Source organism: Salvelinus alpinus, chromosome 26 (genome assembly GCF_045679555.1).
Source record: "Salvelinus alpinus chromosome 26, SLU_Salpinus.1, whole genome shotgun sequence".
NCBI lineage: Eukaryota > Metazoa > Chordata > Actinopteri > Salmoniformes > Salmonidae > Salvelinus > Salvelinus alpinus.
This window is the reverse complement of record NC_092111.1, coordinates 9,313,926-9,417,078: the sequence shown is the minus strand read 5'-3', so window position 1 is coordinate 9,417,078 and position 103,153 is coordinate 9,313,926. Positions and strand designations below refer to the sequence as shown.

General features: G+C 43.3%; 5 protein-coding genes across 32 annotated transcripts; 3 read left to right on the top strand and 2 right to left on the bottom strand.

Annotated features, from left to right (window-relative positions):
- Window positions 1-6,357: 6,357 nt before the first annotated feature.
- Window positions 6,358-34,583, top strand: LOC139554640 (chromodomain-helicase-DNA-binding protein 4-like). 20 transcript variants are annotated; one of them, XM_071367609.1, is made up of 42 exons: window positions 6,358-6,637; window positions 7,116-7,249; window positions 8,653-8,759; window positions 8,911-9,165; window positions 9,699-9,817; window positions 10,024-10,402; window positions 10,700-10,832; window positions 11,529-11,698; window positions 12,028-12,258; window positions 12,545-12,748; window positions 13,018-13,226; window positions 14,750-14,881; window positions 14,987-15,086; window positions 15,359-15,550; window positions 17,811-18,011; window positions 18,177-18,314; window positions 18,575-18,696; window positions 18,878-19,051; window positions 19,696-19,837; window positions 20,073-20,204; window positions 20,438-20,555; window positions 23,096-23,220; window positions 23,522-23,614; window positions 23,843-23,996; window positions 24,161-24,184; window positions 24,400-24,575; window positions 24,816-25,005; window positions 25,899-25,989; window positions 26,120-26,219; window positions 26,427-26,560; window positions 26,667-26,811; window positions 26,914-27,085; window positions 27,297-27,356; window positions 27,585-27,691; window positions 27,925-28,153; window positions 28,286-28,348; window positions 28,503-28,658; window positions 28,869-28,977; window positions 29,278-29,410; window positions 29,618-29,813; window positions 34,055-34,224; window positions 34,319-34,583. In XM_071367609.1, the coding sequence occupies exons 2-42, from the start codon at window positions 7,186-7,188 to the stop codon at window positions 34,331-34,333; spliced, it is 5,964 nt and encodes a 1,987-aa protein (XP_071223710.1). In that variant the 5' UTR covers window positions 6,358-6,637; window positions 7,116-7,185; the 3' UTR covers window positions 34,334-34,583. The 20 variants fall into 20 exon arrangements, with proteins under 20 accessions (XP_071223710.1, XP_071223705.1, XP_071223709.1 ...); XM_071367604.1 differs by having other exon boundaries at window positions 10,700-10,847; window positions 24,164-24,184; XM_071367608.1 differs by having other exon boundaries at window positions 10,700-10,847; window positions 25,902-25,988; window positions 26,128-26,219.
- A 108-nt stretch (window positions 34,584-34,691) lies between these two features.
- LOC139554643 (zinc finger protein 470-like) lies at window positions 34,692-53,924 on the top strand. 4 transcript variants are annotated; one of them, XM_071367627.1, is made up of 9 exons: window positions 34,692-36,695; window positions 36,931-37,031; window positions 47,597-47,799; window positions 48,461-48,565; window positions 48,647-48,739; window positions 50,255-50,365; window positions 50,511-50,634; window positions 51,193-52,128; window positions 52,261-53,924. In XM_071367627.1, exons 3-9 carry the CDS (start codon window positions 47,692-47,694, stop codon window positions 53,688-53,690), a joined length of 2,907 nt encoding a protein of 968 aa, XP_071223728.1. In that variant the 5' UTR covers window positions 34,692-36,695; window positions 36,931-37,031; window positions 47,597-47,691; the 3' UTR covers window positions 53,691-53,924. The 4 variants fall into 4 exon arrangements, with proteins under 4 accessions (XP_071223728.1, XP_071223726.1, XP_071223727.1 ...); XM_071367625.1 differs by lacking the exons at window positions 34,692-36,695; window positions 36,931-37,031 and adding an exon at window positions 42,298-42,933 and having other exon boundaries at window positions 52,294-53,924; XM_071367626.1 differs by lacking the exons at window positions 34,692-36,695; window positions 36,931-37,031 and adding an exon at window positions 42,300-42,518.
- Window positions 53,925-56,321: 2,397 nt separating this feature from the next.
- On the top strand, window positions 56,322-73,382 carry LOC139554642 (uncharacterized). The gene is made up of 8 exons (XM_071367623.1): window positions 56,322-56,803; window positions 62,300-62,502; window positions 63,166-63,270; window positions 63,352-63,444; window positions 63,702-63,812; window positions 63,960-64,083; window positions 67,647-69,128; window positions 69,275-73,382. The coding sequence occupies exons 1-8, from the start codon at window positions 56,464-56,466 to the stop codon at window positions 71,173-71,175; spliced, it is 4,359 nt and encodes a 1,452-aa protein (XP_071223724.1). The 5' UTR covers window positions 56,322-56,463; the 3' UTR covers window positions 71,176-73,382.
- Window positions 73,383-74,611: 1,229 nt separating this feature from the next.
- LOC139554649 (vesicle-associated membrane protein 2-like) lies at window positions 74,612-85,467 on the bottom strand. Its single transcript, XM_071367643.1, has 5 exons — window positions 84,947-85,467; window positions 83,856-83,973; window positions 82,247-82,405; window positions 77,227-77,278; window positions 74,612-75,017 (listed from the first exon to the last, which is right to left on the bottom strand). Coding segments are annotated over exons 1-5 (348 nt in total). The 5' UTR covers window positions 84,949-85,467; the 3' UTR covers window positions 74,612-75,000.
- A 408-nt stretch (window positions 85,468-85,875) lies between these two features.
- On the bottom strand, window positions 85,876-100,003 carry LOC139554644 (non-homologous end joining factor IFFO1-like). Of its 6 annotated transcripts, none has more exons than XR_011670869.1 (10): window positions 98,645-100,003; window positions 96,198-96,258; window positions 94,783-94,878; window positions 94,393-94,533; window positions 93,914-94,095; window positions 93,482-93,602; window positions 92,666-92,773; window positions 91,916-92,103; window positions 89,852-91,390; window positions 85,876-89,811 (listed from the first exon to the last, which is right to left on the bottom strand). XR_011670869.1 is itself a non-coding variant. In XM_071367629.1 (9 exons), exons 1-9 carry the CDS (start codon window positions 99,658-99,660, stop codon window positions 91,228-91,230), a joined length of 2,076 nt encoding a protein of 691 aa, XP_071223730.1. In that variant the 5' UTR covers window positions 99,661-100,003; the 3' UTR covers window positions 85,876-91,227. The 6 variants fall into 6 exon arrangements, 4 of the variants coding, with proteins under 4 accessions (XP_071223730.1, XP_071223732.1, XP_071223731.1 ...); XR_011670870.1 differs by having other exon boundaries at window positions 85,876-89,687; window positions 89,892-91,390; XM_071367629.1 differs by having other exon boundaries at window positions 85,876-91,390.
- Window positions 100,004-103,153: the final 3,150 nt, after the last annotated feature.

The window sequence follows — 103,153 nt, the reverse complement described above, 5'->3', positions numbered from 1 at the left end:
TCTTAACAGCCTGTACCCACTCCTAATGTAGGCCTATGTGTAAATCATTGGGAATGCAAAGTGCTCAGTATAATCCCATCCTGTCATCAGTGAGTGTAGAACCTATACTCTTACTAACCCTGTATCTTCAGTTGGTGCATTTCTAAAGCATCGATCATGATTACTGTGTCTCTGTTATCCAAATACAACGGTCCGGAGAGTCACTCGCCACACAGCCCAAGTGTCTTGATGTGGTTGTGTCTGGTCCACTTAGTGAATGCTACCATGGGCTACTTCGCCTACAAAAACATGTATTGATAGTTGCCTTCCTGTGACTTGTGTAGGACAACCAACTACCTGTCAAATACAATCAAGAGAAGTACAGATGTCAGCTCCCTTTTAGAACTAAGTCGATGAGCTTGATGTTAAGGATTCAAGAAGGGTCTGGTGAAATAAGGGGTCCTTAGTTATCCATAGACGTGTCAGCCTCCTTGTGTGGTCATGTGGGTGGTGTTAGCCGGTGTCACATTGACTGCTGTATGACCCACACTGCCTGAGTCAGATTGGTTAGCGCATATTATGGGATGGCAATTTGACCTCATTATAAGAATGTTGTCAGGGGCAACAGTGGGGGGGGGGGGGGGGCAGAAGAGAGGAACTATGGGATAGAAACCTGACCTCTCGGTTTGCCTAAACAAAAGATACGTCCCAAAAATATTGGGAAATTGAAATGGCATATGTCTCTTGCATCCAAAGGACAGTATCTGTTTACATTGGTGATATATACAATATACACGTTCATAAAAACATACATGGAGACATTTACACATACACGGTTAACAATAGCATATACTTTTCAACCTATGGAAAACACTAATTGTTTACAGTATGTATGTGCACTGCCTAAAGGCTCATGCGTTGGTTTGTATGTCGAAAGTACAGTCAAGCGTCACAGTCCCTCTATCTCTGACATAACCGGTTACCATGCATACTGTGACGGCGAGGCGGCCCAATGGTGATATTATGGGATGTTCTTTGTTTTGTCACTACGATGGTCGGGGAAGGGGGGGGGGGGGGGGTAGAGATAATGGTGATGTGTGTAAGGCCTCCTGAGTGGAACTGGGAGCAGAGAGAAAGCAACCTTCCCCTGGATGTAAGGACTCAGTCAGATCTCCATGGCATTCTTATAATAGGGTCCATTACACCATTTACCCATTCAGCCCCTATGCTCGTTGCCCATCTCCCTTAGGTGACTCTCAGACAGTCAGGTTGAAACAGCCCCCAAATAGCACAAACAACCTGATGAAATCACACAGATTGTGACGTGCGCATGGTACACCTATGCCAACGCTTGAAAATGGGGCCCGATGTAGCCTATGTCCGTGGTGTGTGCATACATTCAACCATACTCTGGTTTTATAAAGGCTGACTGATAAAAAGATGCAATATAAAGAGAGAAGAACCCTTGAGCACGATGAAGTTCGTTGCAGACGTCACGGGCAGCACGCAGTGTATTTTGAGCTCTGGGGCTCCTGTGTGCCCCCAGCTTCAGTAAAAAAAAAAATTGAAGACACTGTACTCTGTAAGGAGTGCGTATGAGACAGTAGTGAGACAGAGCTGGGGAGGGCGAATTAGCTCTCCGATTATTATGGAGTGGCAGCGGATATGGGGGAGGGGGAAGGGAGGGAGGGATGGTGGGCAGCAGCTCTGCATATTATGGTGTGCCGGGCGTTGTTAGGCGGGGGGAGGGGTGGGGGCGGGAACTAAGGCGGGAGGAGAGAGGGGGGGTGAGAGAGAGGAGGCGGGGTGGTGTGAAAGGGAAGAGGGAAGGGGGGATTAGGGAGGGAGGGGGTGGTTGGTTGAATATTATGGTCTGGCCTAGGGCTGTTTTTGAGTGTTGTGCTGTAGGCCTCCCTCCTCCCTGCCTGAGAATGTGTCTGTGTTACCAAGGCCCTGAGTACGCATCGAGATCAAGGCTCCACTACATGTTGCGTATTATGGGATGTTTATCCTCAGGTGTGGGTTGAATAAAAAAAGGAGACAGACCTGAGAGACAGAGAGGGACTCAGAAGAGAGACATTTGTCTGTCTGGGAAACTCAGTCTGGGCTTGTGGGAAGAAATCTGCCAAAGTACGTCCTCTCCTCATACCGTCTCACTATTCTTCACATAGACCTTGAGCAAGGGTTGGAGATCTCTGCTCTATGAAACCAGAATGTATATATTCATGCGTTCGCCCCATTGATAAGAACAAAGGAAAACATTTAACAAGCCAACGAAATGCCATGTACAATAGCAGGGTGAAACCTTGACACTGAATTCCAGAAGTTATATTGACCAGAAAGAGACATGATCATTGCACTGGTTTTCAGAGTTCTTGTACCACAGGGGAAATTGAACTTGGCATCAACGGTATTCTATTCCTTGGCTATCTGTCTCTGCTATTGTCCTATCTCCATAGATTCATTCAGATGAATTACATCCGTCCTATTTTTGAAGACACATACAGCTCAGGATGCTGGAAATGAATGATCATAATGGCTATGCAAATAGGTAGGCTATACCTATTTCTGTCCATGGAACAGGGCATATTGTTCTGTTTTCACAATGCAGTATGTGCATTGACTCGTTAGCAAGCCAATACCTCCTGTGTGCACGCCATCACGTGCGTCTACCTGTCCGACTGTCCGTCAAGCGGTTGCTTTCTTATCTGTCTGCCGGTGTGCTTTCTGCTTATATCAGTGGGCGTGTATGATCATATCCATATGAACTCCTTTGCCTAGTGACAGTGTAACATTAAAGGATCTCTGGAATGGAGAGGGTGTGGAGGGAGGGGGGACTGGAGGGGGGTAGGGGGGGTGAAGGAGTATTATGGTCTGTATTTTGGCTTACGTGGTAATCTGACCCCGCCTGTAACCCCCACCCCCTCGCGGGTGCTTATCTCCATAGCGACAACTGGGACAGGAAGGAATATTATGGTCTGTACTTTCTTTTTACTCTGAAATTATATTATGGGATGTTTAGTGGTGCGTCCCCCGGTGTGGGGGAGGGGCAGGCTGCGTGCGGGTATCCTTGACAACCACCCCATATCCTTATGATGGGTGATTATGCGATGTTACCCCCCCCCACCGCCCCCTCCCTGCACACATGAACACTGTGTCCACAGTGAAGGAGAGAAAGGGGGGAGGGGAGGAAAGAGAGAGAGCAAGTAAGATAGAAGAGATAGAGAATGTGCTTGTGCTTCATTTCCGCTGTTCTTTGTGCCAGCACTCTGCCTCACCGTGAGAGAGAGAGCAAGAAACCAGGAAGAGGTGTGAGAGAGAGAGAGAGAGAGAGAGAGAGAGAGAGAGAGAGAGAGAGAGAGAGAGAGAGAGAGAGAGAGAGAGAGAGAGAGAGAGAGAGAGAGAGAGAGAGAGAGAGAGAGAGAGAGAGAGAGAGAGAGAGAGAGAGAAAAAAATATGAAGGTGTGCTTAGTGAGAGTGGAACTGTAGGCTAAAATAGGGAGAGTGAAAGCTGCCAAGAAAGAACTGCAGTGAATCCATCAATCACATGGTTACTTACGGGCTCTTCCCAGCAATACAGAGAGAAAATAAAAAAATAATAACTACATGAGGAATAAATACACAATAAGTAATGACAACTTGGCTATATACACGGGGTACCAGTAGGGTCAATGCAGATAGTCCGGGTAGCTATTGGTTAACTATTTAACTAACTATTTAGCAGGAGTCTGACCATTTTTAGGGCCTTCCTCTGACAGCGCCTGGTATAGAGGTCCTGAATGGCAGGGAGCTCGGTCCCAGTGATGTACTAGTCCGTACTAGTCCACCTTGCGGTCACTTTCAATGGTGCAGCTGTAGAACTTTGAGGAACTGAGGGACCATGCCGAATCTTTTCAGCCTAAGGGGAAGAGGTGTTGTTGTGCCCTCTTCACGACTGTGTTGGTGTATGTGGACCATGATGGTTCCTTAGTGATGTGGACACCGAGGAACTTGAAGCTCTCGACCTGCTCCACTACAGCCCCATCGATGTGGATGAGGGCGTTCTTGGCCCTCCGTTTTCTGTAGTCCAAGATCAGCTCCTTTGTCTTGCTGACGTTGAGGGAGAGGTTGATGTCCTGGGACCACCCTGCCAGGTTTCTGACTTCCTCCCTGTAGGCTGTCTCATCGTCGTCGTGTTGTCGGCTAACCTTAACGATGATGTTGGAGTTGTGCGCGGCCATGCAGTCGTGGGTGAACAGGGAGAACAGGAGGGGACTAAGCACACACCCCTGAGGGGCCCCGGTGCTGAGGGTCAGCGTGGCAGATGTGTTGTGTCCTACCATCACCACCTGTGGGCAGCCAGTCAGGAAGTCCAGGATCCAGTTACAGAGGGAGGTGTTTAATCCCAGGGTCCTTAGCTTAGTTCTTAAAAAAAATATATATATATATTTCACCTTTATTTAACCAGGTAGACCAGTTGAGAACAAGTTCTCATTTACAACTGGGACCTGGCCAAGATAAAGCAAAGCAGTGCGACAACAACAACAGCACAGAGTTACACATAAACAAACGTACAGTCAATAACACAAAATAAAATAAAAATAGAAAACTCTATGTATAGTGTGTGCAAATGTAGAAGAGTAGGGAGGTAGGCAATAAATAGGCACTAGAGGTGAAAATAATTACAATTTAGCATTAATACTGGAGTGATAGATACTGGGGTGCAAAAGAGCAAGAGGGTAAGTAATAATATGAGGATGAGGTAGTTGGGTGTGCTATATACAGATGGGCTGTGTACAGGTACAGTGATCGGTAAGCTGTTCTGACAGCTGATGCTTAAAGTTAGAGACTCCAGCTTCAGAGATTTTTGCAATTCGTTCCAGTGATGAGCTAAGGGTGAGAGAGAGGGTTGAAGGATAGACAGAAAGACTGTGGAAGGGTCCATTGGAAATGGATTGTGTGAAAAACTAAATGTAGGCCTAGAGTTTATACAATTCTAACATAAGGTATTGATATAGTTGAATGGCTCTCCACTTACAAAACCCAGAATCTGATCTGGAAAAGTACATGGTTGAAGGTTCATACACAAATCATATCCACACGGGTGGGGTAAAATAATTGAAATTCAAGGCCATCCAAGAAAACTCATTCAAATTCAATTCATGACTTGAAGAATAATAGGATATGTCAGAATGGGAAATGTTCCATTTCAGTTCACTTCCTGAATAGGCTGGAGTTTAATTAGAATGGTTTGAACCCTGACTATATCAGTAATTAATAAAACCGTAACCCCTTTAATTTATGTACATTTCAGGATGGATTTCTGTGAAGGTCTACCCTTTGGCTGTGCTAAATGCGGTGTTTCACACCAACTACATTTGCCACAATGCAACACAAATGGTGGTAGATGCAGTCTGTCTTTTTGCCAGTACTGAAAAAGGCCCATTGCATCACTTATGAGCTAATTGCGTAAGCCTGCATTTCATATCCACATTGTACATTATCAATGCTTTGGCTTAGCTTCATATGCAGTACTTTGCACTCTAATAACCATGCAGTACGTAGCACTACAGAATCATGTTAGGATTCAAACTATTTTCCCACCATTGAGTGCAGTACAGTATAGGCCTTCACAAGGCCTCCTTTGCAGACCCTGGGTCTCAGCTGTTGGTTACGCTTTATAGGCTAGATCTAGGAAGATACAGAGGGCTGATTGAGACATAGCTTTGAATAAGGCTTCATTAGTCTGTGTCTATGATGCATGGTGACCTATCAATATACCTAAGGCCATCATTACACCAGGGTTTCTCTGAGTTAATGGCACTTCTGTCTTTGTGTCTGCTTTGACTGGAAACAACATGTTTTATTTGACGCGTGGTGGTTTGGTTTGTGTGTAGATTCAATTATTGGAGGTTGAGCAAATCATTGGAATCATTCAATGGTTTTCAAGTGGGTCTCCCCAAGTTCACAGTAGAGCGTTTACCTGAGTGTGCCCTGTGGTGACCCTCCACAAGGAATGTATGGTTTATAAGTGTTCATATGGCTCCTATATATCATATGTGTCTGCATGCTTTGTGTCAGTAGATGCTGAAATATGCTCCTAGGCTGTACAGTACAGTGTCTCTACATACATGTAGATTGTGACACAGAAGTTACATGCAGTCATGTGGAGGAGTTGCCATGTGACGTCTTTTTTTCATCCCTCTCTCTTTTTGGAGTTATGCTTATTGTGGGATGTCAGTGACTATGCTCATTATTATTATGGGATGTTGGGTGGGGGTGAGTGTTCCCATAGTAACGTTGGTTGCTAGGGGGGCACGGAGGAATGGGGAAGAGACTCCATGTGAGGGAGGAGGGGGGTGGATTATTATGGTCTGTATGTTGCAAGGTAACTATGCAGAGTGGGGGAGGGGTGTGCGTGTGTGTATGTGTGTGTGGGGGGGTTATTATGGGATGTCTGCCCCCTGATCTCTTTGTGTGTGTGTGCGCGGGTGTTTAATGCGAGAGAGGGATACGGCGACGTCGTGTGCATCGCCAGGCAACATAAGACAAATACTGCATTTTAATTATTGGAACTAACGTTAGCTAGCTATTGTAACCCAAAAAGAAAAACTGTTAAAAGAAAGGCAAACGTCCCCTTTCGTTGTTTCTGTTTTCAAACAGTGGAACCATTCAACTTGTGAGTAACGTTACTGTAGTTTGTTTATAATTGTATTTGTGATATTAGACCATTCAATTATCAAATTAAACAATTGAAATTCTTCATTTATTGATATGTTTTGGGACGAATGTGTGACTCGTTTCTGAACCTAGCCGGTGATTGAGCTGGAGTTAGCGGGCTAGCTAACCAAGTGTGGGACGGAAAACTAGTAGCACGACGATGGCATGTCTAATGGCTAACTAGCTAGCTATATGTAGCGAGACTACGCATAGATTGAAAGGCTGATAATCTTGAGTATCCTAGTATTGGCTAAAACATTTGACATCAGAAGTTATTTTACCTACTTAAGAGGCAATTCATGTATTTATATTGTTCAATGCACAAAATCAGTTCTGAATATTCACTTCTGTTTTGTTGTTTCTTTTATTTCCACCTCCTTGCCGACCTGTCCTCCCCGACTCCACGCTCGACCTGGACGGACTCAATACTGGGACAGGACTCTGGAGGCAACACGGATTTAAACTTTTTTTTAGTTAGCTAACTAAATTTTAAAGTTAGCTAGCATTATGTCTGGAAGCGAGGACGATAGGGATGATTTTGGAGCCCCAGAGGACCGGTCTCTAATGCAAGGTAGGACCACTTCAACAAATGTGTTTATTGCAACGAAATTAATTTATAGAAATGTTATATACTTTATGTAAATAATGCGAGTTAATCGTAAAACTGAGCCAAAGATGCCATGTATGGCTTTGCACTGAGTAAAGAACTTGAAGGTGACGTGAATTTGAATATGGATAACTAGTTAACATACCGTAGGTTGTTAGTTGATACTGGTTGTGGTTAGTTAACTTGGCAGTTTGTGGTAAGTTAGTTAAGCAAGCAGAATCACAATGATTACGGTTAGTTGGTCAACCAGTTATGGAAAAGTTAACTAACTAGTTAAGTAGTTGCTGGAACAGTGGACACCAGCCTCTAAGCTGTGATAGTTGAGTGACTGACTGCTGTAGCTAGCTGGCTGAAGCTAACACGTTATCCTAACTTGCGTGTGCTAACAATGCTAGTTAACGTTTTGTTTTATTGCAAGCTGTAGCCGTTTAAATTTAAGTTTGTAAAATGGACAGATGTTTTTCCACTCCGAAGCAATTTACAGAACTTCAACTTTTGGTTGCAAAAATCATGCCGACCCACCGGCATATTCTTGCGGCCTAGCAAATGTTACCGGTATTTTTACGTGCCGATGACAAGATGGAGCCAGCCAGTTAGCTTGAAAGATGGCAGATGACGACGGTGACTTTCTCCTCCTATCATCGGGTGCTTGGTAGCGCCGCTTTGCGTGGTAGAAACAAATGCAATCAATCACTCTATCTGTACATTTATGGAACGTTTCACTGAATTGTACTTATATAACGTAGATGGCTACATTAGCTGGCGAAGGACAATAAAACCGTTAGGCTAGCTGGCTACTTTGTTTACACAACAGGTTCGGATATGACGGTAATGCATATTCCATTAGAATCCTTGATAGGGAAGTTAAGGCGATGGAATTTTCCGATTTTAGACATAGCAGGCGTCACTAGGCCACCTTTTAGATAGTCGTTAGTAATTACATGTTTTTTCTTCATTCAAACCTCTCACGTGAAAATCATTGACCATATATAACCCTACTCTAATCCAAATAATAACTTGGAAGAGCCATCTTTTCCAATTTGTTTGTGGGACATCAAATTCTACAATTGGGCTAACTGGACTCAACCATAACCCAGATAATGATGACACGGCATTCAGGTGGCATTTAATTAGACACCCAGCACCCCTCATTTTGACTTACAGACAGCTTATCACACGTCAGACCATGGTAACTTGGTGCTGATTTCAATGCCAACAGTCATTTGCTTACATCTACCATGAGCAATTACATAATAGGTCTTGGAACCCGATTCCATATGACTTTGCAGCTACCAAGGTTGCAAGGATATTCAATTGACATTCTTCGTTACAGCTATTATTAAGCTGTGTCTCTGACCTCGTTGCAGATGAGGAAGAGGAGATGTCAGAGAGTGAGGCCCCGAAGGTGAAGAAGAAGAAGGCCAAGAAGAGCCGGGAGAACAAAAGCAGCAAGAGGCGGACCTCTCGCAGAGAGGTAGGCTACAGTGACATGACCACGTCTCTAATCATATCTGTACGTTCTTGGGACGCACCATGTTCCGTTTGTCTGCCAGTGGAGAGACCCGCCACCTGTCGGAAGACAACGGGCTTACTCATAAGCCCCCCCCCCCATGTGTCCTCTCCAGGATGTGCCTATGAGCTCCCCTGAGCCCATGGAGACCCCCGAGGTGGACAGGAACGAGGAGCGAGCGGCACCCCGCTCGGACAGCGAGGGCAGCGACTACAACCCGGGGAAGAAGAAGAAGAAGAACAGGGGGAGCACCTCCAAGGAGAAGAAAAGGAGCAGCACCAGCACTGACAGAAACGGCGGAGGAAAGGACAAGAGGAAGGACCCTGAACCTGAGGAAGAGGAGGATGAGGACGATGACGATGATAGCTTGGTGAGTTTTCAGTTCAAGGATGGAGAGAGTTGTGGAGGGGGGGAGGTGCCATTAAAGTTGACCAAATAATTTGTCATGGTGTTAATTGAATTGTCATTATGCAACTAAAACTCAGAGCTCCATAGAAAGTGATTGAATAAGCTACCTGTAATCTCTAGATGTAGATAAGTTATCAATACTACCATGCTGAGTTGACTACCACTAGGGTGACTGGTAGTGGTAAGTGCACTTATGGAAGGACATACTGTCACCGTGGCAACACCGAACTACCTGCCATTGGCCCTTTGTCAAGGCAAGCACTTGCCACATGGTATAACTGCATGCGGCTTAAAATAGTCGATGGTCCCCAATGGTGGGAGGAAAGTGCTTTGTCCAAAGCCATGCGAGAGTTAACAAAGCCCTAGTAGCAATTGAACACAATGGCAACACTCAGAGGGCAAGAAATAGTCCCACCACAATAGGCCAGTCAGTAAGGAACAGACTGGAAAGAACCACATTTTAAGCAAACGTTCATGTTGAATTGTCTCATCTAGGAGCCTAAGACGTCGTCCCAGCTCCTGGATGACTGGGGAATGGAGGACATTGACCACGTCTTCAGCGACGAGGACTACCGCTCCCTCACCAACTACAAGGCCTTCAGCCAATATGTCAGGTAATGAGCTTGTCCTCGTCAATGGTTGCTGCATGAATTGTATTTTAAGCTTTCTCTTTCTTACCCCCCACTCATTTGCTGTTCAACTTTTTTGCTCTCAGCTATTTTGTCTCCTTTCTCCCCCTGATCTTGTCTACCGTTTCACTCTTTTACGTATTTTTTGTTGTTGTCCTCATTACTCACCATCCACCCCATCTCTCCCTCAGACCACTCATCGCGGCCAAGAACCCCAAGATCGCCGTGTCCAAGATGATGATGGTACTGGGTGCCAAGTGGCGTGAGTTCAGCACCAACAATCCCCTGAGAGGCTCCGCCGCCGCCACTGCCGCCTTGGCCGCCGCCAACGTGTCTGCCGCAGTGGAGAGCATGGTGGCGGAGGTCGCTCCCGCCCCGGTCGCCGAGCCCCAGGCACCGGTCGCCCCGCCTCTGAAAAAGGCCAAGACCAAAGAGGGCAAAGGTCCTAATGCTCGTAAGAAGTCCAGGCCCACCCCCAAGCCTGCAGAGAAGAAGAAAGTGGCTACAAAGAAGGTGGCTCCGCTCAAGATCAAACTAGGAGGCTTCAACAGCAAGAGGAAACGCTCCTCGGTAAGTGCTTGGAACATCGAGTCGCAATAAAAATCGCAGTATCGAATCGTAATGCATATAGAATCGTGAGAATCGCAATACATATCTTATCAGGACGTACGTATCGTGGTAATAGCGTATCGTGAGGTCCCTGGCTGTTCCCGGCCCCACTGTTTAGTCACCTCTTTCTCGGCGCATATTGACTTCGTTGTTGATGACAAAAATGTTTTTGTCATTTGGCATAGAGGCCTTCAACCTAGACACATTTCTCCTTAAAACGAAGTTCCTAACCGTTCTCTATCTGGCTGTTCCTATCAGAGTGAAGAGGATGAGCCTGACGTGGAGAGTGACTTTGACGACGCCAGCATGAACAGCGTGTCCGTGTCGGACGGCTCCAACAGCCGCAGCAGCCGCTCCAAGAAGCCCAAGAGCAAGCCCAAGAAGAAGAAGGGTCTGTACTCTGCAGGTGTGTGTGTGTGTGGGTCTCTCTTCCATGCCTCGATACATATCTCAACACCAAGAAGTTGTGTGTCATCCATGGCTGTGACGCAGTATGTCTCAAACCCAATAAAAAGTGGTCTTGAGTTGCTGGACTCCACAGCTGTAGTTTGGATGTGTATGCATGTCCAATTAGCTATGACTCAGCCAGTAGCACTCAGTTTTACTGAGTCACGAGAAGATTATACGTTTTCAGCAGGGCAGCATCCAGCATCATCTGCCTTTTAAAAGAAATAGTTTGTCACACACTTTGACGTATTCAGTAGACAAGCTCTTCCGTCAGAGTATCGATACATATCGCCCAGGAATTTGAAATGCTTCCTAGATTGCATATGAATGACTCCACCAACACAGTAAAAGGGAGCAACGAACAGCAATGTCCATTCCATAACGTTTCATTCTACAGTATTTTATAAAATGGTTAGTTTCGGCCATACATTCTGATTGATTAAAATGTGCGTTCCTCACAATATGTAACCGCTAAAGTGTTATAGCCTCACTGGTATTTCATTAGGGTGCTCGTTAAACAACAAAAATAATGTTGAACATGCGTTCCTTTTTTGGGAGGGGGGAGTTTTGTCGAGGAAATGTACCGTATCTAGTTTGAATTGCTCTCACCCACTTCTGTCCTTTTGTTCCTTCCCTCCAGTCGAGGAGGACGGTGACGGCTATGAGACAGACCACCAGGACTACTGTGAGGTGTGCCAGCAGGGAGGGGAGATCATTCTGTGCGACACCTGTCCCAGGGCCTACCACATGGTGTGTCTGGACCCCGACATGGAGAACGCCCCAGAGGGCACCTGGAGCTGCCCACACTGCGTGAGTGACACCTCCTTTAGCCAATGAATGGCTCTGTGGAGTAAGTGACAGGGCAATATGGTACAGGTCAGCCAACCAGAATGATCAATCGGAGTGACAACAAAATACAGAGGAATCTGGTCGAGGGTAATGAGGAGCTATTGATATTGACAACCATTTGTCAATGATCATAAACCGCTAGCTGGTAGTACTGCGATATATGCTGGTACTGTTAGCTCTTAAATTGCTCCAGTGTGTAACCATCTTTGCTTCCCTACTAGTCAAACAGTTAACCCTTTCCCGTTGCTCAACTACCATTCACATGAACCCCTTCCCTCTCCCATCCACAGGAGAAGGAGGGCAAACAGTGGGAGGCGCGGGAGGAGGGCTCAGAAGAAGAGGAGGAGGAGGTGGAGGCAGAGCCGGAGGAGGATGACCACCACATGGAGTTCTGCAGGGTGTGTAAGGACGGTGGCGAGCTGCTCTGCTGCGACTCCTGTCCCTCCTCCTACCACATCCACTGTCTCAACCCGCCCCTGCCTGAGATCCCCAACGGAGAGTGGATCTGCCCACGCTGCACTGTGAGTAAATCAATGGGGTGGGACCCGGAGGGTGATTGACACGGGGCACAGCCAGTTACACAGGGTACAGTGAATTCTACTTCCCAAATTGAAACCTAGCCCCCTACCCCCTTGGGTAGTGTATTGGGAAAACAAAACGACTAAATGGTTCAACACCATGTAACATTACCTAGCTTATCTGTAGACAAGGAGTATTCACCATGTCGTTATGATCAGTTTGTCCTGAAAAGCGAGCGGGTTTTAAAAACATTTGACCTATTCACTGACACTTTCCTCCCCTCTTCAGTGTCCACCCATGAAGGGCAAGGTGCAGAAGATTCTGACGTGGCGCTGGGGCGACCCCCCTCCGCCCACGCCCATCCCCCGCCCCCCAGACCTCCCGGCTGACCAGCCTGACCCCGCCCCTCTGGCCGGGCGCCCTGAGAGGGAGTTCTTCGCCAAGTGGAGCAACATGTCCTACTGGCACTGCTCCTGGGTGTCTGAGCTGCAGGTATGTACACACACAGGTACACAGACTTACGCTCGGCCACCACGTTGCAGGCAATCGCACCCATACACACCTACCTTCATTTTGAGTTGTTGCGCATCTTATTTTTGCTTTTCAGAGGCGTGGCGCACACTGAAACAAACACACACAAAAACCGTTCAGACGCTCTCTTCTTTCTCACTGAAATGGATTAGAGAGGAGCGTTGTCGCACCAACGTTCGACAACACACACACACACTTCCCCCTCTCACCCACCTTTTCCCTGTCTCCAGTTGGAGCTGCACTGTCAGGTGATGTTCAGGAACTACCAGAGGAAGAACGACATGGACGAGCCTCCTTCAGTAGACTTTGGCGAGGGCGACGAGGAAAAGAGCACGAAGAGGAAGGCCAAGGACCCGCTCTACGCCAAGATGGAGGAGAAGTACTACCGCTTTGGCATCAAGATCGCCTGGATGATGATTCACCGCATCCTTAACCACAGGTCAGACGAGACTCCCGGACTGGCTGCTAAATGGGATTCAAATGTGTTTTTAGTCTCATTGAGAGTTAACATTTCCATTATAGCAGCAGATTTTGAGTTGCAAGGCCAGACACATAGTCGTACACTTTGTAAATGAGTGTCTAGTCAGGATTTTCCCTTCAATGGAAAGGAGAACTCCTACACACTTGATGAAATCTGCATGTTTTGTTTGTCAGGTAAAGGGTTTCTCCTTGTGGTGCAAATGTCCCATTTGTCAAAGCAATCATTTTAACCAATCAGTTGCAGATACACTACATGACCAAAGGTATGTGGACACCTGCTTGTCGACCATCTCATTCCAAAATCATGGTCATTAATATGGAGTTGGTGCCCCCTTTGCTGCGATAACAGCCTCCACTCTTCTGGGAAGGCTTTCCACTAGATGTTGGAACATTGCTGCGGGGACTTGCTTCCATTCAGCCACAAGCATTAGTGAGGTCGTGCACTGATGTTGGGCGATTAGGCCCGGCTCGCAGTCGGTGTTCCAGTTTATCCCAAGGTGTTTGATGGGGTTAAGGTCGGGGCTCTGTGCAGGCCATTGTCATGATTAAACAGGAAAGGGCCTTCCCCAAACTGTTGCCACAAAGTTGGAATCACTGAATCGTCTAAAAAGTCATTGTACGCTGTAGCGTTAAGATTTCCCTTCACTTGAACTAAGGGGCCCAGCCCGAACCATGAAAAACAGCCCCAGACCATTATTCCTCCTCCACCAAACTTTAGTTGGCACTATGCATTGAGGCAGGTAGTGTTCTCCTGGCATCCGCCAAACCTGTGATTTATCACACCAGGGTTTCCACTGCTCCAGAGTCCAATGGCAGCGAGCGTTACACCACTCCGGCTGACACTTGGCATTGCGCATGGTGATCTTAGGCTTGTGTGCGGCTGCTCGGCCATTGAAACCCATTTCATGAAGCTCCCAACAAACAGCTCTTGTGCTGACGTTGCTTTCAGAGGTAGTTTGGAACTTGGTAGTCGGTGTTGCAACCGAGGACCGATGATTTTTAAGCGCTATGCGCTTTAGTGCTTGAAAGTCCCGTTCTGTGACCTTGTGTGGCCTACCACTTAGCGGCAGAGCCGTTGTTGCTCCTAGACGTTTCCACTTCACAATAACAGCACTTACAGTTGACCGGGGCAGCTCTAGCAGGGCAGAAATTTGACGAACTGACTTGTCGGAAAGGTGGCATCCTCTGACGGTGCCACGTTGAATGTCACTTAGCTCTTCAGTACGGCCATTCTACTGCAAATGTTTGTCTATGGAGATTGCATGGCTGTGTGCTCGATTTTTATACATCTGTCAGCAACAGGTGTGGCTGAAATAGCAAAATCCACTAATTTGATGGGGTGTCCACATACTTTTGTGTGTGTATATATATATATATATATATATATATATATATATATATATATCTGTGTGTATGCATGCATGCCTACTGGATTTAAATGGCAATGTTGCTAACCAAGTTTTGTCTGTTTGTGAGCTGCAGTCAGGACAAGAAGAATAACGTACACTACCTCATCAAGTGGAAAGACCTTGCCTACGACCAGGCCACCTGGGAGGCTGAGGACATGGACATCCCAGAGTTTGACGTCTTCAGACAGCAGTACTGGAACCACAGGTAACTAATGCATTATTGCCACCTTCTCTACATTGTATAGGTGGAATGGAGGAGGTTCTTCATTGTCTGTTTCCGAGGGTAACGATGTTCTCTCATCTGTTTCAGGGAGCTGATGATGGGCGACGAGGGTAAACCAGGGAAGAAGATCAAGGTGAAAGGCAAGACGAAGAGGATGGACCGGCCTCCTGAGAATCCTGTCGTTGATGTAAGTGTTGACTGTTGTCATTTTTATTGGATTGGCGACACGGCTTGTCTTTTTTATCAGAGATAGTGTTTCTCGTGATTTAGCAGGTATTCCTGATCGTCATAAATTGCTCAGTATCTTACCGTTAAAATTGACTTTTAGCATCTCTTTTTCTGCAGCTTTGTGTTATGTCAAACACATGATAAATCCCTTATGGTGCATATTTCCTGCTTAGTGGTGTGTCTTGACACCAACAGTAACTCACCGTTCTTCTCTATCTTCCCCCTCTTCAGCCCACCATCAAGTTTGAGCGGCAGCCTGATTACATAGACAGTACGGGGGGCAACCTGCACCCCTACCAGCTGGAGGGTCTCAACTGGCTGCGTTTCTCCTGGGCACAGGGCACAGACACTATCCTGGCTGACGAGATGGGACTGGGCAAGACTGTGCAGACTGCCGTGTTCCTCTACTCACTCTACAAAGAGGTGTGTGTGTCCTGGGAGAGAATAAGGGTGAATGTGTATGTGGGTCTTTCTGTTTACTAGGGTACCAGGGAGGATTTCCTCTGCTGGATAACTTGTTACAGCTGTTGACAAGTCATTGATAAAAGTCTGCCAATTTTTTTCATGTCATTACATTAAAATATAAGGGGGAACCATGACTATATTCAGTAAAATTCCTGAGTTGATTTAAACCCTATGTTTAACCCTTTATCGTGGTTGCTGTCTTGACGGATTTGTCCAAAATCGTGACGTAAAACATAACTTTTCTGTCCTTGCGTTTACTTATAACATACACTACGTGGCCTGAAGTATATGGACACCCCTTCAAATTAGTGGATTTGGCTATTTTAGCCACACCTCTTGCTTACAGCTGTGTAAAATCGAGCACACAGCCATGCAATCTCATAGACAAACATGGGCATCAAAATGGCCCTTACTGAAGAGCTCAGTGACGGTCAACTGTAAACATCTAGGAGCGCCATTTTATGTTTCATTTATTTTATTTAACTAGGCAAGTCATGTAAGAACAAATTCTTATTTTCAATGATGGCCTACCCCGGCCAAAGCCGGACAATGCTGGGCCAATTGTGTGCTGCCCTATGGGACTCCCAATCACGGCCGGATGTGATGTGATGCAACAACGGCTCAGCCGTGAAGTGATGTGCCACACAAGCTCACAGAACGGGACCGCCCAGTGCGTAACAATCGTCTGCCCCGTGCGTAACAATCGTCTGTCCTCGGTGGCAACACTCACTACCGAGTTCCAAACTGCCTCTGGAAGCAACGTCAACACACAAACTGTTCCTCTGGAGCTTCATGAAATGGGTTTCCATGGCTGAGCAGCCGCACACAAGCCTTAGATCACCATGCGCAATGCCAAGCGTTGGCTGGAGAGGTGTAAAGCTCATCGCCGTTGGACTCTGTAGCAGTGGAAACTCGTTCTCTGGAGTGAGGAATCACGCTTCACCATTTGGCAGTCATAAGGACGGATCTGGGTTTTGCGGATATCAGGGGAACACTACCCGCCCCAATGTGTAGTGCCTACTGTAACGTTTGGTGGAGGAGGAATTATGGTCTGGGGCTGTTTTTCATGGTTTGGGCTAGGCCCCTTAGTTCCAGTGAAGAGAAATCTTAACGCTACAGCGTACAATGACATTCTAGACAATTCAGTGATTCCAACTTTGTGGCAACAGTTTGGGGAAGGGCCTGACAATGGCCTGCACAGAGCCCTGACCTCAACCCCATCGAATACTTCTGGGATGATTTGGAACGCCGACTGCGAGCCAGACCTAATCGCCCGACCTCACTAATGCTCTTGTGGCTGAATGGAAGGAAGTCCCTGCAGCAATGTTCCAACATCAAATGGAAAGCCTTCCCAGAAGAGTGGAGGCTGTTTATAGCAGCAAAGTGGGGGACCAACCCCGTATTACTGCCCATGATTTTGGAATGAAATGTTTGACGAGCAGGTGTCCACATACTATTGGCCATGTAGTGAATATTGAACATTTAATCAGTATATTAGGCCCTATATGTACAATTGTGTAAACTATTGAGGTCCTTAAATTATAATTAAATGCTTGAAGAAGTCCTTGAATTTGACTTGCCAATGTCTGTATGAGCCCTGCTTAAAGGATGTATAGGCCAATTTGCATATATTTTTCTAAGTACACATGTGGAACTGCATACATTATATTTATGTTTCGTAACAATCCCAATATCACACATTGGCCCCATTTTTATTTATAGAATGACGCATGTTCAACTATAGTTTTTTACGTTTTACTTGTTGATTAAATGTCATTGTTTACTTTTATTTTTTACAAGGCCAAATGGTGGCGTGGTAGCCATTATTTAAACAGGAACTGATCAGAAATGCCAACTAGGCATCCCTTTAGACCAATAGCAACCAGCCCAACCAGTTTGTATAATATGTCAGGTGAAATCTGACGGCATGTTGCTTGAGCTTTGTGTTAACACTCTTTGGGGGTGATCACATGGAGACTACTGCCACCTATTGATCGGAGTGTAGAATGCAATGTCTGTGACGACACAATATTTTAACATTAGAATGATAGAAATTTAAATGTTACATGAGAAATTATATTTATTTAAGTTAAATTAGCTGTGGTTCAGTTAGTAGAGAATGGCACTTGCAACACCAAAGGTAGTGGGTTTGATTCCCGCTGGGGCCACCCATACAAGTGATCTTATTTTAATTAACTTTTTTCTTTCCACCTTATAGGGTCACTCCAAGGGCCCGTTCCTGGTGAGCGCCCCCCTGTCTACCATCATTAACTGGGAACGAGAGTTTGAGATGTGGGCCCCGGACATGTACGTGGTGACCTACGTAGGAGACAAGGACAGCAGAGCCGTCATCAGAGAGAACGAGTTCTCCTTCGAGAACAACGCCATCCGTGGAGGCAAGAGGGCTTCTAAGATGAAGGTGAGAATTACGGGGGGAAATGTGTTTAAAAAGAACCGATGAAATAGAACTGTTTATCGACAAAGGAAATTATTATTATTTTTGTTGTTGTCAATATATCACTCCTTCAATGATATGCTGGTGTGTGTCACGTTTTTAACCTTTCCCCCTGTCGTGTCCTTGTAGAAAGACTCATCGGTGAAGTTCCATGTGCTGCTGACGTCCTATGAGTTGATCACCATCGACATGGCCATCCTAGGTTCCATAGATTGGGCCTGTCTGGTGGTCGATGAGGCCCACAGGCTCAAAAACAACCAGTCCAAGGTGAGAGATTAGAGTTGAGGGTTTAAAGGACTTGTGTTATGGAGGTACCTGTTATGTGCAACATATTCCCGTATTCAGGAAAAATATACATTTGGAAGTATAAGGGCAATGAGGCATCCCAAATTTTATTTCTCATTAGTTGGATACCCTCATTGTACAATGAAACTCCACCTAAACTGGTATGGCTGAAAGTACCATTGACAAATACAGAAGTGTTGTCATTTTTAGTTGAATAATACTCTGTTTTCTCTCCCCTCCAGTTCTTCAGAGTGCTGAACAACTATCCTCTCCAGCACAAGCTGCTACTGACCGGTACACCTCTACAGAACAACCTGGAAGAGTTGTTCCACCTCCTCAACTTCCTCACGCCAGAGAGATTCAGGTGTGTGTGTACACACATTCTGACCACATCACTTTCTACACTTTCCCACTCAATCCCAATGACCACTTCACACCCCACTCAATGACCACTTCAATGACCACTTCACACCCCACTCATCTTAGATCAGTTATTATAGAGTTAACCGTTACTTACTTACCTGCAACTTCCTCTCTCTGTGTAGTAACCTGGAGGGTTTCCTGGAAGAGTTTGCTGACATCGCCAAAGAGGACCAGATCAAGAAGCTGCATGACATGCTGGGACCCCACATGCTCAGGAGACTGAAGGCTGACGTCTTCAAACACATGCCCTCCAAGACGGAGCTCATCGTCAGGGTGGAGCTCAGCCCCATGCAGAAGTGAGTGAAAGTGCATGGCGGGATGGGGGGTATATTTGAATAGTGGTGACCCAGTTGTATGTGCTGTCTAACTTGGCCAAGGGGGTGACATGATCAAATATATAGTTAGAATGATTAGTCATCGTCCATAGACTGTTACTTTTTTTTCTCTCTTTTTTACCCCCTTTTCCTCCCCAATTTCGTTGTATCCAATTGTTAGTAATTACTATCTTGTCTCATCGCTACAACTCCCGTACGGGCTTGGGAGAGACGAAGGTCGAAAGCCATGCGTCCTCCGAAACACAACCCAACCAAGCCGCACTGCTTCTTAATAACACAGCGAGCATCCAACCCGGAAGCCAGCCGCACCTATGTGTCGGAGGAAACACCGTGCACCTGGCGACCTTGGTTAGCGTGCACTGTGCCCGGCCCGCCACAGGAGTCGCTGGTGCGCGATGAGACAAGGATATCCCTACCGGCCAAACCCTCCCTAACCCGGGCGACGCTAGGCCAATTGTGCGTCGCCCCACGGACGCCCCCATAGACTGTTAATTAAACACAATCTTCCCTTGGGATACTCAACTCATGAGAACTTTACAATATAATTGGACTGTGGAAGTGGTATTAAATGTGGATTTTCTTGTTTTTTTCTTTTCTCTTTTTAGGAAGTATTACAAATTCATCCTCACCCGTAACTTTGAGGCCCTGAACACGCGCAGTGGTGGAAATCAAGTATCCCTGCTCAACGTGGTGATGGACCTCAAGAAGTGCTGCAATCACCCCTACCTCTTCCCTGTGGCTGCCATGGTATGACCCACTTATTAATACATTTTAATGGGAATGGACCATGCTATTGTGATGGCTAAGTGGTGTAGTGGTGCATTAATTTTGTACAGTCTATACAGTCTATTTTATACAGTCTTAGATACTATTTGCGTCAAGCAATTTCATGATATGCCTTATAACTTTTGTAGTATTTTCCTGTAAGGGTCTATATAGCTGAAGCTCTGGCTCTTGATTGGTTCCCCCCCACCCCAAACAGGAAGCCCCAAAGATGCCCAATGGGATGTACGACGGTAGCGCCCTCACTAAGTCTGCCGGGAAACTGACGCTAATGCAGAAGATGATGAGGAAGCTGAAAGACGGAGGGCACAGAGTACTCATCTTCTCTCAGGTTAGTTAACCAACACACACACACACACACATTATCAATATTTTATTTGAGTCCACGAATCACATTACATCAAGAAGGATCCAAACATTTCAAAGGTCTTGGATACGAAAAGCACACACCTCACATGGGCACTGCTTACTCATGTAGATTGTGTTATAGATTGAAGATTGTTTTTCCTCTTGTGCGTGAGCTTTATTTGTTTACTCCCCGCCCATTCACTCCCTCTGTCGTAGATGACCAAGATGCTTGACCTGCTGGAGGACTTCCTGGAGAACGAGGGCTACAAGTACGAGCGTATCGACGGCAGCATCACCGGGGGCATGAGACAGGAGGCCATCGACAGATTCAATGGTGAGGCTCACCCCACACTGACTTCCTCATTCACTCTCTAACTAGATCACTGTGTATACTGCAATTTCAGAGTGACTATTATATAGTTGTAGTCTTCTAAATTAGGTGTATATATCCTATCATTGTTTAATTTCAAGAGGGATTTATATACAGTATCAGTCAAAATGTGGACAACGGGTTAAGGGTTTTTCTTTAGTTTGACTATTTTCTACATTGTAGATTAATAGTGAACACATCAAAATTATGAAATGACGCATTTGGAATCTTGTAGAAACCAAGAAAGTGTTAAACAAATCAAAATATGTTATTTTAGATTCTTCAAAGTAGCCAGCCTTTTTCCTTGATGACAGCTTTGCACACTCAACCAGCTTTCATGAGGTAGTCACCTGGAATGCTTTTCTTGAAGGAGTTCCCACATATGCTGAGCACTTGTTGGCTGTTTTTCCTTCACTCTGCAGTCCAACTCATCCCAAATCATCTCATTTGGGTTGAGGTCGGGTGAAGCCAGGTCATCTGATGCAGCACTCCATCACTGTACTTGGTCATATAGCCCTTACACAACCTGGAGGTGTTTTGGGTCATTGTCCTGTTGACAAACAAATGATAGTCCCACTAAGTGCAAACCAGATGGGATGGCGTATCGCTGCAGAATGCTGTAGTAGCCATGCTGGTTAAGTGTGCCTTGAATTCTAAATAAATCAGTGTCACCAGCAAAGCACCATTACACCACCACCTCCATGCTTCACGGTGGGAACCACACCTGCAGAGGTCATCCGTTCACCTACTCTGCATCTCACAAAGACACGGCGGTTGGAACCAAAAATCTCAAATTTGGATTCATCAGACCAAAGGACAGTATTCCACCAGTCTAATGTCCATTGCTTGTGTTTCTTGGCCCAAGCAAGTCTCTTATTATTGGTGTCCTTTAGTAGCGGTTTCTTTGCAGCAATTTGACCATGAAGTCCTGATTCACTCAGTCTCTGAACAGTTGATGTTGACATGTGTCTGTTATTTGAACTCTGTGAAGCATTTATTTGTGCTGCAGTTTCTGAGGCTCGTAACTCGAATGAACTTATCCTCTGCAGCAGAGGTAACTCTGGTTCTTCCATTCCTGTGGCGGTCCTCATGAGAGCAAGTTTCATCATAGTGCTTGATGGTTTTTGCAACTGCACTTGAAGAAACTTTCAAAGTTCCTGAAATGTTTCGGATAGACTGACCTTCCTGTCTTAAAGTAATGATGGACTGTTGATTCTCTTTGCTTATTTGAGCAGTTCTTGCCATAATATGGACTTGGTCTTTTACCAAATAGAGCTATCTTCTGTATATCACCCCTACCTTGTCACAACACAACTGATCGGCTCAAATGCATTAAGAAGGAAAGAAATCCCGCAAACCTGTTAATTGAAATGCATTCCAGGTGACTGCGTCATGAATCCGGTTGAGAGTATGCCAAGAGTATAAAATATATTTTGATTTGTTTAACACTTTTTGTTGTTTACATGATTCCATATGTGTTATTTCGTAATTTTGATATCTTCACTATTATTCTACAATCTAGAAAATAGTAAAAATAAAGAAGAACACTTGAATGAGTAGGTGTGTCCAAACTTTTGACTGATACTGTTTATTTGAAATGTAATTTTTTTTTTTTATCAAATGAAATGCCATTTATGGTGGAACATTTGAATGAACGAGTCTGTAGGACTATTAGGCTACTCCTATTCTTATAATAAGCTATTTTACATTCATCAGCCTTATGTTTTCTGGAGCTCCTGATAGTTCTTTATTTCAATTGTGCGGGAATAGACAACCTAGATGGCGAAATTGTCCGCTGTCTGATATCAACGCACGATTATCTAAAGCACTGTTTTATTCTTGTGGGGTTTTCGTTGAAATCGAGCTTGTTTTAGCACGCAGGTGCGTGCAATCTCAAGTTAATTTCGTTTTAAGAATATCAGCGACAAAACAGGGCTCCAAAGAAGTTCTGAGTCTTTGTTGCAATAATTTTGGGGGGAATTTGTTATCCTCCCTGACTGTCTAGCTTTGGTTAGTTCTCAAACATGATATTAATACGAAATTATATAGGTCCTTTTATCTTTTTTACACAGTTTATATCAGGTTTTAGTTGTTTTTAGAGATGGAATTCTCAGTAGGTGGAAACGGCGCCACTAGCCGCCCCACAACCCGCTATTGTTGGCGAGCTGAGGAGTGTCATACTTTATATTGCAGAACATATTGTGCTCTTCTATCGCGCGTGCAATGATGTCAGAGGAGAGGTTGTTTACTTCTACACACGTTTTTCCATCCCAAAAGTTTTTATTCTTTATGAATTTATTTTAGCTTTTTGGGATTTAGGTGGGCCAGAAAAAAAACGGAATAATCCCTGGAAAGTGAATGATTATAGAGAGAAAGCAAGTGATTGATGTAAATATAGATTGTTATTGATGTAGAAAGTGATTGATATATATATACATATATATATATATATATATACACGTATAGTGATTTGGTCTGAGTGGTTGATCTGTTTTGTTCCTTAGCTCCTGGAGCGCTGCAGTTTGCCTTCCTGCTGTCGACGAGAGCTGGAGGTCTGGGTATCAACCTGGCCACCGCCGACACCGTCATCATCTACGACTCCGACTGGAACCCTCACAACGACATCCAGGTAACACACTTGGAACCATCACACACACACCCAATCCCAAATCAAGCCCAATGATCTTCGAGAATTTGATTAGTAGAAGTACTATGGTGAACCTTCCACCTAGCCTGTCAGAGGGCAAGGTGGAGCTATTACCATATTGCTTACACCTGTCGAATCCAATCAGATCTCCACAAGTGCTTATGGGTCAATTTATGATTGGACCATTCACCATCTCCTTGTTCTCTATTATATCAACTTTTATTAAGGTGGTTGCAAGGATGAAAGGGTCATACTGTTTGTCTCTGCGTCTTCCTCTACTCAGGCGTTCAGCAGAGCTCACCGTATCGGACAGAACAAGAAGGTGATGATCTACCGCTTCGTCACAAAGGCCTCTGTGGAGGAGAGGATCACTCAGGTAAAGAGGCTGTCCCCTCTCCTGCAACATCACAATGACCTCTTCACAACGCAACGCAGCAGTCTATATCATAGAATTGCTACCTTGTTGTTGGATCCAATGAATGTCGTGTGTGTGGAAGCGAGCCTCGTCTGTCGTCAACGCTACTCATTTCATTTCCTTGGCCTATACGGGCAGGAAGAAAGTCAATGCAGACATTGAAACGTGCCACGTTCCCTCCCTCTCCAGGTTGCCAAGAAGAAGATGATGTTGACCCACCTGGTGGTGCGTCCTGGTCTGGGCTCCAAGACGGGTTCCATGTCCAAACAGGAGCTGGACGACATCCTCAAGTTTGGCACGGAGGAGCTGTTCAAGGACGAGCTTGGAAAGGGGGACAAAGAAGGTAAAAAAGAACTAAACATCTCCTGCTGTTGTAAACATGGATGGGTGGAAGGATGGAGTGGATAGTTGTTCATCTGTCAAATCACTTTTCAGTTGTCTTGAACGGGAGCAATGAAATGTTGTCTTATTGTATATATATATTTTTTTTTTTTTACCTGCCCACAGCAGGTTACTGGAAGCGTGTTGCAGGTGAACAGAAAACAAGCAAATGCCAGCAGATACGAACAGTCAAATAAGATGATAGTTTGTTGGTTATTACTTATTTGTGCTTATTGGATGAAATTATCAACATTTTGGGTAAACCGATGTGAAGATGTCTAGAACAGATTAAGTTCAAGATAAGGTCATGACAATGTTTACAACACATTCATTCTAACGTTCTGATCATGTTTAATGTTCCCCAGGTGAGAACAAGGAGGAGGACAGCCAGGTGATCCACTATGATGACATGGCGGTGGACAGACTGCTGGACAGGAACCAGGAGTCCGAAACCCCGGAGGAAACGGAGATCGGGAGCATGAACGAGTACCTCGGTTCCTTCAAGGTGGCCCAGTACGTGGTCAAGGACGAGGAGGAGGCGGTAAGTTGTGTTGGTTTTGGGTCAAACGCGCCATTTAGCAGACACTTTGGCCAAAGTGACGTTTTACATTTTTAGACGGTCGACTCCCAAGTGGCCTCGTTGTAGCCCAGACGTTGCGAGTGTGTGTGTGTGTAACTGACGTGTCTCATTTGACACCGGCACACTTGATCATTGACTCTCCTTTCGCACCTCTCTCTCTCTCTCCTTTCCCTCCCTCCCTCGCTCTCGGCCCCCCCTCAGGAGGAGGAAGTACAGAGGGAGATCATCAAGCAGGAGGAGAGTGTCGACCCAGACTACTGGGAGAAGCTGCTCAGGCACCACTATGAGCAGCAGCAGGAGGACCTGGCCCGCAACCTGGGCAAGGGCAAGCGCATCCGCAAGCAGGTCAACTACAACGACGGCTCCCAGGAGGACCGAGGTAGTAGACGAGGTAACAACAACAAGCGCCAACGCCATTATTTACTTACGTGTGTGAGAGAGAGTGTGGTGGGTGTGAGTTTCACCGGTGAAGTCTTAGTAACTGTGTGGTGTCAGGTGTTTGTGCTGGTTTGATTACTCCTCACCTCCTGCACGAGGCATGCCTCTTCAGTTGTGGTGGCAATTAGAATTTTCCTCCCATTTGCATTACCTCTTTAGAAAGGCTCTGTGTCAGTCCTCAGTCCTTAGTGATCTTCTATTCCCAGCAACAATCCAAACTCTTCAGAATTACATTAATGTGAGTGGATATCTGTTCCAAGTCCTAGTTAGTTTTATGTCGGAATGGCAGCTTTCCTTGTTAACTTTTGATGCCTGAATACAATGCATTGCAATGGCGTGAACTACACTACCCACAATGCACTGCACAGCCACCATGATCTCAGGCACCTCACCAAGAGGATGAAAATGCCAGCACCCGCCCCCGCAAAATGTGGCCCTCTTTAATCCTAGTACCCTAAGAGATTTGAAGAATGAGTTGGCGTGTGTGACTGAATTGCGGTTGTTTGTGTTTTGTACCACTTCCCTGTTTTGAGTCGGGAAACAGTGCATCTCTTCTCGGCTCCTAACTGTCCACATACTAGCTTAAACAATATCCCACATGTGGTTTGAGTCAGCTACTCACACTCGGGCACTGCTTGTGGGCAAGTTGACACATCACCCCCATATCTGTGACGTTGGTTTCCTTCTAGCGCTCTGTGCTTGGTCTGGTTGTCAACCTTTTACTCGAAGTCCACTTCCTTGTAAAATCTTCTTCCCCCCTCCTTTTAAATGTTCATCTTTTTAATAAGTTCAAAGAAGTTTCTGGACTGTGTACTGAAATTGCGCCCCGTGTCTTCTGTCTCCAAGCAGATTGGCAGGATGACCAATCGGACAACAACTCGGACTACTCTGTGGCCTCCGAGGAGGGCGACGAGGACTTTGATGAGCGGGCAGAAGGTAAGCGAAAGTGTGTGTGTGTGGACAGATGGTGTCTCTGTCGGTGGTGTTTACAAGAGTGGGGTGGTGTGTGTTTAGTATGTGGTTTGTGAAGCTTAAGAGAATAACCTTTCATGTTTTCCTTTTTCTGGCGGTGCAGCCAACTCTCGCAGACCCAACAGGAAAGGCATGCGGGGCGACAGGGACAAGCCACTGCCACCCCTGCTGGCCAGAGTGGGAGGCAACATTGAGGTCAGCTTTCAATGTCCATCGATCACTGCACTCTGAACCAATGCCCTGCATGATCCTGAATGTGTTTTGCAGTTTAGCTTATCTACAGATGGGCCAACCCACCACTTGTCTCTTGGCATTCAATTGGCTTGTATAGAAATAGAGGTCGGGGGTCAATGTGTGGACTACCTGTTAACTCAACGCTAACCCTGCCTCTCTGGTGTTCAGGTGTTGGGCTTCAACGTTCGCCAGAGGAAGGCCTTCTTGAATGCAGTGATGCGTTATGGGATGCCTCCTCAGGACGCCTTCACCACCCAGTGGCTGGTCAGAGACCTGCGTGGGAAATCTGAGAAAGAGTTCAAGTGAGTAACTAACATGTTATAGTGTAAATCAAAATAGTAATGCCTTGATATTGGTTGAATTTGTCCTCTATATTTTGTTTTACATCGGATCCTCTCTCCCTCACAGGGCGTACGTCTCCCTTTTCATGAGGCACCTGTGCGAGCCCGGCGCCGACGGAGCCGAGACCTTCGCCGACGGCGTCCCCCGCGAAGGGTTGTCGCGGCAACACGTACTCACCCGCATCGGTGTGATGTCGCTGATCCGCAAGAAGGTAGAGCCCAGTTCCTGGTTTGGGATAGTTGGGAGGAAATCAACTCTACCGTCATACGCTGAAGTGAGAGTGTAGCGCCTCCCTGACCGTGTTTTCCACCAGGTCCAGGAGTTTGAGCACGTCAACGGCCAGTGGTCCATGCCCTGGATGATGGAGCTGGAGGAGAGTAAAAAGGCTGCGGCCGCTGCTGCTGCTGGAGCCCGCCCCGACTCCCCAGGGAAGACCCCCTCCACGGGCACGCCTGCAGACACGCAGCCCAACACGCCCGCCACAGGTACAGACCGCTACGCCCTCTTCCACAACCCTCTCCCTGGTCCTTGCTCTTCCTGCGTTTCCTACGGCTAATCCGTCTTTCCCTGCTGTAGTGACCTATGGTCTGTAACCCAAAATCTCTGCAAGTACGTCCCGCGTCTTGCAGAGTGTAGACCCTCTCCTGCGATGATGCTTTTAACCCCTGTTCCCCTCTGTGTGCTCGCCCTCCCCAGCCCCCAAAACTCCCTCCACTGGCACACCCGCAGACACGCAACCCAACACGCCTGCCCCAGGTAAACCAACTCTGTCCCCCCCCCCGTCTTCCTCCACACCATCTCACTGTTCCAGGACTCTTGACATGCAGGGTCAAACAACTGACTCAAGCGCCACTGCTGCTGCTATGCTGGTTACAGTGAAACCACCATAGAATAAGAGGTGCTTGGGTGTGTAAAACGTGTAACTGTCAATCAGCGCTTGGAGATGTGGAAGGTGGATTAAGAGCTGATGTCCTGTTGGTTTAGCAGACGATCCTTCGAAGACTGAGGACGCTGCGAAGGATGGCGAGAAAGAGGAGAAGAAAGATGGCGAGGTGGAGAAGGAGGAGTCCAGAAAGACAGAAGACCCAGAGGTAAAGAATGATACACTTGATCTACATTGGTCAAAAGACTAGAATAAGCCAATGGCTGACCAAAGCCAACCAATTTATCATACTTGTACATAGGATATTGATACCACAGTGTATATCATTGTTGTGAAGTTTGAGATGGAGCTCCTTGTCCAGAATGGTTAGTTTTAGTAAGTTTAAAATGTCTGTGCTGTTCTCTGTGCTTTCTGGTTCTACGAAATGTTCCTCTCTTTCAGGTCAATGCGATCCCCGATAAAGAGGAGAAGACTCCTTCCCCTGAACCGAAAGAGAAAGATGAAGACGAGCCCATGGAAACAGACAAGCCTGCCAACGGCGAGGCGGAAAAGGAGAAGGACGGCGAGACTGCAGAGAAGAGTGCTCAGGGAGAAGAGGAGACCAAGTCTCCAGCAGCAGAGGCCAAGATGGACGTGTCCGAGGTCAAATCGGAAGACTCCGAGGCCAAAGGTGATGTCGTAATAGAATATGGTTCAGCACTATTTTTCCACAGTACCATTTCTATTGAATTCTGTTAGACACTCGTTTTGATGTTTGCTAATGTTCTCCCCCTTTTTCCTCTCCATCCCTCTGGATTTACAGCAGAAGAGACGAAAGAGAAGACGGAGAAGATGGATACCACTCCTGCCTCAGAGGAAAAGAAAGGTAGCTCCTCTCACCATCATTCTCTCTCATTTTGCACTCGTCAATCAACAAACTGCAGTCAGGACATACTTCAGGTCCCGTGCCTTGTCGGTCCACGTTTCTGCTTCACTCTGTTCTCTCACTCACCCCATTTCCAACCTCGTTCTGTCTGCAGAGCAAAAGGAGGAGAAGGATGGCGCGAAGGCGGAGGAGCTGGCCAAGCTGCAGAACGGGGACAGTGTGAAGGAGGTGGTGGCGGCCGGAGTCAGTGAGGAGAAGAAGAAAGCCAAGACGAGATTCATGTTCAACATCGCCGACGGAGGATTCACAGGTAAGAGAACTGGAGTGTCAAGAGGGAAAGCATACCGCGTGCGCGCGCACACACACATTCACAGATCTCCACACGTTCTCAACTGATTTTTGGTTGGTTTCATATATGGTTAAGCGCTACTCTTGTACTAAATAGCATTTTCAATGGTCTCAATTTCAACAAATCTCAATTGTTACTTCAGGGAATCACTATTTTTCTCCCCCCCTACAGAGCTACACTCCTTGTGGCAGAACGAGGAGAGGGCCGCCACCGTCACCAAGAAGACCAACGAGATCTGGCACCGTCGCCATGACTACTGGCTTCTGGCTGGCATCATACAGTATCTTTTTATACCACTGTTGGCAAACTATGCTGCCCACCATGGCTCTTTGCAAAACAAACATCAGTGATTTACGGTCAAATTTTTCTCTTCAAAATGTAACCGGTGCAACACTCATTGTAAAATTGCCTCCACGGTGGACTGCCTGTAGCAGGAAAAAGTACAATCTCAACAGAACTAATAACTATGGCCAGCTTCAAGTATTGGTTAATGGTCACATACATTAGGCCAATATTGGGTCATACCGCAAACAGTGGGGCCAGTCTGTTTTGTTTTTCCCTTGACTCTGGCGCCCCCTAGACACGGCTACGCGCGTTGGCAGGACATTCAGAACGACGTGAAGTACGCCATCCTCAACGAGCCCTTCAAGGCTGAGATGAACCGAGGCAACTTCCTGGAGATAAAAAACAAGTTTCTGGCCAGGAGGTTCAAGGTATAAAGGCCTTTATTAACCATGATCATTTATAAGCCACCTCTTCTTATACCCCCACCCCCCCAGGCCTGTTTGTCAGCCGTTCTCATTTTCACTCTTCTCGCATAAAGGTTTGTTGTGCTCCATGTAAACGCTGTGCATTTTGCATTGCTGTATTCTCATCCACCCCTCTGCTTCCCCATCTCCTCTCGTCCCTCCTCCCCCTAGCTGCTGGAGCAGGCCCTGGTGATCGAGGAGCAGCTGCGCCGGGCGGCCTACCTCAACATGTCGGAGGACCCTTCCCACCCCTCCATGGCCCTCAACACGCGCTTCAGCGAGGTGGAGTGTCTGGCCGAGTCCCACCAACACCTCAGCAAGGAGTCCATGTCGGGGAACAAGCCTGCCAACGCCGTTCTGCACAAAGGTAAGCTAGCCAGCTGGCACTCACCTAGTACCCCCGGATCGAGTTCATTAGGGCACACTGTAGAAAAATGTTTGGCAACGGAAAATTTAAATGGTTCCTATGGGACCTCCCCATTTTAACTTTGTGTCTGACCGTTTTGTACCTACTGAACGTGACCCTGTGCAAAGGAATAGTGTCTCTGCTGACAAACAGACCGTAATACATTTATCAACCTAAAGTACCTTGAGGCTTAGTTGAAGATTTGTAAAGTTAATAATAATAATAATAGATGTATTTTATACAGCGCTTTTCATTCCAAGTCAGAAAGGAAGTATCTTAACAGGAGGGAGCATAATGGTGTAGAGCCGGGCAGGGAGGTAGAGATATCATTCATCGGGCACCTCGTCGTCTTCCATAGTCACAGTTCCTCCTCCGTAGATTCTATTATTTCACCTTTATTTAACCAGGTAGGCCAGTTGAGAACAAGTTCTCATTTACAACTGCGACCTGGCCAAGATAAAGCAAAGCAGTGCGACACAAACAACAACACAGAGTTACACATGGAATAAATAAGCATACAGTCAATAACACAATAGAAGAAAAAATAAGTCTATATGCAGTGTGTGCAAATGGCGTGAGGAGGTAAGGCAATAAATAGGCTATAGTAGCGAAGTAATTACAATTTAGCAAATTAACACCGGAGTGATAGATGAGATCCAGATAGGCTGGATCGTCCACTACTGAAGTGTAGCACCCACCTGGGTGACTCTTCGGCGACTGTAAAAGCACCAGTAAGACCCCCACACCTCAGCAGTGGTCCAGAAAAGCCCCCCACAAAGCGAGCTTCTGCATCCGCACACCGCTGTCCACTTACCTCTAGGAACTGGGGCAGGAGGCAAAAAGCCAATGCTGTTGATCTGGTGTTGCTGAGTCATTCAAATCATACTACAAGCTAGCTAGCTAGTTAGCCAAGCCAAATATAAACTAACATGCCATAATCAGTCCTGCATTTCCACGGGTCACCACCAGATATTACAGTTCATCTATTAACATTCTACATTCTATAAACCTCTACAGTCCTGATCAGCACAGCAGAAGATGATGCCCTCCAAGCTTTGAAACCACGGCCCTTTATGTGTATATATACAGTACCAGTCAAAAGTTTGGACACACCTACTCATTCAAGAGTTTTTCTGAATTTTTCTATTTCGAATAATAGTGAAGACATCAAAACTACAAAATAGCACACATGGAATCATGTAGTAACCAGAAATGTGTTAAACAAATCGAAATATATTTTAGATTGTTCAAAGTAGCCACCCTTTGCCTTGATGACCGCTTTGCACACTCTTGGCATTCTCTCAACCAACTTCACCTGGAATGTTTTTCCAACAGTCTTGAAGGAGTTCCCATATGCTGAGCACTTGTTGGCTGCTTTTCCTTCACTCTGTGGTCCAACTCATCCCAAACCATCTCAATTGGGTTGAGGTCGGGTGATTGTGGAGGCCAGGTCATCTGATGCAGCACTCCATCACTCTACTTGGTCATATAGCCCTTACACAACCTGGAGGTGTTTTGGGTCATTGTCCTGTTGACAACCAAATGATAGTCCCACTAAGTGCAAACCAGATGGGATGGCGTATCGCTGCAGAATGCTGTAGTAGCCATGCTGGTTAAGTGTGCCTTGAATTCTAAATAAATTAGTGTCACCAGCAAAGCACCATTACACCACCTCCATGCTTCACGGTGGGAACCACACATGCAGAGGTCATCCGTTCACCTACTCTGCATCTCACAAAGACACGGCGGTTGGAACCAAAAATCTCAAATTTGGACTCATCAGACCAAAGGACAGATTTCCACCAGTCTAATGTCCATTGCTTGTGTTTCTTGGCCCAAGCAAGTCTCTTATTATTGGTGTCCTTTAGTAGCGGTTTCTTTGCAGCAATTTGACCATGAAGTCCTGATTCACTCAGTCTCTGAACAGTTGATGTTGAGATGTCTGTTACTTGAACTCTGAAGCATTTATTAGGGCTGCGGTTTCTGAGGCTCGTAACTCCTAATGAACTTATCCTCTGCAGCAGAGGTAACTCTGGGTCTTCCATTCCTGTGGCGGTCCTCATGAGAGCCAGTTTCATCATAGCGCTTGATGGTTTTTGCAACTGCACTTGAAGAAACTTTCAAAGTTCTAAATGTTCTGGATTGACTGACCTTCATGTCTTAAAGTAATGATGGACTGTTATTTGAGCTGTTCTTGCCATTATATGGACTTGGTATTTTACCAAATAGGGCTGTCTTCTGTATACCCACCCTACCTTGTTACAATACAACTGATTGGCTCAAGTGCATTAAGAAGGAAAGAAATTCCACAAATGTACTTTTAAGAAGGCACACCTGTTAATTGAAATGCATTCCTGGTGATGAAGCTGGTTGAGAGAACGCTAAGAGTGTGCAAAACTGGCAACGGGTGGCTACTTTGAGGAATATAGAATTTATTTAGATTTTTAACTTTTTTTGGTTACTACATGATTCCGTATGTGTTATTTCCTAATTTTACGTCTTTATTCTACAATGTAGAACATTTAATTTTTTAAATAAAGAAAAACCTTTGAATGAGTAGGTCTCCAAACTTTTGACTGGTATTATATATGTGTGTGCATTCATAAAGTAATCAGACCCCTTGACCTTTTCCACATTTTTGTTACGTTATAGCCTTATTCTAAAATGTAGTAAATTAATCCCCCCCCTCTCAATCTACACACAGCAAAAACAGGTTTTTAGAAATTTCTGCAAATGTATAATAATAAAAAATATCACATTTACATAAGTATTCAGACTCTTTACTCAGTACTTTGTTGAAGCACCTTTGGCAGCGTTTACAGCCTCGAGTCTTCTTGGGTATGACGCTACAAGCTTGGTACACCTGTATTTGGGGAGTTTCTCACTCTGCAGATCCTCTCTAAAGCTCTGTCAGGTTGGATGGGGAGCGTCGCTGCACAGCTATTTTCAGGTCTCTCCAGTGATGTTTGATCGGGTTCAAGTCCGGGCTCTGGCTGGGCCACTCAAGGACATTTAGAGACTTGTCCCGAAGCCAATCTTGTCTGCCTGCGTGCTTAGTGTCGTTGTCCAGGTGGGAGGTGAACCTTTGCCCTAATCTGAGGTCCTGAGCGCTCTGGAGAAGGTTTTCATCAAGGATTTCTCTGTACTTTTCTCTGTTCATCTTTCCCTTGATCCTGACCAAGTCTCCCAGTCCCTGCCGCTGAAAAACATCCCCACAGCATGATGATGCTGCCACCACCATGCTTCACCATAGGGATGGTGCCAGGTTTCTTCCAGATGTGATCCTTGGCATTCAGGCCAAAGAGTTCAATCTTGGTTTCATCAGACCAGAGAATCTTGTTTCTCATGGTCTGAGAGTCCTTTAGGTGCCTTTTGGCAAACTCCAAGCAGGCTGTCATGTGCCTTTTACTGAAGATTGGCTTCCGTCTGGCCACTCTACCATAAAGGCCTGATTGGTGGAGTGCTGCAGAGATGGTTGTCCTTCTGGAAGATTCTCCCATTTACACAGAGGAACCCTGGAGCCATGTCAGAGTGACCGTTGGGTTCTTGGTCACCTCCCTAACCAAGGCCCTTCTCCCCCGATTGCTCAGTTTGGCCAGGCGACCAGCTCTATGAAGAGTCTTGGTGGTTGGAGGCCACTGTGTTCTTGGGGACCTTCAATACTGCATACATTTTTTTTGTTGATACCCTTCCCCAGATCTGTGCCTCGACACAATCCTGTCGCGGATCTCTACGGACAATTCCTTCGACCTCATGGCTTGGTTTTTAATCTGACATGCACTGTCAACTGTGGGACCTTAAATAGACAGGTGTTGCCTTTCCAAATCATGTCCAATAAATTGAATTTACCACAGGTGGGACTACAAGTTGTAGAAACATCAAGGATGATCAATGGAAACAGGATGCACTTGAGCTCAATTTTGAGTCTCATAGCAAAGGGTCTGAATACTTATGTAAATAAGGTATTTGTGTTTTTTTTTAATAAATACATTTGCAACAATTTCTACACCGGTCTTTTGCTTTGTCATTATGGGGTATTGTGTGTAGATTGATGAGGAACATTAATCACTTTTAGAACAAGGCTGTAATGTAACAGCATTTGGAGAAAGTCAAGGCATCTGAATACTTTCCGAATACACTGTATATACGCATTTGTATGTTGGCAAGCACTTCCAGGTTCTCATTCTCTCTTTCCCTCTCAGTGCTGAAACAGCTGGAGGAGCTGCTCAGTGACATGAAAGCAGACGTGACCCGTCTCCCGGCAACCATCGCCCGGATACCCCCGGTCGCAGTGAGACTCCAGATGTCCGAGAGGAACATCCTCAGCCGCCTGGCCAGCAGAGGCCCCGAACCACAGCCTCAACAACCGCAGGTAAGCACCCACCCCAATGAGGGGTGTGTGAATGTTTTGTGCACAAGTCTTGTCACGTTTTGTAATGTGCTTGTTTGCGTCCTTTCTCCTACAGCTGTCACAACAGTAGCCTGGCTTATCCCCCTTGAACCTCACCACCTCTACATTCCTGATTGGCACAGCAGACGATGATGCGCCCAAGCTTGAAACCACGGCCCTTTATATAATATGGACTTGCAGCGTTCCTACAGGCTGACTCCTGGACACTGTGGAAATAATAGCTATTTTAATTTTTCCTTTTGTTTTGACTTTATTAATATTATTGATATAATGTTATTATGATGGTTTTTTTGGGACCTAAATAAAAATGTAATAAAGGATTTTGTTTGTTTTTTTATCATGTGATTTTCTGGGGGGGGGGGGTTTGGAGGGAATGATTCAATGGTGTATAAGCAAGGCTAATGAAAATAGATCCTGTTCTTCCCTCTTCTGTATATCTAGTTAAATTGTCTAAGAGGGAGTCATGAGTGACTGAATGATTTTTTAACCCCTTTTTGTTCCAATCAAGACAATTCATTTTGACATTGAAGTAACAGACTGATGAATGTTTTGTTTTTGCAACAAAAAAAACTGGGGGGGGGGTAAAATCACCTGCAGGCCGCCAGTTGGGGAACCCTGGCATAGGCTGTACAGGGCCCTTTATATGATAAAGGAAATGGAGTGAAAGGACTATGCACTGCCCGCACCTTAGTGGTACTGTGTGGCTGTTAGGAGCTTGGTGGCAACAACGCCAGTGTTGTGTGTTCAATTCCCACTGGACAGTCATTCAATTGTATGCATTCACTGTTGTAAATCGCTTTGTGTGAAGTCTCAATGACATGAGATAAGATCAAATTCCTGTGAACCTGGTGGAGGCACACGGTCTATTCAAAATGTCTTGTGTTGCACAGACATTGTTCTTTATACGTTATAAAAATCAATACACACAACTGCGAAGAAAACGACCTGGGACGAGAATGGGTGCGTTCGTAAATTCGTTCTGGAGTGCCAGAGTGGCATCTGGGTGTTCGTAAATTCAGCAGTTATTCTGTGCTCTGGCACACTCAGGGCGCGTTCGTAAACTCTGGCTATGTACTCCGATAGCCAGAGCACTCGTCTGAGTGTGCCAGAGCGCAGAATAACTGATGAATTTACAAACGCTCAACACCCGTTGAATATGGCCGGTAAACATCGGGGGGGGGGGAATTAATTGTTTGTAGCAACACAGTTAGTCACCAATGCTCTGGATAATTTGTAAACAGCCTAACCAGCTCTGCTAGGGTGAGTAAAATGGTCAGAGTGAGGTGTTTTTTCCACGTCTGGAAGTAGCTGACCAACGTTAGCTTGGGTGCTGGACTGCCATGAGGTCAGAACGCTCAGATCAACCCTGCTCCTTGGCCAGAGCGTCCAGCGTGCGCTCTAAACGCTATGAAATTATGAAGGCTTACAAAGGCCCAGAGTGCACTCTGGCACTCCAGAGTGAATTTATGAACGCTCATTAAGTAGATTTTGGTTTCAAAACTAACTCTTAAACACATGCTTAGTACTGTTAAAAAAGTAAACACTGGGATTCATATAAAGGTGTCAGAAACAATGTGATTACTACAGAGCCCAAGATGCAGCAGACCAACAAACAAAATACATTTACTTGGGGTTTTATTTTTCAAGGGGTGAGGGGTCCCCCCCAATTGTCCCCATGTTGGGGAATAAGAGATTTTAAAGTCTAGGTTTGAGATCAAATATGTCACCAATTACTGTTCCAAAATAAATTAGAATGTCAGATATTTTACCTAATAGTGGTGCTTTAAACATGCACAAATTCCCATTGGAACACAGCCACTTTAAAAGTGCAGGGCTTGTGCAACATGCCATACCTTCATCTTACAGGAAGTATATAGATATATATATATGAGGAGAAAGCTGAAGTCTCCATCTATCCATTGATGTAAATATATCCTCTGTCCAATTCCCAGTTCATCCACTAGATAGCAATAGGAGATCACATGACATCTCTTGGCCACTTGAAACCAGCTGCATCTGGTTTGCGTTGTGAGTCACTGTCCCAAAATGGCTGAACGTATTTCTCAGCATGGAGGTTTCTTATAACAGTAGTAAGATTTGATTTCCCAAAAAACAATGCCTGTAGCTTTCAAATAATGTAACTTTCTATTTTCAAAACAACTGCTCAGAGTTTGACTTGTTAATTGGGTTCACTTGATCAATTATTAGGAATTAGATTAAAATCTGATCCCATTTATGCAGAAATACAGAAAATCCTAAAGGGTTCACAAACTTTTCTCTTACCACTAACTCTGCTGGCTAGGTTAATTTAGTAACTGTGTTATACATACTTGCTGTAGATAGATACAGAGGTGGAGGCATCAGAATCAAACTTCTTGGAACTTGTCCAAACTCTTCTAGATGACCCACTTGAGAGGGACCACTTCTTCCAGGTTGGTGTGAGAACAATATTTCTGCTAAACTGACATTTAAATCAAGGAGGTGAACTGAACAGCAGTGCATGCACAATCTATTCCACATCCTATTCCATTGAAATCCTTGTTACTGGCTTACTCAGTACTGCTGAACCTCAACTTGTATGCATTAGAGAGGAAACGCGCCAAAACGACGGCGGGACGATTGCTTCTGACCAAAACACCAGTTGTAATTTGATGTCCTGTCTTCTAGGATGTTTTTCAGAGGAATTCGACCCCATGTATGACACATCTCTGATGTGGGAGTTCCTCTCCAGACTGTAGAAGCTGCTTCCAACACCAACATTGCAACAGGTAGGTGCAATTTGGGAAGAGACAATTGTGGCAGTCTTGAATTTCTGATGTCTGGTAGTACTAACAGGAAGTTGCCCCACTGTGTATTATGTCATATTGCTGAGTGTACCATAAATTCTTGTTACTTGGGCAATTGAATTTGTTGCACATTTAAAACCACCTCCCGTTCTTAGACTGCATCATGGCTCAGACCTGCCCCCTCTATGCTTGTTACGAACACCTCTAGGAAGAGGGAACGCAACTGTCAGCCACAGTTGAAAAGCTCCCACTAATCAATGACACTTGTTATACCGGCCGCAGACGACTGATGGAGGTTTTTTGATTTTGATGTGTAAGACATGCCTCTGTTAATGTTAGCAGTCAAACAATTACCCCAATGGACATTTGACAGCATGGAGAGTGTAGTTGCATTCCTTTTCAGAGAAATTAGGCAATTATGTTTTGGTTTTAGTTTAGAAAAGACAAATATTGGGCCTCCCGAGTGGTGCAGCGATCTAAGGCACTGCCTCGCAGTGCTAGAGGCATCACTACAGACCCGGGTTCGATCCCAGGCTGTATCAGAACCGGCCGTGATCGGGAGTCACATAGGGCTGCCCACAATTGGCACAGCTTTGTCCAGGTTAGGTGACGGTACGGCTGGGGGTGCTTTACTTCGCTTATCGCGCTATAGCAACTCCCTGTGGCGGGCCGGGTGCCTGCAGGCTGACCTCGGTCATCAGGTGAACAGTGTGTCCTCCGACACATTGGTGTGGCTGGCTTCCGAGTTAAGCGGGCGGGTGTTAAGAGGCGCGGTTTGGCAGGTAATGTTTCGAAGGACGCATGACTCGACCTTTGCCTCCCGAGTCTTTTGGGGATTTGCAGCGATGAGACAATTGGTCAGAAAAAGGGGGTAAAAATTCAAAATAATTAAAAGAAAAATATTTGATTGCGTATGTTTTCTTTTTCATTTCAGGTCAGGTCATTCATCTTGTGTCAATGAGTGCTTCCTCTCTTCTCTGTCTCACTCGCTCTCAGAGAGAGTGGAAATGGACATTGATGAAGCACACTCACATAGCCAGTCTAAAGCCACATGCGCACCCAGAAAAGAAAGGGACACTTTGATAGAGCAAGATAATGCAGTGAAGGAGCTGGGGATGAGTTTGAACACGGTTAACAAGGCAGTGGAAATGACGGATAGAAGGAACGAAGAATGGGGAGAGAAGAACTATGAGTAGAGACTGCAACATCAGTTGGCTTATAATGTTTTAAAGGTAGAGATTGTAGATGGAGAAGACGTGTCCTCAACATCATCGATAACAGCTGACAATGTCGGACGGACCTGGTCTCCGGAGGAGATAAAGGTGTTCATCTCCATATGGTCAAACAAACAGATTCTTCAGAAGTTTGAGCAAAGTTATAGAAACAAACACGTGTATAGCAACAGTTTGGAGTGGTGAAACGGCAATAGCTTCAAAAGGACTTGGAAGCATATGTTCAAGCAAACCGATTCTTCAGGAGTTGGAGCACAGTTATAGAAAAAAAAACATGTGTACAGCAACATTTCAAAGCAGCTGAAGGACCTTGGTTTTAAAAGGACTTGGAAGAAGTGTCAAGTTACAATAGAGGACATGAAGAAGAGCGACAGACAAACACTGAGGACCCCTAGCAGTAGTGGCATTCCTAATATGCCTGGTTCCAAGGAAACTCTCAAGGTTTCAGATGGAGTCATGTCTTCAGATCAGGAGGAAGGGCCTTCTGTGGATGTCGAGTCGGAGCATCTAAATTAGGAAATGGTTTCTAGAAAGGGGAAACTCAAGACACTCACCAGAGAGCAAACAGAAGAAAGAAAGGGCCATGAGGTGTTTCACAGTCCTCAACGTCACAGTATGAATATTGGAAGAAAAAAATACTGTTACCAACAGGTGGTTGACGACATGTGATTTAGACCTTAAGCGCATAGTGCTGCTGACCCAACTTGATGACAATGTTCTGATGACGGGATGACAATGTTCTGATGACATTTCTCCAAAAAGTACAATCTTTGTCCCCATGTGCAGTTGCAAACCGTAGTCTGGCTTTTTTAATGGCGGTTTTGGAGCAGTGGCTTCTTCCTTGCTGAGCGGCCTTTCAGGTTGTGTCGATATAGGACTCGTTTTACTGTGGATATAAGATACTTTTGTACCTGTTTCCTCCAGCATCTTCACAAGGTCCTTTGCTGGTGTTCTAGGATTGATTTACACTTTTCGCACCAAAGTATGTTCATCTCTAGGAGACGGAACGCTTCTCCTTTCTGAGCGGTATGACAGCTGCGTGGTCCCATGGTGTTTATACTTGCGTACTATTGTTTGTACAGATGAACGTGGTACCTTCAGGCATTTGGAAATTGCTCCCAAGGATGAACCAGAAGACTACAATTTATTTTCTTGGCTGGTTTCTTTTAATTTTCCCATGATGTCAAGCAAAGAGGCACTGAGTTTGAAGGTAGGCCTTGAAATACATCCACAGGTACAGCTCAAATTGAATCAAATTATGTCAATTAGCTTATCAGAAGCTTCTAAAGCCATGACATAATTTTCTGGAATTTTCCAAGCTGTTTAAAGGCACAGTCAATTTAGTGTATGGAAACTTCTGACCCACTGGAATTGTGATACAGTGAATTATAAGTGAAATAATATGTCTGTGAACAATTGTTGGAAAAATGACTTGTCATGCACAAAGTAGATGTCCTAACCGACTTGCCAAAACTATAGTTTGTTGACAAGAAATTTGTGGAGTGGTTGAAAAACGAGTTTTAATGACTCCAACCTAAGTGTATGTAAACTTCCGACTTCAACTGTATCTCTCTGTAGTTTTCTCGGTTAATCTTTCCCATAAAACATAGAACCACAGGCCCTGCCGCTGAAAAACATCCCCACAGCATGATGTTTCCTCCAGACGTGACGCTTGGCATTCAGGCCAAAGAGTTCAGCCTTGGTTTCATCAGACCAGAGAATCTTGTTTCTCATGGTCTGAGAGTCTTTTAGGTGAATTTTGGCAAACTCCAAGCGGGCAGTCGTGCCTTTTACTGAGGAGTGGCTTCCGGCTGGCCACTACCATAAAGGCCTGATTGGTGGAGTGCTGCAAAGATGGTTGTCCTTCTGGAAGGTTCTCCCATCTCCACAGAGGAACTCTGCAACTCTGTCAAGAGTGACCATCGGGTCCTTGGTCACCTCCATGACCGAGGCCCTTCTCCCCCGATTGCTCAGTTTGGCCGGGCGACCAGCTCTAGGAAGAGTCTTGGTGGTTCCAAACTTCTTCCATTTAAGAATGATGGAGGCCACTGTGTTCTTGGGGACCTTCAATGCTGCAGAAATGTTTTGGTACCCTTCCCCAGATCTGTGCCTCACACAATCCTGTCTCGGAGCTCTACAGACAATTCCTTTGACCGCATGGCTCGGTTTTTGCTCTGACATGCACTCTCAACTGTGGTACCATATATGGACAGGTCTGTGCCTTTCCAAATCATGTCCAATCAATTTAATTTACTACAGGTGGACTCCAATCAAGTTGTAGAAACACCTCAAGGATGATCAATGGAAACAGGATGCACCTGAGCTCAATTTCAAGTCTCATAGCAAAAGGTCTGAATACTTATGTAAATAAGGTATTTCTGTTTTACATTTTTCTTTTGTACATTTGCAACAATTTCTAAACCTGTTTTCGCTTTATCTTTATGGGGTATTGTGTGTAGATTGATGAGGATAAATAAATAATTGTATCAATTTTACAATAAGACTAACGTTACAAAATGTGGAAAAAGTAAATGGGGTCTGAATACTTTCCGAATGCACAATATACAACAATACAGCAGTTTGTTAATATCAAAAGTGTCACTACCGCAACAAAATACAATACTGTATCGATATTAACCAGTTTTGTATCAGTATTGACCATTTCAGGTGTGGCAATTTCTGCCTATTTTCCACTTTTCCAAATCAATAGATGCACAATCCGAAAACCATATGATACAATCCAGAATATCCGAATGTGTATATAATTGAGAAATGATACATGTACGGTTTTGACACTTCTTGACCACATTTAGATTTTCAGAGTTTAGCTCATTCTCAAGCAGAGGCACACATATAAATAAAGATAAAGAGATAAAGAATGATGAGATAATGAGATAAAGAATCTCAGCTCAGTGACCATAAGGTCAGTTGATCCTCTTAAAGGGGCAGTGCAGTCCAAAACGTGATTTTCCTGTGGTTTATATATACTCTATATGTTTCTACAGTATGAGGTTGGAATAATACTGAACTTGTGAAAAGTATAATGCCCTTTAGTGTAAGAGCTGTTTAAAAAGACCGCCTGAAAGGTCTTGTTTTGCAAGGCAGCGGGTTTGGACGTATAAGTTAACAGACCAATAACAAAGAGAGTTTGCCCACCTGCCAATAATAGCTATACAACAGATTACATGTCCCTCCCATTAGGCTCAAATTAAACACAAGAATGGAGCTATATACAGGGAGTACCAGTACCAGATCCATGTGCAGAGAGGTACGAGGTATTTGAGGTAGATATGTACATGAAGTCAGGGTAAAGTGACTACGCATCAGGATAGATAATAATACGAGAAATAAAAAAACAGCAGCAAATGATCAGTGTAATGTGTGTTTGTGTTGTATGGGTGTGTTTGTGTGTGGGAGTGTCAATGTAGTGTGTGTGTGTGTGTGAATATCAAGTCTAGTCTAGTAAGTGTGCATAGGATCAGTACAAGATAGTCAGTGCAAATAGTTTGTGTACCATTAATTGACTATATAGCAGTATGGCTATTTAGCAGTCTTATGGCTTGGGGTTAAAAGTTGTCTTGGAGCCTGTTGGTCCAAGAGCCGACGCTCTGGGACCATAGCCGCAGGAAGAAGTTTGGGGGCGCTGCAACTTTTTTTCTGCCTGCACTACATATGGCTATATCGGTCCGATAATACAGGACTAGTTAAGGCCCAGTGCACTACTGCAGCACCCCTACTTCCTGTGGCTATGTGCCGGAAGGTAGCAGAGTGAACAGTGTATGGCTTGGGTGGATTCTTCTGCAATTTTTCGGTCCTCCCTCTGACATAGAGGTCCTGGATGTCAGGGAGCTCGGCACCGGTGACACACCTCTGTGTCAAGGTTTTCAGAAGGCACTCCAGAGTATTTTTCAAAGTACATAATATACATAAAATGTGGAGCAGAAATGCTTCTCGGTAATGTGGAATTATGTCAGACATCACCTGTTCTATAGAATACATTTACTATGATTGGATTGATACTATCTACTTGGCTGTTTTACAGAGAAATGGTCAACAGATGCTGTCCTTCGGCAAGTCAGTTTGTATTCCTTTCGTTCTATTTCCTAACATCTTTCGATATAGCAATATTCAGATACGCAGGACGACTTCAAAGAGGACCACCTGGAACTCGACCATTGCTTCTTGTAGATGACGTCATGTTTGGAAGTAGCCCACCACTTTGTTTGGGCGACCAAAGGTATTGAATTTAGCTACTACCACTGATATTAACCATGTGCTAACTTACTAGATTCTGTAGGCTACTATCAACAAAACTAGACCAGACGATGTCGAATGGCCATGGTCGCCGGAGGAGACAAAGGCGCTGATCTCCGTATGGTCAGACAAACAGAATATTCTGAAAATGGAGCAAACGTGTAGAAACAAACATGTTTACAGGGAAATTTCGGAGCGGCTAAATGACCTTGGTGTCAAACGGACGTGGAAGCAGTGCCAAAATAAGATGAAGGCCTTGAAGTTGAAATACAGACAAACACGCAGAGACCCAAGCAGTAGTGACCGAACAAGCTTTCCATTATTTTCTGAACTGGACGAATTTCTCGCCGCCATGCCTGATATGACTGAGTCCAAAGAGACTGGCGAAGAGGAAGATGGTAAGCAAAGGTTAAATGTGTAGTTTTCAGGGACACACCATCATCGCTAATTGTTTTCTTGAACTATGTATGGATATAAATTACATTTTTTTTTAGTAATATTATTTTATATTTCATCAATATTTTCAAGAGTTTTGTTGTCACCGGGTAACGTTAAGTGTCTGCATTATAGTGTGTGAGCGATGTCACAATTTAGGCCAGTATTTGGGTGGGTATAATTTGTAAAACGTTCCAACAGGAATCTGTTCCAAAAACTTCTAAATTCCCAGGTTGCCAACAAACAACACATACAAAGTAGCTTGATCAATTCACCTAGCTAACTAGTTGCCGCTTAGGCATCAACTCACCACGTAGCTTATTCTTAATGTTTGTCCAGAGTGAGGACAGAAATGTTTAGGAATAAACGTGGCGAGTGAAAAACGTAATTCAATAGCCCACTCACTTCCCGGTATCTTATTCTGCCAAAACGTTACAACTTTGTATTTACGAAGTTTTTGGAACGTTCCACAAATTATACCCACCCTTGTCACTAGGTTAGAATGGAAATTCGTCCTCAGCCTTTCCCAACACCCCAGACACACACGTTAAAGGTCCAATACAGCCGTTTTTTTAAATCTAAATATCAAGGTGCCTGGATTGGGACCTGCGCCGTTTCTTGTGTTGGGTAGTAGAGTCATCCACGACCCATGTTGTAGAGCATGAACCTGCAGTAGCGAGTTACTGCTTTGATGTTTGCGGTGAACAACAGGGTGTTGTCCAGGTTCTTTGCTCTCTGGGTGGGGGACACTGTGGAGTTGTCAACCATGATGGAGAGTTCTTGAAGAGGGCAGGCCTTCCCCAGGAGGAAGAGCAGCTCCATCTTGTTGAGATTGAGGTGGGTGTCCCACATCCAAGCTGAGATATCTTCCAGGCACGCAGAGATGCCTGTTGCCACCTGGGTGTTAGAAGGGGGGGGAAAGAAAAAAACGTAGTGTCATCCGCATAGCAATGAAAGGAGAGACCGTGTGAAAATATGACTGAGCCAAGTGACTTGGTGTATAGAGAGAAGAGGAGAGGGCCTAGAACCAAGCCCTGGTCACCTGATAGGAGCGGCCTGCCATGTAGGATGCAATCAAAGAGCCTGAGACGCCCAGCCCTGGTGGTCCACAGTGTCAAAGTCAGCGGATAAATCTAAGAGGATGAGAACAGGAGAGAGAGTCAGCTTTGGCAGTGCTGAGAGCCTCCGTGACACAGAGTCTCCGGTTGAGTGACTCGTCTTGACGTTTGACTGGTTCGGGTCAAGAAGATTGTTCTGAGAGATAGCGAGAGAGTTGGTCAGAGAAAGTATGCTCAAGTGTTTTGGAAAGAAAAGAAAGAAGGGATACCTGTCTGTAGTTTAAGTCAGAGGAGTCGAGTGTTGGTTTCGTGAGGAGCGGATGTCGTGTCAACTTTTTCAAAGGGGTTGACCATGTCGTCCGCAGAAGGGGGGGGGGGGTTAAGGAAAGATGAGAAGATGGAAAATAGTATCCAAGGGTTAGAGGCAGAAGCTTGAAATTTTGTGATAGAAAGTGGCTTTGGAAATGGATACAGAGGAAGAGAAGCTAGAGAGGAGGGAGTGAAAGGATGACCGGTCCTCCGTAAGTTGAGTTTTCCGGCCTCCCGGGTGGCGCAGTGGTCTAGGGCACTGCATCACAGTGCTAGCTGCGCCACCAGAGTCTCTGGGTTCGCGCCCAGGCTCTGTCGCAACCGGCCGCGACCGGGAGGTCCGTGGGGCGACGCACAATTGGGCTAGCGTCGTCCGGGTTAGGGAGGGTTTGGCCGGTAGGGATATCCTTGTCTCATCGCGCTCCAGCGACTCCTGTGGCGGGCCGGGCGCAGTGCGCGCTAACCAAGGGGGCCAGGTGCACGGTGTTTCCTCCGACACATTGGTGTGGCTGGCTTCCGGGTTGGAGGCGCACTGTGTTAAGAAGCAGTGCGGCTTGGTTGGGTTGTGCTTCGGAGGACGCATGGCTTTCGACCTTCGTCTCTCCCGAGCCCGTACGGGAGTTGTAGCGATGAGACAAGATAGTAATTACTAGCGATTGGATACCACGAAAATTGGGGAGAAAAGGGGATACAATTAAAAAAATAAAATAATAATAATAATAATAATAAAAAAAATTAAAAAAAGTGAGTTTTCCTCCATTTTCGCTCAGCTGCAAACCGCCCTGTTCTGTAAGCTCGCAATGAGTCACTCAGCCACAGAGCAGGAGGGGAGGGCCAAGCCGGCTGGGAGGAAAGGGGACAGTGCAAGCAGTGGAGGCTGGTGGGAGGAGCTGTAGGAGGAGGGGCTCATTGTATTGGCTGGAATGGAATAAAAGGAACAGAGTCAAGCACATGGTTTCCATATGTTTGATACCGTTCCATTTTTTAAATTCTAGCCAATACAATGAGCCCATCCCCCTATAGCTCCTCCCACCAGTCTCCACTGAGTGCAGTCATAGGAAAGGGAGGGGAGTAGGGTGGAAGAGGTAGAATCAGGATACAGGAGGGAGAAGGATTTACCAGAAGGTAGACATGATAGGATAGAAGAGGAGAGAGTAGTGGGAGAGAGAGAGCAAAGATTGTGACAGTGCATTACCATCTGGGTATCTGGGGGGGGGTTTGCAGTGAGATTAGTAGGCAAGCAGTATTGATTAGGATTAGTATTGATTCTGATTAGGAACCCAAGCAGTATTGCCTGCCTTGTGAGTGGGAAGGGACTGGGAAAGGGTGAGGTCAAAAGAGGCAAGGATGGGAAAGAGAGCATTGAAATAAGTTAATTGAAGGCAGACGTCAGGAGGTTGAAGTCGCCGAGTACGAAGAGCGGTGAGCCACTGTCAGGAAATGAGTATATCAAGGTGACCTTAAATTCCATCCCACCAAAACAGGCTGAAATTTCAGGTGTTATTTTCAAACAGCTTTTACACTAAAGGGCATTATCATAATTGTCACAGTATTATTCCAACCTCATAGTGTGGAAATATACACTGAGAATACAAAACATTAAGAACACTTGCTCTTTCCATGACAGACTGACCAGGTGAAAGCTATGATCCCTAAATGATGTCACTTGTTTAATTCACTTTTTTGGGGGTTTAAGCCTTGTGACAATGGAGACATGGATTGTGTATGTGGGCAAGACAAAAGATTGAAGTGCCTTTGAACGGGGTATGGTAGTAGGTGCCAGGCGCTTCGGTTTGTGTCAAGAACTGCAACGCTGCTGGGTTTTTCACACTCAACAGTTTCCCGTGTGTATCAAGAATGGTCCACCAATATTAGGAAGGTGTTCTTAATGTTTGGTATACTGATATATACTGAACAAAAATATAAATGCAACATGCAACAATTTCATGAGATTTACTGTGTTTTCCCCCACAAATGTGCTTCATTACAGACAGCAATACTCCTCAGTTTCATTAGCTGTCCGTGGTTACACATCGTCTGCGGTTGTGAGGCCGGTTGGAAGTACTGCCAAATTCTCTAAAATGAAGTTGGAGGTGGCATATGGTAGAGAAATTAACATTCAATTATCTGGCAACAGCTCTGGTGGACATTCCTGCAGTCAGCATGCCAATTGCACAATCCCTCAAAACATCTGTGGCGTTGTGTGACACAACTGCACATTTTAGAGTGGCCTTATTGCCCCCAGCACAAGGTGCACCTGTGTAATGTTCATGCTGTTTAATCATCTTCTTGATATGCCAAACCTATCGGGTGGATGGATTATCTTGGCAATGGAGGAATGCTCACTAACAGGGATGTAAACAAATTTGTGCACAAAAGTGACGACAAGTAAGCTTTTTGTGAGGGATCTTTACTTTCAGCTCATGAAACATGAGACCAACACTTTACATGTTGCGTTTCATATTTTTGTTCGGTATATAAAACATAGGAAAATCAAGTTTTTGACTGCACTGGGCCTTGGCACAGGGAGGGATTGTGAGCAGCTGTGGGGGGGCGGGCGAAGTGCCTTGCTCAAGAACACAACAGCAGGGCCCAGTTTTTCAAAACTAGTTTTAGAAATCGAATTGGATATTAAATGTTAGAATTGGGTATTTCAACACAGAAAAATGTGATGCTGATTCTCGGAATAGGGATTCATGTTTGTTTGGTAATCCAATCTGACCTTTTATTCAGGAATAAATGTTGTTTTTGCATTTTTCAAAACCCAAAGGCTGTGATTAGGATTGTTTTGATGCCGTTAATCTTGATCCCGCTGGAAGGGTGGCCACAGCTTGGATTTAGAAAGTTGAAAGGCACCACAAGCAAGATATTTTCAATTTAACTAAGGTTCATCTGAAAACCAAAGCTTCATTATGTTAAATTGACTGCAGTATAGGTACAGTATGTGGTCAATTGTTATATTGAGAAGTATCAAATAAAGGCATGTACTTACATGTAAGTGGAATGCAGGCTCTATTTAAACCCCAAAAATCTCAGTTACCTATATTCATGTAGGCTCAAGTCTGTTTCACTATGAAAGTGGAGAAGTAGTTAGGCTATATAACCTGTCCAGTAGAAGGTACATCTCTAGGCTACTGCCACCCACATTTAGCTAGCCAGCAACAAAACATCACCAGGATATGTGAGATTTGCTCATCTGTACGCTGCAATTTCAAAAAGTGTGACCTGGAACGTCAACAAAGTGTTTCCTTCCTACCAGGTCGTCCTCTTCCTCTGTCGTCTCTGCGTCTTCTGGTTCCTCCACTGCGGCTGGTGTCCGCAGCTCTATGGCAAGTTGTTCAGCGCAGAGACACAATGGACTACGGGTTGGTGGAGGAGTTTGTGACCACTGTGTTGGAGATAACCCCCGATCTGATGAGTTACAGAGAGAAAGTCCAACTCATCATGGGGCTGCGAGCACAGGTGAGAAATTAAGAGGGGTGTGGTTGAGGTAGAAAGTTGGGTGACATTGTCTGCATGTAGGGTTCCCTTGTGAAAGAGACCTTGGTTTCAATGGGACTCCCCATAAAGGTAAAAATAGAGAAAATGACATCAGTTTATTGGTCGCGTCCACAGTTTAGAAGATGTTATAGTGGGTACAGCGAATTGCATACAGTATGTTACTTGCTCCTAACAATGCAATAAAATGTCAAACAAGTACACAAATAATTCAAATGGAATCATGTTAGCTGCACACTCTGATCATACCGTCTGTTGTCAAGGTCTGGATGGCTAGGCGCAGGAGAAGGACTAGTCGGATAAATCATTTTATCAAATAACAACATGAATTGTTGCAAGACACTAAACAGAAGCTTTCTATGCTGTATTGTATTGACGTCTTAATTCGTTTTGATTTAGCTCGCACGCTAGGTGCCCATGCTAGCCAAACAGCTGTGGTCTTCTCAATGAAAATAAGCGCCTTGTGGGCGTAGCCAATATGACGACGGAGTGACGTGGCTTCTCTTAATACAGGCTTCGGCTGTACTTTAGTATATACCACCGACTGTAACATTCCTATATCGTACTCACTGCCAGATTGGTTTGCGTCCAAAATGTTTCAGTGTTACCTGTTTGTTGTTGACAGCTGGTTCTGGAGTTGTGTCGCTCTGATCATTCAGCCGACCCGGAGACCATCCAGCCACACCTGAGCAGGATGAGGACCTGCATCATCACTCATAGAGAAAAGGAGGTGAGTGCCACTCTGGGATCAAGACTTGTAACTCTGCCGGCCAGGTGAATTTACTAACTGTGTTATGTATACTTGCTGTAGATAGATACAGAGGTGGAGGCATCAGAGTCAAACTTCTTGGAACTTGTCCAAACTCTTCTAGATGACCCACTTGAGAGGGACCACTTCTTCCAGGTTGGTGTGAGAACAGTATTTCTGTTAAACTGACATTTAAACCAAGGAGGTGAACTGAACAGCAGTGTGTGTATGCACAATCTTGTCCTCATTCTGAATGGTGTGGCTGTTGAACAAGTTGAGGCGACTAAATTACTTGGCGTTACCTTAGATAGTAAACTGTCATGGTCAAAACATATAGATTCAACGGCTGTAAAGATGGGGAGAGGTCTGTCCATAATAAAGAGATGCTCTGCTTTTTTGACACCACACTCCAAAAAGCAAGTCCTGCAGGCTCTAGTTTTGTCTTAACGTGATTATTGTCCAGTCGTGTGGTCAACTGCTGCAAAGAAAGACCTAGTTAAGCTGCAGCTGTCCCAGAACAGAACGGTACGTCTTGGGTACGTCAGAGGGCTGATATAAATACTATTCATGCCAGTCTCTCTTGGCTAAGAGTTGAGGAGAGACTGACTGAATCACTTGTGTTGAAAATTCACGTTAACATATTCAACAGCACTGACACGCACACAGTTACCCCACCAGACATGCCACCAGGTGTCTTTTCACACTCCCCAAATCTAGAACAAATTCAGGAAAGCCGTTATTGCGTGGAACTCCCTTCCATCTCATTGCTTAAATGAAAAGCAAACCTGGTTAAAAAAACAGATAAAGCAACACCTCGCGGCTCAACGCCTCTCCCCTATTTGACCTAGATAGTTTGTGTGTATATATTGATATGTAGGCTACATGTGCTGTTTTTAGATGTATGTAGTTTTGTCCTTGACCTGTTCTTGTCTATTAATGTTCTGTATTATGTCACGTTTCAACAGCTAATGAGGATCCTAATAAAATTCCTAAATACAGAAAATGATATTCCATTGAAATCCTCATCACTACGCAGTACTGCCGGATCTCAACTTGTATGCGTTAGCTAATATTGAGTTGACGTTGTTAGGTTCTGAAACAAACGGAGTTAAAAACTCAAACGGACAACTAGGAAAAAGCTCAAACCAAGTTTATTCACCCACTGGGTTATACAGCTGCAAAGACAAGGTATGATTACACGAGCACATGTATTTATAATCTTCAACTCTTTGCACGTCTAGACAGCCAATGCATCTCCGTTGCTAGGCAGGAACTTAACTGGGTGCTCTCACTGCCTGACGCTAGAACCTTCGTGGGTGTGGAAGTGTATGTATGTGAGAGGACTGTAGTAGGAGAGTTGTGGTGGGCCCCTCTGCCCCCCCCCGAGGTTTCTTCTCACTTCATCAGTTGACTTGACCTCGAGACGCAATCGTCGCCCCTCCCTAGTTCTGCAGCTGGCCTGCCTTATCAGAGACTTAACGATTTCCCTTTGCCTCCCTCCTTAGAAACAGTTCAATCAATAAGTTCTAGTATGGAGACATGAAGAAGTATATTTCAAGCTAGAATCCAACAATGTATAGCTACTAATGATGTCAATAGGATGCCTCACTCAATTAAGAATGCATTTCATCTGTTGTACACCACTCAGATGCACTTTAATGTGTCTTCTAGGATGTTTTTCCAGAGGAATTTGGCCCCATGTATGACACGGCACTGCAGACTCTGATGTGGGAGTTCCTCTCCAGGCTGGAGAAACTGCTCCCAACACCAACATTTCAACAGGTATGAGCAATTTGGGAAGAGCCAGCGGTGTCAACTTTGGCCGATTTGAATTGATGTTGTCATATTGCTGAGTGTACCATATGTTCTTGTTGTTATTTGGTCAATTGAATTTGTTGCACATTTTAAAACCACCTCCCGTTCTCAGACTGCATCCTGGCTGAGACCTGCCCCCTCTATGCTGAAGGAGTGTGCACAGTCTGTGACTCAACCTCAGCCTTTGAAGACTCTCCTCCAGCACCACAGATGCCATGGCCATTTGTTCGCTAATGGTAGACTTTTTTTCCCAGCTCTGTTTTCATAACAGTAGAAAATAAATGTTTTGTAACATTTTAAATCATGTTTGTAACCACCTGCTCAGAGACGAACAAGCCTGTTACACTGGACGTTTAACGTTTGCAGAGCGTGAGATGTTCCTGGTGTTTGAAAGGAAACCTGGGCGTAAGCAGTGTGGCTCTGCATTAATTTACACTTAATATATTATTTTCAAGATATCGATTTGGTAAAGAGCTGAGGCATGGGGCTGGAAAGATTAAATCATTCATATTCCTAAACAGAGCTATGGATGCAAGGACTGACCATCTGTGATACCAAAATAGTTTTAACCATGTTTTGAGGCTATACAGTGTTTTTACAATTACGTTGTTTACAAACAATCTTATATTTGGGGTTCTGATGGGGTACGACAGTTGAACTAAGCTCATGAAGCATTTATAAGTTATATTCTTCAAGAATCAATGGGTGTATATAATGAATTTAAAGGTAAAAACAAAAAACATGTAGCATTCACAATAAGACATTTTATTGTTCTCTCTTTTCCACTATTTCAGCTCATTCATCTTGTGCCGATGATCGCATCCTCTCTTCACTGTCTCACAAGTTTCCACCCTCAGAGAGAGCCACATGTGCACCCAGAAAAGAAAGGGACACTTTGATAGAGCAAGATAATGCAGAGAAGGAGCTGGGGATGAGTTTGGACACGGTTAACAAGGCAGTGGAAATGACGGATAGAAGGAACGAAGAATGGGGAGAGAAGAACTATGAGGAGAGACTGCAACATCAGTTGGCTTATAATGTTTTACAGGTAGAGATTGTAGATGGAGAAGACGTGTCCTCGACGTCATTGACAACAGCCGACAATGTCGGACAGACCTGGACCCCAAAGGAAACGGAAGCGCTGATCTCTGTATGGTCAAATAAACAGATTCTTCAGGAGATGGAACGAAGTTACAGAAAAAAACATGTGTACAGCGACATTTCAAAGCAGATAAAGGACCTTGGCGTCAAAAGGACTTGGAAGCAGTGTCAAACAAAGATAAAGGACATGAAGTTCAGCTACAGACAAACACTGAGGAACCCAAGCAGTAGTGGCCGAGTCAGCTGTCCGTTCTTTTCTGAACTGCACACATTTCTCGCCGCCACACCTGATGCAACTGATATCCAGTTGCCCGAGTCGAAGGAAACCGTCAAGGTTTCAGATCCAGAAGTCATGTTCTCAGATCAGGGTGACGGGCCTTCTGTGGATGTCAAGTTAGAGAATCTACACGAGGAAATGGCTTCCAGAAAAGAGACACACAAGACGCTCACCGGAATGAAAACAGAAGCGAGGAAAGGGGATGAGGCTGTTCACAGCCCTCAAAGTGACAGCAGGGTGAAAATCGGAAGAATATCCCACCGTTGCGAACAGATGGTTGAAGACAAGTCAGATTTGGACCTTCAGCCCGTAGTGATGTTGACGCAACTTGATGAAACCCTTCTGATGACAGGTGAGTAAAACATTTGATGTATCACTTAAAACAATATATTAATTTATGGGTGTTTTACGTGTGTAGAAAATGAATTCAAAGTCTCAAGTTAGGGGTGAGTGACTACCCTCTGTATCCTCCTCTCAACACCAGGTGGTGATCCTCGTCCTGTTTCCCATACCACAGGGCAGTCTTCTAAAAGAAGCAAACGTGCCAAAATATGCTCCTTTTGTAGGAAGAGTTTTGTTGAAGCAAAAGATTTGACGACACACATGAGAACTCACACTGAGCAGAGCCCTCACCAGTGCACCCAGTGTGGGGAAGGCTTTGAACATCCGGACGACTTACAAAAACATTGGCAGAATGATTGTGAGGAGATGATGAAACAGGAGGTCAATGAACACCGGCATGGAAAGGACAGGATCTCTGGAGAGTCCAGTAATGCAAGTACTGATCCAAAAACATGCCATCTATGCCATGAGACTTTTGAATTTCAGTATGTGTTGAAAAATCGCCTTATTGTATTTCACAAAGGCAAAAGCCTTTATAAGTGTCCTCTGTGTATGAAGGGTTTTGGGTTCCTCAGTGATTTGAAGAAAGACCAGATTAACAAAAGAGGTTGTCCTACAAGTGAAGCCGTCAAACAAAGGAAGGAGTTGGGGTCAAATGAAAATGTTGTCGGACTGAACTCGACCCCCAACAAGTGCCCTGACGTCTTCAAGTGCTCCTTTTGTGAAGAGATCTTTTCTCGGTGCATGGACCTGAAGAGCCACTACAGTCGTACTCATCAATTTACGGGACCGTTCCCCTGCCCTTCTTGTCAGACGACTTTTGTTTCGTTAACTGAGCTGCGCTTACATCAGAGAAATGAGTCCACTCCTTACCAATGCTCTATGTGCCAGCGATCATTCTTATCACTCGATAAGCTGACTGTTCATGAGAGAATTCACACAGGGGAGAAACCGTACCTCTGTGCTGAGTGTGGAAAAGGTTTCCGGGATGCAAAAACCCTGGAAGAACACTCTAAGATTCATATTGAGGGAGAACTCCACACCTGCTCCCATTGTGGGAAAAGTTTCAAGCGAAAAGAGCTATTGAAACAGCACATGTTAAATCACAAAGATGCCGCTTTCATCTGCCCAGACTGTGGGAAGAAGTTTTTTCGGTTGGTATGGTTAAGAAGGCATATGTTAATCCACACTGGCGAGAGACCGTTCCTCTGTGATCTCTGCGGGAAGGGTTTCAAATCTACAGTTGAATTGAGGTTGCACACCCGGACACACACTGGAGAACGGCCGTTCAAGTGTCCAGAATGTGGAAGAAGTTTTAAGCAGAAGTGTCATCTGCAGATACATCGGCGGACACACACAGGGGAGCGGCCGTATCCGTGCACCGTGTGCGATAAACGCTTTTATGTCAGCAAAGATAGAAAACGACATATGCTCATCCATACTGGAGAGAAGCCGTTCAAATGTCAAGTATGTGGCATGGCTTTCAACCGTAAAGGGCATTTGAGGGTACACCAACAAACCAAGAGGTGTTCCTATAGGCACACAAGTCCCCTACATAGCACATCATTATAATAAGTGGTTTCCTGACTGACAGAACTGGACCTGATTCTTTAAGCCACATTTTAAGATGTGCGTCCCATCAAGTAATAATATGAAGCTAAGAAAAAGTATTAGTTTACAAAGTGACAACAATATAAACCACGGAGTACTAGCCTATGTTAGTTTTGTGTTACAATGATGGATTTTGTAAAAAACTTCAAGGACGTGTTATGTATGTGACTGTTATTAAATTGTTTTTTAAAGGCATGGGCACAGTGTCTGGTTATTTTAGTTGTTAGTTGGGTCATTCCTAGTCTGCGGTGCTTTTTGGACCTAACTTTTGGGGGGAAAGTATCTTTAGAATACAACAACAAAAAATCTATCAGAAAAAGGACATGTTTGACTTTATGAAAAACATATTGGCCAAGCTCAGGCACTTAAATGTTTAGGTGCATTTTCCAACCGGTTAGGTGCATAATCCTAACAGGGTCAACATAACTGGAAATTTGAAGCCTAAATTAGCCATAGCTCTGTGAGTGAGCAAGATTGAGGTAGCATAATGGTGAACACTTGAACCGGATTTTAACTTCCCTGTCAAAACGTTTTAACATTTTGAGGAATTTGAGTGAGACATACAGAATAACAACATGGAAAAATAGATAAATGTTTATTTATTTAGCTTTGCACCATTGTTTTCCCACCAAAGGAAGTATGACACTTCCTGAATAGAGAGAAATAGTAAATATTGGTGTCTTTTTGTAGGCACTAACTCCTCCATGGTTCGTTGGATAAAGCCTATGGGGAAATGAATGGCGTCTTTTGTAGGGTTTTTGGATAAACGCTGAAAATAAGGTCTGTGGTAAACACAGGCTCTGGAGATCTGACCCGTTCTTGTTCTGAGATAATCTTCGTCAGCTAACTAGACTTTGAGGTTTGAAACATTTATGTAATAATAAACAAAACGTATATAAGATCTCCTAAGCCTGTGTTAACCTCCGACCTTATTATCGGCATTTAACCCAAAACCCTATTCTTTCCCCATTTTAATTTTCCCCATAGGAATGTCTGAACGAACTAGAGGTAACTAATTTCCGCTTTAAAGGACTACAAGCTGGCAAGCTCTGTGGTGGCATTGTAGGAAGGGGCTGTTTTAAAGGACCATTACAACAAAATAACAGGGTGGGAAGTGACATCAGGGACACACAGAAAACCTTAAATAAAATAATAAATACAATAATCGTGAAAAAACCTTTTTGAAAAGAGAGAAATTAACTAGGACTATAAAATAATAAAGAAAGCGTTTAAATATTTGATGGGTTCTATTTCTCATGGACGTTGATGGATAACACTCGAGTTCATGGCAAAAAACACCTACATCCACTGAAAAAAAGTGTGCAAAATGCATAAAATTCCCTTTCAAGATTTTTAAGGTAAGACACTTGACCTTTAAATTTAAAGCTTTTTGGAATCAACATTTTACACTAAATAAGAAGTGATATTTCCCGGGAACAGAAAAAGCACTACATTGTAGGAATGACCCTGATGGTTTTGGCCGCATTTCAGGGCGCCTGCATTTCAGTCATATTGCACAGATTATCAGACTCGAGTCATATCGATTGGGTGCTTGAATTGTTCAACACCACCTCAACATCCATTTTTTGGGTGTCTGAAAAAAATGATAATAAAGGATTGTGTTTCTTGTTATTGGGAGGAGGGGGAGTATGATTCAATGGTTTATGATCAAATTCAATGTTAAAGTCCATTTTCAGCTATTCAACACATTTTGCTATGAGTAGAGAAAATATTGTAGTTTAAAGCTACTTTCCTGGAACACTGCACAATTTGCTATGTGGTGAAGAGAAACATTTGCAATTTTAAAACTAATTTCCTGCAATTATACACATTTTGCCTTGACTTATGCCATGTTCATACAATATCTGGTTGAATAACAAAATCAAGAGGGGCCCCCAAAAGGCTAGAGGGGGGCCCCTGGAGGTGCTCTTCGTGCCCGGTCGGTAATTCTTCCCCGATTACTACAAGGTTTAGATAGCTGGCGAAACTAATTTACCTAGGAATATATAACATTTTAACTGATGTGGGCTAACTGAGTGACTGTCAACTACTGATGCACTACCAATTTAGAAATTGCAACCTTGTGTATTCTACTACCAACAGTAAATTGAGACTGGATTCCTAAAAAATATATAATCATTTTCACGAGGCCCATTGATAGTAAGTCCGCCACTGATAACTAAACCATAGGACAAATGGTAAGCCTTCTTGCGTAAACATTTTTATTCATAGGTCTATGATGGAACATGAAGGCACTCTTTCATTAAAGTTTCCAAGTACTTCATAAATATAAAATTGCCTAGTTAAATAATAAATAGACATGCTTCTCTGTAATGTCTGAAATATGGAATTACCACACCACTTCTATAGAATACATGTATTATGATCAAATTGAACTCCGTGTGCAGACATTGATACCATCATCTGGACTGTTTTACAGAGACATTTAAATCGAACTTGCTTCGGTAAGTTAGTACGTATTCCTTTCAATTTCTAACATTTTTGGCAATATTCAAACACGCAGCACGACTGCAAAGAAGACCCCCTGGAACTCGACCACGGTTCCTTGTAGATGACGTCAATACGTCACGTCTGGAAGTAGCCAGCCAAAGAGGGAGTAGTCCACTGTTCAGGCGACCGAAGCTTTTGAATTTAGCTAGGTACTACCACTAATATTAACCTTGTACTAACTTACTAGCTGCTGTAGGCTATTATCAACTAAACTAGATCAACAATGTCATTGGCAGACGATGTCGGATGGACATGGTCCCCGGAGGAGACAAAGGCGCTGATCTCCGTATGGTCAAACGAACAGATTCTTCTGAAGATGGAGCAAACGTACAGAAACAAACATGTTTACAGCGAAATTTCGGAGCGGCTAAAGGACCTTGGTGTCAAACGGACGTGGAAGCAGTGTCAAAACAAGATGAAGGCATTGAAGTGGAGATACAGAGAAACACTGAGAAACCCAAGCAGCAGCCGACCGTGTCCATTCTTTTCTGAACTGCACGAATTTCTCGCCGCCATGCCTGACATGCCTGAGTCTAAGGAAACTGACGATGAGGAAGATAATAGTAAGTAAATTGAAATGAATAGTTTTCAGTGTCACACTATTGATGTAAAAAAGACCTAATGTGATTGATCAAAAGACCAATTGGTGTAAGAAATTGGGTTGCCTGTGTAACCCTGTCACACCGATCATCGTCTTCAAGAGTTTAAGGATACATTTAGATGGGCAGCCCAATTCAGATTTTTTCACACTAATTGATATTGTCACCAATCACATCAGCTCTTCTCACAGTAGCGCTTTTACGGAACTGATCTGATTGGTTGAAAGACCAATTAGTGAAAAAAAGATCAGAATTGTGCTGCCTGTCTAAAGAATGTAACCAGGCTTAATGGCGACCATATATAGGTTCAAAAGAGAGAGCGCTGGCTGGAGGACAAGTTTAGTTGAAATGGAAATTCGTCCTCTGTCTTTCCCAATATCCCCTAGACACACACACACACACACACATGTTGAGAGGCACAGTGTGCAGCACCCCTGGATGGAGAACAGTTGGGGGAGTTTAAGTGCCTTGCTCAAGAAACTGGGCCCTGCTGTTATCCCCCCCCAAAATCGGATTTGGGCAAGGTGGGGAGGTTTAAAAATAAAAAATAAATAAAACAAACTGTCTGAACCAAAGCTTCATTATGTTAAATTGACTGCAGTATAGGTTAGTTGTTATATTGAGGAGTGTCAAATAAATCCATGTAAGCTATTTTTTATTTTTTTTATTTTAGTTACCTTCTTTCATGTAGTTTACTCATTTCTGTTTCACTGACAGTGTAGAAGTAGTAACAAACTGTTCTATAGATGGCAAGCTTCTAGGCCACTGTATGGAGTGAGATAGCTGCCAAAAGGTTGAACATACACTACCGTTCAAAAGCTTTGGGGTCACTTAGAAATGCCCTTGTTTTTGAAAGATATTTTTTTTTTTGTCCATTTTTAAAATAACATCAAATTGATCAGAAATACAGTGTAGACATTGTTAATATTGACCTGTTGCACCCTCGACATCCACTGTGATTATTATTATTTGATCCTGCTGGTCACCTATGAACATTTGAACATCTTGGCCATGTTCTGTTAATCTCCGCCCGGCACAGTCAGAAGAGGACTGGCCACTCCTCATAGCCTGGTTCCTCTCTAGGTTTCTTCCTCGGTTCTGGCCTTTCTAGGGAGTTTTTCCTAGCCACCGTAGTTCTACACCTGCATTGCTTGCCGTTTAGGGTTTTAGGCTGGGTTTCTGTACAGCACTTTGAGATATCAGCTGATGTAAGAAGGGCTTTATAAATACATTTGATTGAATATGATTGAAACAGCTGATTTTTTTAAATGGAATATCTACATAGGCGTAGAGAGGCCCATCATTAGCAACCATCACTCCTGTGTTCCAATGGCACGTTGTGTTAGCTAATCCAAGTTTATAATTTTAAAAGGCTAATTGATCATTAGAAAACCCTTTTGCAATTATGTTAGCACAGCTGAAAACTGTTGTTCTTAATAAAAAAGCAATAAAACTGGCCTTTAGACTAATTGAGTATCTGGAGCATCAGCACTTCTGGGTTTGATTACAGGCTCAAAAAGAACTTTCTTCTGATACTCGTTAGTCTATTCTTGTTCTGAGAAATGAAGGCTATTCCATGCAAGAAATTGCCAAGAAACTGAAGATCGCATGCTCTGCACTTTATTTGGCTAGTAGGGAAATAGTCCTACATTAGGGTATAATGACTCTATGACTGCATGCCTCCAGAAGAGGTGCTTTTCCGAAGGCGCATGGTGCTGTGGTGCTGCATGGAGATCACAAGTTCTTTAACTGGGCAGCAGTGTGTCAATGGAGGGAATAGCCTATACGGTGACTACCTAAAGACCACTGCAACAGAGTTATTGTAAAGTGTGGGAATAAGCTTATGCCAGACTATGTTTAACCTCTCTCATGTTATTTTCAAAGTCCATATGTACATGACCCGATTGATATAAATCATGTCAAATTATTTTAGATTCATATTGACCCCTCCTACAGAATATGCTTTGGCAAAATTTTGTGATGAAATAAATATCAAAATATTCAAATATATTTTGAGTGTCAAAGACTCCAGTGGCCATACATAATTCATAGATTCACCAAACATCTATTATGGTTCCATGTTTTCTTATTCCTGGTAGATACTACTGGTTATGATTCATTATTCCTGGTAGATACTACTGGTTATGATTCATTATTCCTGGTAGATACTACAGGTTATGATTCATTATTCCTGGTAGATACTACTGGTTATGATTCATTATTCCTGGTAGATACTACTGGTTATGATTCATTATTCCTGGTAGATACTACTGGTTATGATTCATTATTCCTGGTAGATACTACAGGTTATGATTCATTATTCCTGGTAGATACTACTGGTTATGATTCATTATTCCTGGTAGATACTACTGGTTATGATTCATTATTGCTGGTAGATACTACTGGTTATGATTCATTATTCCTGGTAGATACTACAGGTTATGATTCATTATTCCTGGTAGATACTACAGGTTATGATTCATTATTCCTGGTAGATACTACTGGTTATGTTTCATTATTCCTGGTAGATACTACAGGTTATGTTTCATTATTCCTGGTAGATACTACAGGTTATGTTTCATTATTCCTGGTAGATACTACAGGTTATGATTCATTATTCCTGGTAGATACTACAGGTTATGTTTCATTATTCCTGGTAGATGCTACTGGTTATGATTCATTATTGCTGGTAGATACTACTGGTTATGATTCATTATTGCTGGTAGATACTACTGGTTATGATTCATTATTGCTGGTAGATACTACTGGTTATGATTCATTATTCCTGGTAGATACTACTGGTTATGATTCATTATTCCTGGTAGATACTACAGGTTATGTTTCATTATTCCTGGTAGATACTACAGGTTATGATTCATTATTCCTGGTAGATACTACTGGTTATGTTTCATTATTCCTGGTAGATACTACTGGTTATGATTCATTATTCCTGGTAGATACTACAGGTTATGATTCATTATTCCTGGTAGATACTACTGGTTATGTTTCATTATTCCTGGTAGATACTACAGGTTATGTTTCATTATTCCTGGTAGATACTACAGGTTATGATTCATTATTCCTGGTAGATACTACTGGTTATGATTCATTATTCCTGGTAGATACTACTGGTTATGATTCATTATTCCTGGTAGATACTACTGGTTATGTTTCATTATTCCTGGTAGATACTACTTTTAGTTTAGTTTATTAATTCGACCATTTAAAAAAAACAAGCACACATAAAACTTAAAAGCCATACATGCACATTAATAAAATAATCGAGGATAACACACAATGAAGTCTGGGACTTATTTCCATTGTGGTCCTCTTGAGACAAGATGGCTATACAATATCCAACACAGTATGGCAGTGAAATAATAAAACAAAAACATAAAAGAAGAACATCTATCTCATCATTCCAGTTACATCATAGGGGTTATTCATATGGGTACAGAAGACATCAAACATATTTTTACTTTATTTGTAAAGCTGTCCAGAGAGGACGTTGTTTTTATAGGCAGAGGCAACTCATTCCATTCTGAGGCTCCAGTATACAAGAAAGTACCTTTCTCAGCATTACTCCTGAACCTGTATAAGCACACATCAGCAACACCTGATCTGGTGCTGTGATTGTGTGTATCCCTAACACGAGGAAAGTAATCACTTAGATATCTGGGCGCAGGACCATAAATACTCTTGTAAACCAAACCTAGTCTAATCTGGGACACCCTAGCCTCAACAGGCAGCCAGTTTAGTTCCTGAAAGCAGCTCCTGCCTATGTGAGTACGTGGACTCACCTTCAAAACTACCCTGATCAACTTATTCTGGGCTATCTGGAGCTTCCCCTTCATAAGTTTACATAAGCCCCCAAACCATAACTACAGGTTATGTTTTCTTATTCCTGGTAGATACTACTGGTTATGTTTCATTATTCCTGGTAGATACTACAGGTTATGTTTTCTTATTCCTGGTAGATACTACTGGTTATGTTTCATTATTCCTGGTAGATACTACTGGTTATGTTTCATTATTCCTGGTAGATACTACTGGTTATGATTCATTATTGCTGGTAGATACTACTGGTTATGTTTCATTATTCCTGGTAGATGCTACTGGTTATGTTTCATTATTCCTGGTAGATACTACTGGTTATGTTTCATTATTCCTGGTAGATACTACTGGTTATGTTTCATTATTCCTGGTAGATACTACTGGTTATGATTCATTATTGCTGGTAGATACTACTGGTTATGTTTCATTATTCCTGGTAGATGCTACTGGTTATGTTTCATTATTCCTGGTAGATGCTACTGGTTATGATTCATTATTGCTGGTAGATACTACTGGTTATGATTCATTATTGCTGGTAGATACTACTGGTTATGATTCATTATTGCTGGTAGATACTACTGGTTATGATTCATTATTGCTGGTAGATACTACTGGTTATGATTCATTATTGCTGGTAGATACTACTGGTTATGATTCATTATTGCTGGTAGATACTACTGGTTATGATTCATTATTGCTGGTAGATACTACTGGTTATGATTCATTATTCCTGGTAGATGCTACTGGTTATGTTTCATTATTCCTGGTAGATGCTACTGGTTATGACTCATTATTGCTGGTAGATACTACTGGTTATGATTCATTATTGCTGGTAGATACTACTGGTTATGATTCATTATTGCTGGTAGATACTACTGGTTATGATTCATTATTGCTGGTAGATACTACTGGTTATGATTCATTATTCCTGGTAGATACTACTGGTTATTATTCATTATTCCTGGTAGATACTACTGGTTATGTTTAATTATTCCTGGTAGATACTACTGGTTATGATTCATTATTCCTGGTAAATACTACTGGTTATGATTCATTATTGCTGGTAGATACTACTGGTTATGATTCATTATTCCTGGTAGATACTACTGGTTATGATTGCAGACAGAGCCCAGAGAATGGGGTGGTGCAATACTGAATTAGTCATATTTTGATAAGGTGCATGCATGGGGATGTCTACGTATTTTTATAAATACTGCGTTATGCTTGTTCTCGTGTGTTATGTTTGTTCGCGTAGCACCCCTCACAGGCCGTTTGGTGTACGTTTTTTGTTGTTGGTGAGACGAAACTGCCCAAACTCTGAAAGGTATTATTGTATATGTCAGAATTGCAACACAAGATTTGTTCAAGACTACAATGTTAGTCCGTAATCGTAACATGGTGTTTGTATGTTCACAGATAAAATTTCACGTTTACGTTTCACGCATGGCTTTTCTTACGATCCTAACGATACATACGTTCAACCTTTTGGCAGGTATTTCGCTCCATACTACTGCCACCCACATTAGCCTACCCAGCAACAAAACCACATGACCTATAAAAGTCTGATAGTCCGCAATCGCAATAAAGGTGGCTTGGAACGTCAACAAAGTGTTTCCTTCCTACCAGGTCGTCCTCTTCCTCTGTCGTCTCTGCGTCTTCTGGTTCCTCCACTGCGGCTGGTGTCCGCAGCTCTATGGCAAGTTGTTCAGCGCAGAGACACAATGGACTACGGGTTGGTGGAGGAGTTTGTAACCACCGTGTTGGAGATAACCCCCGATCTGATGAGTTACAGAGAGAAAGTCCAACTCATCATGGGGCTGCGAGCACAGGTGAGAAATTAAGAGGGGTATGGTTGAGGTAGACAGTTAGGTGACATTGTCTGCATGTAGGGTTCCCTTGTGAAAGAGACCTTGGTTTCAATGGGACTCCCCATAAAGGTAAAAATAGAGAAAATGACATCAGTTTAGAAGATGTTATAGTGGGTACAGCAAATTGCATACATTATGTTACTTGCTCCTAACAATGCAATAAAATGTCAAACAAGTACACAAATAATTCAAATGGAATCATGTCCAATCAATGTTTAACGTGATATTTCACACACCATGATCATTGTTGAGTCCTCTACAGTAAGGGCCCCTAAAACTAGACCATATATTTTTGGTACTAAGTGGAGGTATACCATATAGCTCATTTACAATGGGTTCTGCAGCAGGAAGGTTGCGCTAGTCCCACGTAACCAATCATTTTTGCTGCTCTCTCTGATCATGCCCTCTGTCACAGTTTCCGTGTTAGCCAAACAGCTATGGTCTTTTCATGATAACAAGCGCCGTGTGGGCGTAGCCAATATGGCGACTGAGTGACACGGCTTCACTTGATACAGGCTTTGACTTTATAGTATGTAGCACATACTAGAACATTCCTATATCGTACTCACTGCCAGATTGGTTTGCGTCCAAAATGTTTCAGTGTTACCTGTTTGTTGTTGACAGCTGGTTCTGGAGTTGTGTCGCTCTGATCATTCAGCCGACCCGGAGACCATCCAGCCACACCTGAGCAGGATGAGGACCTGCATCATCACTCATAGAGAAAAGGAGGTGAGTGCCACTCTGGGATCAAGACTTGTAACTCTACCGGCCAGGTGAATTTACTAACTGTGTTATGTATACTTGCTGTAGATAGATACAGAGGTGGAGGCATCAGAGTCAAACTTCTTGGAACTTGTCCAAACTCTTCTAGATGACCCACTTGAGAGGGACCACTTCTTCCAGGTTGGTGTGAGAACAGTATTTCTGTTAAACTGACATTTAAACCAAGGAGGTGAACTGAACAGCAGTGTGTGTATGCACAATCTATTCCACATCCTATTCCATTGAAATCCTTGTTACTGGCTTACTCAGTACTGCTGAACCTCAGCTTGCATTAGCTAATATTGAGTGGACTTGTATAGTTACTAATTATGTCAATAGGATGCCTCCCACTCAATTAAGAATGCATTTATTTATTCTGTTATACTCAACTCTTCTAGGAAGTTTTTCCAGGGGAATTTGGCCCCATGTATGACACGGCACTGCAGACTCTGATGTGGGAGTTCCTCTCCAGGCTGGAGAAACTGCTCCCAACACCAACATTTCAACAGGTATGAGCAATTTGGGAAGAGCCAGCGGTGTCAACTTTGACTGATTTTTGAATTGATGTTGTCATATTGCTGAGTGTACCATATGTTCTTGTTGTTATTTGGTCAATTGAATTTGTTGCACATTTTAAAACCACCTCCCGTTCTCAGACTGCATCCTGGCTGAGACCTGCCCCCTCTATGCTGAAGGAGTGTGCACAGTCTGTGACTCAACCTCAGCCTTTGAAGACTCTCCTCCAGCACCACACATGCCATGGCCATTTGTTCTCTAATGGTAGGCTTTTTTCCCAGCTCTGTTTTCATAAGTGGAAAATAAACGTTGTATTACATTTAAACCTGCAACACTGGACGGGAACTTTTGCAGAGATGCTCCCATTGTTTGAAAGGAAACTATTCTATTTTCAAGGTATCGATTTGGTAAACATCTGAGGGATAGGGCTGGAGAAATGTAACCACTTATATTCGTAGACGACGCTATGGATGCAAGGACTGACCATCCATGATACCAAAATTATAATTTTAACCATGTTGAGGCTATAAAGTGTTTGTTTACAAGTATGTTTACAAATAATGGATTAAAAAAAGCATTTTTTATTTTTTTAACCTTTATTTAACTAGGCAAGTCAGTTAAGAACAAATTCTTATTTTCAATGACGGCCTAGGAACAATGGGTTAACTGCCTTGTTCAGGGGCAGAACGACAGATTTTGTACCTTGTCAGCTCGGGGATTCGATCTTGCAACTAGTCCAACGCTAGTCAGACGCTCTAACCACTAGGCTACAATGCCACCCCACATTCGAAAGTATTCAGACCCCTTGACTTTTTAAGCGTTTTGTTACGTTACAGCCGTATTCTAAAATGTATTGAATCGTTTTTTTCTCATCAATTTGCACACAATACCCCATAATGACAAAGCAATAACATACCTTTAGACTCTTCCTAGAGCTGGCCGCCCTGCCAAACTGAGCAATCGGGGGAGAAGGGCCTTGGACAGGGAGGTGACCAAGAACCCGATGGTCTCTCTGACAGAGCTCCAGAGTTCCTCTGTTGAGATGGGAGAACCATCTATAAGAACAACCATCTCTGCAGCACTCCACCAACCTGGCCTTTATGGTAGAGTGGCCAGGCGGAAGTCACTCCTCAGTAAAAGGCACAGGACAGACCGCTTGGAGTTTGCCAAAAGTCACCTAAAGAATCTGACTATGAGAAACCAGATTATCTGGCCTGATGAAACCAAGATTGAACTCTTTGACCTGAATACCAGGTGTCACATCTGGAGGAAACCTGACACCCGTTTTTTCAGCCACAGGGACTGGGAGACAGGTCCGTATCAAGGGAAAGTTGAACAGAGCAAAGTACAGAGAAATCCTTGATGAAAACCTGCTCCAGTGCGCTCAGGACCTCAGACTGGGGCAAAGGTTCTCCTTCCAACAGGACAATGATCCTAAGCACACAGCCAAGACAACACAGGAGTGGCTTCAGGACAACCTGATCGAACATCTCTTGAGAGACCTGAAAATAGCTGTGCAGCAACGCTCCCCATCCAACCTGACAGCTTGAGAGGCTCTGCAGAGAATAATGGGAGAAACTCCCCAAATACAGGTATGCTAAGCTTGTAGCATTGTACCCAAGAAGACTCAAGGCTGTAATCGCTGCCAAAGGTGCTTCAACAAAGTACTGAGTAAATGGTCTGACTACTTACGTAAATGTAGTATTTCAGTTTACCGTTTTTTTTATACGTTTGCTGAAATTTCTTAACCTGTCTAGCCCCAGCGTTCCGCTAGCGGAACTCCTCCCACATTCCACTGAAAAGGCAGAGCGCGAAATTCAAAATATATTTTTTAGAAATATTTTACTTTCACACATTAACAAGTCCAATACAGCATTTGAAAGATACACATCTTGTGAATCCAGCCAACATGTCCGATTTTTTAAATGTTTTACAGCGAAAACACCACGTATATTTATGTTAGCTCACCACCAAATACAAAAAAAGGACAGACATTTTTCACAGCACAGGTAGCATGCACAAAGCCAACCTAACTAACCAAGAACCAACCAAACTAACCAAGAAACAACTTCATCAGATGACAGTCTTATAACATGTTATACAATAAATCTGTATTGTTCGAAAAATGTGCATATTTGAGCTATAAATCAGTTTTACATTGCAGCTACAATAACAGCTACCATCAGAAATAGCACGGAAGCAGCCAGAGTAATTACAGACACCAATGTGCAATACCTAAATACTCGTCATAAAACATTTCTGAAAAATCGATGGTGTACAGCAAATGAAAGACAAAGATCTTGTGAATCCAGCCAATATTTCAGATTTTTTAAGTGTTTTACAGCGAAAACACAATATAGCATTATATTAGCTTACTATAATAGCCTACCACACTACCGCATTCATTCATCAAGGCACGTTAGCGATAGCAATAGGCACGTTAGCGATCGTAACAAACCAGCAAAAGATATATAATTTTTGACTAACCTTGATAAGCTCCATCAGATGACAGTCCTATAACATCAGGTTATACATACACTTATGTTTTGTTCGAAAATGTGCATATTTAGAGCTGAAATCAGTGGTTACACACTGTGCTAACGTAGCATCTTTTTCCCAGAACGTGCGGATATTTCTATTAGACTCTCACCTATTCTGACCAAATAACTATTCATAAACATTACAAAAAAATACATGTTGTATAGGAAATGATAGATACACTAGTTCTTAATGCAATCGCAGTGTTAGAATTCTAAAAAATAACTTCTTTACGACATAAGGCTTAGGTTATGGCGAGATAGTGACCAAAACCTGAGCGCAAAACTAATAGTACGCAGTTCGACAGATATATGAAATAGAATCATAAAATGAGTCCTACTTTTTATGAGCTTCCATCAGAATGTTGTACAAGAGGTCCTTTGTCGGGAACAATCGTTGTTTGGTTTTAGAATGTCCTTTGTCCCTCTTGAATTAGCAAGCGCACTAGCCAAGTGGCAAGTAGCTTTCCATCGTCAACAAACACAGACAACGCAACACGCCTAACGTCCCGAAAAAATATCAATATTCTAATAAAACTATATTGAAAAAACATACTTTACGATGATATTGTGACATGTATCAAATAAAATCAAAGCCGGAGATCGTATTCGCCTGTAAAGACAGCTTTTCAGAAGGCAATTACAGGTCCCTCCACGCGCCTTGCAGAAAACAAAAAATGGAGGACACGTCATTCCAAGAGGGTTAATTCCATCTCAGGCCAAGATAATCAACTCCTTTCTCCTCTCACTTCCTCTTGACATCTAGGGGAAGGTGTATGACGTATAGTCATACGTATCATGCCCATTTATAGGCAGGTGCTTAAACAGAGCATCGAATTCAGACTTTCCACTTCCTGGTCAGAAAGTCTGCTGCCAAATGAGTTCTGTTTTACCCACAGACAAAATTCAAACGGTTTTAGAAACTAGAGAGTGTTTTCTATCCAATAGTAATAATAATATGCATATTGTACGAGCAAGAATTGAGTACGAGGCCGTTTAAATTGGGAACGATTTCCCCCCAAAGTGTAAATAGCGCCCCCTATCCTCAACAGGTTTTAAAACCTGTTTTCGCTTTGTCATTTTGGGGTATTGTGTTTTAGATTGATGAGGAAAAAACTTTTATCAATTTTAGAAGAAGGCTATAACATAACAAAATATGCAAAAAGTCAAGGGGTCTGAATACCTTCCGAGTGCAATGTATATTCTTCAAGAATCAATGAGTATATATCATTAAAGTCACAGGAAGACAAAATATTTCATTGTTTTCTACTTTTTTTCTCAATGTTTCAGGTCATTCATCTTGTGCTGATGATCGCATCCTCTCTTCACTGTCTCACTCGTTCTCAGAGAGGGTGGAAATGGACATTGATGAAGCACGCTCACATAGCCAGTCTGTAGCCACATGTGCACCCAGAAAAGAAAGGGACACTTTGATAGAGCAAGATAATGCAGAGAAGGAGCTGGGGATGAGTTTGGACACGGTTAACAAGGCAGTGGAAATGACGGATAGAAGGAACGAAGAATGGGGAGAGAAGAACTATGAGGAGAGACTGCAACATCAGTTGGCTTATAATGTTTTACAGGTCGAGATTGTAGATGGAGAAGACGTGTCCTCAACGTCATCGATGACAGCAGACGACGTCGGATGGACCTGCTGGACCCCCGATGAGACAACGGCGCTTATCTCTGTATGGTCGGATGAACAGATCCTTCATAAGATGGAGGAAAGCTATAGAAAAAGACATGTTTACAGTGAGATATCGGAGTGTTTAAAGGAGCTTGGTGTCAAAAAGACGACGAAGCAGTGTCACAATAAGATTAAAGCCTTGAAGTGGAGATACAGAGAAACACTGAGGAACCCAAGCAGCCGACCGTGTCCATTCTTTTCTCAACTGCACAAATTTCTCGCCGCCACGCCTGACATGCCCGGTTCCAAGGAAACTGTCAAGGTTTCCGATGAAGTCGTGTCTTTGAATCAGGATGAAGGGCCTGCGGATGTCGAGTCGGAGCATCTAAATGAGGGAATGGTTTCTAGAAAAGGGAAAGACGAGACCCTCACCAAAAAGCAAACAGAAGAGGGAAAGAGGGATGACGCTTTTTGCAGCCCTCAAAGTGACAGCAAGATGAAAATCCCCCCCAGGAAACTTTGTCGCAAACAGATGGTTGAAGATATGTCCTCAACAACATTGGTAGACAATGATACACGGACCTGGACCCTGGAGGGGACGAAAGCACTGATCTCCGTGTGGTCAAACAAACAGGTTCTTCAGATGATGGAGCAGAGTTACCGAAAAAAACATGCGTACAGTGAAGTTTCAGAGCGGCTAAAGAACATCGGCATCAAAAGGACGTGGAAGCAGTGCCAATCAAAGATGAAGCACATGAAGCACAGCTACAGACAAGCACTGAGGAACCCAAGCAGTAGTGGCCGAGCGACCTGTCCGTTCTTTTCTGAACTGCACACATTTCTCGCCGCCATGCCCGATATGCCTGGTTCCAAGGAAACTGTCAAGGTTTCCGATGAAGTCATGTCTTCAGATCAGGATGAAGGGCCTTCTGTGGATGTCGAGTCAGAGCATCTAAATGAGGAAATGGTTTCTAGAAAGGGGAAAGACGAGACGCCCACCAGAGAGCAAACGGAAGAGAGAAAGAGGGATGAAAGTGACAGCCGAATGAATATTGGAAGAAAACGGGCAGTTGAAGATGTGTCTGATTTGGAACTTCAGCCCGTAATGCCGCAAGCCCAAGTTGATGACAACGGTCTTGTGACAGGTGAGTAAAACATTTAAATATTTTTAAACAATATATTTATGACATGTATGGCAGTTGTGTGTGTGTGTGTAGTAACTGGGTTGAGAGTGACATCTTGATCCTCTGTGTCCTTTAAAACAATGGTACTTCTCTCCTCTCAACACCAGGTGGTGATCCTCGTCCTGTTTCCCATACCACGGGGCAGTCTTCTAAAAGAAGCAAACGTGCCAAAATATGCTCCTTATGTGGGAAGAGTTTTGTTGAAGCAAAAGATTTGACGACACACATGAGAACTCACACTGAGCAGAGCCCTCACCAGTGCACCCAGTGTGGGGAAGGCTTTGAACATCCGGACGACTTACAAAAACATTGGCAGAATGATTGTGAGGAGATGATGAAACAGGAGGTCAATGAGAAACAGGAGGTCAATGAACACCGGCATGGAAAGGACAGGATCTCAGGAGAGTCCAGTAATGCAAGTACTGATCCAAAAACATGCCATCTATGCCATGAGACTTTTCAATTTCAGTATATGTTGAGAAGGCATCTTATTGTGTTTCACAAAGGCAGAAGACTTTTTAAGTGTCCTCTTTGTCTGAAGGGTTTTGTCTTCCTCAGTGCTTTGAAGAAACACCAGAGTAACAAAAGAGGTTGTCCTACAAGTGAAGCCGTCAAAAAAAGGAAGGAGTTAGGGTCAAAAAACCCTTCTGCCCGCATAACTCCAGGACTTTCCGTAAATACAAATAATTCCAAAACGTGCCCTGTATGCCATGCAACTTTTTCACAAACGTCTAGTTTGAAAAGCCACTATTTTTACCACCATGCCCCAGACAAAAGCCGCTTCAAGTGTCCCCGATGTTTGAAGGCTTTTGTATCCCACAGTCAAAGGAAGAGACACCAACAGAGCAAAAGAGGTTGTCGGTTAGAGAGAAGTCACAAACATGGGAGTAGACCAGCATGGTCACTGGCTCTTAGGGAAAAGAATAATGAGATTCCTCAGCCTTTCAGTACAGCAACCCAGGAACCAACAACCTCTCAAGTTCCCACCACTATAGCACAGTCCTCTAATAAAAAGACAATTCCCAAAGCATGTCCTGTATGCCAGAAGACTTTTAAATTTGAAGCAACCATGGTAAGGCACATTGCTTCTCACCAAAAGGAAAGTCTCAACAAGTGCCCTGACATTTTGAAGTGTACCTTTTGTGAAGAGATATTTTCTCGGGGCATGGACCTGAAGAGCCACTACAGTCGTACTCATCAATTTACGGGACCGTTCCCATGCCCTTCTTGTCAGAAGACTTTTGTTTCATTAACTGAGCTGCGCTTACATCAGAGAAATGAGTCCACTCCTTACCAATGCTCAGTGTGCCAGCGACTATTCCGAACACAGTATACCCTAACTATTCACGAGCGAATTCACACAGGGGAGAAACCGTTCCTCTGCGCCGAGTGTGGAAAGGGTTTCCGGAGTGAAAAACTACTACAATCACACTCTAAGAGTCATGTTGAGGGAAAACCCCACTCTTGCTCCACTTGTGGGAAAAGGTTCCAGAGAAGAGAGCTATTAAAACAACACATGTTACATCACAAAGATGCCGCTTTCATCTGCCCAGACTGTGGGAAGAAGTTTTTTCAGTTGGTATGGTTAAGAAGGCATATGTTAATCCACACTGGCGAGAGACCGTTCCTCTGTGATCTCTGCGGGAAGGGTTTCAAATCTACAGCTGAATTGAGGATACACACCCGGACACACACTGGAGAACGGCCGTTCAAGTGCCAAGAATGTGGAAAAGGTTGTAGGCAGAAGAGTGAGCTGCAGGAGCATCTACGGAGACACACAGGGGAGCGGCCGTATCCGTGCCCCGTATGCGATAAACGCTTTTATGTCAGCAAGGATAGAAAACGACATATGCTCATCCATACTGGAGAGAAGCCATTCAAATGTCAAGTATGTGGCCTGGCTTTCAACCGTAGAACACTTTTGAGGGTACACCAAAAAAACAAGTTGTGTTTATATAGCCATACAAGTCCCCTACATTATACACCCCTACATTACACATCATTGTAATGTTGGGGATTTGTGGTCCTCGATCAGTGTTTGGATTCATGAAAGTAATCTGTTTATATATTGCTCCTTACATTTGAGAATAGTAATTGTTACGTTACATATTACTCGTTATCATATGAGCGAAGCCCCACCGAGGCGCTATGCTCAGTGCTGAATCCTTCATTCACAATTGGCAATTGATAGCCTAATATTGTCACCCATCAGGCTATTGAATTTAATCTGTTTTTTAGGCTACATCTATTATATGTGTGAAATTAGTTTCCATCTGCCATTAGTCAACTGTCGGGTGAAGGAAGGGCAGCGGGGGGAAACTAAGTCCTTCTAAGCAAGGCTAACGAAATTCAAACTACAGTGGAGTCCGAAATGATTGACACCCTTGATAAAGATGAGCAAAAATGACAAAAATATATAATTGAAATACTGAGCTATATTGTATGTTTATAAAAAAAAAAAAAAGGGAAATATTATTTTATACAATTGCTCACATGAGATTTTGTTTAACAATTCATTTATTTTTTAAAGGTAGGGGTCAAAATGAATTCCTCACGTTCATTCCAGATCCTTGAAATCCTTCGTCTGCGTTTATGGACCGCCCTCTTCAATTCAAACCATAGGTTTTCAATGGGTTTCAATTGCAAAATGGCATTATACTTGGAAAGATGGTTTAATCTGTGGACATTTGAGGCTTGAAGAATGATTGATGGATTGGCCACTGTGGGTGATAATCCAGGATTTGCAGAAAGAGAAAATTAGGAATGTACAGTACGAGTCAAAAGTTTGGACACACCTACTAATTCAAGGGTTTTTCTTTATTTGTACTATTTTCTACATTGTAAAACTAGACATTGACATCAACTATGAAATAACACATATGGAATCATGTAGTAACCAGCCAAGAGTGTGCAAAGCTGGCAAGGCAAAGGGTGGCTACTTTGAAGAATCTCAAATATAAAATATATTTAGATTTGTTTAACACTTTTTTTGGTTACTACATGATTCCTTATGTTATTTCATAGTTTTAATGTCAATGTCTTGTCTTACAATGTACAAATAAAGAAACATCTTTGAATGTGTAGGTGTGTCCAAACTTTTGACTGGTACTGTATGTATGTATAATTATTTAACTACATGTTCCGTACATGTGAGTGAAAATAGCTGTATAGCTGTTAGTAGAATTATGGTTGTCCATTAGTTTAGTGCAATCAGGAGGGGTGGTAGGGGAATAATCTAAAGGGGATTAGAAATGATGCAAATAATTATTTATATAATTTGGAATTGTGTATGTTAGAATGGTCATGAACCATCTTATGATGGTCCAAAGATCAGTCCTATTGGTCAGGGAGTTTGTCAACCGTGGTTTGCCAGTACTGTGGTAAGATATTGTGAAGAATTTACCTGCACTGTATTTGTGTTAGCTAGCAAGACAGTTTTAGAGGAATGACTCAATCTTTTTTTATTAACCCTAAATATGCCAACATTCCATTCAAACAATTTAGTCAATCCACAGCCATACACCGTCTCAAATCTGTTGATAGGATTTAAGCCGACACCATACAGAGCTACCCCGTCGACGGTGTCAAAATTTGCTTGCGAGAGTAGAGCGCGTCAATTCACATACATTACGTAGAGTATGCCAACTTAATGTCGTGAGAATCCATAGTAAACGGCTGTATTTTTATGTTCGCTTTGTAGCCCTTGTCAATTATTGTTGTGTTCCTTTTTTACTCACTTTATATGTCCTACGGGAACCACTGTATCGGCCTCCTGTTATGTTGGATCACAAGGAGAGTTGTAGCTACCCCTACTGTAGCGGTTTATAAAGAATTTAGCTAGTCTCATTCTTTCTACATAACAGTATTCTCTCTTGGAGAGAGTTCCTTTAGTTTCCCAGCCATAGCCTACCTAGGCTATATGCCTGTGTCGAAATTAACAGGTAGGCATAAAGTTATTGTTTTCAAATATGTATTATTGACACTGGCAGCTAAACTTTACATTTAACTATAAATGTTAATTCCTGACATAATGCACAACGTCTATTTTCTGGCAATTTATCTGCTCACTTTACCAGCATTGCTTTGTGTAGACGCAAGAAAAATAAACGTGCTTTCTAATTTAAAGCACATGATGCCGTTGACGGTGTTGACGCTCGCGGCCCGTCTGTAATCTCTCATTCCTGCTTGTAAAAAATAAAAACGTTTTTCGTTTGATTTGGGCTTGACAAGTAGTAAATGCAACAACTACTGATATTGTATCATATAATGGCACTCACAGCTTTCCAAGAACAAATCTGATATTTATACAGAAAATGTGTATAAAACTCAAACTATTTATTAGATGACAATATTTTAGGTTGACTAAAATCCCATTACACAATTTATGACATCACATGCTTTTTATTTTCCTACATATGTAAAAGCAGAAAATGCATCACCTATGCCTTTACTGCCATTCATTCCAATTAGACCATTCATTCCAATTAGACTGGTTTTGGATTCCTCCCTGACCAAGATGGCTGCCATTTTGGTCCCATTATGGAACTTTGAGGATATATGACATACGCCCTTTAGTAATATAATAGGATCTCTATGGATAGAACCCACAAATAAGCAGATACGATTGTGGGTTTAGATGTGTGCTTGAGGTTCTTATCTTGCTGGAAAATCACTTGTGGCCAAGTTTCAGCATCCTGGCAGAGGCAACCAGGTTTTTGGCAAAAATGATCTGTTACTGGGTAGTTCATGATAGTGTTAGTTTTAATCGGCTAACTTACTTTCAGGGGATAAACTAGGTGGCAATATCCAAATATTGGTTGATTTGTTAGTCATCTATAGCTACCTGGTCTCAGAACATTTCTTATTATTCTGTAGGTAAATCTGAAACATGCCATTAAGTATGATATTTTACATCCGTGCAGATTGTCCACTAAAGTAAACTGGGTGAACTATATTATTTCCCTCTGTTTACTGTCATAAACCTACATGGGGGTGTGTTTAGTTCTCATAACCTGTTGTCTTTCTTTGCTATTATTGTACCTTTTTACAGTGAAGTTAGATTGGAGGGAGGTATACAGGTCTTAAGGGAGAGAAACAAAGGACATGTGGATATCAAAAGACCACTATAATACCTAACAAGTAGTTCACAAGACGTGCATAATAATTTGAAAAACAGAAGAGACGATCATTGATTGGGGGAAAAAATGGAGGGAAACTCATTCAACATGGAGCGATCGGGGTTCGTTTTTGAAACGGGATTCATGCTCCCCCTTTGTTCCAGCTCTATAACTTTTGTCCATGTGGTCCCCCCGCCTTTCCCCCCTCAATATATCAGAGAAGTCCATGCAGTCATTAAATGTTATAAGCCTTGTGTAATCACAAATTGTCCCTTGAAGGGAAAACACACAAATGGGGGGGGGTGAAGAAAGACAAAAAGACTTGGAGAGAGCGCCAAAAATAGAATAGATACTTTATTGTCCATTTTACAACAGAAGTTGATTGATTTGCTGTCACAATACCCAACCTTACACACACACACCCACAAGGTCCGGGGAAGCACAGCGTCAGCCACCGAGCAGCGCCGCCAGAGCAATTGTAGGGATTAAGTGCCTTGCTCAAGGACACAGCGGCAGAGAACAACCCGTGAGGATAGAAGAGGGAGAGGCAGTGCGCCGACGTCTACGCGTGCATGGTGGTTTTCAGATGGAAGGCATTGGTAAGAAGAGGGGGATGAAGGAGAGGAGGGGTAAAGGGAAGGCTGGATTCACACGTGGATTTGGCGGCATTTCAGTATCTCGTCTTGCGCTTGTTGTCCGTCCCTGAAGAGGCCAGCTCAATAATAGAAATACACTGCAAGGGAGAAGATGAAAGAAACCATGTACAGTGTCTTCGGAAAGTATTCAGACCTCTTCCACATTTTGTTACATTACAGCCTTATTCTAAAAATTGATTAAATACATTTTCTCATCAATCTACACAATACCCCGTAATGACAAAGTGAAAACAGGTTTATAGAAATTTTTGCAATTGTATTAAAATTTAAAACAAAATATCTTATTTACATAAGTATTCAAAGACTTTATGAGACTCGAAATTGAGCTCGGGTGCATCCTGTTTCCTGTTTCTACAACTAGGAGTCCACCTGTGGTAAATTCAATTGATTGGACATGATTTGGAAAGGCACACACCGGTCTATATAAGGTCCCACAGTTGACTGCATGTCAGAGCCAAAACCAAGAAATGAGATTGAAGGAATTGTCCGTAGAGCTCCGAGACAGGATTGTGTCGAGGCACAGATCTGGGGAAGGGGTACCAAAACATTTCTGCAGCATTGAAGGTCCAAAAGAACACAGTGGCCTCCATCATTCTTAAATGGAAGAAGTTTGGAACCACCAAGACTCTTCCTAGAGCTGGTTACCCGGCCAAACTGAGCAATCGGGGGAGAAGGGCCTTGGACAGGGAGGTGACCAAGAACTCGATGGTCTCTCTGACAGAGCTCCAGAGTTCCTCTGTGGAGATGGGAGAACCTACCAAAAGGGCAACCACCTCTGCAGCACTCCACCAATCAGGCCTTTATGGTAGAGTGGCGAAACAAGAGATGAGAAACAAGATTCTCTGGTCTGATGAAACGAAGATTCTCTGGTCTGATGAAACCAAGATTGAACTCTTTGGCCTGAATGCCAAGCGTCACATCTGTAGGAAACCTAGCACCATCCCTACGGTGAAGCATGATGGTGGTAGCATCATGCTGTGGGGATGTTTTTCAGAGGCAGGGATTGGGAGACTAGTCAGGATCGAGGGAAAAATGACCAGAGAAAAGTACAGAGATCCTTGATAAAAACTTGCTCCAGAACGCTCAGGACCTCAGACTGGGGTGAAGGTTCACCTTCCAACAGGACAACAACCCTAAGCACACAGCCAAGACAACGCAGGAGTGGCTTTGGGACAAGTCTTTGAATGTCCTTGGGTGGCCCAGCCAGTGCCCGGACTTGAACCCTATCTAACATCTCTGGAGAGACCTGAAAATAGCTGTGCAGCACTCCCCATCCAACCTGACAGAGCTTGAGAGGATCTGCAGAGACGACAGTTTTTTTATACGTTTGCAAAAATTTCTAAAAACCTGTTTTTGCTTTGTCATTAGGAGTATTGTCTGTAGATTGATGAGGGGGAAAAAATATTTTATCCATTTTAGAATAAGGCTGTAACGTAACAAAATGTGGGAAAAGTACAGGGGTCTGACTACTTCCCGAATACACTGTAAATATCACAGAGTAAACAGTTGTTTCCTACTTTTGACTACAGGCTACAGCAATACAAAAATAAATGTGCATGTGTTTCACAAAACTCAAGTGAAGCAGACTTCGTCTGTAAGTGAAAATGTATACTGAACAAAAAATATAAACGCAACATAAAACAATGATATTACTAAGTTACAGTTGATATAAGGAAATCAGTCAATTGAAATAAATAAATTAGGCCCAAATCTATGGATTTCACGCGACTGGGCAGGGGCATAGCTGTGGGTGGGCCTGGGAGAGCATAGGCCCACCCACTTGGGAGCCAGGCCCAGCCAATCAGAATGAGTTTTTCCCCACAAAAGGGCTTTATTACAGACATAAATACTCCTCAGTTTCATTGGCTGGTCTCAGATAATCCCACAGGTGAAGAAGCCGGATGTGGAGATCCTGGGCTGGCGTGGTTACATGTGGTCTGCGGTTGTGAGGCCAGTTGGACAAACTGCCAAATTTGCTAAAACGACGGATGTCTCAAAACTTGAGACATCTGTGGCATTGTGTTGTGACAAAACTGCAGATTTGAGTGGCATTTCATGCTGTCTAATCAGCTTCTTGATATGCCACATGTCAGGGGGATGGATTATCTTGGCAAAGGAGAACTGCTCACTGACAGGGATGTAAACAAATTAGTGCACAACATTTTATAGAAAAGCTTTTTGTGTGTATGGGAAATTTTGGGGATCTTATCTCAGCTCATGAAACATGGGACCATCACTTTACATGCGTTTATATTTTGATTCAGTATAGATATATATGGTACTTACAGAAGACAACTCCAACACATATGACTCCTATGATTCCCATTATGATCATCATCTGAAAAAAAACAAAAAACGATATAAAACCTTCAAATATGAACACTTCTATATTAATCTAACACATTTCTGTATCATTTTTAATCTGGAGAGGGCTGAATCTAAAATCCCTTCAATGTTACTCTCTCATCATGACAGCTGTAGCCTTGCTCTTTGCATATAGACTACATAACCAAAAGTATGTGGACACCTGCTCATCGAAAAACTAATTCCAAAATCATGGGCATTAATATGGAGTTGGTCCCCCCTTTGCTGCTATTAACAGCCTCCACTCTTCTGGGAAGGCTTTCCACTAGATGTTGGAACATTGCTGCGGGGACTTGCTTCCATTCAGCCACAAGAGCATTAGTGAGGTCGGGCACTGAAGTTGGCCGATTAAGCCTGGCTCGCAGTTGGTGTTCCAATTCATCCCAAAGGTGTTCGATGAGGTTAAGGTCAGGGCTCTGTGCAGGCCAGTCAAGTTCTTCCACTACGATCTTGACAAACCATTTCTGAATGGACCTCGCATTTCTGTATGGAGCAAACTGTTGGTTTTCCATGGCCCAAAAGTTGGAAGCACAGAATAGTCTAGAATGTAATTGTATGCTTTAGCGTTAAGATTTCCCTTCACTTGAACTAAGGGCCTAGCGCAAACTATGCTCGGCCATAGAAACCCATTTCATGAAGCTCCCGACGCTTCAGCACTCGCCGGTCCCGTTCTGTGGGCTTGTGTGGCCTACCACTCCGCGGCTGATCTGTTGTTGCTCCTAGACGTTTCCACTTCACTATAACAGCATTTACAGTTGAGCGGGGCAGCTCTAGCAAGGCAGAAATCTGGCAAACTGACTTGATGGAAAGGTGGCCTCCTACGATGGTGCCATGTTGAAAGTCACTGAGTTCTTCAGTAAGGCCATTATACTGCCAATGTTTGTCTATGGAGATTGCATGACAGTGTGCTCGATTTTATACACCTGTCAGCAGCGGGTGTGGCTGAAATAGCCGAATCCACTAATTTGAAGTGGCGTCCACATACTTTGTATATATAGTGTATATTGCTTGCTGTTGCTTCTCTCCATCTCTCTCGTGGTTATTTACAATGTAGAGTAGATCAGCTACTGATCATAAACAGATCAAAATGTAGTGCGTCACATAGGCCGGGATTCAATCCAAGAGCAGCGGACTGGAAAGCCAAACTTTTTAAAAGGCAATTTCCAAAGCAAAATGCATGCACATGTCGGTTGAAGCGTAAATGACCTTTAAAAGTCTGCTCTATAATGTCCCTTGCATTGAATCCCAGCCATAGTAAACTCAGAAAAAAAAAGAAACGTCCCTTTTTCAGGACCATGTCTTTCAAAGATAATTCGTAAAAATCCAAATAACTTCACAGATCTTCATTGTAAAGGGTATAAACACTTATTCCCATGCTTGTTCAATGAACCATAAACAATTAATGACCATGCACCTGTGGAACGGTCGTTAAGACACTAACAGCTTAGACGGTAGGCAATTAAGGTCACAGTTATGAAAACTTAGGACATAAAAGAGGCCTTTCTACTGACTCTGAAAAACACCAAAAGAAAGATGCCCAGGGTCCCTGCTCATCTGCGTGAACGTGCCTTAGGCATGCTGCAAGGAGGCATGAGGACTGCAGATGTGGCCAGGGCAATAAATTGCAATGTTCATACTGTGAGACGCCTAAGACAGCGCTACAGGAAGATAGGACGGACAGCTGATCTTCCTCGCAGTGGCAGACCACGTGTAACAACACCTGCACAGGATCGGTACATCCGAACATCACACCTGCGGGACAGGTACAGGATGGCAACAACAACTGCCCGAGTTACACCAGGAACGCACAATCCCTCCATCAGTGCTCAGACTGTCCGCAATAGGCTGAGAGAGGCTGGACTGAGGGCTTGTAGGCCTGTTGTAAGGCTGGTCCTCACCAGAGGACAACGTCACCTATGGGCACAAACCCACCATCACTGGAACAGACAGGACTGGCAAAAAGTGCTCTTCACTGACGAGTCGTGGTTTTGTCTCACCAGGGATGATGGTCGGATTCGCGTTTATCGTCGAAGGAATGAGCGTTACACCGAGGCCTGTACTCTGGAGCGGGATCGATTTGGAGGTGGAGGATCCGTCATGGTCTGGAGCGGTGTGTCACAGCATCATCGGACTGAGCTTGTTGTCATTGCAGGCAATCTCAACGCTGTGCGTTACAGGGAAGACATCCTCCCTCATGTGGTACCCTTCCTACAGGCTCATCCTGACATGGCCCTCCAGCATGACAATGCCACCAGCCATACTGCTCGTTCTGTGCGCGATTTCCTGCAAGACAGGAATGTCAGTGTTCTGCCATGGCCAGCGAAGAGCACAGATCTCAATCCCATTGAGCACGTCTGGGACCTGTTGGATCGGGAGTGAGGGCTAGGGACATTCCCCACAGAAATGTCCGGGAACTTGCAGTTGCCTTGGTGGAAGAGTGGGGTAACATCTCACAGCAAGAACTGGCAAATCTGGTGCAGTCCATGAGGAGGAGACGCACTGCAGTACTTAATGCAGCTGGCGGCCACACCAGATACTGACTGTTACTTTTGATTTTGACCCCCCCCCCCCCCTTTGTTCAGGGACACATTATTCCATTTCTGTTAGTCACATGTCTGTGGAACTTGTTCAGTTTGTGTCACAGTTGTTGAATATTGTTGTGTAAATATTTGTATGAACAAATGTGAAATTTGCTGATAATAAACGCAGTTGACAGTGAGAGGACGTTTCTTTTTTTTGCTGAGTTTATAAACCAAAGCACTATAATACTGCTGCAGAACGTCCCATGTGGATTATATGCCAAGAAGACGTAAGCATGACTATGACACTACTGCGAGCCAATCATCAAATCACATTCATTTCTAAAGACCTTTTTACATCAGCAATGACCTACACAGGTACACCGGTGTGATGTGGTTTATGCCTGTATGGCAAAGAATGATTCCATTTCAGAGAGAGGTTAGCCGTGATGAATATTATATTAGAGCCGGCTCTGTAGCGCATAAGAGAGGAGAAAAATACAAATAAACTATTGGGGCGGAGACTGGATGACTGAGATTATACAAGGGGATCGTGAGCGAGAGGGCGAAAGAGAGAGAGAGAGAGGAAGGGAGGGTTAGTACATAACAGAGGAAGAGAGGAATAGAGGGAGCATTAGAGTGAGAGGGAGAGAGGGATGAGCTGTAGGGGTTACATCACGAGTCGAGCCACAGCTGAGTTTATAATCCTGCATCACACTGTAATCCAGATTGGGATTTCTAACCACTCCCCCTCCTCAATGGACACACGTGATTGGACGGGCGACGGGACAGCCATCTGTGCTCAAAAGCAGAGGGGGGTGGTTGAGGGTTTATAAATTCATGCTGTAAGAAAGGTGGATTGAAGCATGGTTGATAGAAGGATCTACATTGTGTGTCTAGTAAGGACTCTATTCAATCCGTATCGCCGAAGTTCAACGTTACGGCGTGACTGAAATTTCAAGGCAATGTTCCCGTGTTAGCGGCTGCATTCACAATAAAAAAACGTTGCATATGTCGGCTCAACTGAAAATTCAAGTTACATTCCTACTGTGCAATCTAACACTTCAGCGATACAGTAAATAGAGCTCTAAGTGAGGTCACAGGAGAAAGGAGAAAACAAAGGCCTAAGATGGTAGTTGTAGGGGCAAAGGGTCACATAGACTGGCAGGATTTGCACTTTTGGGAATGTTCTGTTGGTTCCATATTCTGTTGGTTCCAGGTAAGCTCAGTCAAGCGCAGCTAAAGTGAAGGATTTCAAATACTCTATGAACCCAGGTCTGATATGTTGGAGAGAGAGTTCTCTCTGTATAGGGACATCATTTGTATAAAATGTCTGAGCACTGTGGAAATACACCAATACCTTATCATGACATACAGTTAGTGTGTGACGGTCATGCTATGGTAGCCTGCACTATGCAAGCCTAAGCATAAAACAGCAAACTCACTTTATAATTAAAGAGTGACCTATGTGAAGGTTATTTTACAAATGACTCCTGCTTGTGTGAAGAGTTGCATGAGACCTGAAGACTTGTGTTAGCCCCCTGAAGTAATGTATAGGCGTTAACTCAGAGGGCTAATACAGACCTGCAGCGTGTAGGACATGGGTGTCAAACTCTGGCCCGCGGGCCAAATTTGGCCCGCGGGGTAATTATATTTGGCCCGCGAGACAATACCAAATTACTACTAGAGCTGGCCCGCCGGTATTATACAGCGCATTCACCGCTAATACTACGAATCCCATAATGCTCTGCTGTTGTTTTCGCGCGCCAATCAGGACAGGACCCAGAAATGCTCTCTCCTCTGTGACAGTAGTCATAGCAACATAGACGCTACAACTGTCAGCGCGCTACCCCTTCCCAAAAATGGCGAAAAGAAAGGCAGAAAACAGGAGCTTTCTGGACAAGTGGGAGATGCCAGGTATCTGGCTTGGGCACATCAGATTAGATCAGTGTGCAATAACTAACATTTTCTTTGTGCACTTTTTCTTGCTACAAGGCATGGGCTTGAATGGTTGATTGATTTATTATCATTTTATTTGTAAAATTATTAGCCAGTGGAAAAAGTTTATTTTGGTATTTAAATCAGAAGGCTGCAAATAGAAAAGAGGCATACGATTTTTATTTAAATTTTATTTATTTAATAAATGAATGCCATTGATGTGTTTTTTCATTTGAAATTCGATTTTGCATGTCTCCACTATTAAATTATATATTGTATGGTAATAAGCGATGCTTGTTCCATATTCAATGTTAAAGCAAAACTTGTTTGGGTCCATATTAAAAGGTTCATTTGTTCAATGTTGGCCCGCGACTTTGTTCAGGTTTTACATTTTGGCCCACTGGGTATTTGAGTTTGACACCCCTGGTGTAGGAGAACCGGGTTTGACCCCAGTCGGTCACATACGCACACGCACAAACACGAACCTTGAGGTTTTTCCACCAGTACTTGTTCTTCAGCTTGGCAGCACTGCTCTCGAACTGTGAGGCCCCGGCCTGCAGCGCGTCGGCCCTGTCGTCCAGCTCTGACAGTCTCTGATCCCTCTCCAACACCTTGTCCACGTTCACACGCATGATGTCCACAACCTATAGGAGACAGGAGTAGAAAGGAGAGGACAGTCAGCATCATGCTAGTTTGGCCTTACCAGACCTCAACACTGTATTCTTGTTGATGAAGAAACCTACAGGTATCTGCCAAAATAAAGGAAACACCAACATAAAGTGTCTTAATTGGGCGTTGGGGCACCACGAGGCAGAACAGCTTCAATGCACCTTGGCATAGATTCTGTCTGGAACTCTATTGGAGGGATGTGACACCATTCTTCCACAAGAAACTCCATAATTTGGTGTTTTGTTGATGGTGGTGGAAAACGCTGTCTGAGGCACCGCTCCAGAATCTCCCATAAGTGTTCAGTTGGGTTGAGATCTGGTGACTGATCTGGTGTAAACCATGGCAGATGGTTTACACCATGTTCATGCTCATCAAACCATTAGTGACCAAGAGTTCACTGTGGGGGGCATTGTCATCCTATGGGGGCATAGCCATGGTAGCCAAAATAATAGCCTGCCCAACATTTTTTTATATACATGAGCCTAAGCACGATGGGATGTTAATTGCTTAATAAACTCCTCAACCACACTTGTGGGGAAGCGCCCTCTTTCAATATACTTTGTAGCCCTCATTTACTCAAATGTTTCCATTATTTTGTCAGTTACCTGTAGAACGTCTGCAGTGGAGGCTAGCATTGCCCCGAACGGTCGGGAAATCAATTCTGACAGAGTAGAAGTAATGTGAACTTTTAACTGCCAATGTCAGTGATGTACGGTAGACGGTAAGAACAGTACAGAGTCGACATTACCCAATGACCAGGTAATCAATCACGTCTGATCAGAACGGATGTTGTGAATCGTTGGTTGAATGCTACGGTATTTCAATAGCAACGTTTTTACCTCTATGGGCCCTGTTCATCCTCATTATGAGTGATTACAAAGGATGTGTAAACCTCAACTTTAAAATGTTGATGTGACTCACACAGCTGGCTGGAGAATACGTCAGGTTGTCTCTCTCTGTGATCAATGTTTTCGGGCCCCTGTAACCTCTCACTGACTCATCCCTCTTTTCTTCGATCATTCTTCCTTTTATGGACCACTCATCCTTTAATCCCTTCCTGCCTCCCATCAGCTTGCCCATCTTCTCCACCTAGGAGCCCCGTCCTCCCGTCGTTCTTGACTTTGATTTTCTCAGGAACAATTTTCATCCTACGTCGTACTACAGTAAAGAGAGTACCCTTTATCCCCTCATCTCTTCTTTCCCCTGGCTTTATCCTTTCCTCCTTCCTTCTATTCATACCCTTCATTATCATTTCATCCCACCTTCCACCTGGTCTTTATAATAGTTTGCTTCACATATAAGCCTTCTGTACATCCCTGACAGATAAAGGTTGTTTACGTGATCGTCTAAATAAATGAATCACACTGACATATCATCAAGAACAACACTTAAAAAAAAAAAAAGTTCCTCTTCTCCGAGTCTTACCTCGTCCACCTGTGCCTGTGTCTGCTGTAGTCGTCGGTTACTGGTGAGGTTGGGTGCTGGGGCCGAAGGCCCCCCCTCTCCCTCAGCGGCTCCCGAGGTTCCTGCGTCTGGGGTCGACCTGCGGAGAGAGAGAGGCATTATGTTCCTAACAACAGCAACTGACAAAACCCCACCAAAACGGATTATTTGTGTACCTGTTTGACATTTTCCTGCATCGTTAGGAAATAAAAACATAACCATTTTGCTGCACGCACATCGACTTTGATTTTATCTGAGCCATATAGTAAGTAGGCTATACTAGCATTAGCATCTAAGTGAAGAAGAACTCTTCAAACACTAACTATTAATAAGCAGTTTTTGTCAGTTGTTTTTATATATCGGCTATGGTATAAAATTGTCCATATTGTGTTTAAACTATAAAGGCAAATCATATCATCATGTCTGAGCAAACCCTGACCGAACAACCACTGGTTTGATTTGGTACAGAGCCTGTATTAGACAGGCTTGATTTCCACTGGCAAAATGGAGAGGGATTAGTGGGAAAAAGCCATGAAGGCTGCTCTTAACAAAGATGGATGCATCTTGTTCCAGATAAACAAGCCAGGCAAAGGGCTGTAGGTTAGTGACTGAGTAGATTTAAAAAAAAACAACGATCAAAATGATGTATTTTTTAAAAACACTGCAACACTTCATAAAAGCCAATATGAAGTTGAGCACGGTGATGAATATTGACTGAGTCATTGATGAATGAGGCATTCTACTATTGATACGGTGAGACTGACAATATACTGAGAGACATGTAGCCTAACATTTCATTGTAATAGGCCTGCTTTCTGTGATGCATTTGACCTTTTCGGGTAGACTATTGGAATACTAAAATAAATATAGAACAGCAACTGTTTTAATAGAGCTTTAGTTTAGCAGAACCCTAACCCATAATTGCATTTAGTTGACAATACCCAAAACAAACACTTTCTCTAACATCCTAAAATCATTATTTAACACACCGTATCTCTATCAGACACTATTTTAGAAATACATTGTATACATTTAGCTGAATTAAAAAACAGGATACAATTCAGTTTACTCACATGTCGATGGTAGCTGCTTTATACTAAATAATCCGCTTTCAAGGGAGAGAGGAGAGGGAGGGCTCGCACAGTGAGAGAGAGAGAGTGAGAGAGAGAGAGAGCAAGAGAGAGACTATAGCTATGTTTGTGAAAGTAGTACTATCCACAGACAAGGGAACGATTGGTTCAGTACTCCGTAGGAATCCAGACGTATTCTGTCACTTTGGTCCAATTTATTCCAAACTCTCTACTGAAACAACTGCGAGGCGCCGCCTGTGGAAAATGTCGATGAGCCTTTGACGCACGACTCGCAGTCGGCAGGCACACAGAGTGATGTAGCAGGTTCCCTGTATGTGACCGTCCCAATCGATAGTTATAAAAACACTCCTATTTGAAGTCAAAACTCTTGATCCAAAGTTTTGGAGCGATATAGTCGACTGCTGAAAAATATAGCCAATGGAAATGATCACTTGCTTGTCGCCACGAGAAAAGTGCGCTCTCTCAGAATGTATAATTCCATCAGAAAAATTACAGCTGCTCTGACTTGCTTTTGTGAACCTCTAGGGAGAGCCTACTGCTTTGTTTCGTTTTTCTCAGACCAATGATGCTTGAAAGTAACTCATGTCAGCTTCTAAGAGTAAATCCACTGCAAAACAGAAATGGAACTAGCTCAACATAAAGTGAGTGAGTGTGTATTCTGGTTGCTTCGAGCTTATGCATAAGCAAGAAATCCCGTTTAGGCAGCAGATCATTATGAAGTTGAGGTCATCTGTAGTGGTCACGAAAGGCTCTCCAGCAATGACTTCAAAGTCGAGTCATTCGTTTCTTGTTTGGCTTTTAGGAAAGTCTAAATGGAAAGCGAATTATAAAATAATTAGGGAGTATGCGCCTGAGGGGGGAAAATGCTATCATGGAAATGAATAGAAACAAACAAACTCCAGGGACCACAGTCTCCTTCAAGATATTTTATTCTGTACACCACTTCCATTAATACATTGACAGATTGTTTCCCTTTGTTTCCAGAAACCTAGAGGTTGTTCAGTAACACAGATACAGTGTATACACAGTCCCAGATCAAATATATTGGTCTCACAGGAGTACACGTCGTAGTTCGCAACCCCTTAATCATTCTAATCTTCCTTTACAATGCTGCTGTTTGACAAATTCATATTGGAAAAATCACCTGCATTTCAAATAATGTTGAGACTGGAAATGTCATGTTTAACTCTTTGATCACATTTAATCGTATTATTTCACCGCTGTTACTTATATTCACGTTTCAACAGATGGATTTATTTACATTTAGATTTTTTCAAAAGTTTACTTGCTGAGCTTCTGTACACAGTTGCATGAAGATGTATGGTAGTCTATTGGTCGCTATGGCGATAGAAGTTTTAAGACTGCTTTTGCTGTGTTGCTTGCATTCTTCTGTGTTTACTTTTTTTTTGTGGTAAAGATTAGAGAAATGACTAGGCAGACATTCATGTTTTTATAATATGAAAGATATGTTTTGAATCCCCAGAGAGGTTGAACAAGTAAACTCTGAATCAATTCCTGCAAATGTTATAGACAGACATACACTACATGGCCAGAGGTGCAGTATGTGGATATCTCTGTTTATTATCATCATGTGTAGGCCTATAGATTTCTCCTTTTTCACACATTTCTGGAACTTTGGCTACCAGCTTTGTGCACTACTTCCAGATGCTACACTAAATGACCAAAAGTATGTGGACACCTGCTTGTCGAACATCTCATTCTGAAATCATGGCCGGTAATATGGAGTTGGTCCCCCCCTTTGCTGTTATAACAGCCTCCGCTCTTCTGGTAAGGCTTCCCACTAGATGTTGGAACATTACTGCGGGGGCTTGCTTCCATTCAGCCACGAGAGCATTAGTGAGGTCGGGCACTGATGTTGGGAGATTAGACCTGGTTCGCAGTCGGTGTTAAACTTCATCCCAAAGGTGTTCGATAGGGTTGAGGTCAGGGCTCTGTGCAGGCCAGTCAAGTTGTTCAACACCGATCTCGACAAACCATATCTGTATGGACCTCGCTTTGTCCACGGGGGCATTGTCATGCTGAAACAGGATCTTCCCCAAACTGTTGCCACAAAGTTTGAAGCACAGAATTGTCTAGAACGTCATTGTACGCTGTAGCGTTAAGATTTTCACTGGAACTAAGGGGCCTAGCCCGAACCATGAAAAACAGCCCCAGACCATTATTCCTCCTCCACCAAACTTTACAGTTGGCACTATGCATACAGATAGGTAGCGTTCTCCTGGCATCCGCCAGACCCAGATTCATCTGTCGGACTACCAGATGGTGAAGCGTGATTCATCACTCCAGAGAACGAGTTTCCACTGCTACAGAGTCCAATAGTGGTGCGCTTTACACCTCTCCAGCCGACGCTTGGCATTGCGTATGGTGATATTAGGCTTGTGTGTGGCTGCTCAGCCATGGAAACCCATTTCATGAAGCTCCCGACGAACACATCTTGTGCTGAAGTTGCTTCCAGAGGCAGTTTGGAACTCGGTAGTGAGTGTTGCAACCGAGGACAGACAATTTTTACGGCTGAGACGGTGTTGCTCCTAGACGTTTCCACTTCACTATAACAGCACTTACAGTTGACCGGGGCAGCTCAAGCAGGGCAAAAATGTGACGAACTGACTTGTTGGAAAGGTGGCATCCTATGACGGTGCCATGTTGAAGTCACTGAGCTCTTCAGTACGGGCCATTCTACTGCCAATGTTTGTTTATGGAGATTGAATTGCTGTGTGCTCCATTTTATACACCTGTCAGCAACGGGTGTGGCTAAAATAGCCAAATCTATTAATTTGAAGGGGTGTCCACATACTTTTGTATATATAGTGTATATATGGTCTAGCCCACTGCTAAGGCATTCCCATGAGTCAATGTGAATGTTTGATACACAGACAAATATTCATATTGTCAGAAGAAGTATATAACCCATCAATTTGATTCTGCACAAAACAGTGTATCTCAGAAACACACAATGTGTCATTTTAAACCCTGGACAAAATAATATCAACAGACAGAGGTAACCTACATACAAGCACACCAACAGGTATGCTAGCTGTTTGTGTATCCATGACAACACCCAAAGACACTCTCAATACAGTGGACACCTTTTCAGTCATACTGTCTGAAATCTCTTTCATGGCTTCGTCTTCACAGTGTACATTTACATGTTATTTACATTCAGTAGGCTAACAGCTAGTAAAGATGTTATATTTGAGCATTTTTACACAGCGTTACAATTACTGTTGAATACAGATCATTTTGTGCAACTTTATATGTGCAGATTTACAAACTGTACAATGTAGGGGGGAAATGTTTTTACAATACGCTTTCAGACATCAATAAACAAAGGAGCGGCCCGATTGAATCGTGTGGTTGAAATTTAAAGGTCATTTCCAATTGAGCCGACATATGTAGCGTTTACCGTGAATGCGGTCTCCGCGAACACAGAAACCTTTGAATGTCAATCGTGCTACAACGCTGATCTTCTGCGCTACTGATTGAATCGAGCCCTTAGATATGACTGTTGTTTACGTTTATCTACAACTGTAAACATTGAGCGTGTTCAGGTGCAATGAATCTGTGCTACAACCACAGACAACCACAGATCTCACAAAGCAAATGGTTAAACACACTAGGTGGTCTACCCGTGCTCAGATAATGAAGGTCTCGCGCTACGTAAAACTTGTCACCGTTCCGAGTGACCTTGAACGAGCTCCTAAAGCAGTTATTCGCCTGCTAGCAGATTGTTTTATCGTTCTGAACAGGATTAATATCTACTGCGCTTGTCCCTTTGTCCGAGGTCTTTAAACTCATACCTCTTAGGCTCTACATTTTTTTTTAAAGTTCACCAAAACGGCAGTCTGATTCACCGTTGGTTAATCAGAGAGCTTTTTTTAAATTGCAGGTCAAGATGAAGTCACTGCTGGCTGGGTATGTATACACTTGCATTGAGTGAGTGCTTTTATAGGACATGTTTATGTGGGTTGTGATATCAACAGTATCCAGGGGTCTACATGCAGTATGCTCCTATGTTTAGTTCTAGTTTGCGATTACAGCAATGTGCATGACCGTACAACGTAATGGTCCCAATGGTTTTCTTTTAACTCTAAACTTTGGAGAATAATTATACCGATGGCTTTTGTGAATTGTCTTTGCAAAACGACATAATATTATGCTGGGCATTTCATCTAAAAAAAGATCAACTGTCATACTTTCATTGTTGCAATTGTAATAGAAAATAAATTAATAAATAGCAATAAAAATATGGTATTTATTCATTTAAAAAAAATACTGTAGCTATCTGAATTTCAACGACGAATGAAAAAGGGCTGAAATAAATAAAGTGCATGAATGTAACCAAGCAAAGTAAATAACAATAATGTTGTGAACCTCTGTTAATAACATGTTCTGTACATACGAATGTTGTGAACCTCTCTGTTAATAACATGTGTACATACGAATGTTGTGAACCTCTCTGTTAATAACATGTTCTGTACATACGAATGTTGTGAACCTCTGTTAATAACATGTTCTGTACATACGAATGTTGTGAACCTCTGTTAATAACATGTTCTGTACATACAAATGTTGTGAACCTCTGTTAATAACATGTTCTGTACATACGAATGTTGTGAACCTCTCCGTTAATAACATGTTCTGTACATACGAATGTTATGAACCTCTGTTAATAACATGTTCTGTACATACGAATGTTGTGAACCTCTCTGTTAACATGTTCTGTACATACGAATGTTATGAACCTCTGTTAATAACATGTTCTGTACATACAAATGTTGTGAACCTTTCTGTTAATAACATGTTCTGTACATACGAATGTTGTGAACCTTTCTGTTAATAACATGTGTACATACGAATGTTGTGAACCTTTCTGTTAATAACATGTGTACATACGAATGTTATGAACCTCTCTGTTAATAACATGTTCTGTACATACGAATGTTGTGAACCTCTCTGTTAACAACATGTTCTGTACATACGAATGTTATGAACCTCTGTTAATAACATGTGTACATACAAATGTTGTGAACCTTTCTGTAAATAACATGTTCTGTACATACGAATGTTGTGAACCTCTCTGTTAATAACATGTTCTGTACATACGAATGTTATGAACCTCTGTTAATAACATGTGTACATACGAATGTTATGAACCTCTGTTAATAACATGTTCTGTACATACGAATGTTATGAACCTCTGTTAATAACATGTTCTGTACATACGAATGTTGTGAACCTCTCTGTTAATAACATGTTCTGTACATACGAATGTTTTGAACCTCTCTGTTAATAACATGTTCTGTACATACGAATGTTGTGAACCTTTCTGTTAATAACATGTGTACATACGAATGTTATGAACCTCTCTGTTAATAACATGTTCTGTACATACGAATGTTGTGAACCTTTCTGTTAATAACATGTGTACATACGAATGTTGTGAACCTTTCTGTTAATAACATGTGTACATACGAATGTTATGAACCTCTGTTAATAACATGTTCTGTACATACGAATGTTGTGAACCTGTTAATAACATGTTCTGTACATACGAATGTTGTGAACCTCTCTGTTAATAACATGTGTACATACGAATGTTGTGAGATTGATTAAAAAGGCTTTGCATCCTTTAATCTTTCTATATGTTTCTCAGAAATTGTATCCATACTTTCAAAAAGGGAAAATGGAATGAGAAGGATATTAACTATAAAGAAAATAGATTTTCATAGATGGCTATCAACAGCTAGGCCCTTTCCCTTTAGCAAACTGTAAATGTTAATTTTGTTCAAACGTGACAGACTGCTAGATAAAGACTTATCCTGTGCCAATTTTTTGCTAGTGGTGCATTTTTTTGTTTGCCTTCAAAAATTCTGCTAATGTTTCAAATCTGTATCTGCAATGTAACAGAAGGCATTTATTCCACAAAACTGTGTGCAAATTGTTTTCGGTTGAATCTTGATACATATAGCAAGATCAATGGGCAAACTTAACAAAAAGGTATATATTTTGATCGTTCATATCATAGAAATATCACAATGTTAAGAAATCCAATTGACTTCCTTTTCCTAAATGCCATTTAGTCCTATCAGATTAGGTGTCGTAATAACCTGAACCACAAGAGGGCAGTGGTGACTTACGGCCCTAGAAAGAGTCTGCTGGCTTTACATAATTTATGGCAATAAAGATGTAAACAACAGCACTATCCAGACTATGGTACATCTACAGGGAATCATCAGTAAGGGTTAGGACTTCCTCCATGGTAAGTGAGAGACCGTACCACTATTAACCTTGGTGTCACAGTAGGCTTCATCACTTTCAGAGTCTGCAGATGGGGACACCTTACTCCTCTCCTTCTCGCCGTCATCAGAGTCTTCCATTGCCGCAGTAACGAGAGGGGGAGATTTCCTGAAAGGGAGACGGAGAGGTGGAGTCAATACAACTGGCAATGACCTTGAGACAAGACGACTCGAACAGTCCGTGCTCATAGCCTGGTCCCAAAGCTGTTTGTGCCGTCTTGCCAGCTCCTATGGCCATTGGCGTTATAATGACCATAGGAGGTGGCAAGACGACACAAACAGATCTGGTTCCAGGCTACCATACTCACAGACAGGTCAATGTAATGACATATGAAATCTATCACTATCAGTACAGATGGGAGAATTAAAGAGTAACATATTTGTAATAGATGCGTCGCCAGCACATATTTCACACATTAAGAATTGTATTTCGTTACATGGGTTATTGTTAGATGATTATGAATGAACTAGGTGCTTGGCATCACCCTGCGAAAGGATTCACAGTAACAGCATAGATCTCATTCCTCTTGTTATCTTTCACCTCTTTCTGGTGTCTAATACCAGCCGTATCGCTAGGGTATCTTTTTGACTGTTTGAATATCTCATACAGGTATCTCATACTGATATCTCATACCTAGGGTATCTTTTTGAGCGTTTAGAGTGTTCAGCACCATGCGGAGGTGTCTGATACCTGTCTCCACTCTGGGTGATGAGTCTCCTGCACGTTTCCATCTGCACGTCCAGGCCTCGCTTCATGGAACACATCTCCATGTACTCGTGCAGGTGTCTGTTCATGTCACTCTTAGCCGTGGCCAGCTCCAACTGCGGGGAAACCAACGTAAGACATTCGCTCTGGTTTAAATTGTCACCACAACATTTTTTGGGTGAGTAATGAGGGCCAGGATCTTTGTAAGTGCAAAACCAAAGGCCCCAGTCATTTGCATAAACATATTTTTTTATTTTTTTTCGGTGTTTGCTTTTTGGTTGATTGTATTTCTACTTATCGTTGCCACGGGGATCAGAGAATTTAGCAATTTAGTGAACAAGAGGACGACTTCTGGAAAGGAGTTCTATTCTAAAAAATAAAAATAAAAGACTAAACTACCTTCAATTTGATACTTCAATTTAACTTATCATCTGCACAGGAACTCATTTCAACAGTGACTCATGTAAGCATATGGAATGGCCGTCTTGTTAATTTCCATAATATAATAATCCCAGAGAAACTATGTATTTATGGCTCTGTTTACAGCAGTGCTTCATCGCTCTCTGCAGGCTTTATAAATAGCCTTCTCATGCAGCAAAGTCCTCATATTGTACAAATAGCAGCGGGAAAACTGGTACTTAGAGAAGGGCTTTGTGTGTGTGTGTGTGTGTGTCTCACCTCGATCTGGTCGATGGTCTCCTGATACTCCTTCTCTCTGGTCTGGAAGAGGGACTCTGTGTCCTGTATTACCTTCTCTATGGACTCCTCCTGCTGCTGCTGCGGTTGCTGTTGTGTGTGTGTGTGTGTGTGTGTGTGTGTGTGTGTGTGTGTGTGTGTGTGTGTGTGTGTGTGTGTGTGTGTGTGTGTGTGTGTGTGTGTGTGTGTGTGTGTGTGTGTGTGTGTGTGTGTGTGTGTGTGTGTGAGTGAAAGAGAGAGAGAGAACATTGTTTTGTGCTAATTTGCCTAATATAAATGAGATGAAAAGAACTTCAATCAGTATATGGAAATCTAAAACACTTCCCATCCATTGCCCTGCCTCTTTCTTTCTGATATTGTCTACAGATTTTTACAGATTGTCACTATTATTTAAATTGTCCACTCATGACTAACCAGATTGTTATTGGGAATGAGAATGACTAACAGCACCGGGGTAAATCAAGATACGTGTGTGTGTGTGTGTGTGTGTGTGTGTGTGTGTGTGTGTGTGTGTGCTACCAGCTTATCTACATTACACTGTGATCCAGGGATCAGGACATGCCAATGTCACAGTCGTACATGCAATGTGTAAAGTAGGACACAGACACACAGATATGGCAGTCCAACCATAAGAATGATTGACAAGCAGGAAGTACAGTGGCTTTGGTTAAAACATACCCTTTAACACAGTTCTGGGATCAGCTTAGCCTAGCCAGCTCCTAACATTAACCATTACATTGGTAAATACACAACTGATCTTAGACCAGCCAGTGTCTAGCGGGAAGTATAGTGGCTTACCTCCCCCTGTGTCTCCACTGCCCCCAGAGTGTATCCTGGGAAATCCTCCCACAGCAGCAGAGTCTCCTCAGTCTCCTCCCAGGCCAGGCTGTCACAGTCGTCCTCGAACTCACACTCCCTCCTGCAAGACCAACAATAGTATGGCTTACCAGTTGTACATCTATTTATAGTTCACTGGCCGGCTCTGATCCACTCACATCTTACAAGCGACAGACTCTAGTCCTGGAGATCGGCAGTGTGTAGGATTTTTTTTATCCAGCCCAACTCTTAACAGTCCTGATTCAAAGAAACATGGTCTGAAATTTAGACCACAAGCTTTGGGATCAAGTGTGTTGGGGCAGAGTGGCTCTCCAGGTGTGACGTTGGAGACTTCAGCAAGACCTCGATGGCTGACCATATCCTCAATAGTTAAAGAGCAGCCAGAGAACTCACAACTGGTTCAGCATCCTCTGCATTTCCTCGTTGATCTGATTGGCTGATGTGCTACACGACTCCTCATCCTTGTCCGCCTCGCTCTCAGAGATGCTGGTTGGTTCGTCCCCGTCGCCGCCTTTAACCGATTGGGCCGCCTGTTTCCGGGGCCGGCGGGTCAGAGTGGAAGGAGGTGTGGCCATCTGCTAGATAAAGGTGTAACAACTGTGTAATAGCAGTGCAATAAAGGTGTAATTAACATGGCTATTAAAGGTATAATAACACAGGTATGAGTTGACCTAGAAGATATGAGTGGACTTGCCTCCAAAAGATTCGGTCACGCTGTAATTATACTAATTAGCTAGAATTAGCTTACCCTGGAAAAATCCTACCACGTAACCATTACGGTGGTAAATGCTAAGTTGTACTTAAATCCGTGTCTAGGGGCTACTTAACAGATAGTATAGTTAGTAGTAAAGTGGCCTATGAGCGGTCCTGACCTGAAAGATTTGGACCATGTCTTCACAGTTCCTCTGCTGGGCCACATCACACAGGCGAGCCGTGATGTCGATGCGTCTACAGATGTCCATGTCCACCTTCATGGCCTTCTCCTGGATTTTACTGTCCAGATCCGACAGGTTCTGATAGAGAGGAGAGGAGAGCGAGTGAAAGGAAATATGTGTTCCCAGATCTTCTTTGTATTTTCAAAGACATTTCCGAAGTAAACTGTACCAATATCATTAAAGTATTTTGTTCGAGATTTTTGTAACTCAAAAGCGAGTAGAGCTAAATTCCTATTCCACGCCATCTCTCGTGGGACTACTTTTGAGGTATACAAATCTCAACAACTTTTGGGGTGAGCTATTCCAACAGTGCTACGAGGGACTCACGTTGCTCATAAGGCCTTTGAAGAGGACCAGTTCAGCTTTCAGCTGTTTCACCCTGAGGGCCAGCTCATCCTGACACACCTCACTCTCCTGGAGGTCCTGTACACACACACACACACACACACACAAACAACCTAATTTGCATAGCATGTATGACATAACATATCTGATTATGAGTATAAGTACACCAAATCAACAAAATGGGTGGTGTATTGAATAGTTCATTGTAGTTCTTTCTAGCTAAAGTTACAAAAATACACTCTCTACTGCTGCTTTCCAATCAACCCAGCTGATCTGAGGTGGAATCATAATGTTAGTGGGAAATATTAAAGGGATAATCTGCAGTTCAAACAATAACAAAGCAGTCACCCGCCACATTTTTAGGTAAACAGCTTAGGGATGGGGCTGGAGAAATGTAACCAATATCAAATTCATAAAACAGTGCTATGGACACAAGGACTGACCATCCATGAGCTCAAATTGATAGTTTGACCATGTTTTAAAGCTATACAGGGGTTGTTTACAATTACATTGTTTACAAACAATGGCGTTAAACACGCTTATGTACTGAACAAAAATATAAAACGCATCATGCAACAATTTCTAATATTTTGCTGAGTTACAGTTCATATAAGAACATCTGTCAATCGAAATAAATTCATTAGGTCCTAATCTATGGATTTCACATGACTGGGTGGGGGCACAGCCATGGGTGGGCCTGGGAGGGCATAGGCCCACCCACTTGGGAGCCAGCCTAGCCAATCAGAATACGTTTTCCCCAAAAAGGGCTTTATTACAGACAGAAATACTCCTCAACACCTCCGTCCCTCCCCCTCTCTGATGATCCCTCAGGTGAAGAAGCCAGATGTGGAGGTCCTGTTCTGGTGGCTTATGGTAGAGAAATTAACATTAAATTCTCTGGCAACATATCTGCAGTCAGCATGCCAATTGCACACTCCCTCAAAACTTGAGACATCGGTGGCATTGTGTTGTGTGACTAAACTGCACATTTTAGAGTGGGCTTTTATTGTCCTCAGCATAAGGTGCACCTGTGTAATGATCATGCTATTTAATCAACTTATTGATATGCCTGTCAGGTGGATGGATTATCTTGATAAAGGATCAAATTCTCACTAATGGGGATGTAAAACAAATTTGTGCACATTTGAGAGAAATAAGCTTTTTGTGCTTATGGAACATTTCTGGGATCTTTTATTTCAGCTCATGAAACCAACAGTTCACATGTTGCTTTCTATTTTTATTCAGTATATTTTTGGTTCTGAGGGGGTTAGACAGTTGGACTAAGCTCATGAGGTATTTATAGGTTTTATTATTCAAGAATCAATGGCTTTATATCAAGAATTTAAAAAATGTACATAGCAGATTGCCCTTTATCACTGACACAGCTAAGGGCTTACCTCCTCCAGCTCAGCCACTTTCTCCTGGAGGTCCACTCTGACTGTGTACTCTTCCTCCCATCTATTGAAACACACACACACACACACACACACACATGGATGAGAATGGAGATTGATGAGGAAGTCATCACACACCATCATCACTGTCTCTTCTCTTTTGGGAACAGTATTGACGTCAGTATTCACTGTTATACCGACACTACTTCCAGACAGCCAGTATCAAAGACGCAAAGACACAACTTCCACTTAGACACCCAATTTTAGCAGTTCAATCCCACAATTGCCATTATTGTCTATTAGGGTACTCCAGAACCTCAATTATTGCAACCATCTGTGACTGAGGGTAGATAACTTTATCAAAGGCCAAAAATAGTAAAATAGTAACACTGGTTACAAATACCAGAGAGACAGAAATCAGACAGAGAGCCTAATACCATGTACTATAGGCTACAGTGTTGTGTTCATGCGGTTCAATAAAGTTTGACGGTGTTTGAATCCATGTTGTGTGCCTGATCTCCCTTACTCCCAGCTGTGTTACGCAACAGATGCAGTATGCATGTAGAGCACGCTACTGCAACACTTACAGAAGGTGAGAAGTGGTCTAACCCAGGAGGGAGCATGTGCCTTATTGCACATTGCCTATACGCACTGTTATTGGTCTGCTAAAGCGGGCATGCAGTGTATTCAGTAGCCTGTTTTTAATGGTATACTTGGGCAGCCTATACTGAAAGTTCTACAAGCCATTAACGGTATACACTTCATAAATTGAATGGAAAATTAAGTTCTATTCCATTTTCCCACAGCCCCCTGGAGACTCATTAAACAAAAAACAATTGTCTGATATTGTATTGTTATGAGACAGTTGTTTTTAATGAGATCCGAGGCAAATGATTGGAAATGTTCCCCTGTTAAGCCATTTGACCTTCTCAATAAAAGAGAATTAGAGGAGGGTGTTTCGACTGGCAAGTCATAGAGGCTTGGAAACTGAGAGAGATGACGTTGCCTTGTTGCCATTAACATTCAGACAGTGGACTATAGGCCGTAGGGAAGGTTACTGGTGTCATTTAGTGATGTCAGAGTCTTCTCACGGATGCTGCAGAGGGCGAGTGGCCGTACGGGATGAGTAGAGGGGGTGACAGAGAGAGAGAGAGAGAGAGAGAGAGAGAGAGAGAGAGAGAGAGAGAGAGAGAAAGACAACAGAAAAGAGAGTTTGTGTGTGCGAGCGAGAGAAATAGTGGGAGCGGGAGGTGAGTGAAAAAGAGATAAAGAGATGGAGTGATAGAGAGAGAGAGAGGAAGAGAAATAGGGAACGTGAAAGAGAGAGAGAGAGAGAATAATGTGGAGAGCCTCTGGTGACACCACTAGCGGTCACAGCTTTCAGCACAGTGCTGCATTGCAGGTGCTGAGACAAAACGCAGAGGGGCGGAGGAGGGGGAGAGAGAGAGATGGGGGAAGGCCATGTAAGAGACAAAAACAAGTGTACTGCTGACTTGTCTCCAGCCGATTCAGCCCTCTCTAGATAATCCTCCTATTGGATAAGAGATTGGCCAGTGCTGTTCTTTTAAATGCTGTGCTCAACTATGTTTGAACTATGATCCCCTACAAGCCTATAGTGAAGCCTTGTAAATGCCATATCATTTGGGAAGTACAGGGGCAATTTGAAGACAAAAAGTAGAGCGGCTAAAACACTTCAAGACGTACAGAGTAACCAGGAGCCATCTTATGGAGGAGGACGACGAGGATGATGATGGATGACGACGACAAAAACAACAGAGCCGATGTCTCTTCATTTCAACTTCGCTCTAAGCCACACAGTACTGTTTCAGCATGATGATCAGCTGGACAGCCACAGAGCCTGTAATATAGCTCCGCCTTATATTACAAGATACGCATGCAACTCATCTAGACCTTGCGTGGTGATGTAATGTTACTTTCTTGTGTTCTGGGGGGTGTAATTTGGTATGAAGAAAGCAAAGACACTCAACAGTTGAATGGGCTCAAAATAGGTTGCTGTTGGTTGAGATACATCGCACTCCACATTTGTAATAGAAGAACCCACTGTAAATATCTCCAACGCAATCATTTTTGCTAGTTTTCTATTCCTATTCTGACAAGACGTTGGCAGAATGACACTGATGTTATGGATCTGCAGCTATAAAACAGAATCACTGATTAGTAGACCCAGATGTTATGGATCTGTAGCTATAAAACAGAATCACTGATTAGTAGACCCAGATGTGTGACTAGAGCAGGGCTGGAACAAAAGCCTCCACACCCCTTCGCTCTCCAGGAGGAGGGTTGGCCAATCCTGGGGTAGGGGTGTTGCCCTAATAATGATGGGCTAGAGAGACAATAAATGACATCACACATCAGGCCTACAAGTGACAATAACATAGGCTTAAGGCCCCAGATCTTTAACAATGATACTCAGACTGCTTCATTCATACCTGCGTTTATACTCATCCCTCTCTCGTTTCACCTTGCCCAACACGTTGTACAGGGCCCGTATTTCAGGGGTGATGGTGTCGATTTGAACACCTACTCCGTCCGTTTGGGCACAAGGCACACCCATGTCTGTAACGCGCGACTCCCTCCCCGCGCCAAACCTGCGGTCGTGGTTGTAGGACCAAACGGTGCCGGGAAGGAACCGGGGAGGCGGATTAGTAGACATACCAGTCCCAGAACTGACATATTTCTCGTTAATGTTGGATACAGTGTTGGAAGTATCAGTAGGGGTTAATAAAGGACTGAGGGAAATATGTGGAGTGAGTTGGTTGGAATTGAGGTTGGAATTGGAGTCAGTCAGAGTCGAGTTCCTAAATACTGATTTGCTGTTGGACTCAAAGGAGGGAGTTGTAGGCCTGTTGAGTGATGGAGAGAGAAGACCCCCAGGCAGGTATGCAGAGTTATTGACGTTCTGGAGTGGGATATGTCCGGGCCTAACTGCGATGGGCCCTACGAAACCAGTCTGGACTCCCATTTCCTTAGTCAATGGCTTTTTCCCGTGTCCTTCTAAATTGTCCTCATTATTTTCCAAAGCCTGTTGAAGCTGCTTCTCCAAAGCTTTATTCCGACGCTCCAGTTCATGAACTTTAGCCAAAAAGCAACGGAAGCGCAAATTCAAGGTCTTGAGAACACTGATGTTGGAGCCCAAGTCGTTACGCAGGGCCATCGCTGCGGGGGGCGGCGGCGCACGGTGCATGTTGTTCTGGTGCAAATAAGCGAGTCCTGAAGGTGGCAGCGCATTTAAGTCCAGGCCAGATATGCCATCTTGTCCAAACCCGGTGTGCTCGCCCAAGATGAAGCCTGAGTCAGCTGCACCGTATGAGTCTAGGCCTGTCATGGAAGAATCAGAATGGCTCCCCATCTGGTTATGCTGCTGTTGCTGAACCAGGAACGCGTTCTCCCCCAATAATGGATTCATGCTAGAGTATGAAAATCTGAAATGCTCAAAATCCGGCATCAAAACAGACTTCTTAATTTAGCTTGAAAGCTAACTCCTGATGCAAATAATAGCCAACTTGCACTAAAACTATCCCTAAATAGCCTTAACCTATGAAGACTTAGCTTATGCGTTCCACCAAGACAGAATAAGAAAACCGGAAAACAAATCAAATAATTTATAGGCTATAGGTAAATAGGTGCTCTTAAACAAGTAGACTTTTCCAGGTCTTAAAATTAGACGCAGCAATCAAGCGGTGAAGGCTACGTAAGCTACCTGGCTGGCCGCAGTGCAACTACTAACTTTGGCGTAGGAGATAAGTCTGCTGAGGTAAACGTGCAGTCAAGACGACGGCCAGGCAGAAATAAACAAGCTACTGCGGTTTTTAACTACCGTCGTGACTGGAGTAAACGCGCAATATACATCCTCACTTTGGATAGGCTACTGCTTGGCTTGAGTGAATTTCCCGACACTTTTCATTGATATCATAATGTGTGTTTAACACCAATGGCATTATTATTTGTAAATCTAAATTTGTCACCATTATTTCAATCGAATATGGCTCACAATTTAGGAGTTTTACGGCACACTCAGCGTCACTTGGGGAAGTCGGAGCACATAATAAGATCGTGTGTAAAGTTCTCTGCTCATATTGTCTAAAAGCTATGGGCTGCTACTGGTTTATTGGAATTTTTGGGCCATGTTTTGTGCAAAAGTAAGCCTACACTTAGTAGAAACATATGCTACACATGTACATATACCCCCCATTTATTCAATGTTAAAGTAATATAACAATTGCTCACTCACGGAATATCTAGCTATACCCTTGAAACATGCGCAGATACCATTAGTTTGAAAATATATAATAATCCCCTCCTCCCAGTTTTTGATCCTTTAGAAACACAATCACAAAATGCATTTTTTGTCAAATCCCTTTCATTTTAAAATTACACAGAATACATGGAATTATTATGAACATGAACATATACAGTGCCAGTCAAAAGTTTGGACACACTACTCATTCAAGGGTTTTTCTTAATTTTTGACTATTTTCTACATTATAGAAAAGTAGTGAAGACATCAAAACGATGAAATAACACATATGGAGTCATGTAGTAAACAAAAAAGTGTTAAACAAATCAAAATATATGTTATATTTGAAATTCTTCAAAGTAGCCACATTTTACCTTGATGGCAGCTTTGCGCACTCCTGGCATTCTCTCAACCAGCTTCATGAGGCAGTCACCTGGAATGCATTTCAATGAACAGGTGTGCCTTATTAAAAGTACATTTGTGGAATTTCTTTCCTTCTTAATGCATTTGAGCCAATCAGTTGTGGTGTGACAAGGTAGGGGTGGTACACAGAAGATTTGGTAAAAGACCAAGTCCATATTATGGCAAGAACAGCTCAAATAAGCAAAGAGAAATGACAGTCCATCATTACTTTAAGACATGAAGGTCAGTCAATCCGGAAAATTTCAAGAACTTTGAAAGTTTCTTCAAGTGCAGTTGCAAAAACCATCAAGCGCTTTGATGAAACTGTCTCTCATGAGGACCGCCACAGGAAATTCAGACCCAGAGTTACTTCTGCTGCAGAAGATAAATTCATTAGATTGCAGCCCAAATAAATGCTTCAGAGTTCAAGTAACAGACACATCTCACCATCAACTGTTCAGAGGAGACTGCGTGAATCAGGCCTTCATGGTTGAATTGCTGCAAAGAAACCACTACTAAAGGACACCAATAATAACAACAGACTTGCTTGGGCCAAGAAACACGAGCAATGGACATTACACCAGTGGAAATCTGTCCTTTGGTCTGATGAGTCCAAATATGAGATTATTGGTTCCAACCGTCGTGTCTTTGAGAGACACAGAGTAGGTGAACGGATGATCTCCGCATGTGTGGTTCCTACTGTGAAGCATGGAGGAGGAGGTGTGATGGTGTGGGGGTGCTTGGCTGGTGATACTGTCAGTTATTTATTTAGAATTCAAGGCACACAACCAGCATGGCTACCACAGCGTTCTGCAGCAATACGCCGTCCCATCTGGTTTGCGCTTAGTGGGACTATCATTTGTTTTTCAACAGGACAATTACCCAAAACACACCTCCAGGCTGTGGAAGGGCTATTTGAAGGAGGCTGATGGAGTGCTGCATCAGATGCCCTGGCCTCCACAATCACCCAACCTCAACCCACTTGAGATGGTTTGGGGTGAGTTGGACTGCAGAGTGAAGGAAAAGCAGCCAACAAGTGCTCAGCATATGTGGGATCTCCTTCAAGACTGTTGGAAAAGCATTCCTCATGAAGCTGGTTGAGAGAATGCCAAGAGTGTGCAAAGCTGTCATCAAGGCTAAGGATGGCTACTTTGAAGAATCTCAAATATAAAATATATTTTGCTTTGTTTAACACTTTTTTGCTTACTACATGATTCCATATGTGTTATTTCATGTTGTCTTCACTATTATTCTACAAAGTAGAAAATAGTAAAAATTAAGAAAAACCCTTGAAGGAGTAGGAGTGTCCAAACTTTTGACTGGGGCTGTATGTATGAATGTATGTACAGTATGTATATATTACAATGAAGCAAGCATGGCTTTGAACAGATTTTTTCTTTTGACTGGCTATACACCACCTTAAAACAACAGGCAGGTACATACAGCACAGAGGTCTATTAGGTCATCATTTTCAAAGGCTGATAGGAAGCTGTAGAATTCTTGTAGAATGAATTAGACTGCAATAAAACTGGAATGGAAATAACCAACACGTCACTTTTCAGATGAGCTATTATCTCGAATAAGAGTAGTAATTTCAATGCACAGTTCTCCAACAAGTGTAATGTAAGTGCATTACATGTATTGGTAAGAGTTGAGACTTTGAATGGAGGTAAGTACTTCTTCCTCAACATCTTTCTCCTCAACATGCAGGGCCGCGGCTACAGGAGCCATGACTTTTTCATTGCTTTGACTTGTGGATGTGGCATTGGTAGGAGCAGCTGTAGTCGGGCTGGAAGAGGTTTTCCCAACAGCTGTCTCTATGAGACAGAGAAAGAGAGCGAGAGATGGGGCATGTAAACCCATTTAGCGTTCAAATTTAAAAAGGCACAAACTGTAACTTTGGCAATAAGACGAAGACAAACCCATTCACGTAATATTTACGATTTCCCCATCTGATAAATATATTGCGAGGCCCATTCGAACACACCATCGGACAGACAACTGATCTCACCCAGTTCCTGGACAAGGGGTTGATCTTCTTTGAGACCCTTGTAGAAGCCTGCTTTTACTTTTGCGCCTCCAGAGCGAAAACGGTCACACAACTCTCATTTGATTCTGGGGGATCTTTTCTTTGTGGATTTGATCGTACGCCTCCTGTTGTATCATGCCCTTTCCAAGCAGGTAATCCACTATGGGCATTACCCCGGTGACCCTCTTAATGAGTGTGCACCTGTGCTTATCCACAACACGTAACACCTGGGATTCAGATGAGAAAAATAAGTGTTTATTTTTCAGGAAA

Excerpts from the sequence above, each read along its gene's own strand:
- LOC139554649 (XM_071367643.1), bottom strand. Across the intron at positions 82,406-83,855 it reads CACAGGCACAGGTGGACGAG|GTTGTGGACATCATGCGTGT; the intron begins GTAAGACTCGGA and ends TGTCTCCTATAG. Across the intron at positions 77,279-82,246 it reads ACTGGTGGAAAAACCTCAAG|ATGATGATCATAATGGGAAT; the intron begins GTTCGTGTTTGT and ends GTTTTTTTTCAG.
- LOC139554644 (XM_071367629.1), bottom strand. The coding sequence starts at position 99,660 with ATGCCGGATTTTGAGCATTTCAGATTTTCATACTCTAGCATGAATCCA. Across the intron at positions 92,774-93,481 it reads CAGTGGAGACACAGGGGGAG|CAACCGCAGCAGCAGCAGGA; the intron begins GTAAGCCACTAT and ends CACACACAACAG. Across the intron at positions 92,104-92,665 it reads AGACCATCGACCAGATCGAG|TTGGAGCTGGCCACGGCTAA; the intron begins GTGAGACACACA and ends GTTTCCCCGCAG.
- LOC139554643 (XM_071367624.1), top strand. The coding sequence starts at position 42,684 with ATGGAGCAAACGTGTAGAAACAAACATGTTTACAGGGAAATTTCGGAG. Across the intron at positions 42,934-47,596 it reads GACTGGCGAAGAGGAAGATG|GTCGTCCTCTTCCTCTGTCG; the intron begins GTAAGCAAAGGT and ends CCTTCCTACCAG. Across the intron at positions 48,740-50,254 it reads AGAGGGACCACTTCTTCCAG|GATGTTTTTCCAGAGGAATT; the intron begins GTTGGTGTGAGA and ends TGTGTCTTCTAG.
- LOC139554642 (XM_071367623.1), top strand. The coding sequence starts at position 56,464 with ATGTCATTGGCAGACGATGTCGGATGGACATGGTCCCCGGAGGAGACA. Across the intron at positions 63,445-63,701 it reads AGAGGGACCACTTCTTCCAG|GAAGTTTTTCCAGGGGAATT; the intron begins GTTGGTGTGAGA and ends CAACTCTTCTAG. Across the intron at positions 69,129-69,274 it reads TGACAACGGTCTTGTGACAG|GTGGTGATCCTCGTCCTGTT; the intron begins GTGAGTAAAACA and ends TCTCAACACCAG.
- LOC139554640 (XM_071367601.1), top strand. The coding sequence starts at position 7,186 with ATGTCTGGAAGCGAGGACGATAGGGATGATTTTGGAGCCCCAGAGGAC. Across the intron at positions 12,259-12,544 it reads GGATCTGCCCACGCTGCACT|TGTCCACCCATGAAGGGCAA; the intron begins GTGAGTAAATCA and ends TCCCCTCTTCAG. Across the intron at positions 27,357-27,584 it reads ACCCAACACGCCTGCCCCAG|CAGACGATCCTTCGAAGACT; the intron begins GTAAACCAACTC and ends CTGTTGGTTTAG.